Source organism: Aythya ferina (genome assembly GCF_964211825.1).
Source record: "Aythya ferina genome assembly, chromosome: 1".
Taxonomy (NCBI): domain Eukaryota; kingdom Metazoa; phylum Chordata; class Aves; order Anseriformes; family Anatidae; genus Aythya; species Aythya ferina.
In genome coordinates, this window is record NC_140296.1 from 174,037,884 (window position 1) to 174,163,857 (window position 125,974).

The 125,974-nt window shown below is 38.2% G+C and overlaps 1 protein-coding gene and 1 long non-coding RNA gene across 18 annotated transcripts; both read right to left on the minus strand.

The window, feature by feature from the left end:
* Window positions 1-3,338: 3,338 nt before the first annotated feature.
* On the minus strand, window positions 3,339-55,034 carry LOC311420586. The gene is made up of 6 exons (XR_014684399.1): window positions 54,791-55,034; window positions 54,524-54,585; window positions 48,660-48,736; window positions 32,056-32,152; window positions 5,412-5,679; window positions 3,339-4,381 (listed from the first exon to the last, which is right to left on the minus strand). It is a non-coding gene; the product is annotated as an uncharacterized lncRNA (long non-coding RNA).
* Window positions 55,035-57,776: 2,742 nt separating this feature from the next.
* LOC311423719 (uncharacterized protein) lies at window positions 57,777-116,993 on the minus strand. 17 transcript variants are annotated; one of them, XM_084498078.1, is made up of 10 exons: window positions 116,874-116,962; window positions 114,827-114,884; window positions 112,682-112,780; window positions 106,995-107,039; window positions 102,313-102,484; window positions 79,488-79,704; window positions 77,444-77,525; window positions 73,887-73,990; window positions 62,737-62,791; window positions 57,777-61,632 (listed from the first exon to the last, which is right to left on the minus strand). In XM_084498078.1, exons 6-10 carry the CDS (start codon window positions 79,642-79,644, stop codon window positions 61,494-61,496), a joined length of 537 nt encoding a protein of 178 aa, XP_084354204.1. In that variant the 5' UTR covers window positions 79,645-79,704; window positions 102,313-102,484; window positions 106,995-107,039; window positions 112,682-112,780; window positions 114,827-114,884; window positions 116,874-116,962; the 3' UTR covers window positions 57,777-61,493. The 17 variants fall into 17 exon arrangements, 8 of the variants coding, with proteins under 8 accessions (XP_084354204.1, XP_084354209.1, XP_084354206.1 ...); XR_014685798.1 differs by lacking the exons at window positions 112,682-112,780; window positions 116,874-116,962 and adding an exon at window positions 62,125-62,437 and having other exon boundaries at window positions 114,827-115,023; XR_014685799.1 differs by lacking the exons at window positions 112,682-112,780; window positions 116,874-116,962 and adding an exon at window positions 65,325-66,424 and having other exon boundaries at window positions 57,777-62,437; window positions 114,827-115,023.
* Between the last annotated feature and the right edge of the window lie 8,981 nt (window positions 116,994-125,974).

The following is a 125,974-nucleotide window of genomic DNA, read 5'->3' on the forward strand; positions in this document are numbered from 1 at the left end:
AGACCTTGATAAGAACATGAAATCAAAAGGAGTCATACAACAAGTAGAAATAAGGAACATAATTAGATATGAATTTAAACAAAACATAGAGACATCACAATGGTTAAGGTGTTGATGTTGTTTTGGGACATAAAGGCAGCAAAAATACGTAAGATATTATAAATACATGAGAAACAAAAGAAAGGAAAAGTAAAAGCTCTTTACTTAACAGGCAATGCACAGAGTACTGAAGTGTTCACTGTCTACACACACAAAGATTAATTTCTGATCAGATACTTAACCACATTTAATGTGAGAATAGGAACATAGCCAGAATAGGGAGAAATTAGGTGAAAAAATGTCTGAATAAGCTAAGTGCAATTGAGACCACAAGGGCCTGATGACATTCACATTTGCTTATTTGAAGGAATAGGAAGAAATCTCTGAAGTATTCACTATTATCTTTTTAAAAACTCACAAAACATGGGTAGCTCCCAGATAATACAAGAAGATCAAATACAATACCTGCCTTTTAAAAAACAGCCCTGGAATTATAGATTATTCAGTGTAAAGCCAATTCCTGGAATGATTCTGGAACAAGTGGCTAGGTAACCAATTTATAAATGCCTGGAGCATACTAAGATGATAAAAACTGCTGACAGATTTGACAAGAACAAATCGTATTGACCTGATTCCCTTCTGACAAGTTAACTGGCCTTGGCTGGATAACAGGAACAGCTTTCAGGCCACCTGGACAGTAAAACAGTGGAACAGGATATTGACTGAGGCTCTTGCATTTTTATTTTTTAAGTAGAGGGTTTTTAAAAACATACAAACGTGTATGTAAGGCATACATGTGTTGGAAATGCTGTAGGCATCTTTGATCTCTCTTCAGTGTACGGTGTTGGTCTAGAGGATCTGTAAGGTCATTTTTGGCCCTATAGCTCTACGTAAGAGATGTTTGTTTAGGTCCCCCTAGCCTTGCCCCATGACTTGTCCTGCAGGTTACTTGTCCTGGATGCTGGCAACTGAAGACTGTCTAGGATTACATACAAATTCTTTTGAATAAAAGTGACTGGAAATTGAAATGGTTCATGTATGCTGCTGCTTCTTCTTCTAGAAATATGAGCAAAATGGAGGTATCCTTTTTTCCTTTTTTTGGGGGGGGGGTTGGTTTTGCTCTTTAGGTTCATACAAATGGTAATTCAGAAATCTCCTCTGTCCCAACAGTGTGTTTGAAATAGTACCAGAGGATGCTAAATAAATTAGTTGTCAGGCAAACTGTGATCACTCCATCACCAGAGTGAATGCAATTGTGTCCTGAAATCATCTTGCACTGAACCTTAGGCTTTTGGGAAAGGCACGGGCCACCATGGGAAGCAGCTCCACAAACCAAGTGTCATTTGGGTTCACATTTCAAATGTTTCCAAGTCACTGGACCAAGATATTGCCATGGCTGAGAATGCTGATCATTCCACATGAACCTTTCTCTGTTCCATAGCCTCTGTGAGAGCCAGTAGGTTTAACTTGTCTTTGGTGTACAGAGATGGGAAAACTTGTCAAACACTTTGGGGACCTTGAGGAAGTTTGGAGTCTGCTTGCAGTAAGGGAAGCCTAGCTTGAAAGAGGAGGGTTGCTGGTTTGGTTTAGTGCCACTCAGAAGGAGGAAAATACACAGTCTGGGCTGGGCTTCTGAAAATGAAAGAGGTTCACTTCCTCGCTCAGAAGATGGGCCTGTCACCATAGATGGAACAAAAATGTTCCTTCTCCCTCAAAAAAAAAAAAAAAAAAAAAAAAAAAAAGCGATTGCAAAAAGTGTTCAAAAACAATGTGACTGTAGGGTTGCCTTCATTGTGTACGGTACACCTCATTTAACTGATGACTACTTACTGGTATAACCGGTAGGTGTGCTTTCAGGTATTAAAATATTTCATCCACAAGTCCTATTGCATTTCCACTAGCACTTCCACTGAAATGGGGCATTGATCTGCTGGGTGAGCAAGGCAGAGCCACCTCACTACGGCTATTTCTTTAGCACTTTTTCTGCCTTTTTTTTGAGGTCCAGCCTCTGTAGGAAAAGCAACCTTATGCTCACATCATATACTTCTTTTTACAGTGTGAAGTAATGAGGAACCACAACAGAGGTAGAGATCTCTCACCCTGTCAGTGGAAGACATCAAGATGTCCATAATAAGTGGCATGTATAAGCAGTCAGACCTGTCTCAAAATCTTGTTATCATCTAACAAAAACAGAGCTGGAGTCTGAACAAGCTTGTGATTTTAAACACGTCTGAAAACTTAGTGTCTGTAGGTCTTTCTATTAAAATAATGAGACCTTATTAAAAGCTAATTGCTACATTTCATTTTAAAGTGGAAACTCATAAAGAATACAAGATATATTTTAGCCTCATACAGATTTAGGGCTTGATTGTTCTCTTTCATATGGTTGCATCAGAAGAAACTACTAAACATAATAAAATGACAATAAACTAGATTGAAAGCAGAATTAGGGCCCCCTGTGCAGTCTGTTTTCTTCTGAGATCCTGACAGCAAAGCAGCAATGTGATGGAGATTTGCAAAACTAGTAATATTATTCTCAATTTTTACCCCAAGTGTGAACTTTGACTGAGACATTTTGGATTTCCCAGTATTTATATCCTAGTACACTGAAGTATTCAGGGCACATTCAGTCATCAGAAGCATGACACTGGGCTCCTTAATAATTTATTTTTCATACTTGATGGAGTAAAAAAAGGCTCAGAGTTATCAACATTCAGCTGAATTATGTCTTTTTATGTGACATGATTTTTTCTATCTTTTACATTAAGGACACTTTGCATCTGTGACACTCTGGGACACTTTTGCAGAAAGCTGTGCATGAGCAAGATAGATGATAAAGCCAACTCTGGAGAGCACAAAATGGTGCTGAGAGGACTTTGTTTTGGTCCAGGCTTCTCTTTAGACCCATACTAAAGCTGAAACTGTATTCTAAGCAAGGAATGTGCCTTTACCTTGAGATGATCTTTGTAACTTCAGACAAAGTTACTAAATTCACCTGTGCCTCAATTTCCCATAGATAAAATGTGAAGAATGTTCATGTACTGCTTCACAGTGGTGCTGTGGGTATAAAACCTTCGTAAGGACTGTCAGACCCCAGGAACTGAGGCAGCAGTGGGGGCACAGGGGCAGTTGTGCAGGCAGCCGGTCTGGGGCCACCAGCTACAGATGCCCTCAGCTCAATCCAAAACCAAATTGGGACCCGGACTCAGAATTTTCTGCCAGCCACCTGGAAATGTGAACCCCATGCTGCGTGTCTTCCTAATCCAGATGCAAAAGAGCAGAAGAGCTGCTTCCTGGTGTCAGGTAGGTGGCTGGAAGTTTATTCTGGACAACTTTTCAATTTTCTGTCTATTTTTGTAAATAAATAACATTTCTTTTAAAATATTCATGTTTACCAACTTATCTTGAAAATGTAACACTTACAGAAAAGGGCAACAGTATCCTCAGGTTAAAAATGGTGTCAGACTCAGATCCAGTTTACAACAGTACAGTCAAATAATTTATTTCGGGGTGGGCAGGTGTAGCTGAGATCAGACTCCAGCCTTTCGTAAGTAATCCATGCTCCTGTGGTTGAATGTCACTCACCTTTATGCACATTGGATGCATCTTCCGGACAGAGAACTCATTTTGTGAGAGATGTTTCAGTTCACTGAGCAACATTTTACAAAATATTACAACTGCCTCTTGTATTTTGCAGATGCAATTTCCATTCTATTATCTTTTCTCCTACACATTTTTTTCTGAAAGAATTATATAAGGAGAGAAACCTCGCCTGACACAACGAAATACTATTTGTGATCAATGTAATGTGTGCATTGATTAAGTTCCCTGTGGAGTCTTCAACTCCACATCAGCTTCCTGAATGCTACATTTTGCCTTTACATCTCTGATGTAGCCAATATGTGTAAAAATTAATGTAAGCTGACAACTTCTTATTAGTTACACATCTAAAGAGTCTCAAGTGGATAAGCTATTCCTCCCCAAGTCAGTTGTGACTTATGTTTGCTAATTGGCTCAAATCTGCCTGTTTTAGATACTAGCATATAAATAACCAAGGGCAAATGGTGGCTAGAGCTAGGGCTTTTGAGTCATATCATGCCACAACAAATTTCATTAAAGCCACCTGTTCTCATTGTATTTCCTCAAGCCCAGATTCTTATAGAAAATATGTTTCAGAGCCAGTCCCAGTTCTCTGTTTTGTCAAGCAACTATCAGAGTCCTTGTATTGTGCTCGAAGATGGCATCATTGGCTTCCTATGTGAGAAACGGGGCAGTCCAGGACTGTATGCTTCGTTCTGCTGACAGCCATGGGAGCAGACACCAGGAGGAAAGGCAGGGACAGCTTGGGGAAAAACAAACAAACAAAAAGAATAAAGCTATCATGCTAGAAGGAAAGTGTAAAGAAATAGTGCTCAGAGAAGGCCTTGCTCAGGTCTGAGCTCCAAAAAAATCTGTTCCAGATGCCTGAAACTGTACTGGGGCTCAGGTTTTGTTTTTATGCACAGATTCAGTCATTATGCCACTGTACAAAAGGAGCTGTTCTTGTGTTGTCTGGATGCTCTTTGTATGCTATTATATAGTTTGGGTAGCTATAATTTATTTTAGTTTAATTTATTGTCATACTTTTAACATGTTTTTGAAAATACATAGTACTAGGTAATAGAAGATACAGATTTCATGCTGTTTTTATACACACAAACTCCAAACTTTCAGCATATTTGAAATGAAAATAATGAAGCACAAAAATCTGTATTTCCACATAACCAGCAGAAAACATTTTGATGTTATTGTGACAGTTTTAATTTTTTTTCCTGTTGCAATTCATTCATCTTCTGATGCATTCTGGGGAAAGATTTGTTCTTTGGAGCATTTCCAAAAGAAAATTATTCACTAGAAAATTCTCCAGCCACCTTTATTAAAGCTAACCTTCTGTAACTACAGTCAAAACTTTATTGGGTAAAATAAAATGAATTCCCAAAGGAATAAGTCTGAAGCTGTGAAGGTTATGGATTAGAAATAAAATGCTTAATAATAATTTCATCTCTAACTGATCTGTTTTCACCATGAGAGGAAAAGCTGCATAATAGGCTGTATGGAAAGGAGAGGAGGGAAGATCAATAAATAAACAAAAAGAAATATTCTGACAAAATTATTTTGTACAAAATTATTTTGTAACTGGTCCTTAAAACAGTACATTTATTGACATGAACATTTTTTGTTGTTTGTAGTCAGAAGGATTTAGTGAACATATGAGAAATAGGGCTTTAAAAAATAAATAAATAAATAAATAAATAATCTCCAGGACCTCAGTATGGTAGTATGGAACAGAAGGGGGGTAGAAGCCCAGACTTTACATATATTTTGATACATACCTGTACATTTGTGGCAGAGCATTTGAGGCTTCTTTTTAAAAATATGGTTTTGAAACATTGAATTGTTTTCTTCTCACCATAGGCTGCTTCTTCTGATACTCAATGCCAGGTAATAAAAAAACTTGTCAGGATCTTATATTTCAAGCACAGGCAACCGTAATGGACATTTGTCTCCTGGATGGTGTTGAAGGATATCAGGTTTGCATTTGTCTGCCACTGGGCATGTAGGCATTTCCCAGCAAAACCCATGCACCTTTAATAAAACAATCTGGAATAAAGCATGCCAGATTAGTGTCTGTGTCTTTTCTTTAAAAATATTTCACATCTTTCTAAAATTCTGAGGACATCCCTTAAATGGAGAAACTTTTCAGTATTCCCTTTATGCTATCTCCTCCCTCAGCAAACAAATGGCCAGTAAACAGCTCGTGGAGATGCCAACTCTGAGATTTCAGCACAGGTTGAGTTACAAATGTACAAACCTAAAGCAACAGCTGCACAGTCAGTGGTGTTACTCTGCATTCAGGCTAGTTTATCTGAGATCGGATTCCTGCCAAATCAATCTGTATGTGCACAGAAAATATATGTCTCCTTTTACAGAACTGCCATTGCGAATATGAGGTATGTGTGAAGGTGAGGCCAATTCTGCAGAATTCCTGTGCAGCAGAGACTGTCAGGTATTCCAACAGTTAATTTATGACCATTTTTTGTGGCTGCACTCTGTCTCCTGAGGCAAAAATCAATCATTCCCTTTGAAAATCCAGAAAAATAATATGTGAGAGATGAGATTATATGGTTTACAAAAACTACTCCTTCTCTGATCCACATCCCTGTGATTTCAGTTAAGGTCAAATTTTACAGATGAAGTATTACCCTTCTAAAAAATGCCTGCCTTACATGTCTTGAGATCTGGAATTTAAAAAGAAATCGGCTTAGCTTAGTCCCTCAAAAGATTTATCTTTTCAAATAAAGTGGGCCATGTGCACCGGATGGACAACCACGGTCCAGGACGTGGTTATTCAGAAAGGATTTGGGGGTCATGGGAGGCACTTACTCATTCTGAGGTCCTAAAGCAATATTCTAACACAATCCTTACAATTTCAAATGGAAATCCCAAGTAGGAGAAGGAGAGTATGTTACTTTGTGGGAACAGTGTTCAGGTCTGGCTTCTGCTCAAAAGGAGTGTTAAGAAACTCCTGGGAGTTCAAAGAAGAATAACATAACACACCAAGGAAGAGAAGGAAGAGGGGAAACAAAGAAAAAATAAGAAGAAAAAAAAAAAAAAAAAAGATTCTTTAAAGGCTGCTTCCACCAGCTTAGTCTGTTTAATTTAGTAAAGTAAAGGTCAAGGATACTGTGAGTGCATCTCAGAGAAGAATTTATTCCACCTGATTTTAGATGTTTAAAGCTAGTCATCTCTCATAAGCCACCCACTTCAGGCCCTCTCTGTAACCAATGGAAAGAGAAAGTATCATCACAGAATGCTTTTCCTCCAGCATAAAATAAATGTCCCAGACAGGTTGGATACATCATTATCTGTCTTCCTTGGCTACTGGTGGAAACTAAATGATTCATTCAGAGAAGGCACCTGACTCTGAGACAAGTGAATTAAGGCAAGATTAATCCCCACTTCTACTCTATGGGAACAAAGCTATGCGATAGCTCACTGGAGCAGGCCAGGCTTCAATGACATCTATCAGCTAAAAGTTGAAGCTATACTAATTTGAGCTACAAGTACAGCAAAAACTTTAAACTCAGTATTAACATAACTAACAACTGGATTGATTTACTAGAAAAGATAGATTCTTCATTACTGATCACTTTAAAGTCAAGATTTGTTGGTGGTGGTTTGTTGTGTTGTTTTGGTTTGGTTTGGTTCCATAAAATGCTTAAGCTCAAAAAATTAATCTCAAAGAGATTCCACATCTCACATTAGTTTAGTGGTGGGATTCACCCCAAGTTAAGGACCTAAAATAATATCATTTACAACTAAATTCATCATCTCATACTGTGGTACTTTCCTTACAAAAATTAGGTATCTCCAGAGGATGATATATTTAATCCTAAAAAAAGGGCAGATAAACTGTTTACTGAAGGCACCTGTCCCATTGCCCATTGTTCCCTACTGAAACAAATCCCACTGACACAGATATTTAACTTCTTACCATCCTGTCTGAGTGAGATGATTGTCATGTTAGGTTGTTTCTCCCTGCTTGACAACATGTGGTGCTCTGACCAAAATGATGGGCAGCATTTTCACATCTGGTCAAAATTTGTACATATTTCTTCTTGCTAGTGAAGATCTTTATATAAAGCACCAAATTCCCTTTATTTTTCCTGTCTCTCAGTGCGTTCATGTTTATATGCTAACTATTAAAATATAATTCTGTTCAGTTACAAAACTGTGTAGGAACAGTGATGTTTTATTCATTGATTTGATTCCAATGCCCGTTGTAAGCAACATTAACTTATTTCAACGCATTTTTTATGAGAAATAGATAAACCTAAGCTATTCCCAATTTCTACTTCAGAAAGTCCAGCAAATCAGGATAAGCAGAACATTTGTATTAATGTATTCGCAGCTGAGGCAGTCCATCTGAAGAATCATTAAGGCTTGGTCATAATAGCATGAGGACAAAATAATGATTCTATATTCCCATCCCACCATTAGAAAAGCATTTTTTCCACTTCAGCCCAGAATAATTTGAGAAGAAAGCCACTTAAAGACAATGCTGTCCCCATCCTAGGCCTAGTTTTCTGACATTCAGTCTTTTATTCAGAGGGAATCTGAAATGTTACTGCTCAGATATACCTCATGGTAATGCATTAAAACAAAATTTGCCTCTCCAGTCTCCTGTCTTTTAAAGGTACCCTTCACAGACATATTTCCAGAGACTTGAAACAAGCCCAAAATGCTGTCTTATACAAAGCATTGATGACAGATGTTTCTTCCAACCCTTGACTAATAACAATATGTCTCCTGAAGTCTCCAAATAGCCTTTCATCTTCATTAAATGCAGAAGTGGTTTCAGAGCTCTCCTTTTCACAGTCTTTGGACAAATGCAATGAATCAATCCCAGAGATGAATCTGAAGAGCTGCAGATTCAGCACTGCCATCAACACTGCTCTATCTTTCCTACAGAGATACTTGGAGAGGAGAGTTTGGTTTCCAGAGAGAAGCAGCACCGTCTGTGCAGCAGAACCACATTTATCCCTCTGCCAAAGTGCTTTATGCATCTGCAGTGCTGGGGCCAGATTTGCCTCTGCATGCCAATCCTTCAAAAGAAAAGCCTCTGCTTTTCAGATCAGTAGTGAAAGATGTTCCAGCAAATCAGCCAGGCAAGCAGACCAGATACACTTCCATCTGTACTGAGCCTGGACATAAAGCTTAAAAAGTCTTACTTCACAAAACTTTTGTGACAATTTATAACATCTAATCTACCTATAAACCCTAAACGTGCAGCATTATGAAAGAGCTGCTTTGTTATGAGCTCTGTCAAAGTCCTACTGACGCATGCTATTCTTTATAGAGAAACTTTCACAGTAAGTACATATTCAAATGTACCCCAACAAATCATCAGAGAAGTCAGTCTGTCAGCAGACCAATGCAAGCACTGAGGGCATCGTGTCTCCAGGGCCATGGGGTGTTTGCATGACAACTGAAAGCAAAGACACCATGCAAAGTGACTCTGTTGATGTGGGGCATGTGTCTAGTTCACAGCTGTAGAGGTCAGGCAATGTGCAAGCAGGGGAGCATGCCAGGACCCACACACTGAAATCCAGTGGACAACACAAGCCCTGTGTTTGGCTGATGTCTGCATCTGAGCTGGTTGTCTAGATTTCCTTTATAGCTAGTGAAGATAAACACTTGTCCAACACAGGTCATAGGTCATAGGATGCTCTGCTGACTACAAAGCACATCCCTTGATTAGGTCACACATAGATATCTGCACTGCAGAGGTCTGAACTTCAGTGAAACATATGCCAGTACAAAAGTCTAATAAAGATACCAGGGTACAAAACTACCTATGGGAGAAGCATCAGCCCCCTCTTCTATTCTGTGCACAGGATTATGTCTAAGAGAGACTGTGTAACCTGTTCACAGATGGAGGAGAAGGATTAGTCTTGCTGTGGTAGACATAGCTCTGTGATTTGAGGCTCATCTACAGGATCAGGCTTTGGCACATATTTTTTTATGGGGTACATTCACTCATAATTGCAGAAGAACCAAAGTGTTTACACTAAAAAATCCCAGATGTTCATTATAAAATACTGTTTCACCGATTGTAAAATATTACAGAAAACACAGTCATTAGACTGCAGAGAAGCCTCATCTCCTCAGAAGCGATGAAGGTCAGTTCCTGTGGTGGAAAATCTTCCCAACTCTGGAAACCTAAATGCCTCAGTTGTTGCCTAAACTTTCTACTTTACATTTATTTTTATTTTTTTGCTTAAAGCAGGCAGCTGTCAAAAATGTCAGTTCCTTTTAGTTGCTGCCAGAGTCTGGGGAAATATATGCTGCATAGAAATGCTTTAATGCTCTCTAAATTATAATATTAACAATTATCATATCTTTTTTTTAATATTTTTTGGGGAAAAAAAATATCTTAAGAAAATATTCTCTTATTCCACATCACTCAAGAGCAAAATCTGAAGAGACTAAACTTACTAGGAACAAGAAATCCCAAGTTTTGGTTATCTCCAAGTCAAGTGTATCTGAGACAATCCTCCAGAAGGATAACATTAAACCAGGAGAAATGAAGGCTTACAGACTAGAGAAATGATTTCCATAGGCAATATATAACTTGTTCTTATACAAGTACTGTAAAATTTGTAGTGTCTTTCATTCAAAGAGACTGACAGCCAGAAAAATGTTTCATGCTTCTAAATGAAATTCATGTGTTAGGCAGTTCTTTTCAGCTTAGTGACTGACAATCTTGATTTTGATTTGATTTTTAGTCTTTATCCTAACTTACATTAGTAAAAGACTCATCAATTTTGCACTATAAGCCATTGATATGGGCGACATTAGAACAACACATTTTATAGTTCTGGCTTGTCATTGTGCAAAACATCATATGTCCATTCCCTGCCAATATAGGATTCTGCAGAGAAGCAGAATAGGCAAAGTATGGTCAGGCACTGGAAATCTGTTGCACTTTCAAGATTCCCAAGTTCCATCCACTTGTACAGGTGGCCCTGTTGAGCTGCAGTCTGTTTATAGAGGCCCATAGGACCTAGCTTCTGGGTACATGTGTTTATATCTAAATAATGATTTCCATTAATGGAAAAAAAAAAAAAATCCTTGAAAACAGGAAAGTCTTTCCTTGAAAATAAAGTTGGCAAAGTTGACAAAGAATTTCTATAGGCAGAAAGAAACAACAGCAGAAAGGTGGGAAATGTTTGATGTATCTTGGTTAACTGCAGGACCATCAACCTCAAGGGATCACAGCAGAAGAGTATGAAGGGACCAGTATGTCCACCAAAGAAAGTAGGCATGCCTTCAGTTCTGAGATAGTGCAGGCCCTTCTGATCTCAGGGGAAACCCTCCTAATTACTGGAGGAAAGAAGTCAGCCCCTCTTTCCTCATGTGCTGCTCTGGAGGGAACAGCCATTTTGTCTCCAGCATATTTGAAGACTGGCAGAGGAGTAAAACAGATATCTATTCTGTGTTTATTCTAAGGATATGATTAGGTTTTGTGTTGTTTTTTGTTTGTTTGTTTGTTTTGTTTTTGTTTTTTCCTAGTTATTACCGCACCTCACACTTCTCATGGCCTTTATAGAAATGTTTTCTGGATATGTGATACAGGTATTTGGCAGGGTTACCCCTCTCATTATATTTGCTTTATTGGTTATTTCTAGCACAGATGGAAAGTCAGCAATGTCATAGGATTTGCATATAGCTTGCTCTTCAAGCTTAGCCTCTAACAGAATAAAAAAACGACTGACATGCAAGAAGTGATCAGAGGGAACATGGAAATACAGCCACCAAATGCACAGGCACGTACTGCAGCTTGATAGAGGGCAAAAGTCACAGTGCAATGCAGTGCTGAGTTCCTATGATTCACAGCTAATTCAATGAAATGTTACCCATAGGCAAGTTAGAGTTGTGCCACAAAAATTTCTTATTGTTTCTTTCTTTTCCCCTCCACCCCTCCATAATCTCCAAGATCTGTATTTAATACTCTGGATACACTCGGGACCTTGATTTTAAATAGCTTTTAAATAGCCTCCTCACACTCAAAGCCAAGATTTTCATCCTTTCCCTACCACAAACTGAAGCTATAGAAATGTCACCTTTCTCATGGTCTCAGTATCTCAAGTTCCTCCAGACACAAAGATGAGGAATAACAATGGTTCCTTAATTCTGTTGCCAACACTCAACTGAAAAAAACAGTCACCAATCAAAAGTAACCATCAGGATACCTTCACTGTATACAGAGCATATTGCTGATCTAGCACAAGTGAAATGTTATTTCTTAGAATCTGAGAATCCCCCTTGTTCCACTGGAACTTTCTTTGTAATTTTTTTGTATTTCTTGAATAACTCATATCACAAAAAAGCATCCAGAAAGTGTCCGGAGGAGGACAACAAAGTTCATAATAAGGCTGGAAGGCATGTCCTATGAGGAGAGGCAGAGGACACTTGGGTCATCTGGGCTGGAGAGAAGGAGGCTGAGAAGCAGCCTCATTGCTCCCTACAGCTTTCTGAGGAGGGGAGGCACAGAAGGACGTGCCTGTCTGCTCCCTGGGAACCAATGAAAGGATGCACAGGAACAGCACAAAGGTGTACTAGGGAAGGTTTAGGCTGGGTAACACAAAAAATTTCTTTGCTGTGAAGGTGGTCAAACACTGGAACAGGCTTCCTGTACAGGTGGTTAAGCTCATGCCTTTCAGTTTTCAAGAGGCATTTGGGCAATGCCATCATTAATATGCTTTAACTTTTCTGAGATCTGAGAGGTCAGGCAGTTGGACTACATGATCTTTGTAGGTTCCTTACAAGTGAACTATTCTGTTCTATTCTAAACATTCAGTCAATCAAGCCATTACATTCTGAAACCATAAAATGAATATTTTATCTATACAGTACTAGATTTTATGTTGGGAGAAGGTTTTTAAACAAGCATTTCTGATTTCATTGCAGCTAGAAACCTCTGCTGTTGAGTCATGGTCAGTAATACGCTTTGATTACCATGCCCCATTTGTGGCAACCTCATATTCAGAGTTAAAATAAAATGCAGGAAAACAGCAGATATTTGAAAGTCTTCTGAGGTTACACATCAGCACTTTTGTGTTTCCTCCAGTCACAGCTAATTGGCTCATTCCTCAATTCTCAAGATGAGCCTTTGGCTTTTCACTTGAATCGATTCCCCATTTTCACATTAAGCATGTTTCTGGTGTAACTCTGTCAATTTAGACACCATAGACAGATTCAAATAAACTAATTTCCACACAGCTTAGCCTTGTGTCTAGTGTATCCTATTGACCAGACAAGAAAATGAAAGAATAATATCTATGCAGAGGGACAGAAGACACATTATGACTTTGTGGTTATGAACCATGACACAAATACGGATGCAGGATGACAGATTGTAAACAGGAAAATTAATGATACACTTGTCCTGATCCCTCATGGCTGATTCCCTGATTATTGAATATTAGTATTACCTCAGAAATTCAAATGTCATTACTGCTAGCAATAGCTGTTTCTAACTTGCCATCTCTTGCCACTTGATCTGTTTTGCTATAGCACTGAGTGCTGATTTATTACATCTAATTTAAATATGTTGATCATTTAGTCTAGGCTAATCAGGTGGGTTTTTCCATAACTAGTGAAGTACATCTAAAATATGTATATAAATATTTTTGAAAAACTTGCTCTGTGAAGGTATCTTTTTCTCTCCACTTTTATAAAAGAAACTAAATGACTATCTTTGTTAGTCTAGATCCCCTGTGTGTCCCTAATTTAGTTTTGACAGCTAGAGTTAGGCATGACAGATTCCATACTAAAACATTAAATTGACTTTTATATTCAGTGATCTGTTATAATTAGCACATGTAATATAAGCTCTTTTATTTCTTTTTCCTTTTTTTTTTTTTTTTTTTTCTTCCCCCTAAAACTAATTATTCTAAGCAATCAGTTGCTTGGGTAATTTATCCCTTTACATTGGCCTTTCAGAGCTATGCCACCTCTTAGTGATGCAATGCAAACAAAGAATCAGGTCCAGAGGCATATTCTGTGACTCTAAGATAAAGACAGCAGAAATAGGCATAACCAACTTCTTACAGGAATGCCAATGGAAAATTCAGAGCAAACAGCAGTTCAAAAAATGTCTCCCAAAGGTAGGGTCTCCATCAGCCTAATTCCTTCTCTTACTGCTGCTATCATCAATAACACGAATTCAGACTAGTATTATATAGAAAAAGTTTCATAGTATATGAAAAGTTGTTGATCCTTTATATTATAGCTACTTACACAAGGAAAGTCACAAAAACAGTTGTGCTAGTTTAGAGCTTCAGATGTATTTTTGAGAAAACAAGAACATTCAGATCATTTTTTACACCACTAAAAAGTCACCTATGAAAATTTTCTCCCAAGTGGTATTATGTATGTACAAATCTGCATATCCATCAGTGTATTATTTGTGTGGTTCTTGTTAGTAGTACTGAATAGAATGAGTCAGGACTTACCTAGGTTTCCAGTTGTTTTGGCAACTGATCCTGGCTTCACCATTGAATAAGACACATTTGTAGCTATATGGGTAGCATGGATCCCTGCTAGATTCTTCTTGCAACACAAGGGGTTGAAGTGCACACTAACCCAGCACCCAGGCAAAGCTCAGCTCACTTCTCCAGCCCCAGTCTTCTCTTTGGGTGACTAAAGGGAAACCTGAGTCATCAACAACATCAACACGAGACCTGTGAGCACAGCACAACTACCAGCGAAGTTGCCACACACCAGGTTTCTAAAAGTCACAACAAAAACATAGCAAAAGAGGAAAGCAAAAGAGAATGAGGTCCTCACCAATCCCTGCAACAGCAGAAAATATATCAGGAGGGCTTGGGGTCATGCTGGGGACAGTTGGGATGGAGATGGACACAAGGAATGAGCCTGATGTGAAAGGCTCCCCTGAGATACTACAGCATCACTATTATGCACAAACAATACTTACCCCAAACAACTAGTAGGCATTAGTTAGTAATATATATTACACAATATTTCTATTGTAATAATAAGCTATATTAATAATTAAACTTTATTGGTATTCCTATTTAATGCAAATAGTACACTAAATGTTACTCATCTGAGATGTTTGCATGCCTATACAGTTTAACCCAGGATTATTTTTTAAAAATAATTGTGTTACTTTAAGGAACACAGCTGTAAAACCAAATTAAGGCAATCTTGGTCCAGAACACAGGGTGGCTGGCCCTCTGGTCTTCGTGGAAGACCTTACCCTGCATTACAAATACACAGCTCCTGTTGCAAATAGCAGAGTTAAACATGTTCTTTGCAAACTCTGCAGCAGCTGGACCATGGAAAGGTCAAGCCTGTGTGCAGTGGGCCTTACTGAAAGGTCACAAGAGGTGCAAATATGAATCACCTTTAGTGTGGTCTGCACTATTTCTTCCTTTGGAAAACATTAAGTCCCTCTGGCAAACCTCTCTCCCCAACTCCCTGTGTGCAGAGTGAGCAAGATGACTAGTCTGTACACTTCTCAGGTGGCTTTTCCCACAGGGCAGTGCTCCAAGTGGTGCTTCACACCAGTATGGGCCACTGCTGGGAGTGTGGTATGGCACAGACAGGTCATGTTACCACAAAGACATTACAGGAGTAGCCAGTGTGTCTTCTTTATTCCTTTCCTGGTTTTCTTTACATATTTACTTTGTTTACTTTTATTTTTTTTCAAAATGTGTGTGCTACCCACATTCACTGAAGCTTTGAAGACAAGTGCATTCACACAGATTAATATGAAAAAATAGTGGTGTTACACTTGCTGTTTTACCTCATTGCCTGCAATTAGTCATGCCTCTGATTAAACAATCTAAAATCTAACACATGGGCTTTACAGTAGAAACAATAAACACATGGGTGACTAGTTCAGAATTGAGGCTTAGCTCACTGAACTCTGCTGATCATAGTTTTTCAATAATGCAGGAGTGCCTCCAAGTACTGCACATCAGTGTATAAATAAGAAAGTGAACAAATCAAAATAGGTAAATAAGTATTTTTCAAAATAATATTGATATTGGTGAATTCCAGGGAATTTCACTTTGCTGTTAGAATTCAGTACCCTACCACTTAAATCTGTTTATTATTTTACCAGCTGAGCGCTTTAAGAAAGGAGGTCAACAGGCTACTGAAGTCAGATCTTTCACTCTATTTAAGTAAAAGTACCTGAAATCAATGATGCTTTGTTCAGGGAACACAAAGGCAGACAGTCTGTGGTGCCCTGTGGTGCAAACACCCTCTGAGCCAGAGCTGATCCTAGACATCAGTGCAGCTGGGTGTCCCAGGGCACCAGGCGCTGGTCCCTGGGCATGGCCAGAGAGATCACCCTGGCGTGTCCATGGCCTGGGGCTGCACATCACAAGAACGTTATTCTTCTAGCAAAGATGTGTTAACCCCACAGACGAGCATCACCTTCTGCATCCTATTCTGCCTGTTGATAAAGCCACCAAATTTATTGGCCCTTCTGCCTGGTGATCGCTGCCTGTCCACACAGCTAAGAGGGTCTATCAAGAGGCCAGAGGAGGTGAGAGTAATGGTATGATGGTCTTCTGTTATCAAAAGAGCTCTTTGCAAAGGATATTTTGCATCCGGCTTACTGGAAATGCAAGGTGAACAAAAATGTCTTTGGAAGCAGCTGCTTTCTGATCTATTTAATGCTGCCCAGTGCTCTGTAAGTACCCTTTCTACCAAGAAGATTCTTTGTGCAACCATTTGAAAATTAAGCATTAAATGAGTAATTGTGAACTGACTTCCTTTTGAGAATAGATAGAATTAAACAAAATATGTAGTCACATATTACAAAACAGTATATATAGAACAAACTATAAATGGTTGCATTGAACACAGAAAAATATGGAAATAGATAAAAAAATCAACCCCTCTCTGTTAATTAAAGAATTCCACCAATAAAGCAAGATTATACATACATACATATATATATATATATATATATAAGCTTTCTTTAAGTGCTTACAAACAGCAATGCAAACCAGACAAATTTCCAAACAATATTTTCCAAACTAACAGTTGTTCTATTCCCTGAGGCAGGGAGCTTGAGAGAAGAGAAGGAGAAGACTTTTCCATCTGAAGATGTAATGGAGCGTTTCTGTCCATCTCCAAACCTGGATATTGGGCAGGAGCAGCTGAACTGGAGGTGGCCCTCTGCTCTTCCCTGCACATTCAGTGGTACTCACACAAGCAGTGCAGAGCACCAGTCATGGAGCCCAGCCATGACCCTGTGTCTCAGATTCATCCCATTGAACACCAGTGGCCGAATAGCCATTTATCTTTACATTCCACATTCAGTCAATAAACATGCAGGTACTACATACGGCTCACAAGTTGTCTGGACACAGATTTTAACTTCATTGTACTAGATGGAAAGGCAAGCTATTTCTGTGAGCTGTTTTCAGCAGCAGACAGCCACTCCACATGCAGTCACAGCTAGACTTGTGTTGTTGTTTTGTTTTTTTTTTTTTTTTTTATTATTATTATTATTATTATTGAAAAAGGCCCTGAAAGATAAACAACTTTGCTATTAGTGCAGTACAATGAAAATAAAATCGATAGCAGATGGTCTCCAATGTGTCTTGTTCAGACACTTCAGATAAACATAGGGAATGGCAGTGAGACACAACAAGTGCAGAACATAAATTAGTGGAAATGAACAATGTTGTAGATTCACCTCTCTTTTATAGACTCCTTTAACCACGGAAAAGCCAAAGTAGTTGGAGATTTATCATTTTCTGCTTTCTCAGCTGTCAAATATATATATATATTTAATTGTATACAATATCCTTTGCATACTAGATAAAAACCCTGAAAAAAGGAAAAAAAAAAAAAAAAGGCATGTAGAAGTCTAGAAATGTGAAAAAAAGAAGTATAGCATAATATGTCTCCTACACTGAAAAGAAAATAACAGAAAAATTTACTTTGCTATTGTAGGAGTTTATTACTGTCATCTAAAATACCAGGGAGGATGTTTTTTTGAGTTGTCTTTTCCTATTGTTTAGACATGTAATTTAAGCAACAGGATTGAAATTAGAGCAGAATGGAAAAATAACTATTTTTGTAAGATTTTCACACAAACAAGGACTAGCTCCATCAAAGGGCAGTGTCTTTTACTGATTTATTTTATTTTTCATTGAAGGCAAAATCCATTTACCTTTGTTAATAAGGAGATTGTAAAACATGGGAATGTTTGATTTAATAATCACTAGTATCTACGTATTTAAGTGCTTATTTTATTTCAGCATTTTACCATCATCCAGCTCAGTGTTCCAGAAAGCTATGGTTAGTCCAGCCAAAAGCTGCCCATGATAGGGATCATGAGGAGTACAGGTCAACAGTGTGCTGTGTAACAAGTTTTGTCTTATCAGTTTTAAAAAGGTTTTTTTTTCATTTTCACAATAAGTTGTTCTTGTACTATAGAATTGAATCAAAGTGCTATTCTTGTACCTTGTGTTATATAATATTGTCAAATCTGTTCTTTAAACTGGATCAGTCCTACTCTTTTCTGAATTTTCTACTTGCATTTTCAGATTTAATTACATGTCAAACAAATTTTTAGATATTGATCAAAGATTTCATAGAGCAGCTTTTCTTCCTGTAACTCCAACTTCCAACACTGAAGTATATAGGAACACTGTTCCTTCATTTCCTTCTTTGTCAACCTGCCCAGCATTGTGTGAGAAAAATCCCATCAAAATATCTTAGCTGTTTGGAAGAGCTCCAAGGAGGGAGACTCCTCAACCTACACTGTGCCAGTGCTCAGGAACCCACTCAGTACAGAAATGATACTGAGTTCAGAGGGAACCTCCTGTGTTTGTTTGTGCCCATTGCCTCTTGACCTGTATCTTTGAAGTTTTCATTATTTTTATTTTTTCATATTTTTTATTTTAGTTCTTTTTCCAGTGCTACAAAAATCCTGCAAAGGCTGCAGAAGATGGCCTTGGCTAGCAAATATGAAGACAGCTACAGAGAATGTCCTGAGCATTCCCCTTTGGACCCTAGGTCACAAAGCAAAGTTTTCTTCCCTGGTGCAAGCATCAGGGTCTAGGAAAGGTTACCACAGACTCTGTCCTTCCTCTTCTAGCAATACTTTCCTTATCCCAGGGTACTTTCTTGCTTTCATATTTTTACCAGTACTTTAGCCAAAACTTTAGAATAAAATTCTTAGTTTCTAGCCAACCTGTTAGGGAAAGTAAGAAATTTCTGGTAGAAAAGGTGGTTTTTTGTTTTGTTTTGTTTTGTTTGTTTGTTTGTTGGTTGGTTGGTTGGTTTTTTTTTTTTTTTTTTTTCTGTTGTTTTTCTTCTCTCAAAAAAGACAGGATTGTTGATGTTAGTTTTGTACCACTTTTATCACTGCTTTATTTATGTTACCTTCAAAATCAATGCAACTGTTTTTCCTACCACACACTTGATTACTATCAGGCTTTATGCTGATTTTTTTTCCATGTATTTCCATGTATTTTTTAATTCTGAGTGTAGCTTGTTTTATTCTTCATGGCAATATGCAATGTTACCACCTAACATTAGCAGCTAAGGAAACAGCAGATTTACTTTTTTTAATTCATTAGCAGCTACAAAATGCGGTGTTTTCTGGGCAGCTTAAACACTGAAATTTTTGAAAATGTTGCAAGATCAAGAGTTTGAATTATTACTAATTGAAGAGTTGTTATGTGTTTGTCTTTTTTTTTTTCTTCCAGAAACAATAAATCAATGTGCTTTCAGTGTTGTTCATTTAAAACAATGTAGTGGTTTTGATGAAGTCAAAGGACAGAAAAATCATTTCAGCTTGGAAAGTGAAAGATTTCACTAAAAAAAAAAAAATGTTTAAATGAAGTATTGTGACATGTGCCTTTGATTACTGTTTCAAATTTGCCAAATAACACAAGTTCAGAATATCTCTCAATATTCTTTTCATTTTAAATTCATTTCATTTTCCCCCAAACCACTTTTCTATATTTTTAATTCAAAATATATTCTATAACTCTGTTTCTGTATTCTTATCCATACAATTTATTATATAGCTATTTTTCTCCTGGCTGTTGAGAGCAGCAAAGGTTAGCTACGGATGCCAAATGAAAAGCATGGGCTCAATAACTTTATCAGGAAAATTAATTATAATTGTTTTCTTACCTTCACACTGCACTGCATTTTGTAAGACATAGAGAAAAGAAATCAAACAACCTGGTGCTAGTTCCAAATATGTTTTCATGATAGAGCACTGATACCATCAGTTCCTGCAAGTGAGGTGACTGTGGTTTGAAAAGCTTTTGGTCCATGTCACCAGGTCAGAAGCTTTTTTTTTTTTCTTCTTTTTTTTTTTTTTCTTTTTCCTTTTTTTCCTTTTTTCTCTGTTCTAGAAGCATTTTTTCCCCAATGTCTCATTCTTTAAACTACTGAAACATTATATATTTTTTTTTTCTCAAGTTATAAATGTATTACAATTGACATTCTGTCAGAGAGAACTTTAAACCCCATACATCTTAAATACAGCTCAGACCCTTTACCATTATTGAATAATTTTCACTCTGTTGGACTATCAAGTTTATTTGTCCTTTGCTTTCCTGATCTTGCATCTCTTCTGTCAGGTCTCATAACAAGAAGTCAAAGCAGACACTAAGTTCCATGTAGAAACGTAGGCTTTCTTCCACGAAGCCTATTTGTCCTGCTGTTGTATCCATAGGCACCTGAAGTCACAGCCTGTGCACTTAGTATCCTGAGAAATGCAAACTTTGCAAATTGCTATATAAGCCCATTTCAAAGAACTTCCAGTTACAAGCCCAGGGGGCTTGGGAATAAGCCCATAAGGTCTGCAGAGTAGGTTGAGAAGGTGCAAGATCATGGCAAATCATTATCAAGGACATCTAAAAGTGGTCTGTAAAAGTAAATGCCTTCATTAGAACATTTTTTCTACTAATTGTGCACAACAGTGACAGCCTATTAAAATCAATGGAGTTTAACAAAAGAATTAGACCATAGCTCTTTGAATACTATATTGCACACTTCAGTAAAATGTGAGAGAGATTGAAAGCATCAGTACATTTCTGAACATCTAACTGTGTGTTCTACTTTATTAGACTACAGTTTCCATGTACATTATTTCAACTACTAAAGCACTTTAGGACTCTTTTGTCTGCTATTATTCAATGAGACCACTTGAATAAAAACAAATTTGGTGACACTGAAAAGTCTTGTGAATTTATATTGATTTTTCAGAATTTTGATGTCAGAATGTACTTTAACTTCTTTCTTGAAGTGTTTTCAAAATGACAGTTTTCAAAATAAAAAAAAAAAAAAAGTCACACAGACTTTAATAAGAGCAAACTCTTGTTCTTTGTTATTCCACTTATCAGAAACTTTTTGTTTGTTTGTGATTGCAAATTCTTACAGGTTTTCCTGGTTTATTGTCTATAGCCCAATTATCTTTACAGAAGTTACAGGTTTTATTAACTCGGCATATAAGTCTCATCTCTTTGTATTTTTTTTAAGTTGTCCACCTGTAAATGTTATTGTCCCTGAGGAAGAGTGGAATTGCTTGTGTTGACTTTAGTGTATCCATAACTCCTTCAGCTTTGTATTGGAAAAAATACAGAAGTAAAATTCATCCTTCAAGGCCTTTATTGCCTAACTGGGCTGAGAGGAGAGGGCATGAGGAAGGGAGCTTCCTCCCAACATAAATTTTTCTCTGTTCTTTTTTTCCTGTTTTCATCCATTTGCTTTCTACTCCTTTCTCCAGGTGGCTGGAGGAAAAGGTGTCTGATGTTACTGAGGTAGCATAGAAAATGCTTCAAGTGCCTGGCGGATGCTATTTCCTCCCCTGGAGAAGGGCAGATGGCCATGGCTTTGGGTTTGTGAGACTTTCCAGGGCTCCGTGACCACAGTTCAACTCATAACACCTCATGGGTGACCATGCTTCCACATTGCAATAGTGCCTAATATTGCCTCTGGGGATGAGACCTCCCCCTGAGCTCTGGGGACACAGCTGCATGCCGGGAGCAGGAGGCAGTTCTCCCCGTACTTCTGGTGTGGCTTAGGGAGGGAGGCAGCTTCCTCCTCAAGGAAAGGTGTTGAAGCATCCCAGTTAGGAACCTAGAGTGAAATCACCCTCCTAAGATGCAGGTACCACCTGATGAGGTGGGGAGTACAGGGACACCAGGGACTGGACAGCCACCACTAATTTTCCCTTGTGGGGAATACTGTTTCATTTGGGCCACACACAGTTTTGACCTAACCATGAACTGTAGTCTTGATACCATGTTCCTGTAGTCTCTTAATGGGTTTGGCAGATTATTTGCTTCAGCACTGGTCACACACAAAACCATGGGCTGTTTTTAAGCCAGTCTGAGAAATGTGAGAAGTTATGTGGTAGCACTTAAGACTAGGCAGACAGCTTATAGTCATGTGTCAGTCCTTGGATGAAAAGTCCCCAGTGATATTTTCTGTATCTTTAGTGCGAAAAGTCTGAAGGAATTGTAGAGGATAGGGGGTTGGGGTGTTCAGCATGGGGAAGAAAAGACTGAGGGGTGAACGGCAGCAATCTTGCAAAACGTGTTAGTTCCTTCAGAGGGAAATTGAATAAACTCTGCCCAGTGACCTCTGGCAATGAAAGAAATAATCAAAAGAAATGTGATGAGGATGTGAAGTTCAAGGAGAGACTAGTTTGTACGAGAATGTCACAAGTGTCTTGCTTACTGCATGGGAATCAATCAACAAGATTTATCTGTGATGATATCATGTTTCTAAAGACACCTTTTGCCAGTTGAATATATTATCATTCATTAGCCTGAAGGAGGGTGAGACAAACTTCACTGCTATTTCGGAAAGCTTTCTCTTTTCCGGGAATACAATTGTAGTTTTATTCAGTGTGCTTCTGATTTTTTTCTAGACTTCCCAGGGGCATTATTAAAAACAAAACAAAACAAAACAAAAAACACAACACATAATAAACACCCATTACTTGAAGGAAAATGTTGCTCCTCATACAATATTGAATAAACTATATAGTCAGCCACTAAACTGCAGTATCTTGCCCAGGGATATTTTATATTATACTTAATATCCCACTGTAAAAACACCTCTTCCATATCCCATTAACGCACTAAATGTCCACAGAGTTTTTTTTTAGTTTGTAAACCACTTACAATTGAAATGACAAAATGAGTTCCTAAGTGATGAGTGCAGCTTTCACACAGATAATAGTTCCTAAAGAACAGGAAGGGGATCCCAAAAGCATATGGGAGCCTAGAGGAAGCAAGTCCTTCGGAAAACCCTTTTTTAAATTGGACAAGAATGTTTAATTTTCTCTAAAGGATAAAACATTTTTCATGCTGTCAATTCAACATATGAGCTATAAAAATAATAGATATTCTGTCATCCTGTCTGGCTATGCCCCAAAACACAAGGTTTTTAAGAAGAAAGCTACTTGGAGCTAAGCCACATGTTTGGTATGAACATCCCTCAAGACCCAAAAAGTGTTTGTGAAAGAAATCCAGAAGGAATTAAAATAATATAAAGCACTTTATAATTCCATTTATGTGCTCTCTCTCTTTCTCTCTCTCTCTCTCTCTCTCTCTCTCTCTCTCTCTCTCTCTCTCTCTCTCTCTCTCTCTATATATATATATATATATATATATATATATATGTATATATATGTTCTGAGTTACTGTTAACTCAAACCAATCCTTAGTAGGAAAGCTTTATTATTTTCAAAAAATTACTCATAAAACAAATAGAACAATAGCGGACTAACCAAGAAAGGAGACAGTACACTTAACTACTCTCTGAAGAGTGACAGTGTATTTTAAACGATTTACCAGAGCCCTATCTCCATCCTTCCACTCCCTCCTGTGTCACCCTCTTTGCATACCCTGTGTCCCAAGACAGGCAGCTGGGCAGAGGGCACTCATCACTCCTTGACGGACTGAGAGTCCAGGTGGGATTGAGAAGGGCCATGAGAGGGAACCCAAAAAAGTGCTTGTGACATGAAAATGAGTTACCATGATCCAAGCCAAGCTTAGGAAGGTTCTTACGCCTCAGCTTGGCCACACTTCACCTGGCCAGAAAGTTCCTGCAAATACTCCATAGCTGCAGAATATTATGCTCCTGAATCTCCAAAGAGAAATTTCCTAAATTGGGAAAGGAATCTCCTTTGAAATAACTGAGCTCTACCCAAATATTCCCAGAAGCTGCAGTTTCTCCCAAGACCCTATCTGCTTTAGCAGCTGCCTGCTGCTTGTGCCTGTCTTTCCCAATTACTGCAGCTACCACATACACAGCACAGAGACTGTACCTAGCGATTTAACACAAACAAATATGAGATTTGCATGACCACACAGACAGGGCAGGTGAGATTCATCTTTGACAAAGGTTAGATGTATATTATGAACAAACCACATAGGCATCTAGACTTCTCTTGTGGTTAAAGGACAGGAATGTGTACTTCTAAGTACTTCTGTAAGCTACATCACATTAGGATGAAGTGAATAATTTCTCAGAAGTTCTTTTCTTTCTGTATTTACCATAGTAGGAGTCCAGGTGACTGAGTCAGATGCTAAAGTTACCTAAGATAAATCCCATCCATTTTACCTTGCTGGAGAATTAACAAGTTTTTGTATAGGGTAAACAAGATGGTATCAAAGTCTACTCACATATACATGAGTGTCTTCCATATCACTGCTAATGAGGAGAAGATTTGCTTAGAAAGAACAGGAGGGGACTTTTATCCTTTAGCATGCATTCATTCATTATCATTGATCACAATCACTAGCCTGGCAGGCATACATTTGTCTGAAACATACTTTCTTATGCAAATATGTAACTCATTTTCTCTGGAAAGACAAAATCAACCCTGAAGGAAAGCACATAGTTTATGCCTCATTTGTATCCAGAAACAGACCTCCAAGAAACTGGACTATGTATCTACAGTATCTCAAGTGAATAAGTGAGGTTTTGAACAGCTACTTTTTACTCCAGGATGAAAAGGTCACTGGTATCATGCAGGTAATTTCAAGCAAAAGTCACTAGAGCCATTCTACACTGCAGTATGTCTCCTTATGTGTCACAGGCAAAGTATTCTAGGAAGGTTTCTAGCAATTTTAACATTTTATTATTGGCACCCAGTTTGCCCTTTCTGGACTGTGGAGTCAGCTCCTTTAGTTATCGTCCATCAGATGATATAGGTTTCGGCAAAAAAACATAAAACTCACTATGACATTTTTGTACTTCCGTGCCCAACACTCCAGGACAGCAGAGAGTGAATGGTTGGTCCCACTGACATCCTTTCTCTTCATATCATCCAGCTTTCAGTTTCAGTCCTGAAAGCGTTGCCAATAATTTAATAGCATTTTACAACTCCGTCTAAATTTCTTAGAGCTGAGACCATGGCAAGTAAGATATCAGGCCTATTTAATAAAGAGGCTAGGAAAAAAAATAAATGGGAAAAGGAATAGAAAGGACAATTTTCTGGAATTATTTTTAAACCATTTGTTTCTGAGAATGTTCAAAGGCCTGGGTGTTTCTTTGGATTACAAGGAGACAGAGCACAAGGCAGTAGTCTTCTGACAAGAGGACCTAAGACACAGGAGAAATTTTCTGCATGCATACATTAGCCTTTTCATTACTCAAATGTAGAGCAGATCAGCATGCTCACCCACAACATTCAGTTCTCTTTTCTTTAAGCATTCGCTCTGTCCATGCCCCATGCTCAAAAGCAAGGGCAAACATTTTTGCTCCTCCACAACCAAAAGACAAGCTATGGAGGTAAGGCTTAATGTCAGGTGAAGATCTTCAAAGTGGTTATTATGAAATCACTGGCCTCCTGCACACACACAGAATCTACTACGCAGATGTGTGGCAGTTAAAAAAAGAGAGAGGACACAGGTTCTCCACCAAACTCTGGAAAGACTTGCTCTTCCATAGTAGGTGGAAGTCATTTGATGATGCTACCTTCAAGGCATCTTTGTCCCTACATCCTTATTTCCTTGTGCTTGTATTCACCCTACACAACAACTGTGTTGGAAAGAGCAATACTTGAATGTGTGAGAGCTCTGCACTTGCTTTTCAAATGGTGTTTTCAAGATTGCCAAGCCAAGCTAAGTTAAGGTGGACTTCGGGGCCCTCTAGTGGCTTGGGAGAGTAGAAATTCCAAGAGAGGAATGACGGACTTTCCAAAAAGCTGGCCACATTTTGTACTGGTTTTGAGCCAAAACACAAAGCAGAGTTCGTCCATCATTTCCAGCAGAACTGAAAGTCTACATTAGCCCATTTCCATGTTTTGCTCTTCCCATCAATATTTCTTCTTTGAAGTAGGACTAAACTGGATGTTGCACATTGCCATATTTTTTTCTTTAAAATGCCATGCTATTTTGCAAGAAATTTGGACAGCTGACTTTGCTCACCCCAAAACTTTTGAAGCCAATCCTTTAAATATTTCTGAGATCTTTTTAAACACCTGAAAGTGATGTAAAACTGTAGGAAGACTTAAAAATACTCAGTGAGAATCTGAGATAGTTTCCATAGAGCCAGTTTCAGTATTGTTCACCCAGAATGTCTGAAATTCAGGGTGAATGTCTTTCAATGCAGAATCATATGATTTTTATTTAATCTTGACAGTGTAAGAAAGGCATTAGGGGTTCTTTCTGCTTAATTTCTGATCTCCATCCTTCTCCATAGCATTTTCTGTGCAGGATTTCCTTCAGATCCCAGGTGGAAACCTATTTTTATGTAAAAGCTGAGATTTCCACAGGCCTCTTGGAGCCCTGAAGGAAAGTAGCTGCTAGGCAAGACTCACAAAAACAGTCACAATTGGCAGCAGAGTAATTTACTGTTGCAGTCTTGCTGACAAACATGTTTGCAGCATGTTTATATGCAGGTAATCTAAGGTGTTTGTTTTTTGTTTTGTTTTGTTTTGTTTTTAATCAAGGAAAAAAAATGCCTTATTATTATCAAGTTTCAGAAGATATTTTACAGCATATACAGGCACAGGCAAAGTCATACAGGTTGAGAGACAACAGAGAGGTCATGTTGTGCTGCAGCTGAGTTTACAGGCTGTACCCTGGTGGCTTTCAGCAAGTTTGCCAGGACCTGAAGGGCAGGTACTTGAGGACACCCCAAAAGCTTTGTTGTGGTCACTGCAAATGGGAAGGGCATGAACACAGAAATATCTTCAGCTGACCTGTTCTGTGACTGCTCAGTAATCATTGCAGACTCTTAAGACCCAAAGGTTTTGTTGACATGATCCATTTAGAGTCCATGCACTCTCTGCTCTTCTGTGAAAGCCTGATCTCCTGACTTGGTCAGGTTGCAGATTTCACCAAGCTGTAAACAGCAGCAGACAACACAGCTAGACAACACAACAACATGTCATGCCCCTAGAATCTGTCTAGCTGCACGTACAGTCTTTTCTTAAGTATCTGAAATAAGGCCAGCACTGCAGTAGGGCAGCAATAACTGCTTCTGGTAACACTTACCTCTGCTGAGCACAGCGTCATACTGGTCATCTTACCTGAAGGGCGAATCAGTAGTTCTCCCACTTGAATAAAACATTATTATTCAAATGGGAGAATAAACTGAATAACTGATTTTTTTTTCAGTGCATCTCCTGTTCAAAGCCTAGTTTCCTTTGTTGTTGTTGTTGTTCTTTTTTATTTCTTGCTGATTTCACACCAATTATTTCCCCTATGTAGGTAATAAAGCACGCTTGAAAGTTAAAGCCCATTTCTATTGAGTGTGAATTTGTACCACCACAATAGCCTTTTCTGAATAATTTCCTGTATAGACAGGCTCACTGCTATTAGGTTACAGGTTAAAAAATAAAAATAAATAAAATAAAAAATAAAAATAAAAATATTTTCTTAGTATTTCATCAGATCACAGTTAAACCAACTCATCCTATTTCCCATAGGCACACAGGAAAGTAGTCTCCAAGTGTCACAGCCTACTTTCTTGAACAAGATACAGCTTAGGAAAAGGGCTGTAGCTAGAACACTGAAGACACCTGAAATGTTGAACAGAAGCCACAGGGCTGTGATATTTGGTGCCTTCAGCATTGATGGTGGCAGCTGTTCTCCACCTCCCACCATTCTCTGATCCACTACTTTCATGAGCAAAACCTGAACCAAGCAGAAGGTATGGCTTTGTTTACCTTATATTTGATCTGCCATCTGAATGAACTTTTCTTCCCACATGCTGTCATAGTGAATTAGCAGTTCATCTGTAAGTCCTCTCTCACTTGCACTCTGATAAGTTGGAACAAAACATACTATGAAGAGCCCCAAAGGATCAAATTAGTGGAGAGTAGATTAAATGTGCAATGTTATCTATTTCTCTAAAATTCACAAGGGAAGAAATGCATCTGTGGGATATTAGGAAATGTTACACTAATTGACATTTTAACCTGCCTGTGACATTTCCTTTTAAGCCATCCTCTAAGTCACAATGTGCTTAGTCAGTACCTGTAGCAATGTATTGTTATTGTCACAATACTTCAAATACTTCATCTGGAGCATGCTACAAGTAAAATTATTGCATCTGCTTTTTATTTTATTTTATTTTTTTCTGTATTATTTCATATTTTTTTCTAAGTCTCTAGTTTCCTTTAAAAAAAAAAAAAAAAAAGTTGTGGTAATTATTCTAAGTGGAAACTTAGAAATGCTAGGGTTTAATTTTATACTTCTCAAAGCTGATTGTGGCATTTAAACCTAAAATAATTAAAGTGCTGAATGGAAGAAAAGGAAAAACTTGATGAGTAGTAGAAATGATTTCTAGATAATTGGTACATTTTTTTAAATAACTGGCATATTTCTGAATAATATGCACTCTGTATGTTCTGGTTCAAAGCCCAGAGAAGTCATTTGAAATTCTCTTTTTAATTTTCTGCTTTTCTTCTCCAAGAGTCTCTTCCAAAATATTTGGTAGTATCCATTCTCAGGGAGAAGGTATCTGGTCAATGGTCTGGTGTTTTTAAAGACCCCTGTGTTTCTGAAAGTTAAACATTTGTGTTCTGCTAAGTTTACTATACAATTTCTTCAGACACATGGTTTTCTGAGTTTCTGAGCTCCAGCACATCTGCAATATCCAGCTGGAAAACTCCACCCAAAGTGCAGTGGCTAGTGAAACACAAGAATGGTAAGGTAGTTAAATGGAAAATAACCTAAAAATATATTTATATGCCTCTACACTGCTTCTATCATTGGACGTGTATATCTGCAATACAGGGTGTAAGTCTGTAAACCTCACCCCAGTATGAAATTACTCACTATACATGAAGTGTGGAGAAGCAGAATAAGAGGTAGCAAATATGAAGAAGATCTCAGGAGAACGACCATTTTATTAGAAATAATTTAACAGAGACACTAAAAATCAAGAAGAGATTAAAAAAATATAACTAGATTTTCATGCTTGGTATTTTTGTAATATAAAGATGTAAGAAACTCCAGTAAAATGCTACAATTTATAATGGAGAAAGAGAAATATTTTTATTTATTTATGCATTGTTTAGTGTTAGATGTCTGTCAAAGACCCATAGCTGCTTCAGCATGTTGGGGTGGGGAAAGGATTAGCTAATGAGTCTGGTTACGAGAGCTTTCCATCATACTTGTGAAATTATGTTAATAAAGGGATATGAAACTTGTGTTTCAGGGCATAAGGCAACTGTGAATTTCTGTGAAAAGAACAGTTACCTTAATGGGAAGTTTTTTGTGTAACTCTTTATTACCCAGTGTCATGCTCCTTCCTATAAAGCACATGGCATGAGCTGGTTCCTGGGCCAGAATTCTGATGGATGGCTGCACTGGGATGTTTTATAGGGAATGATGACCCTACACCACTAAGAACCTCACACCAGGGCAAGGTAATCCTGAGGATGTATCATCTCATCAGTTCTCTAAAATAAGGAGACGGGAAACTGAAGCACAGAGACTGGGTAGCTCTTTGAAAACGACGCAAGTACCTTTCACAAAGTTGTGGAAGGCTATCTTAAAGCTCAGGTCCCCGGGGAATGTGAATTTGGGATACAGGAAGCTTCCAGCTTCCTTAAAGTAGCCCAGGGATCTGACCCTAGGGTTCTCAAGAGCTGCACTAATATCTCAGTTGATGGAATATCTGCTTCCCATTGTTAATTAAAAAGGCAGTTTTTCACATTGTAGAGTCTCACCAAAATTAAGATGGGGCAATGCAAAGGGTATGAATACTGAACACAGGCTGCTTTTCTCCTTTGGTTACATTTTCTTTACTCAGTAGAAATCTTTATTTCCTTTCATACCATATGTAGATGCCTAGAAGGTTTCTTATTTCCTTATTCTGAACCAAAAACACAACTAAAAGCCTCACTTGGGATTGTTTTCCACCTTTGGTCATCTGTCAATCACTCTAATCCTTAGGCTTGTCCTTCAAACCCTTATAAATAAGTCAGAGGTATGGAAAGGTGAAAAGAAAATTGCTTGGACTATGTTTAAAAAGTGCTTACTGATACACTTGACTAGTGGCATTTCAGCTCAGAGTTTTCTTTTCTCTCATTTCTCCATCTTGTGGTGTTTTCCTAACAGCTATCTAGGAACTATATGACTCACCAGTCAAGAACAGAAACTTTTGAAAGTTTAAGTGAAATATAAAGTGTCTAATGGCAGACACATGACTTTTAAATAATTTCCGCCAAGGTATGAAAAGAATTTAAAATACTGGGACATGCACACACACAAGTAAAAAAAAAAAAAAAAAAAAAAAAAAAAAAAAAAAAAACAGACAAACAAGATTTATGCTTTGTACCGGAAGTGGAGCAGAGAGATTTTTGTCAGATTGGACCATAGAGATTACAAATCTGAATACATGACTAAAAATATATGTACAGATGGGAGGGTATTAGAATCCATGTTGCTTTTTTCAGAACAGATGGAGACAATGTTGTATTGCAACTAATATTTGGGGAAAATACTAAGCTGTGCAACTCCCAAATTAAAGTGTAAGTACAACAAAGCAGGCGGTATTTTTTGTGACAGTAATCAGATGCTTTTAAAGAAAATATGTTAATAAAAATAAATAAATATATATATAAAAAGCAGCTGAACCACATAAATAGTTCTGTTGCTTTCTCACAGGTGCTCAAGCTTTAGCAAAACTTAATCACCAGTTTCCTCCTTTGTAATTAATAAGACAGTCTAATCAACTTTTTCCTTTTCAAAAATGCTATTCTCTGACTCAGAGTTTTCCTACCAACATTATGGGGTAATTTTAGGGCATTCAGTGTGATATACTTACATTAAGACAGGGAAAAAAGGGGGGAGTAAAAGAAGATTAAAAAACGAAAAGAGCTCAAAAATAATAATTTGGCAGAATATCAAGAAAAGCTTCTTGATAATGAACTCTGATGATTAGAAAATAATCACTCAGTGGAAGAAGTGGAGATGGTATCCCTTGGGACTAATTCACCAAGAGGCTGAGAAATAAACAATGTAATAGGTTAGTGATCCCTCTGACTTCTGTGACTCAGCAGTTGCAATTTCAAACTGAGCTTCAGTGCAGGGTTCTGTAGAAGTATTTGAACTCCCTAAAGATTTTATAATGAGTTTTCAAAGAAACCAAGGATAGCAGAATAGGGCACAGATTTGTTTTTCTTTAAATCAATGAAAAAGCCCCTTTGACCCAAGGCCACCAATTTAAAATGGGTGAGTCCTCCTTAAGTGTTTGCTGCTCGAGGGTAAAAGTGTCTCATCAATGCACTGTGATCAGGTATCTCAAGTTGCTTTTCTACTTGTCTTCTTAAGAACGTTATCTCAGATTTACAAACTACTTAAGACAATTGAATACAATGGGGAAATCTGACAAAATTAGTCAAGCATTCCCAAGACTCCTGTCAAATCAAACTGATATAATTTCTGTTCTTTTCCTAGTGGAAAAGAACATCTCTCTCCTCAACCTGGTGATTCTGGTGATTCTGACCATCTAGTGTAATTACAGCTTTTTTTTTTTTTTTTTTTTTTTCTCTCTCCCAATAACAGTGCTTAGCTGCTTAGCACTGAACCACTACAAGATAAAAGACACAGCTTAAGGAAGTAGCAGTCCATGCAATTTCTTTGCTTTCTTTTATCCTGCTCTGTAAGAGAGGTCAAGATGTATTCAATATTTCTTCAGTAATTCCAGAGTTTTGGTGTTGTGACATAGACAGTTGGTATGAGATGTGCTCTGTCAAAACTTACAGCATTTGAATTGTATTCGGGCAGCTCACTGAGTAATGCAAGATGAGAAAGAATGTAAGACAATGACAGACATAGTTCGGAACATACTTACTGAATCTGATAGCTCCCCAGCCATTTTTATCTGGGGAGTAGCAGAGTTAATGAATAACTAAGTTATATTATATTATAAACATGATTCTTCTCTCTTATAGCCTTTTGGTCTTTGTAGATACAGTACCTGCTAGTTTCACATTGAATATATTTCCAGTCTTGAAGGGTTTATACTATACAAACTTCAAAGGTTTCTACCATATTCTCCATTTAAATTTTTGCCTCTGGAAGAAAAAAAAAAAAAAAAAAAAAGATGAACTGCACAAGGTGGAGGTTTGGTTGCTGTTGTAGCTAGTGGGAACCTGGTTTTCTTCCTCTGGGTAAGGCAGGGCAACCCAGCCCATGCAGGTTCTTCACCTAGCTGCCAAATCAGCCAACAGATAGTGCCATAACATCAACTCCCTTCCTGGCTGTGATTGTGAATCTGTTCCCTGCCACACAATGGGTATAAAAGTTTCATTTTAGTGTTTGCCCTTCACCAAACCATGGCTGTTATCTCAATAACTTCTCAGAACACTGAGCTCGATCAACTGTGCTCTGAATACAGATATAGGCAAAATACTTTGGAAGTGTAAACTAAATGCCTTGTTCTTCTGTATTCTGTAGTTTCTGTGGTATGGGCACCAAGATAAGATATCTTCATTACCCAACGCTAGATAAAGGCTCATTCATTAATCAAATACACTGAATTGTGAAGTTTGTGTGATCCAACAATCACTATACATCACAGAGAATTTTTCAGAATAAAATGAAGAATGATAGTGCCAAAATGGAGGAAAAAAATTCAAATAAGCAATGGTAAAAGAAGCATCTTACCAGTAACTAAACAACATACCAAATAAAAGGTAATATATATGTGTGTTAATTATGCATGGAAAAGTTTTTCTGTTTTACAAGTGCTTTTAACTAAATAGAATCATTAGATATTTAATATGTTGTCATAATTGACACCAGTTTAAATGTATTTGTGCTTGAAAATAATGAATATACTTGGTAGCTCTGTTCATACTTCTATTTTGGAAGTGACTGTATTGATTGGTCAGCTTAGTCATATGCTGGGAATGTCTCTAAAATACAATAATACATTATGTACAATAATCTAAAAATGTACAAAAATAAATTATATGACTCCAAAGAAAACATTTTCATTTCCATACTGCTATTTTCAATCAGGTGGAGAACAACTCAAATAAAATTGACAAAGGACAGGTTTTCACTTATTACCTTTCAATTTCCATCCTTTATAAGTGCATTTCGCTCTGTAAATCTCTGAAGCATTTTAAAAGCAGTGTAACAGACAGTTGTTAACAGTTCAATGCAAAACATTAAACACAATTATTTGAATGTTTAAGAAAACCTCTAAGTCTTCCTCTCCACTAGCAAGAAAATACAACAAATCCAATAAAACAGAATGAAGAAATTCCATGAAGAGGGTCTTTACATATATATTTTTTTTAATTTGACCAGTCCCATTTTATCAATCAGTCTACTCATATGCCTAAAGCCAGGTACTAAGGTAAATACCCTGCAAAATGGAGCTTTCAGAGAAGAGCCAGAAGGACAGATTTGTATATCCACACTCCAAGGTTGAGTAGCACAAGCCTACACCTCTCCAAAAGAAATGACAAGGAAAGCCCCATCAACCCATTCTCTTTTTCATGAAAAGCTTGATGACTTCCTCAAATATCACTGTATATATATTTTTAAAAACTTACTGTACAAGGAGGCCAAATAATTAATTCCCTTTTGGGGGGAAAAACATTTATGCCATATAAGAGCTGCATTTTCTACCACTTCTTGCCATCACCAGCTCTTCCAGCTGTGCTCTGCTGGGATCTTACCTAAGGGACCTACCATAGATTTTAACACTGTTTAAAGTCATTAGCACTGTCCCTTGTAAATTAGGGTATTTCCGATGGTGCTACATCAGTGTGGCAAGCAAAATTTTTACTTTCCATCTATCGCCATGTTCCTTCTGTTCCTTCCAGGAAGAAATTGTGCCTGTGTTGAATCTGTTTTTCTCCTTTGATTGTTTTTTGTTTGGTTTGGTTGGTTGGTTGGTTCTCTACCTAAAATTTTGTGCAGTGTACTTCTCCTGTTTTGTTTCTTTGTCTGTTTGTTTCCCTGCAACACCATCTTAGTACTCAAGAAATGATTTGGACTGAAAAGGAAAAAGGAAGAGCATACCCCAACCAGTCTTCTATTAAAACGAGATTTACAAACCATTGCTCTCAGCTCTGGCGCTATATATCCTATAACACGTTAGCCAAAGCTGTGTCTCCTTTGCCTGCATTGCCACCAAACAAGCTTGAATTGTCTGCAATATTACTGAAAATTTCTTGTCCTCCCGGGTGGCTCAGACTCCTCAGAAGCAGTCTTTCTGATTTTGATGCTGCCATTTTCTCTTTCAGCCTGTCTCACTACCCTTTAATTGCCCCTTTTAAAAGCTAACTAAAACTACTGAGGCAAATTCCTTTGTATAAAACGTGCAGAATAAATGAGCCCATATAAACTGAGTTTGTCACAAAATTGAAATTTTCCCCTTCACTTTACAGTACTTTCCTAAAATGGCTCTTCTAGCTTCTCTCTTTCCCATCTTGCTCCCTTGCAACTCCTCAACATGATAGAAATAATTTCATACAACAGACCCAGCATCACTTTCCATCTGTAGCCTCAGTTCTGCTGTTTACAAAGCCAGTCTTCTCTTCCAGCCCTTCCTGCAGTCAGGGTGAGAAAAGTTAGTTCTGCAGCTGCTGAAAATGGTTATTTACCATTTTGGGGTACAAAGAGATAACAACAACAACAAAGTCTCTCTCACCAGTTTTCCCTTCCCTGTGGAGTTTCACATCTGAGACTTTTCACAAAGAAAAATTTTCCCAAGCAAGGTTCCTTTCTTCTTTAACGTCATTTGTTCCTTCTGTATTTATATCTGAAATGACTGGCTGATCAAAATTGCCTGAAGCTCTCGGTGGCCTGTTCAGCTGAGCATACTGCCAGGTATTGAAACTCCTGTGACTTTATTTAATAAAATAAAATTAAAACTGATGACAAAGGTTTCAGACTTGGCTGGCAGTGATAAACTGGGACTCTGTGGTCCATGTAACAGTAGTTCGTCTCTTCCCAGCAACCTACAAGTAGTACCAGCGATTACCATCTGTAGCAATAGTCCATGTACCCCTTATATTGAAAGGAGGAAAGGGTGTGTGGCTTATTACAGGAGGTGAAAATATTCTTATCTTTCTCTTATGCTTGAGTGAGACAAAAACTAGGCACTACAGAAGTATCACCCAAGCCCTGAAATGCCTTTTTAATATTTTTCAGCTCCTATAACTGCAGGTGATGGATTGCTGGTTATGCCCAAACCCAGCTTGACTCCCTGCATGTTTTAACCTTTTTCAGACTGATCAGGGAAGCATTTGGCTGGGATGAGGTTCCAGTCCTACAGGCAATGGGATACTTGAAACACCAAAGAAGTTTATAAACTTTTATTGGCCCTTATGGTAGAAATTGTACATTTGTGCATATATAGGTTATCCCAGAGCAATGATCTTGGAAGAATTTTGTTTTAATAAAAATTATCTAATGAACAGAATATACTTGAAGAGGTTGACAGTGAAATTAAACTAAGAAATGCAAATGGACCTTAAGGTCTGTGCAGCAGCAAGTTACTTGCACATACAAGATGAAAATCTGGTAAACTATATATGGGGTGTCCATCTACACATGGAACATACAAAAGACTGTCAGATGATCACAAGAGATTTTTAACTTTCCTAATGAGTATTCATCCCTGAAAAAGGCATATTTATAGCTGTCTTAACTAAACAGACATAGAAGAGGGTGGTTTTTGTTTTGTTTTGTTCTTTGTTTGTTTGCTTTTGTTTGTTTGTTTGTTTTTCCATGATGGGATATTCATTTTCATTTGGCTAAGTAGTGATGCTACATTTTTTTTGAACCTATGCTTTGTTAATGACCAGTTAATTAGAATAAATAAATAAATAGATTTTTAATTTCAAGAAACTGGTGGAAAAAATGGGAAAATCTGTAAGACAGGAAAAAAAAATATTGAGCATTTAATGAAAATAACCTGTTAGAACTGTATCTAATGTAGAGAAGAAAGGATTAAGATGCACTGTAACAGTTTATAAGTATGTAAAAAGTAGCTGCAAAATGGGAAGACATGCACTGGTTCTCTATATACATAATAAAACAAGTTTTACTCCCCCCTTTGGGCATTCAGATGTTAAGGTACACTTGCCACTAGCAGCAGTTTTGATGCACTGGATCTGTGCCACCCTGACAGGTTTATGAAACCATCAGAACCAGAAAATTTTGTGGAACAGAATGAACAAATCTGTTGGGTCAAATAACTGCTCAGGTCTCATTCATCCTGTCTTGACGTGCCTTCTCCTTGAAGACCCATTGTCATACAACGCTTTCTGATGTACCACTCAGATTCTACTTTTTCAGATTCCTCGATTCTTGTATAAAAATAGGCAGGTTTGTTCTCAGGGCCTTAGAGAAAACTAGGGTAACTAGGAAAACTAGGGTAACAATAAGGCCTAAGATGGAGATCAGCAGTTGGGTTTGTACAGCAGTTCTCCTGTGGAGTCTGAAAGTTGTCCACACCTCGATTCAGCATCTGCTCTTAAAGAACCAAGAGCAAAATCTAAGAATAAAATGTTAATTAATGACCATTGAGCAGAAGGTATTGGACTTTCTTCTGCTAACAGATTACTAAAATTGAGTAGCAATAAAATAAATAAATAAATAAATAAATACAATTCGTTTTGTTTTTGTTTTGGGTTTGTTTTGACAGATCTTTACACTGAGATGATGAAATATGATATAAAATTAGTTCTTCGGTATGCCACTAGATGGCAAACTAATAGTGTGATAAACATCAGACATTATCACATAAATCTCTGCTTAGGCATATTGTAAAAAATGCAGGCTATCTGTATGCAAATAAACAGTGGCTTAATGTGGTGCATACTAACAGCAAACAAAGAATATTTCAGCTTTTATGTTTCAAATTAATTTGTGACTTCCCAATGTTGGACAATGAAGATCTTGTTGGAATCACAGAGGTCTCTACAGCAAATGTTTTACACAGCTTTCCTTCTCCTGCCTACAGCACAGTCATGTACCCCAGGGTAGAGCAGGATGAAATGTCAGACAGCTCCATGGTGGGCTTCATCTGGAAACAAGGGAGGCAGTTCAAATAAAATTATCCCAAGGCTGTTGAAAAGGCACTGTGACATGGTACAGAGAGGTAAGGAAGTACCCAGAGGAATGCTGTCAGTCGCTTTCATATAATCATATAATCATATAATCATATAATGGCTTGGGTTGGAAAGGACCTTAAAGCCCACCCACTTCCAACTCACTGCCATGGGCAGGGACATTTTCCATCAGAACAAGTTGCCCAAAGCCCCATCCAGCCTGGCCTTGAACACCTCCAGGGATGGGGCATCCACAGCTTCTCTGGGCAGCCTGTTCCAGTGCCACCCTCACAGTAAAGAATTTCTTCCTAATATCTAATCTAAATCTTCCCTCTTTTAGTTTAAAGCCATTACTGCTTGTCCCATCACTACACTCCCTACAAATAGTCCCTCCCCAGCTTTCCCGTAAGTCCCCTCAAGGCACTGGAAGGGTGCTTCAAGGTCTCCCTGGAGAATTCTCTTCTGCAGGCTGTACAACCCCAACTCCCTCAGCCTGTCTTCACAGGGGAGGTGTTCCAGCCCTCTGGTCATTCTCATGGCCCTCCCCTCCATTCACTCCAATGGGTCCATGTCCTTTTGGCTCTGGGAGCCCCAGAACTGAATGCAGTACCCCAGGTGGGGTCTCATGAGAGCAGAGGAGAGGGGGAGAACCACCTCCCTCAACCTGCTGGCCACACTGTTTTTGATGCAGCATGTATCCCATGCATCCATTTTGTAGGGGACTCATCAATAATATAAGCATCAAGATCTTCACGGAATTTGAGCATCCAACACAGCGTTGACTCAGAATAAACATTCATCCTTTAGATAGCATCCTGCATGTACAAACATTTATTTCCAATATAACAGCCCAGGGAGCTATGAAACTGTGGGGAAGCTGCAAGGGTAAAGCTGTTATTTAACATTTCATTTCCTTTCCACCATACTCCAGCAACCACTTTCAACAAAATCCACTGGAGAGTTATTTAAGCTGGGTAAAAAGTCTTTTGCAGTAACTCCAGGAAGATATCTTCTCTGTCCCTCTGGTCAGGACCATGGCACACCAGGTCCAGAGGGGCAGCTGTCCCACATGCCTTTGGGAGCAGTGGCAGCTATGCAGACAGGCATAGCAGGTTTCTCAGGCTGCTGCTCTTAAAGCTACTGCTGCTGGTACAGCTGCATCCTGGGGAGGTCTGCAGGGGCAGAGCAATTGGGAACACTCCACTGAAGACAAGGGAAAGGCATCAAAATGGCTCCCAACAGCTCCTTGTCATTGCACCCATAGCTGAAATTTTGTCAGCTCAGGGTGTAGTTTCTAACAGCTGGTTTTCCAGCTCAGATCAGCTCTAAATTACATATTAAGCACAGGGAATGCAAAATTCTCAATAAACAAACTAGAAACTATGGAATATTGGGAACAGAAAATGTGCTCACTCAAGCCCAAATGCTGGTTGCATAGTGACTCAAGGATGAAACAGAAGTGGATGCTTGGAGAGAAGCAAGTTGCTTGACTTGCTGGTATATATGAGATTCTTTGCAGGTAGTTTATATCAGGAGGAGAAGATGACAATGGAAACATATTTCCTTGGACATAAGTGATGATTTTCAAACTATGGATAAATTTGGAAAGCTCATGCCACAGTTTCCAGCCTGTTTTTTCCATAACTGCCAGGCCCAAATATCTCCCAAATGCTCGTAGGGCCATAGTTATGAACAAGCACATTTGGACCCTCTGCTTGATGCTGATTCACAGAGTGGTTACTCCTCAACTCTTATTTTAATTATAAGCTCTCACAGGAACCCCAGTGCCAATATATCCCACCATCTGTCTGAAACTCTGAATAATGTTGTTTCTAGGTGCTAATTTTCATTATTTCAGCTATCACTGAACTTAACCAAGCCCTCTCTTTGCATAAGAGGTTTTCAGTGGGGCTCCTGTTTGTCTTGGACAAAAGAAATCTACCTAGCATTCAGAAAGTGCCCTCTGGATTTCTCCATAATTACAGAATCCGAAATATTCTATTGTTGTTGTTAATATTGTTATTATTAGTCTTGGAAGTGGTTATTTCTGTTTCCCTTTTATTCACATCTGGAGGATCAAGGCAGAACTAATAGACATGTACACAAGTTTTCGGGTATACACTTCCTTTTGTAATGGAAAAAAAAAACATTTTTACATTTTTTTGGGGCTGCTGGAGAACTGCTCAGAAGTAAGCCACATCATTTGCTTGCATTGCATTTTTTTCTGCTTAGCCTGTGTATTTGAGTATTAATTTATACTGCAAAACAAATGCCTTTGTATGAACTAGACCCTCTATTGCATTTAGAAAGTACCTAAAGAGTTGAACTAGGAGATACTGGGGATAGCAGGCTGTTGAAGGCAGCTTCCACTGCCTATTTTATCTAAGCCTAAAGTCTGGAAAGCTGAGAGGCATGGGGGTACCTTGGGTCACAGGCAGAGGTTAGGTCAACCTCCTCCTCCAGTCAGAAGATGCAGTGGAAGTCTTTCCTCTCTCCATTTTGCTCCCAGTCTCAGCCCTTGTTTTGCTCCTGCCCCTTCATTTTCAGTAACAGAAGCAATCTAGACCCTGCCAGGCTCTTGTACCCCATCCCTGAGGCAGTAAAATCATTATTTTAGATATTTTTCAGAAGTAATTCAAATTGTCACATACACACAAATACCAGACTACATTAGTGAGCTTCAGTTACATTTCTGAAAGCAATTTGATTATAACAACTTTAAAAGACAGGACAGCCTGCAGTTAGCAGAGGGGTTTTCCTAGAAATTACATTAACCTTTAGTTGAATGTTATTCAACACATCATGATGTTATTTTTATGGTCCCCTACCAATGTATCCCTCTGCAGGATTTTGAACCTGTCTTGGTCAGTGGAAAATTCAATGTCCTTGCATAAATCCTACAAGTGCCTTGCTTTGGTTGAGTGCCATCCTGCATTGTGCCTGGTGAGGATTTACAAACAATGGCCTTCCTGGCTGGAAGGAATCCAGCCCTGTTAGTAGCATTTTCAGTCATTCTGTCTCTGTGCAATGAATGAAGAATGAAAAATGCAGCTATTCACAGAAGCAGTTTTGTGAGATAGTAATGGCTCAAGTACTAATGTAACACAATTTGTCACACGCTATCCTCTGTGCATTGTTATTTTCAATGGAGTTTTCTTGTCTTCATGTTTTCCAAGCTCAAAATTATATATAGGACTCAACAGAGCTCTAGAAATGTACAGAGAAAATAGGTCCATGACTAGCACAAAACAATCAAGCTGGATAAATATGCAAACATTCCTCATAAAAATTCAATGAAGATATTAGCTGCACAAATACACAGAAGTTCATGAAAGGTGGTCTGGCACTACAGATTCTTCTTTTACTCATTTAATCTGCTTAAGTTTATTTCATATAACTGTAACCTACAATATAGTAAAAACACTAACTTTGTTCATGTAATAGGAGAAACTTCATGCAATTATGAAAACAGAGTAAGACCTTGGAACAAGCTGCATGGATAAAACATGAGAAAACTAACCTTTTTTTTTTTTTTTTTTTTTTTAATGAAAAGTCTACTTTTGCCCCATTTTCCTTCAGAGATCTTAAATTGTTGGCCCTCATGGAGGTCTGTGGGTAAGGAGAAAGAAACTATCACCTGAAATAGACATGTAAGGATGGAAGTAACCCTTGGTGGCTCAGGTCACCCTGGTATGGGGACATTCTTTGATGTATCTTTGTTTCAGTTTCCAGCCAGCTAACTGGGCATATGTCTTTCTTTCTCCCAGCCAGCTTTTTATGTTCAGATCATGATATTATTTGGGCAGTAGGTTAGCTTGCTGTAGACCTCTGGGTCTGCATTTGGCAGGACTTCCAGTCTCAAAAGTACAGCCTGTAGATGCTTACATGCCCAAGAATCACATCACTGAAGAACATCAGAATAATGAGCAAGTGGACTAGGCAGTTCTGGAATGCTCAGCTCTCCTATATTCAACTACACTACGATTCATGAACTGTGATTAGCATGATTAGATGTGAATAATTAGATGAACTGCACCTTAGAAGTACTTAATCATGTTTTAATGACTATAAAAGGATAATTAGCTCACTTATAGTTATCTTTATCATGGATATGTACATTGAATAACATGAGTCCCATGCAGGATGTCCTAACTTCCAGTAACTTCTGGAACCCAGCTACCCCTGGAATGTAGGAAGACTTGCAACCCAATACAGAAATTTCAAGTTATTCAATGTCTTTTCAAAATATTTTTGTCATTAATGAGTTACAAACTCATAGTCTTCTCTTTCAAACTTGTAATGAGCTCAATACTCAACAAATTTAAAGCTTAAATATGTCAGTTTCCACTCCTCCCATGTAGACACACTCCCTGAGATGGGAAGGACCTTATTCTGCCACACTTTTGAAGAAAAGGTCATTTTGTGCTTTAATGGTGACATGATACAGGAGTGGAAAGCTGTAGGGGTTTCCCACACTGCAGTACACCTGGAACATAGGATGACAGCTTCCATCTAGAACAATTCCTATCTCCCACCTTCCTGCAAAAGGATTATTTTCTTCACCAGATTGGATACATACAAAGTTCTCTGAGGTTAATTTCAGCTCCAAAGGAAAGTCCTTCCAGAGCAAACCCAGGGAGTTAAACTTCTACAGAGGTCAAATCAAAATGTCTAATGGCTGTTCCTTTTGAGTCTCTAAACAGGGCTTGTCCAGACCATAGATGAAGTGTAAGGAAACTGGCTTCATGAGTCTTAAGGTGGTTACTTCATGTGTGTGAAAAAGTTCTTTGAAATATGAGCAGTCTTTGTGCTATTTATCAGCATTGTGACTATCACACCAGAGCTTTGGACCTCCTAAGCGCTAAACTTACCTGTTGTCAAGGATGAGTTCCATCCATAGTTGTGAACAGACCCAGTACAAGCAGTAACTGCTTGAATAAGAACCCCTAAGTATTCCATTCATAAAGAAATGTTATTCACTATGGTGAACCATAATGACTTCATCCTGAATTTCCAGAAAGGCTTAACCATTTTAAAAAGGTCTTGGTGAATATTGCATATTTCTTAATTGCATGTTTCTTAATACAATACTGAATCCTTGTAAAATGTTAAAATGATCCCACATTGGCTGAAAAGTAGATAAGATAGTTAAAGTATCCCCATTTCTCAGCAATGTTTTCTTAGGAGAACAGACTTTAATTCACAGCACTTAGAATAAAATCTGGAAACTTCAAAGCAAATAAAAACTAGGTAGTCCCAGGTAAAGCTAAGCTTCAATAGGACATTTGGCTCTCCAGAATTAGCTATTTAATGTTCTTACAGAATTTGGGAGAGCAGTCTATCTTTATTTTCTATCTTTGTATGAAAATGGCAAATCACCCAAAGCTATATCACAGAAACCTTTCAAAAGGCCATAATGTTTGCGGAATTTCTATGCAACAATTTAAGATATATGCTATTATATCAATATTCATTGCAAAGCTGGAGACATGGTCTTTTGGTATCCTTTTCAATTCTACAGAAGTTTTATCATGACTGTAAGGAATATTGGACTTCTTAGTCTATACATAATACCATGCATAAATAACATCAAAGCTAGAAAGGGCACCCATAGGATAAATTTTGGCTTGACAGGATAACAGCAAAGTTCTTTTCAGATAATCCTGGCCAATAATAATAAATCTTCACATAAAGTTAATACAAGGCCTTTTCTTGTCCTTCCCTTCGTCTTTTATAGAAGCAACAAAATATCAAGTTCTAACTCTCCTAACACTTCCTGGGCTAAAAGGAGGTCTAACATAAATGCTTCACTCTTCTTCATACTCTATTATTATTTGCATTTGTATTTTTATATTTCAAAATAGTTTAGAAGTAGTCCTCAACAACACATATTCACCCAAAGCTGTTTACATAAAAAAATAAATAAAATAAATTAGTCAATTCATTACTCAGAAAATTTTTATCAGGATCATAAAAATACATGCCATTATCCCACTAAACACCTATCATTTTTAGATGCTTAAGTCATAACGGAGAACACTAAAATCCTACAGCCTTGTTTAAAATACAACTTCACTACTTTCTCTATTTAATCTTCAAAGATTCAAATCCGTTATTCAAAATCCAATCACCATCTGAATGACTACCAAAGACAAAGATTCTTTAAAATTTTCCAAACCTTCTAACAGATCAACATTAGGTGGCAAATTCTTTTTTTTTTTTTTTTTCCCTGAAAAAGTGAACTACAGTACTAAAACAGGTGCCTTGAAATAAATTATGGGAACTCTTAATGCTCATGGAAAGAAATGCTTATTTGATTGTCAGTAGATTTTTAAACACTCACTGACTTCCTGTTGAATACATCACACAACCTTCATATATTTGTGATGGGTCTCCACTTCTTTTGTTTGGTGTAACATTGTTCACATGCAAGCACATCTGACTGCAAGATTAGAGACTTAAATTCAGTCTTGCAACTCCTTGCAGTTTCAGTTCCAAATCTGCCTGGCTGCCTTGGAGCATAGGAAAGCCAAAACTACTACTGGTTCTGTCTGGTCACACCAATGTATCTGTAGCCTCATCTATGTGGAAAACACATTAAAAAATAATAATAATAATCTGTAAAAAGCAAAACTTGAGTGATTTCTTTTTCCCCTCAGGATAGATATTACTCAGTATTATCATCTCCAGTCTCTACTAAAAATAAAGATTAAATTTTGTTGTGCTTAGCTAGATACTTGATATTAGTATATTTCTCAGATTAAACCAGAAGTCTTTGTAAGTACAAGGGCAACCTGGGTGCAACATACCTTCTTAGATTTTCAACAAAACCAAAACTTACAATTGGAAACTGAACATTTTCAAAGAATGCTAAAATTTGTGAAGATTTTGATTATTTTTTTACAGTTTTAGGAGAGAAAAAAATATTTTCCAGCCAAAATTAATAATAATAATAATAATAATAATAATAATAATTGTAGAATTCATAAAGGAACAAAGAAAATCCAGAAAGAAAAGAAGAAGAAAAAAAAAAAAGCAGGGATCAAATTTGAAGAGGTCCTTAATTACCACTAAGTAATTAGTTAAAACAGTCATTTTGCTGTTTCATGCTGAGTCTTACTTATAGCCCAGTCCTTGATAAGAAATACCAAAGTTCTCCCACTTTTGTCCACTTCTGCTAGCAATCACATGTTTATGTGTGTTGTCACTGTTGATAGTGACCAAGGCAGGCATTGCACATATCCTGATGTGATAGAAAAGAAGGAAGGTATCATGAGGACCCCAGAGGACCCCAGGGACAGCACAGCAAGAAATATGGCCATGGGGAGAAGGGCTGAAGAGTTTCTATGTAGATTCCCAGTGGTGGAAACATAACCAGTGCAGCTGCCAAGTTACAGCAGCCCACACAAGCACATACTAAATGGATCCCACTCTTTCCATTCTACTGCAAACAATTATTTGTTTTCTCTTTATCTGTATTTTTATCTCCACCCTAGCACTCATTCAGTTCTTTATAGAAAGACAATACTTGGATAGGATTCAGATTGAAGCTTTCCTTTTTTTTTCCTTTTTTTTTTTTTTTTTTTTCCTAGACAAAGCCCTTTTATAATTGTGCAGGCATTACACAAGATCACTTTTTTCTACATTTTTACTCAAGTCAAATCTCTTTTTCTTGTATAATTAGGCATTATAAATAATTCATCTTGTATAATATCTGAACTTCAGACAAAGTCTGAGAGTACAACTCTCCAGCACACAAAAGAAGGAGCAGGCTGCTACCATCACTAGTGGAAAATCAGACCACAATTAGATTCTAAATGCTTATGCCAGATTAATTAAAATTTGTGGAATTTACTTATCCCCATCAGTGACATATTTTTTTACCTTTTTTATTTTTAAAATCCCATAAGGCTAAATTTTTCTCCATAGTAATTAGTCTCTGAAAATCCAAATCAGTTATAGAAACCCCCATTACACTACACACTGTGGTCACACCAAAAAGAAAGAGCCAAACTTGCCCCAGCAAGCTCAGTTAACCAAAAGAAACAATAGCATACAAAACAGTAGATGAGGCTAGAAGTACCAAAAAGCCAAGTAACTGTCCTACAGCCCTGCTTTTCTCTGTATTACCATTAAGATCAACTGAACTGCTCCTGAAAAGGCACACACACATAACACATTCACCAACCTGCACTGTGACAGTGACCACCATTTGATAATCTTTTGGTGGATAATCTGCTCCATGTGGGACCCATGGGCTGCAGGGGGACAGCCTGCTCCACCAGGGGCCTCTCCACAGACTGCAGGGGAACTGCTGCTGCGTGCCTGAAGCACCTCTTGCCTTCCTTCTGCACTGACCTTGGAGGCGGCAAGGCTGCTTCTCTTGCATTTTCTCACTCCCAGCTGCTGTTGTGCAGCAGATTTGTTTGTTTTTCTTTCTTTGATCCACTCTCCCAGAGGTCCAACCAGCATCACTCATCTCCAGACAGCAGGAGGTCCCTTTCGGATCTGGCTGGAGCTAGCTGTGATCTGACATGGGGCAACCTCTGGGCTCTGATCACGGAGGCCACCCTTGCAGCCCAGCCTGCTACCAAAACCTTACTACATAAACCCAATACAACTGCCCACCTCTGAATAGTTTGAAACTGAGTTTACTCCATCATACATGTACATGATTACATTCCTGGTTTGGGTGTTCAGTATGGAAAGATATAGTAAACATCCACGTTGAGTTTACGTGATCTTGCTGCCTCTATCTGATGGTAGCAAAGGAGACAAAATTGTCTAAAATATGTCATTATGACAAAGATGCATCCCAGCAATAAGTCCTTTTTTTTTTTTTTTTTTTTTTTTCTGGTCATATAGCCTATTGCATGTTAAAATAGCAGCAGGAAAGAAAAGCAAGAGAAAAAAACAAAAACCACCTCTGTGCCTCTGTGTGACCCCCTACTCTGAGGCTGCTGTTCAGTTGCTTGGAATGCAACACTAGCTTAACAGCCAAAGTTTCAGTGAAGGGTAGCACTCAGCAACTACATTTTTTGAAACAACACTGTTGTTTTTTGTTTGTTTGTTTGTTTGTGTTGTGTTTTTTGTTTGTTTTCAGGCAGGAAACCAAATGTTTTTCTATAACATGAAATACAGCGGTCTTTTTCTTTTTTCTTTTTTTTATTACCATTTTCTTCTAATGGCTTTGCTCAGCCATATTTTTAGAATATCCCTGGTCTTTTTTAAAGTTATCTGTTTATTAAATGGAATGGGAATGTCTCAGAAGTATTGAAGTTCAAAAGACAGATTAGAAGAAGCACCAGGTTCTCAAACTGAGTTTTCAGTTCATTATAAACTCCATAGCCTTAAGATACTTTCAACAATTTCACTTAAAAGACATTTTGAGGAAATAAGAATTATTTTATTGTTAAAAACACCTAATTCCGTTTCTCCAACTAGGTGATAGCATGTCTCTTCATGTAGTTATTAAATTAATGCCACAAGGAACTGTTGGATATGCAGAAAATAACAACTTACTTTTGAAAAAAGCCATTTTTCCTGGAAAACCATCTAGTCCTGAAGGTATCAAAAGATGAAGAATCCACCATTTCCTATGGCAGATTGATCCCAATGGTCATCAACAATATATATCTGACAATGAAGATTCTTACAGAGTACAGATAGAAACTTTTTCCCCACAAGGACGTCATTGGAACAGGTTACCCAGGGTGCTTGTGCTCTCTGTTCTTAGAGATTTTCAAGACCTGACAAGATAAAAACCTCAGCAAGCTGGTCAGAGCTCAGAGGTGACCCTGCTTTGAGAAGAAATTTGAATTAGTGACCTCCTGAGGTCCCTTCTAGCCTGAATTATCATGCAATCTTCCAACACTATAATCCTAACATTAATTTGCCTGTCTCCAGATTCCAGGCACTAGTCTTAATTAGGCTCTTCTGAGCTGACAGGCTTAGCTCTGCTGAATTATCTCTGCTGGAACTCTCACTCGCTTTCCCCCAAGGAACTAGAAAACAAGGTGCAACAGAGCTTTTAGTTTCCCTTCTCTGAGGCTTGAGGATCTGGCAAATCCATACCCAAGGAGTTTTCTACTCCTGGCTCTGCAGCTGAGATCTCCACGCTCCTAAAATTCCTGTTGCTGAGCCTTCAGAAAAGCTCTAACTTGCATCAGTGAACAGCCCAGAGTCTAAGATGTTGTCCATTCTTTGTTCCCCACCAGGCACACTACCAGAAATCCTTTTGACTTTAAAAAAAAAAAAAAAAAAAAAAAAAAAAGACAATTTCCAGCTATCCCTATGCTCAACTGCAAGGAACTAATTTCAAAATTATTTGATTGTATTGTTTTGTCATTAAAGAAGATATCAAAGCTAAATAAGTCACAGAATTAAAAATAAAAGACTCTTCAGGACATGATAGGAAATCATGCCAACCCATGAAGTGCTTTCTTCTTATAGTAGAAATGGTAAGTTTAGAAATCAAAATGGCATAATTATTTCCATGGAATTATAATTATTCACGGGGAGTACAATTATATAAATTTCAGGTCCTTTTGTTAAGGATTACAACAGAATTCAAAACAAGAGTGTTTTTTTTTGTTTGTTTGTTTTTTTATTAGGAAGCTAGAAAATGATAATAGGAAAAGGGGAGAATATGAAGAAATGTTAGTATATTCTCTTTTTTATGGAGCAGAGATTCTTTACTGTTTTGGGGCAATTAGTCTAAGTAAGTTTAAATAAACGTTTAACAATATTTTTAAGAAGACAAGACGGCTGAAAAAGAAGGCTAGACAAAAAGTCTGTTCATTGTCATTATTCATGCTACCTGTGAAGTATATGACTTGTAGTGATCAAGCTCTTTAATCATTTGAACATGATTCACTTGAATGAAAAAACTCAGTCATTTGAACTTCGGGGTGTATAATAATTACTTTCATATTGGAGGGTTTGAGATTAATTTGAAGAGAGAAATTGTTTCCATTCACATTTTTTATGTAGTTTGCCTTTAGTCTTGAAATAAGATATCCAAGATATCTCCCAACATAGTCAGAAAGCTTCACTCAAGAACTGTGAGAAAAAATGTGATTTTACTGAAAATGCATACTATAGTTAATACTTTGAACTACTTCATTTATTGCTCAGTTAATTTCTGCAGTTTCTGCTGACAATTCAATAAAGCATTCCATGCAGTAATTGCAAGGCAGATTTTCAGTATTAAGTTTTACATTCCAGTCATGGAGAAACAAGTAGAAACTGTTCTACATTATCCAGGATGAGATCAAAAGTGCCATAGAAACAGGACACACATAGATTTGCCAGAAAGCATGTTTTTTATTGGATCAAAAAGTGATCAGGAAAACCCCTAAGTTATGTAAGCATGAATCAGAATTAGTTCACTTCCTAATTCCCACACCATTTCAGTGGTTTGACCCAAAAAAAAAAAAAAAGCTTGTCACCCATCGAAGACATTTTAGCCCCAAGATCATAGTTCTGATGTCACCCCTGTGCTTACCTGACCATAAATATCTTCTTTCAATAAGCAGTGAGTTTCTCCTAGGTCAGAATGACATTTCTTCTTCCTGTTCTTCACTTGTATGTTTACAACATGCAAAAGACAAGAAAAAGATCTGAGGGGAAATAGTTGGAATATGACTATTATCTAGGGGCAAGATTCTGACCTTAGTCTTTCACCGTCTGTTCAAATGCTTTCCAGGATACAGCAGACAAACCCGATTTCATATAGGAAATGCTAATCATTGTCAAACCAGACAGAAAATATAACAATTTTTGCTTTTGGTCAGTGAGATATCCCATGGATATCCCTGGAAAACTTTGTGCTTCGTAGCGCAATAATACTACACCATTGACACCACAATTCAATTAGGAAATGATATCAGAAGAAAGAGTAAGTACCTTGGGCATGCCATCTGACCACTATACCCTACACCATCTCCTCCCCACCAAATAAAATAAAATAAAATAAATATTAATAGCTTGCCCTTAATTGCTTAAAGATTAATATGGTAAAAAGATCAATATTGTAAACAAGAAAATAATCTTCACTGTGTAGAGAATCAGAACACTGTTTGGCCACGTTAATTTGTAAAGGGTTGGACTTTAGATAAGTTATAAAACAAACAAAAAAGACAGTGGTTAAACCAGGAACAAGAATGATGTGTTTCATTTCTCCTTCCGTTATATATTCCTAAATGTCAACTTTAGCATTTCCTCTTGTTCTAGAACTGAAAGCTACAGAATCTTGAATTCTTTTTGCTCCCTTTCTCCTGATGAGAGAAGTACCTTGCTTATCAAAATTTCAGAGTTTCTACAAAATCCTACTTTTTCAGTCTATTCCATCAGTATTGTTAAGACATGAGAGATGGTTTTGGCAGCAATCTTAAAAAAAAAAAAAAAAAGAAAAAAACAAAAACAAAAAAAAAACACATAGCTTTATACATGGGGAAATCAAAGCTGTGCAGTGCAAAAGTGTAAAAGATTTTGAACTTGGAACTCAGCATAGAGTTTATATATATATATATATATTTATATATTTATATATAAATAAATTTATATATATATAAAAATAAATAAATAAATAAAAGTAAAAAGATAGTCCAAAACAGGTTTAAGAACTGATATTCAAGGAAATGTGGTCCAAAAAGGAGAGACAGGTTAGCACAAGTAATGAGAAGTTAAATCTATGAGGGAATTAAGATGGTGGAGGTCATTATTTCCGAAGTTCAGACAAACGATTCGGTGAGTTAGCACCCCTGGTGAACAAATTTCTTTGGTAGGTGGTTCTGCTCTTCCCTGTGTCTCTGGTATTGTGATGATCAGTGCAAAGGCCGCATGGCTACTCAGCTATTGAGACGTGCTCAGTCTTCCCCTCCTCCAAACTGGGAGCAAGGCAGAGGACAAGGCAGGGCCAAGATGGTCTATTTTCATAGACTCAGGATTGCCAGAGGAAAAACAGCAGAGTAATGTCTGTCAGTGATCTTACGCAGCCCTTTCTTCACAAAAAATATTGTGTAATTATGACAGCAAAAATGAAGGCTACAGCAAGTCAAACCATTCTACATGATCACATACTTCTCATCTTGTTACAACCAGTACAGAAACACCTTTTTTGCTTGACTGCAAGAATTAAGTTCTATCTCCTTGAATTTACACCATATGAACTCCCTGAAACCAATGTGGTTTCTGAGTCATCTTACGTTCTAATTGCTCTCAATCAAGAGGTAGTAGACAAGCAGAGCTAGACTGACTCATTACTCAAATTTGAGGAATGTCTGAATTAGAGCAACCAATAAAATGCTTAACTCTAATGACTGTTATTTACTCTCCTCACTCTCACCAATCATGGGAGCAGGAATAAAATCTGAATACTAGTTCTCAGCTTATATGAATCATGCATTCTTACAATGTTCAGACTTTTTTTTTTCTCTACCTGTCTCTTTGGCATGCTAGTGTAAAAACAGCTGTTTGGAAAGGAAGGGGAGGAAAGGGAGTAGAAAAGCCTTACTTTTCAAACCCGAAGATTTCATTTTCCCTACCCACAAGTTGGACTCTGAAACCTTTATTCACCCTGAATGGTCTTAAGTAGTCATAGCTATTTCAGTGAGTCTTCAAGAAGAAATCCCTGTGTCTGCTTAGGTTTCTGAAACTGGCCCAGCATGGAAAATTCTTGTGTGGAAACTAAGTCAGTAGGCTGGATCTCATCATGTATCAATAAGCCTGGCAATTCATTTATGATTTTACAGATGTTTCCCAGTTGTGTCATACATACCATTTAAACATTGATTTACAGCTTCAACTCAAAATTAAGTCTATGGATACAAATCAAGATCTTCACCTAAATGGTTTTTATTTTCAGTATGGATTTTGAAGATGCCAAACTGTTTGTCCAGAAAGCACAGATTTAGGAAAAACACATTATTTAAATACTACCATTATTTAAAATGGTGTGGTCTAAATTTAATATATATATATATATATATTTCAGATCCTTAATCATAACAAAGGGTCATATGCATTACCTAGGAATCACCCTTAGAACTATCAGACAGAAAAACTTTAGGTATCTTTAACAAGTTTATTTTAAGCCCATTCTTGGATTGCAAGAGCTGGAGATATTAAGTATAGATGATGGACTTTTACATATGTTTCAATAACAATTTCATTTTAGTCATTTAAACTATATCTATACTTGCAGTTAAGGTTGATCTTATGGCCACAAGCCTCCTATGTTTTAAACTTGTGCCCAAACACACATTTATTTCAACATTAGAATTTTCACTGAGTTCCAAAGAATTCAATACATTACTGCCACTTACACCTTATTCAGCATTTTCGCAGGATATCTTGAGTCTACTCATTAAGTATGTGGCCTTAGCAGAAAATTTCATCCAGAGGCAAACATACAGTTCTCCATTTTTGTCTTTCAGATTGGTCACTTTCATTTTTCCACCCAATTATTGGAAAGAAAATACATCACTCTCATTTTTCTTAATAAAGGATTTGTCAATATTTGGCTAAATTTGTATAAAGTCTCACTCCTTTTACTAAAGTATTTTTGGAATAATTTTCCATTTTCAGTTGTAAAACAACTTTATTCCTACTAGACGTAATCAGTTTCCCAAGACGATTACAACGTTTGTTCAGACAGGGAAATTTGGAGTGTACTGTTTGCATCTATACTTCCAAAAGTATAGTGTATATTGCACGTACACTACATTTTTAGTTCTTCATTTACTTCTTTCTCTGAACTTATCATGAGAAAATCAAAATTTTCTCATGATCTCACAGGTATGTGAGATAGATTGTAAGAAATAAAAGCTATTTAATCTTAGAATTTTGCACTTTTACCCTTTCCACAAGATTTATTTCTTATATGATAATAAAGTAACCCAACCTTCCAACCAAAAATAAAACCCAAAGACATAAGAGAACGAGATCGTTAGTTTTATAGGGGAAGTGCTTAGAGTCATTGTGGATAACTGCCAGATGCATGTAGAAGTCTGCAAAAAGGCAAGAAAAAAATGTAGGAGGCAGACACTATAATGTAAATAAGGAAAGAGCAGTGAGATGTGAGGCAGAAAACTGCACTGCTTTGTGATCCCCATCTCCCATTTCAGAAAAATACTGACATTGTTCAACAAGGTTTTCTACCTACAGACAAGGACATAAGCTTTTGTCAGTGTCAGATAGGTTTGCAATTTCTTCCTATTCAATAAAATAAAGTACATAATACAATGGCAATGTTAGGTAATAACCCAGATCGGTGAGGAATTCTGGTGTCTCACATCACAAAAACAAAGTGTTAGAGTTTGAATATCACAACATCAATTATCACAGAATATCTACTGCTATTCTGAAGCAAAATTTGCAGTGGGGAAAAAAAAAAAAAAAAAAAGTGACTCAAGGTAAATAATTCTTTGGCAAAATATTCTGGCTAAATTTGCTTGGAGCACATCTATGTCAGCCAAGAGAAAGAAAACACTTCAACCACCAGGTCAAATGTTACCTTAGAACAAATACAGACATGCTTAGGGAAAATAAATAAATAAATAAATACTGAGAGAGAGAGAGAAAATAGTCTTTTGCGCAACAGGTAACTTCTTAAGATTTTACTGGGTGTGTAGGACCAAAAGAAGGTCAGCCAATTGACCAAACATGGTGCAACAGCAAAAAAAATTCCCACTATCATGCTAAAAGAAACCTAGTACTTATTGTTTTAATCAGTGAGGAAATTAAAATTATTGGATTATCAGAATTAAAAATAGAAAACCTTTTAAAGAAAAATTTACACATATTATAGGTATATTTCTAGATCCAAAAATGATAAAGTTTAATAACACCCCCAAACGGAAAGGGGCCAGATTGTTTTTTCATTGTTTGGAATTTTAAAACTGGAAAACAATCTTGCTGTGATAAGCCATGTCCATCAAGGAGGGGAAAAAAAATCCAGAGCACCTCCATGATGGGAAAAGAAGAAAGAAATCATAGATTGTATCAGAAAAACACAGGAGAAGTTACCTTCACTTTGTGTTGTGTAACTTCTGTTCTGCTTCTCTCTTCCTATCAACAATACAGTTTTCTGCTTTATATTCTTCATATATCACCTTTATTAATAAATTCTTTTTAAAGTAATCATTAATTACTGATTAGTCATGTTTGCATAAGATCTCTTCAATGAATCTCTTGCTTGCTAATTTCTCTTTCTTCGTAATTGCCATGATTTATACAAATTTTGATTACCTGCTTCTTGTACATTTGTTTCCTCATAATTAGAAATTTACCTTAATGCAAAACTTGTCTCAACCATAATGTGACAATATGCCCCATCCTACCTCAAGTAACCATGAGAGACAACAAATATGATTTCTTCAGTTGAAATGATTTATGGATGTGGATATCTTTCATCTGGAAGTTGTCATAACACTGCACATTAGGCTGGCAGTTCTGAGATATCAGTGTAACAATCTTTCAACTACGTCAAAACCAAACTGTAAACTGAACCTTAATTAAGAACTAGCTAAAAATTTCGATTTACTTTTGGAATTTTTGAAATTAAAAATTCAGCACTTGTTCAAATATTTACATTCTATTTAAAGCATATTTATAAAAAGTATAAAATTTAAAAGAAAAATCTTCGTTATGAGTTTACAGACAGTTTTGTTTCTGAAATTCAGCATGTTCATTTTAGAAGTATACTTTAATATTCCAGGGTTCTTCTAAACCATTCTAAAAAAAATAATTAAAAGTTTTAAAACTAAGTTTTATAAGTGCATAGGTTTAAAGGGCAAAGGAAAAGAAAATTCAGATTAATTTTTCTGCTATCAGAACATTTAATGATATTCAGATACTCTTTAACTCTGGAAGAAAAAATGTCTCTCCAAATGTTTTAAAGTGCTAGTGAGAGCAGAAACCCAAATGCAAAAACATTCTGAAGTCCTAAATAACACTCACAGAGAACAAAATAACTAACTTCTTGTTATTAGCTTGTTGGAATGCAAAGTCAGTAAGTCTTCTTCCAGGAGAAAATTGTCATTTATGGAGCAAAATTTGATGATTAAACCTATATATTAGACACCAGCCTAAGCTATCATTTCATTACAGTTCCCCTAAAAAAAATAAAAAAAAAAAAAATTAAAAAAAAAAAAAAAAAACAGGTTTGTCAGCATTCCAGTACAAGAGCTCCATAGAGAAAACAATCAAGGCACTGACTCATGTGGCACCTCCACACATGACAGTATTTAAACAGACAAGAAACAGACAAGTTCATGAACTTATGAGACCACAAGAAGAAAAAACAAACAAACAAACAATGTACTCTTCAAAAAAGACCTATTGAGAAGTGAACATAAATCAACCTACTGATTCTGTGTCTGACCACTCTTGTCTGACTTCATCTGTACTTCTATCTTCTTTACATCTGTCTGATTAGGTGTTCCACAAGGGCAATAGAAAAGGAAACACGTGAAGCTTAACTACATTAAAATATCATGTCATATTGAATTTAACACTGGAGCAGTGCAAGATATATTTAATATTACTTTATAACAGTTTTAAAATTGGACTGTTTCAAAGGATGAGTTAATGCAAAGTTATTATCTATCTTCAAGAGGAAGAAAGTGCACTTACTTTTCAAAAATTATTTCCTCAAGATAGATCTCTGAAGTGATTTAGGTGCATGCAGTCCTTTAGTAAGATTCTCTTCCAAGTCTGCTAAGGACTTTGAAAATCTTCCCCTAACATTTAGCAAACAGAATTTGAACAACCTTTCTTACTGCATTCTTCTTTAGGTCAGATTTTTTAACATCTGCAGTCACCTCCTTGCCTTACAAGGGCTTCAGAGTTAAGAGCAGCCAGACTCCACTCTCTGGCCACATGTGTAGTCAGTCAAGAAAATCTTCAGGTCTAAGAGTCCAAGAAACAAGTCCCTTCTCCGTATTGTCCTCCCACATAATAAATAAATAAATAAATAAATAAATAAATGAAAAATTTGTTGTCTGCTGTCTGTAGAGACCAAGTCACAATTACAAACTCTAGGTTGTTCTTCCTCAACCTTTCCCTGCCTCTTTGCTACTCTTGTCTTCTGAGAAAGTCTGTAGGAAGAACAAGATGTGAATGACATTTTAATTGCTGTCTCTCACTATAAAATTTCACAGGGGAAGCAGCAGAAATGATAGTGACTATGACAAACTAATAAGGGTGAGGATACAAGCTGCTGGCATTTCAGCTAGGGAATCTGTGAAAAATCTGTTTTATTCTGATACCATCGGCAATAAGAGATTACTTTTCCTTTAGCTCTGCTTAGAAATAGCCTAAGACTTCCTGCTGCCAAATCTTTAAGCTACAGCGTGAAAAAAATCACATAGCTAGTGAGCCAACTTCTCTCCTAAGGCAAACGGCACACATTAACCTCAATGAGGTTTTGCATGTGAGAATTAAAGTTGTGTTTTTACAGTGGAAAATTCCACTAACCTTGCATATTCAAAAGTGATTGTGCAGGCATAGCAATGGCATAACAGTGGGGGGAATGTTAAACAGATAAGGGGATGGAGAAGGTCCCACTGTTCCAAAATAAGGAGGATGGCTAAGGAAAACAAGACAAGCAGTTGCAGAATCAGCAAAATCAAAACATCACAGGCCCCTCCAGTCATGAGACAAGAAGAAAAAAAAAGGGGGGGGGGGGGGAGGGGAAAGGAGAAATTTAAGGTTGGTCAAATAAATGTGTACATATATGGTATGGTAGTAACAAGCATCGAGTAGGTTGTTAACCTGTAGTACTCAGCCAATGAGGAAACAAGGGAGGAATCACACGTCGGGTAATAGGAGATATAAGGTTATGATACACTTCTGGTGCACATTCCTGCTTGCAGGACTCCTGCCATTGCAATCACAGATAAAAATGCTGCTTCACTGAGATCCTCTCCTGAGCCTGTGTTATTGGCTGCAGATTGTTTCTCACGTGCACAGCTAGGCTAACGGAGAGGGAAATGCAGGTTCTCTTACCAAATTCTTAATAACTCTGTGGCACGGCTGATGCACACACTCTTGAAAGGCCTGTGGCCTCCAAGGGTTTTATAACTTTATCCTACAAGGTTCAAATCACCCCCATCCCCAAATCTGGTAAACATTCATTAAAATAAGAGTGAAGAGTGACAGCATGTCCTCCAGGATTTACTGGTCTTCTTGCTTCCAGCAACAGGTTTACCCTCCTTAAGGAAGGGTATGGCTTTTTGGCTTTTCACCCCCTTTAGAGGAGATGAAGAAAAGATTCTATTCATTTTGCTTTATTGTATCACATCTTTGATCATTTTATATTTTGTAATTAAACAAATGGATTGCAACAGACATAACATTTGATATCTTCTCAGGAGTTTGAAATGTTTTCCATGTATTGATTTTTATTAACAACTGTCCTCTAACCATCATCAGGAGATGGTTAGAGGACAGTTGTTAATAAAAATCCAGTCTTAACTACTCAGATAATAAGAAAGGCTCAGCAAGGCAATTTCTTGGAAATATTTAGGATCTACTTCACTTTATAACAATCTGTGAGAAGCAGTTCTGTGTGACAAATCTGTAAAAATTTCTTGCGATTGAATTTTCTTTTTCCCTACTTATATTTTTATTTATTATAATCACTATTGAAAATCTTTGTTAAAAAATACAAATCATTGCTTACAATTTTTACACTAAGTATTTATACACCCCTTGATTCATACTGGAGTTATTCTCAATAACTTTCTGATTAACTGTAAGAAAAGCTTTATAGTGGCGGTTCACAACACAACCGACCAGACACAACTGTTTCGAGTGATGAAGACACGACAGAACAAAAATCTTTGGAAACAAGCAAACAGTCAAACAACAACAAGAACAACAACAGAGCAAAGCAAGCCATAATTAAATAAATAAATAATGACCCTCCTTTCAAGGGGAAAGCTCTAGGAGGTAATGAAACTCCCCAAACAACACAAGTCTGCAATGGCTCTATCATATTCTACATTTTTTTGTCTGTGATTGATTTCTTGAAGTATAGCACAGTGAAAGTGTTGGTTGTGTCCAAAATCACTGGTGGTAATTCATTCTGACCCAGCCATAAATAACATCTGTATGCAGAAGAGTGAAGAAAACAGAGAAAAGTGGGGGGAGGCCCTGCTGCAGCTGTAGCTACAATGGTGCCAGCAAAGGGAGAAGGACTGGGTAGGGATGGTGAGGAGGTGCCCCACATTTGAGACTGCAGAGAGCCATGCAGTGCCAGCAGAGGTCTAGAAGGAAGCAGGGCTGGCTTCAGAACCCACCTCCCTGTGGACCTAGCACGGCCCCTGGCCCAGGTCCACCCGCTGGACACATCACCCTGCACCTCCCCAGCAAAAACCTCCTGGTGGCCATCCAGCCAACACACCCCGCAAGCTCTCTTGCCTCTGATAGGCAAGTAGGCACCTCAGAGGGACCAGTGGTCATGGCTGTGCATTTCAGATGTGACCCTGCTGTGTTATGGGTAAATGTGGTGGCAGAAGGCAGTGAAAGAAGCTGTGTCTCCCACAAGAGGACAAGGTTTGTAAAGGTCAGACAAAAAGAAATTGAAACGATGTTGGGGAATGCTGTGAGATGAAAAAAAAAAAAAAAAAAAAAAAAAAAAAAAAAAAGCAAAACTTTGCCTTTTGGCAGGGGACTAAGTCCCAGCATAAAAATCCTCATACTCTCAAAAACTACCATCTGGACCTGTAAAAAATCTCTTATTTGCCATAAAAGAGAGCATAAAAATAGGCCCAAGGCAAAAAAAATAAAAACATTTAAAAATATAAAAAAATCTAAAAATCACAGTCCACAAGAACAGATGTTCCACAATAAACTCTGCAAGTCTTGACAAAGAAATGTTGGAAGATGATGCAAGAATTGGAATGAATTATCAGCTTTGCAAGAGACTGCAGATGCCATTTCAACATGCAGAGAAAAGACAATAAGACTGATGAAGTCTCCCTAAGGTCAGAGATTAATGGACAAGAGATGAAATTGGAAATAACAGAGGAATATGCCAATGTGTTGAAAGTACATGAAGCATGTATTCATTTAACATGTCCAAGCCAGCATAGCACAAGGACCAGTCATTTCAACACCAAAAGATCAGTGAAAAAAATCAGGTCTTAAGAAGTGTGACTCATTAACATGCCACAGAAAAAGGAAGCGCCCTGTAATTGTCTTAGTCTGGATGACAAGGTCTTATTTCCATCAAAGACAAGAGCCAGAGAAGCGTAGTGGACCAGCCAGACTAGGAAAGAGCTTGAAGATGTCTTGTAGAAGGCTGCAAAGGTCTCACAGGAATAGATCTGGAAAGGTCCTGTCTATGCCCCTGAGAAAGTATCCCGCAGCCTAAAGCCACAAGGAAAGCTGCAAAGATTCCTGCTTTCATAAGCAGGAACACAGCATGGAGGGAGACATACTCTTTTAAGTGAATTGCTATCACATTTTTTACATTATCACGTATCCTTCATTGACAAAATAAAAATAAAATAAAATTAAAATAAGATACAATAAATACAATAAAAACATAAGGTTGGGCCCCTAAGTACTCTGATTTATACCTGCTAGTTACTTCAGGCAGCCCAAAAAGTTACATGCTTATAGTATCTCCCCCTGTTCTCCACGAACATCCAGGCTAATCAGATGGTATGGCAAAAGTGGTTCCAAAACTATTTCAAAGGAAGGCATCCACTACCTGATAAACTCAGCAGGACTGAACAAGTCAAAACCAGAGGCAGAGGAATAACTACTTTCTGGCTCCTGATTGAGCTCAGATTTGATTTAAATGTCACGTTGTTCAAACCATTCAGGAAGATGGTTCAGGAATGTTTGAAGGTATTATTACAGGCCTTTGAGACAAAATGTGCAGTGCCCTTGGAAGTTACTCACCCCAGGAAGTCAAGAAGCAGCTGAGCAATGTCATCACACATTTTGGACACAAGCACCTAAATTCCGCCTAGTCACTTACTGGAATTAAGTCTGATCAAATACACAGAAAAGGAACATTTTCAGCTTTCAACAAAGACAGAAATGCTGGGACAGATGATCAATGTCCATGCTTTTTCCATGCCTGATACATCAGCTTGGGTCTGATGGGTGGGTTAAGAAAACAATAGATCATACTTGTTTTCATTCAGCACCTCCTTTGGGAAACACTGTCTGCATCTCAGATGAATAGCAAATGCAGTCTGTGGAAATTCCTTAGCCCTGTATCTATTTCCCTGCTGTTCAGACCGGGGACCTGACAGAAACAAAGCTTTGGAAGGTGGAAAGGAAAATGTTGACTTTCCTGTCCTCAATTTCATCCAAGGTCAGCCCAGAGCTGGAAGTGTACCAAACCTAAGATCTTGAAAGGTCTCCCACATCCAAGTGTTTTGACAGTTACTGTCTGTGTCTCAGACTATGGTCTGAGTTGGTTCAACTCCAGGTGTTTCACCAAAAACCACAAGTTTTCTCTGTATTTGTATTCTAAACAGCCCAATGTGCTAAAGTTTACATAGATGACATTTTGATCTGACTATGTATTTATATAGCAAAAAGCATGACAGATGGCTCTGAACAACTTAGGAAAAAGCTCTGGCTGATGGTTTAATGCTAAATAAACAAAACAAGAAGTTAAGTTCATACAGGTGAAAGAGGAGAGGAAAAGTTAATAAATGAAGATGTGCATAGAGGGGCTGTTGTCCCAAGAACACTGGAAGGAAAAAAGTTTCCCTGGAATGTTGAAGTACCTCAGGAAAATGCATCTAGTTGGGCTGCCTCAGTCAACAGCCTGCAAGGGCTACAGGAAGAAAATATCCTAAGAGCATGGGAAGTCATGGCCAAATGCTTGAGACATGTTACAGACTCCAGCAAGAGATGAACATCAAGATACTCACACGGAAAAGAAGGGGCTGCTTGAGTCAGGTGTGTAGAGACCTTGTATGTTTATTATGGGAAGCATAACCACAAGCAAGGCTCAGGATGACAGTAACAAGTCACACAGCTTATAGGCTGGAGCTGGCTCATGTCCTGCTGCTCTGGAACCTGAGCACACTGCATCCTGCAGCATCCTGCAGTACAGCACTTAGGTACGGCAGGCAGTGCCAGCACTGCTTTTTAAACAGAACAGCCCTAAAGTGCATAACAGTGTGACACTGGTAAAATATTATCCTCATTTTGAACATGGACTGTAGATGTCACTGTGCTATAGGAAGACATGCATTAGCAGTAATTACCCAATGCAGTACTATTAGGACACCAGTTTATACAATCCATCCATCTGAATTTCCAGACTGCAGAGGGGCACTCTTCGTTCCTCCCATGGAAAGCGGGCCGCTGCCCAGCTGAGCCTGCAAAAGCAGCAGAGCCAGCAGGAGAGCAAACCAGACAGAGGCAGACTTCAGACACACTGCAGGGGCTGGGAACCCGCCTTCCCTTTTGGCAGTTAAGCAGCAATGCTGCTGGTTAGTATCTAAAGCTCTCGACTAAAACATGTTGCTGCTGGGGATTTAATTAATAGATATACTATAAACAGTGCACTCTACTGGATGCCTCAGAGAACTTACTGTCCAAGCAGCCTGATTTCCCCTAACTCTGACACCAAACAGATCAGGAAAGAAAAGATGGATTTGTGTTCTGGAGCACAGATCTAACATAAGTCTCCTCTGCATTCAGATTGATACATAACAGCAGCTCAAAGCTTTCATACATTCAGGTGCCAGCAGCAATGAAGTCACAGTCAGCCAGGTCTGGGGTGCTGTCTCTATGCATACAGCATCCCACAAGGTTTCCAGTCTGTATTGGAGCTTCCTGCAGCACTATAATTGCTCTTAGTAGGCTGTCCCAGGTCTGCCTTCAGGCCCTACAGAACTCCAGAGTTGGGTATCCAGGGAGGGCATGCACAGGAATTCCTCAAGCCAGAATCACTGTGTGCCCACTTGGTATATCTCTGGCATTGCTAGAAGCTGTGGGACAGTTTGCAGCCTTGACACTCATCACTGACACATGCTGCTGCTGCACTCTTGTCCTGGATGGAAAAGGGTAACCAGCTTGTGCCTGAACAATTGGTCATGTAGCTTTTGCCCCATGAACTTCTGGTGCTGGCACATGAACCCCATTTTCCTCTGGACTCCTGCTGTGCTGGGAAAACACAGTGTGGTAAAACTTCCCTCATCGCAGATCTTTTTAATGTCCTCCTCTTCTCCCACGTCTGTGTAGAAAACAGATGCCTTATTCCCCACTGTTCTTAATGTCATGCAGGACATCCAGGGCAACATCTCTAACAGCTGTGACGCTGCTGCTGTTTTTCAGTTCCTAATAACAGCTGGGTTCAGATGAGCCTGTCTGTATTTACTTCAGAACAGGAAAGTACAGATGCCAGGAAGGCCAGTGGATTTAGCTGGACATGTTGGGTGGCAGAGCTGTCAGGTGCATGCTGCAATGCATTCCTTGGGTGGAAGGTCCCAGGGCTGAAATATGGAAGAGGAGAAAAGGTAGAATGGAGTAATGGTAGTTGATGTTGGACTTGATTTCCATTGGGAACTTGTTCAGCTGAATGTGTTCAAGCACTGTATGATGACGCTTGGGCATTGTGAGTCCAGTTCTTCTCTTGTGGATGTCAATTTGGAAAAATGCATCTTAATTTTGTTTTGTACTTGTGTGACAAGACAACAAGAACTGGAGCGTCAAGATCTTGTTTATCCTAAATCAACATTGTCAGTTTTTAACCTATATTGGTTTTCACCCACTTCCTGCCCTGTGCCAGCCCAACAGCAGTAGCCCAAAACACAGAAGGAAACACATAACAGAAGCAAAATAAACCTGTCCTGCTAACCTGCTGTTGGTACTCAGCCTGACTGAAACTAGCAGTATGTCTGTGTTAGTGTGCTACAGCCATTCCTGTGGCTGTATGTAGTTACAGCGCAAACAAAAGGCATTAGTATTATAGGTGTGGTACCAACCTGCTTTTATGGACACTGTGTTTGGTGTTTTAGTCACATACAGAGACCTGTAGGCATTTTTAATGTAGATTTGGTATGAGGATATTGGGAAAGCAGGAAAAAGAAACTTTTCTACGGAAATAGAGCTTTCGGGATTTTTTTTTTTTTTTTTTTTTTTTTTTTGACAACTCTACCAGTACATTTGTATCTGTTTCTTAATGGCACTGCATTGGCTGACAGTAATCTTGAATAGTTCGTTAACAGTTTTCTGTCCTGCTATTGACTTGTCATAGTGTAATTGTAGTACTGAATGTGTGGTCTCCAAAGGGTCCCACTGTGGAGAGAAAAAAACAGAAGTGTCACCCATCCATCTTGATAGTAATTGTGAGCAGAAGGCTGCACAGAGTCACACAGTCTGGGTTTGTTTCCTCTGACTCACGGCTGCCTCTGGGAACTCTGAGCAAAGGCAGCTGCTGAGCAGTCTTTTAAGCTGCTTGGTTGCAGGTTGCTGATAATTGCCATCAGAGAGCCAAGGGATACAGAGCTTTTATGCAGAGTTCATATACAATATGTTTAGTGGCCCAAGGGGGAGATTTCTGCCCAGTGATTTTCTCTGCACATCTGCTCACTTACCTCTTTTCTGCATTCTTTTTTGCATACTTATTGTTGTTGCCAAGTCCTATTTCTCCTGAAAAAAAAAAAAAAAAAAAAAAAAAAAAGGAATTGGAAATCTCAAGAATGTTGCAGAACCAGATCACTCTTTGATGCTGTGTCATTCAAGGAGAGAGAAAAAAAAGAAAAATCAAAGGTAAAGCAATTTCTGATCCCAGATTCAGGAGTACTATGAAGACTGATAGCTCTGTACTGATAACAGTGTAAGGTGGGCTAGGGCTATTTGGAAACCTGGCATGGTGTCAGGCAACCCTCCATCCTTCTGAGACAGAACAGAAAACGTAGGGGTCATTCTTCTAACATAAGACCTGCTGTTTCACCACTGGTAAGATATTTGCTAGGAAACAGCTATGCTAACTAAAATACCAAGGGGTGGCAGGAGGGATAACCCCTGACAATGTCTTTTTCATTTCTCATATTATTACAAAGTTAATTCAATTTCCTCAATTAAATTTTTACTGACAAATTTTGCATTAAACATTATGGGTATAAAAGATAAACATATGCTACCCATGCAGCTCTAATCTTGGCTTCATTTTTAAGAAAAAAATTATCTCTGTGACAATGCAATCACTGTAAACTTTAATTGAGATATACCAAAGTACTGCTTGTTGGTCACATGTTGCCATTATACAATAACCTTTTACTCCTCCACAGGGATGTTTAAACTATGTTGACTAAAACAATACAGATTACAAGCTAAAATTTAAAGGCACTTCACACAAGTATTTCAATGAAAGGACATAAAATAAGATGCCCTTAGCTCCAAGAATATCGCATTCCCTTTTGCATGCTTAAAGGCACAGGAAAATTCAGCCCCAGAAAACTCCACCACAGAAGAATGTTTCAGCATGCTCAGAAATACAAGATGTGGCATTGGCAGTCTTAATTGCACACACAGATGAGTACCAGAGCACAGCACGCAGCTAAGTCAGTGTTGCCACCCAGGATATGTTAAATGGCATGTGAGAGTTAACTCAGGATATGTTAACTGGCGTGTGAGAGTGAGTTTACATCAGGTCACCATGGAGCACCTCAGTTCACAACTGAGGCAAACGAGATGGGACTTGCAGGAGTTTTTCTAGTTTCAGCTCATGGTGGGAAGGGAATCCAAGGATTTTCCACTGTGTCACTGGCAAAACAGACCCAAGAAGGCCTTGGATCATCCCTGAGAACACCACCTTGGGCATGCAGAGAGCAGAACAAGGGTTTGTCAGAACCCCTGAGGAAAGAGACTGGTTTGCCAGGTCAGACCCAAACATCCTCCAACTCCATGATGAGACATGGAGATATGAGTTGTAAAATGAGATGGGATCTATGGCTATGACATCATATCTAAAGCATAACGACAGACCAGAAGAGATTAAGTCATATAAAGAGAATGCCTCACTCAGTTATAAAAAACATCACTCAGATGTTAGACACAAAATAAGTTACCATATTAAATATACATTCTTGTGGGTTGAAGGACATTGATTTGGATCCAACCACAGGCAGCTGATCCTAGAGATGGGGCTCCTTTAAATCAACATTTCAATGACCTTTGCTAAGCTACAGTACCACAGAAGGCTGTACATATTCTTCCGACTAGCATTGCAAATGGCTAAACAATTTTAATGTTGATTTTCCCTCTAGTAAAGCAGTCAGTTTTAGATCCAAAAAAATAAACCTGACCTTTTCTTTCACACACTGGTAAGTAAAGAGATGATCTCCAGAGGGCTTCCTCCTAGCACTTGTATTTTTAAGCCCTGTCATGTGTAAGAGTTTGTTGCAAGCTTAAAGAAATTAAAGGGTGATATGTGCTGTCTTCCATCAATCCCTAGTAGTATTGTCAAGAAATTCAGAAATTCTGTTTTCAAACTGGAGCCTGAAGAATTAAATACTAAATTTCCATACTGACCTGCACTGTAACTGCCTCATATTAGAAGGGAACACTTATAAAATGACATCCAGCTGCCAGTGCCTTACATTTGCCTTCAGAAACCCTAAATCTCCAAAGTCATATTTGATGACAATTTGTTTTTAAATATTTATCTATTTGGAGTGCAAGTCTATCAGTTGTATCATCACACAGTATGATCAAGGCTGCTCAAGCTGAATCACATTAGATTTAAGTGATGTAGGCAATGCACAAAGCTTCACCAAAGGGTACAGCAGTATTAGCACATAGCAAGATAATTCATCTTCAATATAGATTTTATAATTGTGCATCACAACATGAAACTAATGGTTATTACTGCTGGTGTGACAACAGAAAATTTTAATAGAAAAGACACAGCCTCTGGATACCCGTAGAATAACAAATCCCAATAACAAACCAGTGACAAGTTACTTAAAAAGCTACTAAGCTTCATCAATGATTAGACATAGCTGTGTTCTTCTGTTACACACTTTAAGGTCTATACTCATCCTGAAAGCCTTTGTCTCCCAGGACTAGAATGACTTTGGTCTATAACTGACAAGTTCTGGCAGCTTGCACATCATGGAGATCACAGTGCTTTCCCTGGGACAGACAAGATCTGTATGCAGCCAGGGGACAACCTGGGTACCTCTGCATGTGGTAGTTCAAAAAAGTTGTCTCCTGGGGCAGCAAGTGAGGTCAAATCAGCAAACCTGCCTTGCATTCACCTAGTAAGCAGGCTGAAAATGAGGTATCACATGCTGCCTCTTCAGATGCTCTCTTTTACTTGAAAGCAGGAACATTTCTTTCCAAAACTGAGCAGATTTCATTCATAAAAGTGCACAGGATACTGATGCTGCTTCAAGAATTCAAAAATTAGACTGTCCAGCTAAGATACATGAGACATACATGAGGCATCATTCAATTTTCTTCTTCCTTTTGGGGCCTGCTCTGTACCACTTCCATAGAGGCTGCTAATCTTGCAAGCTTAGATATATAAGTTGCCATTGCTCAAAAACAAAACAAAACAAAACAAAACAAACAAACAAAAAAAAAACACAGACAAGCTAAGGGCTGACTGTTCTTGGAGCCAGCAGGAGCAAGTAGTACCAATCACTGGTGCTGTCAGTCTGTCAGCTGAGCACTGCCTCTGGAAGGAAAACAGTTCACAGGAAAATCATGTTGCTTCAGGGAAAGTTTTCTGTTAAAAATCTATTTTTCTTTTAAGCAAATATAAACTCTTCATGACCTTCACAACTCATTGTCAGTTGGACAACTAGAAAATAATCTGCAAGTTAGCTGAGCAGAAATTGCCTATGTTGTGGCTGTATACTGGTGACCAGAGTGACCAGATATTGTGGAGAGGTAATTAGCAGGGTTACTTGACTTTTTGGATGTGTAACTACTACAAGTGACGTTTGAACTGGGAAACTTCTCCTTTGTCATACTTAACAAAAACACCAGTGGCTGAAGACCACTTTGGCTTCCCAAAGATGGTACAGAAATAGCCCTCCTCCAAGCCTTTGTCATTACAGTCTCATTTTCCATTTAAAAGCACACTATAGGTTTAGAAATTGAAGTTCATTTTCCATTGTCTTGTACTCTCCTCTGCAAGATTTTCTCAAATCCCAGCCATGCTTTTCCAGAAACAAGTGATGTGGATTCTGTATTTCTGCATTGCACAATAAGATTTCAGGCATCATTTTCTGAAGGGTAGTGATCTCAGCTGGCATGAGTTTAGCCTTTTTCCTGTACACATGAAAGAAAAAGCCAGCATTAGTGACCAAGATTTTGAGTGATGCTCACCAAACTGAGCTCCCACAGACACCTCAATCAAACCTTTTGAAAGTGTGGCATGGGCAAAGTCTCTCTTCAGCAAATCCTGCTTGCCATCACCTGGAATCACATATTAAACATTGCTAACAAGTATGTCTTATATGACAAGATCTCCATTTGGTAAGAGGAAAGTTAATACATGAGACAAAGGTCAAACATTTAAAATCCAACTCGGTCAGAGTGAGACTCCTTCTATTCTTGTATCTGGTATCTGAGATGTCAGCTTAAGAAATGCTTATTAAAAACAAAGCACTTACACAATGTTTCTTTCATGATAACACCTCCCTTTCTAGTAGTTTCAAGTTGTGAGATGGAGTTTACATTTGGATCAGGATACTTAACAGGCATTGTTGAGACTCTTAGTCAGGAATTTGTCATTAGTAAGTCATTTATGTTTGTAATTTCTTGTTGACTTCCTATTACAATGAGTTGTTTAACTATACCTTAGATATGTTAAAAAATATTCACCTATATCATTAACACAGAACCCCATTGTCCACATTAAAAGGAACATAAAACTTCTTAAAACAGAATTGTTATCTTATATTGCAATTTTTGGTAATGTTTTCCTACTTTTTATGATACTGATAAAACTGACTGTGTTTTATAGTGCTAAAATGGGAGAGGTGGCAGTGATTGTGTGATTTCTTTCAGGTAGCTCTCCTTTATGCTTGATATATCACACTAGCATGTTTGTGTCTTTCTGTTTGGAAAGTATTCATAATGAGAGGCATCCATATGGAAGAGGGGCTTGTAGTAAACCGTGGGCAGCTGATGGTCAGGAAGGGAGCCTGCTGCAAAACTGGCAAAGAGCTTGGCAGGTCAGCACCCACTGCAGATGCAACATCACCATGAATTGGCTGAATTGCTCCTATAAATGCAGCACCACACAAAAGCACCTGACGTGCCTCCAGATCTGGCTTGGATCTGGAAGCAATTGGGTTGCTTTTATGTTCCACAGACTCTGATAAAGATCCTACAGAAGCTCAGTGGGTGCATGTGGGGCCAGTTCCTACTTCTCCACCCCATGAACTTTTCAGTGAACTTTTACCAGTTCCTCGTCCTATCTGGTCCAGGCAGCCGATGTGATTCACAAGGACGCTCAGGGCTGGGACACCCAAGCACCAGGTGATTCAGCACAGGGTGTGCATGTCCATATGTCCACATGTCAGGGTGATTCCCTGTACCCAGGGCTGCCCACAGCAGTGACCCCTCACAGTCTATGGCATGGAGTAACAATATTCAGTGACATATCGTGGCTCTGGTCAAGCTGCTGCAAGCCCCACCTGGGCTGGCTCCATAGAAGTCACTCAAGGACTTTCCTGTACACACACAAGCTGGATTTCAACATTTCAGTTGAGCAGAAGATCCCTAATACCCACACTGTAAATAGCTGGCTATACATGCTCCAGACAGAAAGGCTACTTGACTTCAAATAATTTGAAAAGACCCAGAAACAGAAATTTTGATTTAGGACTTGGGCCTTCTGCCACTTGCCTTTGGCATGGGCTTTGGTTTGTTCTGTAGACATCAACTGGACCTGAAGAATCAAGACAATTTTGAAAAAAACATGCTTCAGAAGTGGTAAGACTGTAAAATAGCTCTTGATAGCAGTTTCCGTGGCGTGCACTCAATATTGTCTCATTGATCACATATCTAAGTTGTGATAGTTAAAAACATTTATTTGGAAGACTTATAATTTGCTTACAATAAGCACAATACCAGCTTATATGATAACCTTATGTAACAAAACAACTAATTTTTGATTCAGGCTCAAGTACAGGCTGTGAAAACCTTGATCTGAATCAACCCAGCCTGCAGACAGAACTTCCAGTTTGCGGAGCCCTGCTCTTTTCTGGTTTTGCAGCATGTGTGTTTTATTGCTATTTCAAATGCTTTTAGTTAAATACTGAGAACACTGAGAGACTTTTCTTCCCTCTGGCACATTACACATAGTGGTTAAGTCTGCTAAGAAGAATGTATACTTGCTGTGATCAATCAAAATAAGTGGCAGAAGAAGGGGTGAGCATGCAAAATAACATACACAAAACATTCATGACCAGTTATACTAATTAATTTATTTCATGAATTAGAATAAGAAGCAAGACACACACACACACACACAAAAAAAAAAAAAAAAAAAAAAAAAAATAGCCTGAAGAACAAGTGATTAGTTACAATCCTGTTTTCTAGAGTTAAACATTTATGTAAGAAGAAGGTGATCAGAACTCCAGTTCAGCAACCACTCTTGTAGGAGACCACAGTTCCCTGAGATAATTAAAAATAAGTTGTTATTTTATTTGGGGGATTGAAAAAGAATGCCAGGTGCAACAAGGGTCCAGTCATGTTCATCAGTGTATGTGTGTCTCTCATCTTGGTGCTTAATTACCTGGCACAGATCTGGAAGATGTCTCAGCACTTCATCTGGGGACCCAACAGAGCTAGGTGTAGGAGACTGCTACCCAGACCAGCTCACTCCCAGCAATGTACAGCTTGGGCATATACTGACTTCTTGTGGTCTTTAACTGCTAACAGCATAAGAGCTTGTCCATGACATAGATGAATATTAGCCCCGTTCCAGGAGAATGGCATACAGGCAAGGCATGGCCTTCGATTGAGAGGGAGTTGGGGGCTAAGATGAGACCAGAACAGAGATTTCCTATTCCAGAAACATTTTCAGCTCTGAGAACAGCTCTGGACTTGACCTGTCACGTTGTCATTCTTTCTTCTCAATTTGGTTTTACATCACTGCTTGAGTCTATTCTAAAATTCCAATGACAGAAGAATTAAAATAATCTACTGGATTTTCATATCCTATATGTCTTTGGGTAGAAGGAAAGTTAATGAAAGTACCAGACACGTCTTATTCAGCAAAGTGACTGCTGAAAATGACTACATCATAAAGGCCCATGCCACGGTTTGTAAACCACATTGGAAATAAGTAGCAGTAGATCCACTTAGGATGTGTTTCTTCAGCATGCTTGGTCACTATCCCAGACCATTACCTCTCCATGAGACATAGAAATTTGTCTTGACAGTCCTCCTACAAGTATACCTATCAGTAAGTAATAAAACTTTTTAATTTAAGGATTGCAGCACTGACTCAATGGAAACCACAGACCCATTTGGTTTGACTCATAAGTAGTGCCAGAGTGCAGGAAGGAACAGAGGACAACTCGGTAAGAAACTGGAAGTCCAGTTTATCTCTGCTGATCAAATATAGCTTGTCTCTAGAAGAGACAGGGTTGCCTCATGAGTTCATGGGGAACTGCTAAAAAGCCCAGTAATAAGCGTGGGTATTTTCAGTATTTTTTTTACACACAAATGAGTAGGCCAGGAACACCATAGGCTGCCTGGTAAAATATTACTTTTTTTTTTTTTTTCAGTGGCGGTAAAGAGCATGAAATCTCAAGGCCAAATTTGTCAATAAACCTTTCTTCTGCATTCAGTGCAGTGATTTATTGCCTTCTTATGCAACATATTTCCCTTAATCCTGGTTCATGTGCCGTACATGACAGGCATACGCTTTGTTGGGTAAAAAACTCTCTGGGTGGCTGGGCCCAAAGACATGTGGTGAATGAAGTTAAATACAGATGGAGGCTGGTCACTACTGGTGTCCCTAGGTCTCAGTACTGGGGCCAGTTGTCTTCAATATCATCATCAGTGACCTGAATGAGGGTATTGAGTGCACCCTCAGTAAGTTCATAGATGACACCAAAGTAGGCACAAGTATTGCTCACAGTTAGGAGGGCTCTGCAGAAGGATCTGCACAGTCTGAACTGATGGGCTGAGGCCAACTGTGTGCAGTTCAACATGGCTAAGTGTCGGGTCCTGCTCCTGGGGCACAACAACCCCATGAAACACTAGAGGCTGGGGGAAGAGTGACTGGAAAGCTGCCTGAAAGAAATGGATCTGGAGATATTGGTTGATAGCCAGCTGAATGTGAGCAAAGAAAGCCAGCAAGTGTTCCCAACTGGCCAAGAAGGCCAACAGCATCCTGGCTTGTATCAGACATAATGTGGCCAGCAGGACCAGGCAAGTGATTGTCCTCCTGTACTCAGCTCTGGTGAGGCCACACCTTGAGTACTGTGTTCAGCTTTGGGCCCCTCACTATAAGAAGGACATCAAGGCTCTGGAGCATGTCCAAAGAAGTGCTATGAAGTTGGTGAAAGGCATAGAACACAAGTCCTTTGAGGAGTGGCTGAGGGAGGGGGTTTAGGGGAGGCCTTAATCACTCTCTGCCATCACTTCAAAGGAGGTAGTAGTGGGGTGGGGGGTCACTCTCTTCTCCCAAGCAACAAGGGATAGGACAAGAGGAAATAGTGTCAATTGAGCCTTTTGATGTTAGTTTAGATACTGGGGAAAAAACTTCCAATGAGTGAGTTGTGAAGCATTGAAACAGGCTGCTCAGAGAAGTAGTTGAGTCACCGTCCCTGGAAGTATTCAAAAGATGTGTAGATGTGGTGCTTAGGGATATGGTTTAGTGGTAGACTTGGTGGTGCAAGGTTAATGGTTGGACCTGATGATCTCAGATGTCTTTTCCAACTTAAATGATTCTATGATTCTGTATTTTAGTTTTAATGAGGATTTAAGTAAATAGATCTGGAATTCTCAATTCACATGGTATTAAAAGCACCTCTTCATCTTTTGCAAATAAGGTTTTTAAGATAGTTTGTGTTCCAATTATAGGTCATCTTGTAATGTCCAAATCCAAATCTGAAGTCTGCTGATAGTTTTCAAATAGTTGATCATAATGGTCACATCCTAGATTTGAAAAAGTTCACAGAAAACCTACTACCATCACAAAAGTAATTAGAGCATTCTTCACATCTCTATGTTTGGTAGCAATATTTTTGGTGGAAACAGTTTCCTGGACAACACATAAATACGAATTGTACTTGTATCTTTGCTTTGAGCTCAGATCACTGCATGTTACCAGCACAACAGTTTACAGCTGTTATCCATCCCGGTGTGGTCAAAACAATTCTAATAGAATCTATGCTGAGAATAACATTGATTACCAGTAAATAACCAAGTTATTTTTATTTTGGTGCTAAATAAGGAAATTATAGCACATTTAGTATTTCAGACTGAGCAGGCAAAGTAGCTAAATTTGGATCCAAAACAGGATCCAAAGAGACTTACGTTAACATCATCAACTTTTGGTATTTCAATGTGATAATGAAACAATCCTCGTTTCCAATAGATTTGGGTCAGGTTGATTGTTTCATTTTTTACATGTCATGTAGATTTGAATCTATCAGCATAAATATACAGCTTATAAGACTACTTACCTCTTACATGGTCAATCATATATTCTTTGGTCTTTTTCTTATATTAATTCATTATATATTATTAAGCCTTGTAAAGAAATAATTTGTAATCGAATTAGCAGAATAGAAAGAGTGTAAAATAAATAAATAAATAAATAAATAAATAAAAACACTTGGAAAGTGTCCATTTTAATATGCTAATTCTGCCAAATGAGCTGATAATAAGATTTAACTGGATTTGAAAGTTAAGAGAGACTTGGCTCAGAGGAACATGAAGGTTAGCTCCATGCAGTCATTTAGCTGTTTAAAGAGAGCCAGTATTTGAAATTTTGTCTGTACTTTTGTGATAAAACCGTTCTCTAATTTTCATCTGTGGGTAAAAGGGAATAAAAATTAAAACTTAAACAAAAATAGCCTGATGGTTAATTTACATTAGCTTTGGATGCTGAAATTGAGCCACGCATTCCCAAGGTTTATTAGCTCAGAAGCTTATGTATTAGGGCCTTCCAGAAAAATGATCTGATGACCTACAAGCAATGAGAGTGTATTCAGACTGTTCAACTTCAAATCCTTTTATTTTATGCTGCAGTGTGTGGACAGAGGGACACAGCAAAATTAAATCAAAGGGGTCAGGGAGAACTGCCTTGTTGCCTCTTTCACTGATTTTGCAGTAACTGCTTCTGCCTGTATTAACTGCAAAATAGATTGCACAAATGGTTGAAAATGGAAGTGACTGCCCATAAAAAAAGATGTAACTAAGAAAAGCAGGCAAACAAAACCCTGATACAATCAGTAGCTTTCTCAGGCCATCACGTTTGTCTGCTTGATGGATGATCAAGCCTTGTTTGCAGCTTCTAATGCCTGTTTCATATTTATCGTTCATAAATCAGAATGTCTTGGCAAATTCAAATGCATCTGTGATTCTTTTGAGACAGATGAAGAAAATTGGTTTTTGTGTTTGTTTGTTTAGAACCACCTTATTATAAGACACTGTATACATATATATCTTAGTATATATGTCTCGCTGTTTTTCTATGATTGCCTCTTTATATGCCTGCATTTTTTCTCTATACCTGTGACACCTGTGTTAAGCATTTCTATAATAAACTTCAAATCAATGTATTAAAACAAAGATCTCTAGGCCCAGTACATCCAGACATATAACTTAGATGAACTGAAAATTTTTATTAAGTTTGGGGATAGAGATTTTGGGAAGCCATTTAGTCGTTGCTTTTGCTGTCCAGATGCTCCTTAAAGTGAGATTTTGTTTGACTTTGGGGTATTTTTTTTTAACAGCCTGAGCCAGTTAAATGAGTCTGGAAATTCATATTTGCTTTGGAGTCTTCCGAGGGCAATTAGCTGGAAGGAGGCCTCCAACAGAGGTTGGGTGCTGTTCCACAAAAATTTCATGCTCCTCACATTGTGAAAGAAAACTTATACTTCCTTTAACAGTCAAAATCTAGTTAGGATAGCAAGAATCAGCTCTCTGTCTTGAAACTATGGGTAAGTTGCTGTAATTTCTTTGTAAGGCTTTAGTATCTTACAGAAGGAGGACTAGGTTTTCTGCCTTTCATTTTCTCCTGCCCTTCCTTGGCTCTAATTAGAGCAATGGTTTAAGTAGGTATCACCGAGCAGAAACATCTCCTCCTAATGTGAATGACAATTCAATAGATCTGGATGTCAAGGTCAGAGAAGAAAGAGTTAGCAGTCCTGGGAGCTGCTGAATAGTTGGCTTCTGTCACATTTCAGGTGCTACATAATGTTCCTGCCCGGTTCCACAGGTGAGCCAGGTGTGCACAGAAGGAAAAGAAACCTGAACTACAGCAGTCAACAGCCTGAGGTGTGGAAAGGAGCCCATGCAGCAGCTGTGGTATCTCTCCAGGAGGCTTGCAGAGCCCTGATACTTTCTTCAAGCCCCATGTCCTGACATGGCCCAGCCCAGGGATTGCAGCTACTGCATGGCCTGAGTCCCACAGAGCAAAGATGAGCAAGCTTAGCACCTTACCTCCCATTCCTCCAACCAGCTGACTGGATCCAAAGCCAAGCAGGTCATGGGGAACATATATCTATCCTCAATTCAAGGATAAGGTTTTGCTGCTCACCTGTTTGCCAGAAATTCAGGCCCATATTCCCTGGTGTGAGCTGGAGTGGGGGATGTGAACCAGGTGTTTCCTTCTCCCAGCTGTGGCAAAGAGGATGCAAACTCCTGTGAGAGAGGAAGAAGGTGGCCAATGGGGCAGTAACATTGTAAAATTCTTCTGCTAGGCCTGCCAGAAACATAAATACTGCTTTATAACTATTTTTTCCGGCTCCAGAAAATATATCCAGCAGCCAAGATTGTAGGCATGTACCAGACATGACCTTGATCCCAAGTGTCACTGCAGCACAGACCTCCTTAACGTTTTCTTGGGTGAGACATGGCTACGCTTCTGGATAGGACATATTACCCAGACACTATGGGACAAAAGACAGGACAGGGCCAAAGGAGTGAGCAAAAAGCCTCTCTGTTTCCTTTGAGCTTCTAGCCCAGAGAAGGTGCAAGGTCAATGTATTTCTCACCTTCCTGTAACATGTACTGTATTTAAAAAAAGAAAGGCCACAGAAAGGTGACTTACAAATAGAGTTTAATAATCAACATATTGGGCATAGACAAATTTTGCAATTACAGTAAACCTTAAATCCAGTTAATGTATTTGCCGCTCAAGATGGACCATGTTCAGTTGTAGACAGAGGTAGAAAATGTTCTATGCATAAGTCTAACATGACTAGGAACTCTATCTGATTGACTGTGCTGACCTACTTTTCATGAGTACCTGATCTCATATAGCCATGCTGGCTGTCTCAAAACTGATAGTACAACACGTGGACATGTCTTCCTGGCCAATTTAGAGTGGTGAACTAAAGCTTTTTTTTTTTTTTTGGCTCTAGTGTTTTCTTCTTTGTGTTTTACTTGAATTCATTACAGTCATAGAGTGATTTTTCCTTCATTTTTAGTATCTGGTATTGGTCAGATTTGCTAGCTTAGTACTTGCTGAACGTAAAAAAACCTTCAGCATGAAACATTAAAATAATGTTGTAACTCTTTCAGCCTGAAATTGTAGCTAGATTAGTATCACTGCCAATAATTTACAAAATGCACATACTTGTTCACTATACTATAAAACCACTTCCTTTCTCAATTAAGCCTTTTTAATATTATTTGATGGATACTGAAATTGCTGTCACTTATTTACATCTTCTTACAAAATAGGCTTTGGTATTCTACAGATCTTCATATAAAAGATGAAACTGAATTTGACATTTTTCTTTCCATTTTTCATTTCCTCCTTCTAATAGGTTATTTCTGTATGTTTCTTCCTCACTGAAACACAGCCCTATCCCTCTTTTTTTTTACGAGCAGCATGCAACGTGTTACATGCGCTAATGAATTGGCATTTATAAAGCAGAATGTATACCGTATCTAAGACGACTGCTGTGAAAATGCCTGAGTTGCTGCACTCTCTAAATAGAGCACAATTATGGCATATGGTTGGAGTGCTTTTATCTGTACTGCCACTGCTGGAAATTTAACTGTGTATGTGACCTGAATATTTAGAGCTCAATGGAAAATTCCATAAATGCAGTGTAGCTTCAGAGCTCCTAGCAGCTGTTACAAGTATTATAACCATTATACACTATTGCCAAATGATACATATGAAGACCCTCTTCCATCTTGGATGAATTCTGTCATTTGTATTGATGCAGTATTTTAAAGTCTCTTTGAAAAAATGTAGAGACTCTAGGCTAGCATAATAATTCCGTGTTAGTTTTTCCTGTCTGTGTTACTCACACTTGTTCCTGTCTGTATGCAGTTAATGTTCAAACCTGAAAATGCAGGAAGAAACTATATCATATGTAGACCACACTTACTGCGTGCTTTTTGTTTGCTCAGTTTGATATACATGCTAAAAGTCACTACCTGGCTGAGCAAACACAGAAAGAGAGGGAGCAGCTCTTCACATGCTAAGATTTCTTATAGTGGGATGGAGCATAGGTGCAATATTTCCATGGATGCTTCACAGAATCACACAGAATCACAGAATGTCTTCCTTTCATTCTAGCTTGCTACGGCAGTACACTAAAACCTCAGAGCACTGTTGAATTGTGAACTGCAGAAACACAAAGTATGAGACTTTATAAGGGCAAAAGAGAGAGCTTGCAAAGCATTATGTTTGAAAGAGCACAGTAATTTAACCACAGTTACACATGGTGCAGGCTACTTTCCTAACCACTGATTCTTCCTGCTTCCTACTTACAGTCCAGCTCCTCTTGCTTTTATGCTGCTGAAACATGCTAAAAGACTCTTTAGGGAAGAGGGGTGAAAACATGGTTCACCTAGCTTCCATTCACAACCTGCTGCTATAGCACTGCATCAGCTGTATAAAGGGACAGGAAAGGAAAGGGGGTGTTAGTTGGCATCCAGCTGGGTGTCCGTGAATGCCAGGCCCAACCTCAGTAACATAAAGGTATCAAAGTTCAGGCAGATGTAATGGCAGCTTACGTGTATAAAACCAAACTGAGTGGCAAAGTAATTCCTCTGTGGGGGGATCTGCAAAGGTTACAAATCCCATCCCTTAGCCCCCAGCTGGGCAGGAGCACCACTGTCCATATCAGTCCTGACTGTCTTTGTCTACCCCATTTTCCTGGTCTTCCTTCACTATCTCTTGAGGCAACTTGTTCCAGCACTTCCCTGTACTTGCTCTTACAAAATGTTTTTTTACACCTAATGTCTATCCTGAATCTTTCCTGATGCAGTATAATACCTATCACTACTTGTCATAAAGCAGCAGAAACAGGACAGATTTTTCCCTTCCTTACTGCAGTACTGCATGTTGCTCCTCATTGTAACCCCTTGTTAGTATTGGTAAGAATCACTTCCTCAGTCTATGCAATGGCAAGATTGGATGTGAGGCTCTGTTTGTAAAGATGGGAGACAGAGAAATAAAGAAGAACTAACCACCTGTCTAAATCAGGGTAATGGCAATCTACCCTTATGAATTGCACAGCAGTCAGTATACTGGGATAAGTAGAAGTAGAGCTGCAATTAATACTCATTCCTATGGGAATGCTGCAACTCGTGTATTTCCACAAGGAAACAGTCCTTAAACACTACTGAGCATCAGGAACATATTTATGGGAAACCTTTCTGAGGCTCAGTCTTAGCGAGGGTATTTGTGCAGGCCAGATATGTTACATGCACCTGCAACTGAACTTGTAGGAAGATCCTTCTCAATCAAATCCCATTAAAATAATAAGAGTTTAAGACAAATTTATGTTTAAAATAGATGATGAAAATTGTATTATTTATTGGTTTACAATTTATTACCATGGCCATTTCAGATTGCAATGTGTTTGCATCAGATTGTCATAACATTGAAGCCTCAGCTTTATTTTCTTCATCCCTAGCTTCTTTTTGGTAATGAAAGGAATCAGAACAGGTTAATGTCATTGACCATCTCTGTTGTTACAATAATTTGCATTTTCTCCAGCTCTAAACCAAATTCTCTAATTGACCACAAATGTCAAGTCCCATTTCAAGGATCAGAGTTGAGACAAAGGCAGCACTCAGAGCACACCATCCCTCTACTCCCATGTCAATAATGCAGTCATGTCTGGGCACCTTGACGAAATGTGGTGATTCAGCCAAAGGTGAAGTTGACCTCCAGAATTCACATTAGCAGAAGATAGACATTTTCTGAGTCCTAAATGAGAAAAAGATGTTTGAGGATATTGCAAGGAACGTTTAACCTAAACAATCTGGGGAAAAATATATATATATTTGGTTTTTAATATAGCAAAGATTCTCTAGCACAGAAGACCAAAAATATCCCTGAACCCCTAGGTCTGATCTGTAATTTCTGTCATATTCTCAGTAGCCTTCTCAGTTCTGTGATTTATATAGTCATTAAAGTAAAACAACTTGTACCACTTGCTGAAGCTGCATATAATTAAAATGTAATGGAAATACCTTCATGCAGCAATGTACTTATTGCCATCCCCCCTTCAAGAAAGGACAGTGTGTTCATGTACCAATGGGATAAGCAATCACCAGCTGTACACAGAACAGGGATTGCGAGCAAGGCAAGGATTTGCTTCCTCCTGTTACTCACACCACCCCAGAGTGCAACAGAAAAGGAGCCCAAGTGCACTGTGGTTGTGCACACCCAGAGAAACCTTCAGTGACATAAGCAAAGATGGTAATTCCATGTCCACTGGATCCCTGGGCACATGGAAGCCTCTCAAGGAACACATGGGCGGCTGGAAATCTGTCCTGCCCTTCCTTGGTCTCAGGGTGCAGGGGACCTGGGCCTGAGAAGGAGATGTAATGCCAGCCCTAGCCTTGGGTTCTTGAAAATCTCAGTGGCATCTGAGACGTTATTTATACTCACTGAGATTGTAATTTAAAGGTACAGATCTCTTCTAATCCAAAACAATTAGTGTCATCTGTCATTTTCTTATTTCAAATTTGCAGTAGTAAAGTCACCTCTTATACAACTTAAATGAGTTTTCTAAATTTCAGTATTACTACTTTTACATAATAACATGTTTGAGGCTGACTGTATTTGTTAACTTAGTTCTTAAAAAAAAAAAAAAGTTCAGTATTTTCCATGTCAGGCATATCATTGTCTTTTTATCACACTATTTTCAGTCTTTATACTCTCCTGAGAAATGTAACACAAATACTACTTTTTTTAGCACAAAGAATGTTAACATTCCCAGCTTTTTCCCCAAATTAATATTTTGGTTTTGTCTTGCTTATATGACCTAAAATTTTTCCAGTAGTGTAGCCTGCTTCCATCTATTCTCCTGAGGGAACCCTACTAACTCCAGCCAGAGTAACTGGACATCATCACAGAATCAAAGCTGGAGAGACTCCAGAAACCTGAACCTCAGCAGTGGCAGTGTTAAAATGTTATCAGTCTCCTTCAGGAGGTCTGGACCACTCTTTTGCCAATTCTCCCAATTTAGTTGGAAATCACTTAAAAACCCAGATCCAGAATTGATGGGACTGACAACAAAGCATTTTAGAAAGAAAAAAATGTATTATAGGATTAATGGTTATGGAGAAAAATTTGGAAAAATGAAACTATAATGGACTGTCATACCACAATACAGAAAAAAAAAAAAATCCAAATATTATTGTGAAGTTTTTCTGATTTTAAAACAACCTGAAATTTTGCTCTTCTCTGACTCACGATATTTAACATAGGGGAAAAAAAATCCTAAAATTTGGAATGTTTTTGTGCTTAATTCCAATGCCTTTTAAAGGAAATGCAATTTATAGTTGTATTGGGATCAGAACACATGGTGACTTCATTTGAGTGAAATTGGCTTTCATTTAAGAGCAGAAATATAATGTTGTTGTGTGCCACGCTACTGGGACTAATCTGGGATTTCCACAGAACCCCTTGCTTGTCTTCTCCCTGATGTCTGTTGTAATTGTGACCTTACCACAGAGAAAATCATGTTACCTAAAACTATTATATCCCGCTTGATTGTTTGGGTGAGGTTTGAAGGGAGGATGAGTGGCAAGAGCAGGAAGAGTCAAGGTACCTTGCAATGCAAAGTACATCACATATTGTTGATCCAACCCAGCCCAGCAGTGACTATGTGACCATGACAGGCATTTAATAGCCTACATGAAACAAGTCAGTGCCTCACACCTGTTGTTTCCTGCAGGTCCCAGTGACGCCAAGTGGTGACACAGGCCTGGGTGACTTGGAGCACTACCCAGGCTGGTGGCCAGGCTAGCAGCTGAGCCCCCTTGGACCAGTGGTGCTGGGCTTGACTCGGAGAGTGCAAGGAGGATGAAGCAACCATGTTCTTGCACTGTTTCCATAACCCCTCCAGCCTGCAGTGGCCTGCAGCCAGTTGGCCCAGCTGTGGATTAAGAGCCCAGCATTTTAGGGGACCCAGCAGAAATGCGTGACATAAAAGTGATTCCTGAACTAAGGAGCTTCCAGACAAAATATCTGCCCTGTACATTGAGAGCTTCATTCCTTAGGCCACCTACCTCGAGCTTTTTCCACACTTAAAATAATAAATGGTCATTTATAAAGATAAATATTCCATTTCATCTTTGTTTCCGGTTCCTTATTTCATATCTCAAAATCCTGTAAGAACTGTTATTGACCATGGAGGTTTTCCTGTATCTTGTGATTCTATTAATGTTACCTTGTGCAAAACAAAACAAGGAATTGAGACCCCAAAAAAATAAAAAATTAAAAATAAAAATAAAAATAACAACTCGGAAAATAATTCCCTGTTCTGTGTTTCATGTATGTGGTAGGAATAAACAGCAGATGTCAGCAGTGATCCAAAACTTAAAATATTCACAGGGATTTTAATCAGACCCCACTTTACGGTATTCTAATTGCATATGGCAAGAGTGTGAAGAAAATCATCAAAATATCTGTTTTCAAATACAGATATGTTTCTATGTAAAGAACTTAGCAAATTTTAATCACCACTCCAAGTTAGCAAGGGAACACAGGGAACACATCTGTCTGGGTAGGTGTCTGCCTTATCTTCATGCTAAAAGATAACCAGATCTATGAGCTTCCCTTAGATTTAAGGTTGTTTTGTTTTGGGTTGGGTTTGGTTTTTAGATAGGCTTCAGAAGACCTAGTAGTCTGGAAAAGGGCAAGTGCAAAGGTTCGAGAAAGACCTAACTAGCAATGCATAGTTGAGGCTGAAGGACAGAGGAGATACCAGAGTGCTCCTTGTGCAAATGCCAGGTGGAGGCTCTGGTTCAGGCTCAGTAGACTGCACATCTGCTGAACAAAATCTACAAACTATTGAAGATTTTCTTGGGAATTAGGCTTAAATAATTTAGCAGTACTAATACACACAAGACATGTGCACCTGTGTGATGAACTAAATGAAGATTTCGAATTGGAGAATAGTGTCCTCCCTGTTTGGCCACCACTACTTGGAGGTTAAAGGATTCCTTCTGGAGGACACGCAGCATACACCAACACACTGCCTCCCAAGCTGAAGACTTTTTCACCTTTCAAAGAAGAAGGCAAAAAAGAAAACCTTAAAATGTTCCACAGATTACATGGATATTTTCTACCAGCACAAAACACAGTGAAATCCTTCAGGGTTTTGACCAATGTAACAGTTAATAAAAATGCAAGAACATACTCCTTATGTTAGAGCCCAAGACTGCTTTGGTGGGATGTCTCAAATCCTGCCGTAACTTGATGCCTGCTACAAGTGATCACTGGTGAGATTACTCCAAAGAGAAATCTTTGAGTCCCAAAACAGAAGCAAGTTTTATACCAACAGTATATGGTCCTGAGGCTGAAGAACAGCTATCACATATAGGATTTTATCATCTTTTTTTTTTTTCCTTTCTTCAAATGTTCTGAAGCTTCTTCCATCAAAAACAAAAAATGGGAGGCTTACTGGTTTTATTTCCTACAGCTATAGCTTGGTATCCAAGGATCATATGTTCTTTAACTGTTGGTAAATGGAAAAGGAGCAGAAGTGTACCCATGGTGAATTATGCAGTAAAAATGGCTTGTCTTTTTAAAAACATATTTGTACTGGTTACAAAGCCAAACTTACATCCGTTTATATTATCAACTTAATGGACTCAGATGATTGCTTCAAAGCTGAGAGCAAAGTCTCAGCCTGAACAAACTGGCAAGATGCCCAGAGCCAACTTCAATTTTTAGCCAACAACACTAGTTTACATCCAACTACCTCCCCTGTCATTCCCCAATCTTTGTTTCCTAAAATCATTTACTCTATATTAGTTTTGCAAAAAATAAGTGGGTTGTTTTTATTAACTAGTAAAACAAGTTACTTTGATTCATCTTCTCCCACTGGAACATACGAGGTCATCAATCTTAACTTCTCTGTCAGCACAGAGATGTCAAACAAAAATTAAGTGGTGGCAAAACTGTTGGGGGAGAAAGTGGAAAAAAAAACCAAAAAAAAAAACAACAACCAACCAAACAAACAAACAACAACAAAAGACAGATGAGACAGTGAATTCCCCTTCTCAAAAGAAGGGAAAAGAAATACACCTGTGCTACTAGTTGATGTTGTGTAGAAATTTCGTTTTTGACACAGAATCAGAGACACTATAACTATAATACCTGTGAAGAGTTGCATTCCTTTCATTAATTTAGAGGGAAAAATAGGAAAAAAAAATCATTTTTTCATTTGAATTAACATCTCCACTTTTTATAATAGCAAAGACATTCAACCTTCAGACCATACACCTGAAACTAGTTATATTATTTTTTCTTTTCAGGTTACTCCAGTGAAGAATTACTGTATTCTCCTGCATTCACCTGTGAACTTGTCTCCCCAAGGTGTGTTCTCTCATTCTAAGTGGTGACTGACTCTTTTCCAAATAGAAGCACTGAAGACTGAATTTTCCACACATTTCAACACTTTCTTTATGCACACCAGATGCTATTACAAAAAAGCCTGAGGGATAGGATGAGCTCTATACAAGACTCTGAAGATCAGGAAATTCTGGTGGCTCCACAAATAAAGTGAAGTCACATGATCTGTCTACCACAAATATCCCATATCTAGATTTTAGATGGAGACAGTATTAACACAAGAATTTCAGCTGTTCTGCATTACCACTCCAGCAATGACAGAATAAGAGCTGAATTGAAGTATATTGGCCCAATGGACACTGAAATTTTCTATACTTTTGAATCCTCACCAGCCAGAAAACACTTTTAATAGCTGATAGGTAACCTTTCAATCTTAGCACAGTGTAGCAAGGGTTGCTCCAAACTGAAGACAACATATACCTAACAACCTATGCACAAAGGTGAGTTTTATGTTTGATTGAATCTGGTATAAATATTAACAAGTGAGAGAGAGAGAGAATTTTAATAACAGAACACTGAAGATACATAGGATTCTGGGAACAACTAAGGACAACAAAACAACAATGCATTGCATGTACAAGTTCTTCCACCATAGTTTGGTATCTAAAGCCATTTCTTTTCTTCATCTATCAGTATCTCATCTACCCTATCTGGACAGGATTCCAGCCAATTTTCATCCAAGACTTACATCATTTATATACTGGGAGAAAAAAAAATTGAACTGTATCATCTGTCATGTTTGGTGGGCAGCTGAGGGCATTAAAAAAAAAAAAAAAAAAAAAAAAAAAAAAAAAGAGAGAGAGAGAGAGAGAGGATGCTTATTTTCTTTGTGGTGATGACTTTGTAGTGTCTCAAGATTCTTTGTAGTGTCCCAGGTCAGTTTGGCTCCTCCACTGGTTTCACATGAAGGCAAGCAGCAGCTAGGAGGAAGACTATGTAGAACACTTCCTCTTGAAGCCCTTTCTTTTGAGACTTCCCAGGGAGGAGAGGACAGACTTGGGCAGTTAGTGCCCACAGGGATCCTGCAAACACCAGCACCCTTAACTGTGTCATATGCTGCTAATAGTTCTCAGAGAACGCTGAATACCTAGGTGTGTTAAAAGAATGCCTACAGGACATGATGGATGCATTCCCATACAATACATAAAACCACAGTCATATAGATAAGTAACAAGATAATATGAAAAATACAGGGCATCAAAAGTGAAGGTTTGACACATCTATATGGTACAATATATATGCACACATATTCATCTGTGTTAAGAGCTAAGTAAAAAATGACTGACTTCAAACAGTATTTCTGATGCTTTCCAATAACAACATTACCTAGGGAGAACTTTAAATTCCTATGGAATAGAATAAGGGGAATCCCCTAATTTACTGAGTGAAAATTTTTATTAAATTTCCATTTTACTGCTTACTGATTTTTTTCTGGGCTACTAAAAATTACTTTTCAATATACAGTAAGTACAGATGTACACAAGTATTCTGGGTAACTTCTAAAGCAACTTTCAATAAACAAAATTTGTGAATGCAGAGCTGTAATTTGTGTGCAAACAAGTGAGACTGGTCAAAAATTTTCAACCAGTTCTATAAACAAGGCTCTTCATGAAATGCTGAATAAGTTTGAAGTGGGTGGTTCTCTCAACAATACTATCATACCACTTCTTAGAAATTGCTCACTGACCATTCAGTAGCTCCTTTGTGTGCCTTTTATTCGTATTTGTGATCCCATCTGTCACAAGACCTTCCACATCCTCAAATATTACCCCTTATTAGACCACTCTAGTCTAAAAACAGATACAATATTTATGTCACATTAAATATAGGCCACATGGCAGACTGAGAGTAAAAAAGAGAATGCAGGCATGCTCAGTCACAGAGACATGACTTCATACTGAGAATGATGCTACCTCCATCCTTTTGCAGGACATACAAAATTTTCTTGATTGTCACTTTATGTAAGTATTTTATCAGAAAAATACATTTACAGGATTGTGCCATCCATCCTGGATATAGACACAGGCACCTTTTTGGATTTTTCAGGATATTTGTCTGCTTCTAAATATCAGCAGTGAAAAGCAGAATTTAGCTCATTCATCTTTTCAGAGACATTAAGTGCTAAAGAGAACAGTGTTTTCTATCTGGTAAAGACTTCTATCATATCACACTCTTTGTCATAGTATTATCACATATACTTCATTTTAATAACAGATCACTGCAAAGGTATGAGCAGCTCTTTACTGTTTTATTTTATCCTTACTAGCTTTTCACTGATTCACTGCCTTATCTAAAGACAGATTGATTCATTTTGCTCCCAACCATTGCTATGGAAAATATCAGAATATTACCTGAGAGCTTCATATACATTCAAGAAATTATTTTCACATCCTCCCTGTGGCAGCTGTTATTGTCCCTATCTATGTATTTGGAGAATTAATGCATTAAATGACTGAAATCAGATTTACTCTAAATGCCTGTCCAGATTCCTATTTTTAGGAAAATGAGGATGAGAATATTACACCTTCCACTCTAAGCACAGCTTTTGCAATAATCCCAAGTCAAGCATTTGTGATACAGGTTCCCCCCTCTATGATGCATGTTGTGTTCCCCTTTTTTATTTCTCTCCTTCTGGGGCCATGAAGAGACATCCTTTACTTCATGTCACTGATTCAACAAAATTTGTTCAGATCCTCTCTGCCTTTCCACTCCTCTTATGATTTCTACCCTTTGGTCAGTAGGAAATAGGGGATTGAACTAATTATGACCCAGGAGAGAGCCAACTAAGAATCTGAACTCAAACATCTCACTCCTTTTGAGGTCATTATATAAAGAAACTACTGCCATCTCCATCAATACTTGCAATTACTGAATGTTTGAAGGAAGCTTGTTTTTGTCAGGCAAGGTAAGCCTGAAAATTTACTTGTGCATGGGCTTACTTCATTTCTGGAACTCAACTCCCCTCAGAAAAAAGAAGTAGGTGCCAAATTACTCTGCACAGAAAATTATGGTCAGGAAGAGGACCCTGGATGACCAGAGATCCAAATCACTTGGAGGCTTCAGATGAAGCTATGTGCCCCTAAAATGAGTGAAGAATCTGAACCATGCTCTGCACATAGACAAGAGTCACACTTTTCTCAGTTACAACCTTAATTTGACTTAATCACACAGCATGAAGAATATTCACATTGCTTTTAATTAAAGGCTTGTCTATAATTATATTTCCTCTAAATTTTTAAATGTTTATTTGTTTAGTTATGTTATCCGTAAATATCTAAAGATACCTTTCTGGTCATTTTTCTATTAAACAATATCTTCAACATCTTCAATGAAAGTATCACATGAATGGAAACTACACAATCTGTTTCATGATAAATTCCAGAATTATTTTTTGTGGAAATGAGCTATAAAGTATTAAAAATGAACATTGATTCAGTTCAGAAACAAACAAACAAACAAAACAAAACAAAAAAAAAGGTTTCTTGAACTGACTCAGCAAAACTACACTCTACTAGTGTAGCAAGTAGAAGTAGAAGTATCCTGGAGAAAATCTTTGGGTAATTTTTATCTTCAGATCTTCAGTGAGAAAATTTCAGTGGGAAAAGAACATGTTTTTTTAAGGAATCGTTTTCCCAAAAAATTTGCAGACACTTCTAATTCTGAGCATCAGTGATCTCCATGCAAGTCTCCATGCATGTGATCAGAAAAGAACATCATAGTCTTTTTTTGATGACAGTAGGGCACATTTTCTGCCCTATTGATGTATATCTTATGATATTACTTTTGTTTTGTTTTGTTTTGTTTTGTTTTGTTTTGTTTTGTTTTGTTTTGTTTTGATAGACTTAATATTCTCCTTAGGTGTCCCCACCTCATTACCTCACAGTCCTCTCTTCCTCCTGGTCCCTCATTTCCTCTCCATCCTGTTTCACTCCACATCTTCTAGGACATCTTTATGCAGGCCATCTTTGTGCAGGCCATCTTCCAGACCATCTTTTGGGCCTTACTAGCACAGCAGATTCAGCTGTGATGGTCTAGGGAGATCCAGTTGTGATGCTAGGACAAGCCCTCCACATTTTTCCAGATGCTTGCTTTGCTCACCCACAAATAACAGGAGCAGTTTTAATCCCAGGAGCTGTCTGCATCCTAGAGGATTCTTCTTTCACACCAGTGGTGCTCCGTCAGCAGATCTCAGAGGCAATCAGGAATAGCTGCAGGCTTAGGTGCTTGACCACTCTTGAAACATGTTGATGTTCTTTTTCTTTTCTCACACAGCTCTGTGCAGGGAGCTTGACTATGACACACACACACACACACACACACACACACACTCATGGCACCCAGCTCTGGTGGGACCACTACCCCTATACTGCTATACATCAACACCAAAACCTGAAAATCACGGTACATGGGTTATTACAGTTTGGCTTATCAAGTGGATCTACCTTAGTCCAGTTGTTAACATGTCCAAGTTCTCCTTCTTACTTCTTACAAAAGCATACTTCTGTTTCTCATTAAAAAAAATAATAACTAAATAATTCACTTTTCTCCATAGCAGATCAGTAATCCATGGCATGCCAGCATCTGAATCAGTACACCTTTCTGATGAAGTGAATACACAGGCCCAACACTGCTCAGGGCTTTAGATGAAAATCCAGCCTTGGTCAGAAACCCCACTTGTCTTTCCTTTCTCCCTTTTCTCCTGTTCCAATGCATGCAGCAAGACACCAGCAGCCTGAAAGCTATTGAGTCCTTCCCTATGAGCCCAATGTCCCCATCACAACTCACCATCCCCGTCTTTATCATGACAGGCAGCCAGTTGCCACCATTTGTCCAAAAACTGTGAAACAATTGGTGAAGACCAATGAGAGAGCTCACAGCTCTCAACACACTGCCTTTTCCCTGCCTTAGGGCATGGGGGGCAGAGGCGACAACCCAGCTACTTTTGTATAATTACTAACAACTTGACTTGCTGTTTTCCTGCTCCTTTACACCTCACAGCCATGCAAACATGACGCAGAAGTGGGCCTCAGAAAAGCTGTAAGACTTTATAACTCAGCTATTGTGTTTCTTCTGATATTGCTTCAGATTCTTATATCACATCCTGCTGAAGTAAGCAAAACTACAACCCAGTTACTGCTGCAGCTGAGATCTATCCCACGTCAATAATGTATCTAGTGCCTTAGTGCTTAGATCTAGGGGGAATTCAACATTATGATATATATAATATATATATACAGTAAGTAACCAGATAGAGAAAACACAGTTTAGTATATCTGCTTTCCCAAGAATAAGAGCTACATGTATTTTTAAATATAGTGAGGATATAAGCAAAATCTCAAGGGGACACTGCTTCCAGCTGTGTTCACACTTTGCTTGACTGATGATTTTAATATTTTTATGCTTCTAATTTTTACATGTTTGTTTTGGGGCATTCAGGAGGGGAGGGATTTGTAGCCATTTAAAAACACTTTGAAAAGCAAGAATACTGGCCTGGAAATTCTTGGAAAGAGCTCATCTGTGCCATGTAGAAAGGAACAGCTTTGATGTATTCGAGGAAGTGCTCCTGCTGAGCTGGCATTTTACGGTTTGTTTCTGTCTAAGCTGAACTGCTCACACAGATTCATTAGCAAAGGAAACGTCTGTTCTTTGCCAGATCACACGTCTCTATGCCAAGCTAGTTTAGCCAGGCACCACTGGTTCCTGTATGTAGCATGTGCATCACCTCTTCAGCATGGTCACAATATAAATGCCAGCAGTAAAGAAATACTGGGAATGGTTCTACCTTTTAAAATGATAACTTGAACGTATGGAAACAGTTGCCAGAGTTGTACAAAATTCCAAAGATTTTCAACAATAAAGTTTGATAAATATGTACGAAAACCCATGTTTGACAAAACACTGAGAAAAAATCTATTTCTGCATCCAACACATATGTGTTTTGGTCAGATGCAAAGCTGTGTCTGTGCTAAATGAAGGCTATTTCTGATGTAAAATAAACAGCTCCCTATCCATTCTTCTGTGACACCTCCGACTGCCATCCACCATCTTCAGTACATTCACCAGTAGCACTTGACTGCTGTTCCTGGGAATTTCTCTTCCTCTGAAGAACTTCCCTCTCTTCCCCCACATTTGGGCAAGGGAGATGATCCTGGTGAGGCCATCTTCACACACCTGAGATTCTCCTATTTTGTGAAAGTTTCATACTGTAGCTGAACCCAAAAAGGGAGAAACCAAACCTCCACTTAGCAACCCTGTTTCTTAAATTTAATACTTATCTTCAGGGTCCAAATCTCCTGGTAGTGACTATACTAGCTACATATGATATTTCCTATATATAAAGCAATAGCTTATTTTCTAATACTTTTACCAAACCAATGCTTTTAGTATTTTTTTTAACAATGAGATGCGAGCATGTCAATAGAAAGAAGGGAACATGTCCCTGAAAACATCACTGGTGTTACAGAAGAATTACAATACCTTGGTCTTTAAAAGGTGTATCTTGTGGGAATTAAAAGTGAGAGTAGGATCCCCAGTTGGAGTGGTGGGGAACTTACAGAGAGACACAACATCCCCTCTGTGTGAGTCAGAGCCCCAGAGATACTGCCTTCCTGCATACATAGAGAAAAGCTCTTCAGCAAGTTACCACAACCACAAAACTGCTGTAACTGTTCCTTGGTGTGGTTCCTTGGTTCCTATTGTTTGGTTCCTCTGAGCTGTTCAAACTAATACATTTTACATCACCATTGGAACAGAATAACAACATTTTGGAGGAAGAATATCAAGTATTGAATATTATCTGATTCTGGAAGGTAGTAGAACCCTTTCGTTATAAAACTCCAGTAGGTACAATGGGCTTCTACAGTATTCATACTACACTGAATTTAGATATCTTAATATTTATTAATATAATTTCTTAATATGGTTTGCCCAGGATAGTCTAATAAAATCATCTCAGTTCACTATGTTTGTGGGTTTTTTTTTTTGTTTTCCAGCTCCAGAATTATAACTGGATGAGATTGTTTTTGAACAGGTGCAGAAGTCCATGCTAAGTTTCTTCCCAGATCAGGGAAACCAAACTCATCCAAAATTAACTTTCTGTCTGATCTTCGAAGACTAAAGTGCATTTCTTGGTCTAGTGTTTATTTGCAAAATGATGTTAAATTATCCTGTTAAAAGTGTGCATAACATAAATGCACGCTTCAGTATCTTGGTGATACAGGACTGTTTGATGTAGGGGCAAGGTGAAACTTAGCCAAGCGTTAGAGACATGTGAGGAGCTGATGCCTCCCTCTAAACCTGTGATTTACCAAAGTAGATGAGGGCAAAAAGGACACATGACTGTGTAAGTCAGCACTTAGCATGACAGGAACGCTCTGACTCCCAGCACCATTTCTGCATTCTGCATTAAACAAATAGCAGCTAAAATAAAGAAACAAGTCATGGGAAAGGAGGCTTCCATGGCTTCCATTGGCAAGTCCCAGAGTAGGGAAGATCTCCAATGTGCCCTTGCTCTGCCTTTTGGTCACCCCCACCACTGTTGTGGACTCAGTGATCCCAAACCTCCCCCTCTGCTCTTTGCAGACAGGAGCTACAGCACATCCCTGAGAATTTAACCAGTTTGCTTCCTGGGAAGCCTGTGAGCCTTACCAGAGATATGGCTCCACCCAGGGAAACAAGTGTGAGATCTAGAGTAAGAGTGGCCATCAACATTCAGCCCATGGTGCCTAAAGACCGCAGAGGGCCTCTACACTTGACTTCTTTTCCAAACTTATGGGTGACAGAGGTTTTCCAAAAATTGTTTTTGCTTTAAACAAAAACTGCATTTTGCTTTAAACATTCCTAAGGAGACTTCAAGGCAATCATCTTTCAAGAGTCATCTTTCAGAACAATCCAGGCTTGAATGTCTCTCCCCCAGCAACTATAGAAAGAAAGAGACCAAGGAGTCTTTATGTGGCAACACAGTACTGTACTATTTGTTCAATTAATTGCTTTACATGGAGATAGATTCAAGATAATATCCTCAGCAATATTTACAAGGTCTTCTAGAGGCAGATCTGTTTGCTCTTCGCATGTTTTGAGCCAAATGTGGGTGCATTTAATGCAAACTGCACAGGCCTAATAGCTATTAGCTAGAGCCATTAAAAGTTCTCACTTGACTCAGACCATGAGCAGGGCAAGGGAACTTCTGCCTGCAGACAGCCATCATACCATCCTCTTATACTTATTTCTCTGACTGTGAAGAAGTCATGGGCTTCACAACTTACATTAATAGAAATTTGGAAAATATATCCATTATATGAACAAAGGAAGCTTTATAAGCTCTTCAGGCTGGAGGGCTAAACATACTTACTGAATTACTATTTTCTCAATCAGGTTATACAGATTTTCTAAAAATAGGCCCATTGCAAATTTTGGAACTTTAAGAATTTATTTAAACTACAAAACTTAGTGTATTTAACTAGCTTAAGAATTAAGGAGCATAATCAAAGACAGCTTCACCAAAGAGCAAATCACTTTTTTAAAAAATATAAATAGAAAACTTGAAAGAGCTGACATAATTTAAAAACAGATTGGACATGAGACTTTAAAATCTTATTTTGCTTTCTTTTTCATTACTCTAAGGAGCTGCCCTACTGAGAAAGTAGATGGAAACTGACATAACAATGAATACTTTCACTTGCTCTCTCTTTTTCACATATAAACAGAGAGAGAGAGAAGGTCCATGAGAATAGAATTTGAATAAACAGATTTGCCTGGCAATTACACTTCTTTTTTACTTACTTAGGTTATCAATTCTTCTAAGAAGCAAAAATAATGCTCTGTTTGGCTCCTTAACATGTCAAGAAATTTTGATTAAACTTAAATTGAATAAAAATTAAGATGGAAGTTGGCTTTTAACTGACAATTAAAATTATCTTTAGCTCTTGAATAATAACTAGTTATATAGAAGGATCTAGACAAGATTTTAAGTAATTTGAAGTATTTAAAATGCAACCAACATGCATAACTCTTCAATAATGATACTGATCTGCATTTGCTAAAGCTTATTCTTCCTCTTCCTGTGGCCATCCCAATGCCTATTCTCTTTGCATCAAGGCACATGACTCCAAAAGATAAAAGAAAAGAAAACTAATGGTCATCCAAGTACATGTAAGTGAATATGGGGGTAGATTTTCAAAAATTCCTTATCATTTCCTCAGCAGAAATTGTTTGTCAGCTGGCACTTTTAATCCAAATGTATGAATCTGTGTAGAGGTACTGAAAGCAGTAAATTCTTCTTTTATATAATTTGAAGTAAGATACTTTATAACTTACACCAATGTTCAGCAGAAGTTGTCACAGCCGTAGCCCCCACAGGAAATTGATTACGAGGTCTCAGTCTTGATTGTCATAAGGACTCTTTATTAGTAATTCTTTGGCACTTTAAATTACTGTATTGTGTCTTGAAATGCTGTCTCTGTGACTTATCTTCTGTGAAGGTGGTAGCTTTCATTTTCTCATTCATTTCTGTTTTGTTTTGTTTTGTTTTCAACAAAATCAGGTGATTGAAGTTTTATTCATTGCAATATCCACGCAGAAAATTTTGAACACATTTGATAAGTAGTAAAGAAATAGTTTTGTCTCTAATTAATTATTTATTTTTTATATGGAAACACTTTATAAGATTCAACTCTTCTACTATTAATAGTAAGTGGCTTACACCTAGCTGAAATCTCTTTGAAGTGAATGTGATTTATATTTTTCTCTGCTAATCCAGACATCAAGAAAATCAAATTTTTCAAATAATCACTGACAAAATAAGTTCTTAAAAACAGTGGTGGTAAAATATTTTTTAAACAACAAAATAGCAAGTTATAGAAAATTAAAAAACTTAAACTAATTTTAAACTAATTTTACCAAATATATTGCAAACAATAAAGAGTTTGAATAACTCTGCAAAGAAAAAAAAAATCTACCTTGTGTAAAATTTATGCATATGGAGAGTTAGGTTTTAAATATTCTTTTTCTTATGCAACATGTAATGTACCACTTTAGTATAATGAGTACTTCAAGTACTGTGTGCAGTTCCGGGCATTACAGTACAAAAAGAATGTGAAACTGTTGGAGAGTGTCCAGAATAGGGCTATGAAGATGGTGAAGGGCCTAGAGGGGAGCCTACATACGAGGCGCGGCTGAGGTCACTTGGCCTGTTCAGCCTGGAAAAGAGGAGGCTGAGGGGAGACCTCATTGTGCTCTACAGCTTCCTCATGAGGGGGAATGTAGGGGCAGGCACCAACTTATTCTCTTTAGTGACCAGCGATAGCACCCAAGGGAATGGAGTCAAGCTGCGACAGGGGAGGTTCAGGCTCACACCAACAGGGTTGTCACACACTGGAACTGGCTCCCCAGGGACACAGCCATGATACCAAGCCTGTTTGAATTTAAGAAGCGTTTGGACTGTGCACTTAGTCATATCATCTGAATTTTTGGATAGACCTGTGTGGTGCCAGGAGTTGGACTTTGTGATCCTTATAGGTCCCTTCCAACTTAGGATATTCTATGATTCTGTGAGAAATCTGAACTTCTTTAAGTATCTTTTGTTCCTTTGATGTCAGTTTCAAATTTCTTTTGCATACCAGACATATTCTTAATGTTTTTTGTTTTGTTTTGTTTTTTAAATATGTGGCAGTTTTGTTTGTCTTATTTGTACTGTAACTTTTCTGATTCAAGAAAATGATGTATGTGTTTACATGATCTTCCAAATCAAGAGATACGTTTGAGCTGCACATTAGAATCTGAACTGCATTGAATGTTTAGTTTTTTTCAGACTCCTTGACTGAATGGGCTTTTTCTACTCCAGAATCCTGAAGGTTCTTTTAATTTCAGTGATTAGGAATAATAATAATTAAGTTATGTTTTGACTATTTAACTATCATTCTACTTTTGAATATCATTACTTCAACACTGACAAGTAAAATAGGTGTCAGGTCATTTCATATTTCACAATAAAATAAAGCCTGAATAACCCTAGCCAAAAAACTATGGCTGATTAATTTTACAGGCCTGTCTCTGGATTTTAAAAGCCCGTATCAGCCATTAATTGTTACTATTTTGATGGTCTCATTGATCAACAACTGTAAGCTAATGACAACCACAAGTTAGGGCAGTTATTCAAATTGATGAAGTCATGTTCTTTTGAACCTGTTTGCATTTTGTTCTTTAGAAAGCCAAGGCAGACTGATCACAATAAAATATCATGCCAGGCTCAACTCTGCAAAAGCATAACTTAAAACAATGTTAAATTGTCACAAAATGTGATTATTTTTATTTCCTCTTTGGTAGACTGGAGACTCAAACATGTCAGTGGTTTCTTCATGTTGGCCATGGAGTAGCCTGTGGCAATTCAAGAAGACTAGATGTTTGCATTGTTCTGTATCATTTAATTCCAAAGTTATTTAACCCTTCCTTGACATTGCTGTAACACCTTGGTCAATTTTGAAACAAAGCAATTGTTTCAAAATAGAAAGTTGAAATCTTTCAGTCTTAAAATTTTCAGAATAAAGGTTTTACAAATTTTCAGGGTACTTTTAGGCTCAAACATTTTGCGAACTTATGGTTAGCTTAAGCCCATCTCATATGGCATTTTCTAATTATTCTGAATCAAATACTGACTTCTCTGTGAGCTCAGAAGATTACAAGCTGCTGCTTTCCACGAGTGAAAATGGCTAATATGTCACTCTAGTGGTCATATCTATCCGTCCCTCTTCCTGTGTTTTATCCTTTAAGACATATTCCCAGAGCTGTCCAAGACAGAGAAGAACATAGACATACCATGCTGTTGAAAATTGATTTTTTAAAAGAAAAAATGAAAAGCGTACCAAACCAATAATGGTTTTGGGTCTTATTTTCTTACATTTGTTATGGGTTTCAGTCCAGGCAGAAATTGTCAGTCTTAGCTCCCATTAGCATCAACCTATCCATAATTCCATATAACAATAGTAATTATAATAATAATAATTAATATCCATAATAATGTCCACTATCAACCTGTTATCTAAGTGTTTTTAACCTCATGCAGTTATAAAAATCCACACTGGATTTTTCCATGATGGATAACAACCTCAGACCAATACTTTACATGCCTACATGTAATTTTCATGATTCAGATGTTATTGAGTGAATGATATTAAGGAGGAACTGGACTTTTTGTAAGTCTCTTAGGTTTGGGGGGAAAAAAAAAAAAAAAAAAAAAAAAAAAAAAAAAGAAAAAGAGCTTGGACAGTGCTCTGTCTTAAGACAGAGTTATTACTTTACAGAGTTAACCAAACAAAACCCTCTGAAAAAAAAAAAATATATATATATATATATAAATATATATATATATATACATAGTTCACATATACTGAAGAAATACTTCCTAATGTTTGGCAGTCATATGTTCCAAATTTGTGTGACAAAATTTGACTAGGACTTTGCAGAAATTTTTTACCACCTGAACACCCCTGTATTTGTGGGCACAGCAACAGTGAACAGGGAAAGATCACATCATTGAAGGTCATGAACATTTGTAAACAGAATATGACCTGAGAGTACACTGACAGCCTTAAGCCTTGCATTTTTCTATCCTTCAAGTGTTTAACCTCACAACCTTAGATTTCTGTTAAGGGATGCTGGGGGAGAGGAAGGTAATGTATTTTTCAGTATTAATTAGAAAGTCACCAGACAAAATACCGTACATCAGGTGTTTACATGGAAAATTTCCCTTATGTGTGTCCATCAGTTAATTAGCCCAATTATATATAAGGCATGGCAAATGATTTCAATTTTAATCATAAAGTCCTGCTGAGATTCCATTTCCATTCGTAAAGAAATGCTTTTAACTTAGAGAGTTCAGTACTGCATTTACCCCAAAAATAAGGCACTCAAACTTTATTTTTGCTTACACTTGGTAAGATACTGTTATAATTAAAGCTAACTATTAACAGTTAAAAAATAAACTATGTTGATATTGCTAAAATTTTAAAATACCATATATATATAATGTCATATATATATACATATATGAAGTAGGATAATGCTCTGATACTGTGTAGTGGGTTTACATGGCAAGGTTTTGGTAGCAGGGAGCCATAGGGGTGGTTTCTGTGAGAAAGATCTAGAAGCTGCCCCATGTTTGGGAAGGGCCCCATTGTTTTCCAGATCCGAGCCAATAAGCGATGTTGTTTTGCGCCTCTGTGAGAGCATATTTAAGACAGGGAAAAAACGCTGCGCCACACAGCAGCCGGGAGAGTCAAGGGAGTGAGAGAACAGCCTTGCACCAAGGTCAGTGTAGAAGGAGGGGGAGAGGTGCTCCAGGCGCCGGAGCAGAAGTCCCCTGCGGCCTGTGGTGAGGACCATGGTGAAGCAGGATGTCCCCCTGCAGCCCATGGAGTACCACGGTGGAGCAGGGTTCCACGCTGCAGCCCGTGGAGGAGACCACGGTGGAGCAGGTGGCCCTGCACCGACGGAGGCTGCCGCCTGTGGAAGACCCCTGCCGGAGCAGATTCCGGGCCGGACCTGTAGCCCGTGGAGAGGAGCCCACGCAGGAGCAGGTGACCTGGCAGGAGCTGCTGCCCGTAGGGGAGCCAGGTTGGAGCAGTTTTCTCCTGAGGAATGGACCCCGTGGTACGGACCCATATCTGGAGCAGTTCTGGAAGAGCTGCTGCCTGTGGGAAGCCCACGCCGGATCAGTTCATCAGGGACTGCATCCCGTGGGTGGGACCCCACAGCACAGGGGACAAGAGTGACCGAGAAGGAGCGGCAGAGAAGAAGTGCTGTAGACTGACCATAACCCCCATTCCCCGTTCCCCTGCGCCGCTCGGGGGGAGGAGGTGGAAGAGGGTGGATGGGGGGGGAAGGTGCTTTTGGTTTTTTTTTCCTTTGTTTTCTCACTTCTCTCGCTTGTTAGTTGTAGGCAATAAATCTTACTATCTCCTTATGTCGAGTCTGTTTTGCCCGTTACAATAATTATTGCGTGATTTTCTCGTCCTTATCTCAATCCTTGAGCCCTTTTCACATATTTTCTCCCCATTCCTCTTTGAGGAGGGGGAGTGAGAGAGCGGCTGTGGTGGAGCTCGGCTGCCCACTCGAGCGGAACCACGACATACTGTTCAGAAATTCATACAGTTCATTCTGACTTATTATCTTCTCCAGTTCCTCCCAGTGATAAATATCCCGGTGATACAGTGAACACTTGTTTAAACTGAAACAGAAATGTTACATTTTTTATTTTACTTCAGGATTTTTTTCTGATTTTGTATGTATTTCACAAGTCTAATTTAAAACACACAAACAAACAAAGAATCAAAAACATATCTCATAAGTCATTGCAGATGATGTGATAAGTAGATGAGGCAGATAAAAGCAGAAACACCTTAGTCATGACCTTGTGTCGCGTTAAGGGGTGTAGCTGATTAACCGTTACGGGCCCGGTCAGATTCAGGATACTGAACCAGTCGGACATTCACCAAAAACACATTAACCGTCCGGGGGTCCAGTCAGACATTCACCAAAAACGCATTAACGGCCTGGGGGTCCGTTCAGACATTCACCAAAAACGCATTAACCATCTGGGGGTCCGTTCGGACATTCACCAAAAATGCATTAACCGCCTGGGGGTCTGGTTAGATTCAGAACACTGAACTATCACGGATAACCACCCTCACCCTCGTTGCACTCAATGAGAGTTATCACAATGCAATCAAGTATGGTTTATTACAGCAACAGATAATTAGGTTCTTTTGGATTGCCGGCGATAGTGACTGTCTGCAAAAGCGAGCTAGCATGCATAAAATACACAGGTGTTATAGGTGTTATAGATGTTATAGATGTTACAGGTGTTTATAGGTGTTACAGATGTTACAGGTGTTACAGATGTTATAGATGTTACAGGTGTTACAGGTGTTACAGATGTTATAGATGTTACAGGTGTTACAGGTGCGCAGCCTAGAAATAAACGCGTTAAAAAGGATCAGAGACTCTATAGAGATTTATAAGCAAGTATTTAGATCTCACCCAAAGGCGTCCCAATGGGGGGGGAAGAGAGGCTCAGCCCGTCGACTGATCCCAGGAGTCAGGAGGTCCTAAGGATGTTGTCCTCGGGATGGTATCTCCCCTGATGGTGGTATCTTCCCTAACATCCCCTTTCTCTTGGGCCAATTTATATTTTTTTCTATCTTTTAGGTGGAGCTTGAGTGGCTCTAGTGAAGCATATCTTAGTTATGATTGGTGTAAAGTTTTCCCGTCTCCGTTTAAAGTAATAGGCTCCGAGAAATTCAGAGCGCATGCTCAGTGAGGGGTGGTCGCACCTTGGAGGCGGGTAGCTTTTGGGATGGAGGTGTGTTTTGGTATTATAATGATATTATAATGAGCAAAAAGTACAGTAGGGTACAGCATTTGTCAAAACATGACAGGTCTTTGGCTTAGGGTGGCAAAAAGTGCAGCTTTGTGCACAAGAACAATCGAGGTCCCATCTGATTACAGAGTCTAGCCGTGGTGTCTCCACTCCACTCTATGCTCCGTGCTGTTCCTTAGAACTAGCACAACAAGTTTCCCCAGCGCGATAGCATCTAAGGCTGGGAGCCTAGGGAACGCTCAGATAAAGCAGTTATGCCCTACCCTGAAAGCCTCTTCAATGCTGTACCTTTTCCTTAAAAATGTGAATGTTAGTTTTATTTTCCTAGTTACTTCAGGCATTTACACCACACCTTGATACTCATTCTTGCCAAAACATTTGCAATATGTGCAAATTCATCATCATTTTAGGGTGCTGGGGGCTAGGTTGTTCTGGTTTTTGCCATTATAAAATATCATCCACCAGAAAATGAGAATGTCTTTTTAGATACTGTTGCCTAATTTCCTCTGATTTACTTTCAATATTCATACAAACAGATAGAACTTCATTTCCTTTAGACTGCTAATTTCTGGAAGGTTGTTATAGTTACCTTGTCTTGATTTTAACATCGATAACTTTGTCTTTTGTCTTATGGTTTTCCACCTTCTAGCTCAAGCATCGGTAATTCTGGTAGAGATTTTAACAGCTGCACTGTAAACCCTCAAAGCATGTGTGTTTTTTTTAACCAGCATGCTGATCAAAAGCTGCCCCATCCTCCTAAGGAATGCTTAAATATGTTCCTTTTTTCAAGAGCATGAAGCAGTTTCTGGCAGGGCTCTGTCTCATGCACAGGGACATATGACTGAGGAAGATGTTCAGCTTTCTGCTACCAGTCATCTCTGTGCCTGATACTGCAGAGCTGAGCTGCTCCTGATGTAGCTGCTAGGATGGCTGCTTTGCAGTACAGCAAACAGAAATTGTGCCAAAGGCATGGAAGCCACCTGATGTTGGTGGCATCTCCAGCCATGCTCCCTGCAACTCACAGTCTTCAACAGGATGAAGACATTGCTGCCACCCCAGTGACTCCAACTCATGTGGACAAAAGTGTTCCTGCCTCTTCATTAGAGATAGCTGTCACATAGGACCTGCCCATTAACACTAGCTTGCCCAGAACAGATAACTGAGGTGTGGTGGCCAGCTCCAAAGCAACGGCCATCAGCAGCTCCCACCACCACCTTCACACACCAGGTTCTCCCCAACAGCAGCTTACTCGCTCCCTGGACAGGACATTTCCCATAAGCACACTACTGCTCTTCCAGCTGCATGGCAAAGGCCACAAAACCTGCCTTTAAATGACTAAAATAAAGAAACGCCACTTTCTCAGACCCTCAACTCAGACTGCTTTAGGTGTTTAACCCAGTCTTCTAGTTTGCTGGCTCTGAGCTCTGGCGGGAGCTGCCTGAGACATCCAGGAGTCAGCATTGACATGAGGTTTTGTTGCTATCCTATTAGCATGTCTGGTCTTTAATAACATTTTATATTACTTCTTAAATGAGTCTCAAGTTCAGGACAGGTCACATCATGTTTAATATATGCTGAAACTAGAATAAATAAATTTTAAAAGATAATTCTCTTTCTCCTTTCTAGACTAAGATTAAGATCTGCTTTTAAAACACAGTCATCTATCTTTTCATATGATATTGTTCCAGACCATTTAATCTCTATAGTTCCTTCAGAAAACAATGTTTCTGAATGCTTAACAAAACATTCCTGGAACAAGAATTCATTCTGCATTTCACCCTTTCAGCCTCAGAAGCCAACCACGTTTGTTGCATATGTGTTTTGTTTTGTTTGGCTCATTGCATCTTTTAGTTTAGAGATCAAAAAGTGGATCTGTATTGTAAAAATAAGCCTTGTGTGGGTCGAAAGGAGAAAAAGGGGAAAGGATGGGGAACATTTCATCATGTATGGGTTGTATCTAATGGCTTTATTAAGTGTACTTCAGATGCTTTGCATTAAAACTTAATATAAAGAATGCTGAATGAGTGCCAAAATCAACTGCATTGTTGGATAAATGGAATCACTGCACCCAAGTTCTGATTTATTCTGACATAAAATTGCTTGCCTGCAATTAAAGGTTCATTATTCTACCCTAAGACATAAGTAAACACTGATCATGAGGATTTAAATCACCATGATGGTTTGTATAAATTCTATGATCAATTTTTATTCACCTAGTTTTATGTCTCTAACAGCCATTATAAATTCATATTAATATTAATAATTGCCACAGGCATACATTAAATACTTTATTTTTGTCTCATCCCAGCATCAGCCTAAATTTAGTTACAGCCTGCCTGCCTTCTACAATCTGCTCCAACATTTTCTTATCACATGATTTTCTTTTTGGTATATACCCATCCCTCTCTTCCTTTGTCCACTAAGTCATCCTACCCTCTCATTCATACTGTAGCAAACAGTTTCTTTTCACACAGAAAAACACAGAATGTCTGAAAGGAAGGACTGAAGAAGGAAATAAAAAATGGTGATAAGAGATTCCGAGAGAAAAACACAGGCCAATTTTCCAAGCGAAGAGGTGATGTACCTGCTGGAACATGTTATCTCAGAACACTGCAACTATGTCTTATCTGCTTCTGCTGTGTTACCACATATCAGTAACCTCAAAAAATCTCCTCTTTCTAAAAATTTCTGTTTGGGCTCTGACTGAAGGTGAAATGTCCTGGAAAGTTTGAACAAAAGAAAGTGGTAGCTTTTTACATGGAGTATAAATAAGCCATGCAAAAAAAAATAAAAAAAATTTAAAGAACCAAAAGACTTAAACTTTCCCTGATGACTTTTTTTGGTGTCGAGTTGTATTTTAAAGAGATAAATAATAAATAAAGAGACCTAGAAATACTACTTAAGCAAATGAGCAAAGTGTGATAGTTATTTACCCAAGAGGCAGAAAATGCCAAAGGTTGCATGCTTAACCTTAATTCACTGAATCTTTATTCTTACCATAGCTATTAGTCATTTAGCCAAAATAAATGATGCTGTTCCCTACTCCATGTTTGCCTAGCTAGCTGCACAGTTGTAGCTGCACAGCTACAACAGTTCAAGCAGAAGCCATAGTAAAGGACTGGTCAGAGATGTCCCCATTCCGCTGTGCTCCCTGGAACAATTGCCCAGCTTCATCTGTGGGACAGGTCAACATTTTATTTACTAATATCCCAGTCTATTACTGAAGCAATAGAAAATAGGAGCTTATGAAATGAAAAACCTGTAAAATACATAATTTAGAATATAATATAGAATAGATGACTATATGTATTCTTTGTTTACCAGTAGCCCTCAAAATGTGATTGTTAGTAGGGTTTGTCACAGAGTGCACACTTCCAGGTGCAATTCTTACTAAAAATGGTCTTCAGTGTGAAGAGATCTCTCCACAAATCTTAGCACTTCTTGATAAAATATATATTAATACTGATTTTAAATAAATATATATATATATATATATATATTCACCTCCTCTAGCTTATACATCAGTGGAATAATGAATAGTAATTGAGCATATATTAATCTGTTTTCCCAAACTGCATTTCACCTGTAAGGTGCAATGGGCATAATGTTTTAATTGCCAAGAGCTAAGAAATCAAAAAATGCCATAAGCAACTTGTCCGTGTGTTCTGCAACCTGTTGTTCTGCATGTTCTTAGCTATGTAGTTGGATGCATTCTTCAATTAAATGAGCATGCATTCATTTTTTCCCCAGAAAAAAATTGTACATTTGCAAATAAAGCATGCAAAATAATTAATTCTTATGCAGAATCCACTTAACTTATGAATGTAATTTGTCTGCATAGTTTTTTTGCAAGCTAGCCTAATTAATTATGTTAATCTATTAGTGTAACTCTGTCCCCATTCTGATATTAAAAGCATCAAGCTTCTCATGTCAAAGAAACTTTTTTTTTTTCCCTTTGAAATTTATGTAGTATGTATATTTGATTTTAGATCATAACTAGCTATTTGTGAGTCTTGTTAACTTGTCTTGTCAGTGGCCTTGATGGAAAAAAAGAAATTTAATCAAATGATTTACCATTACCTGAGCAAGAAGTAACCATGTTCATATTATTCTTATGAGAGCTTCAGTTAACCCCAGGGAGACTACTCATCTGAATCAAATGAATAGGATTAAGCTTACTGATTGCTAACCAGTTTATGTGATGTCAAAATGGGTATTGATGTAATCTAAGGAGAGAATTTTGATTCTGAGGATTGTTCTTATAATTTAGATGACTTATAACTCATAAAATGCAAAGGTTGCTTCAAATAATGTAATGTAGCCATTCATCCAATTCAAAAGTACATTGGTCCATTAAATAGTATTTGAATTTTGGCACTTTGACATTAGGAATGTCTTTTGATTACACTTGTACAGCCCCTAACACAGGGTTGCAACATAAAGGTGCTCAGTGGCCGTATCTCTGCCGTTAATCATAGAAAGAGATCATTTGCAATTGTAGCAACCAGAGCCGTAAGACCTAGGAGGGAGTTACAGATAATGCACTAAACCCTGAATATTCAAAACCAAACTGAGACTTTGTCCTTTATTCATCAGATATCACAAGATCTTGCAACACATCTTACGTAACCTACAGCTGATGCTGTAATACATAAACAAATTATGTTGAGCTAAGAGGTAAAAATTGCTGCTGTCTTAACTGTGAATGTCTTTACTTATGTGCATTTGGTTTCACTCCTAAAAAAGAATTACCTGTTTGGTTATTTTATTTTGCAGGTGGGAAAGCAGAGCTTTGCAGGAGTTCAGTGTCACAGATCCATTTTCTACCACGTGCAGATGTTTATCCCTCAGGCAGAAACAAGTGCATATTCAAATTGCTGCGGTTATTAAAATGAAGTCTCTACTACAGCTTTGCAGAAGTAGTCTATGAAAATGCATTAAGAAAAAGAAATTAAGTGCATTGTACCAGCGCCAGCCAAAGCAAGCACAAGAGTTATTTCTTCTGAAAGATATTCTGCATATATCTCCATTTTGTTTAGAAGCTATTTTAATCTGCATTTGTAATTATCTTCATTTTCTCTTAGTTTACATGTCAGTACATAACCAATGGGCTGAATTACATATAAAATCAAAATCAGATTCCATTAAATTTCATTTTCCTTAAACTCAAGGAGACAGTGCAAAGAATGACTTTTCACAGGGGACATGTCAGCTGAGCGAACTGTAAATGCCAGCACACATTGCCCATGGCTCAAAGTCTCTTCTCTTGTTAGCTATGTCATGTTATGTCATGCAAATAATTGTACATCTATGCTTCTCAGTGTTCCTCAGTCTCTCCAGGAGTCTTGTGGCACTGGAGGTCAGGCCCACTGCTCTCAGAGCAGTGAGTGGCACATGGGCTTGCAGGGAATAGGACACCTGGACACAACAAGAACTGATGGTCCAGTCATCAACTATGCCCCACAGAAGGCAGATAACAATATTTACATGTTTGTTTTCTTGCCTTCTATGTGTTTCCCTAAGAACCATGTTAAATTTTGCCAAATATTTCCCACAGTTTGAATTTGGGATTTTGTGGCCCACAGCCTGAAGGAGCTCCAGGGACAGCAGTCTCAGTCTTTGTCAGGCATCATTACCTTTTCTCTGTCCTCTTTAACAAATGAGAAATACAACACAGTGAATTACAGGATTAGTCAGCTGAGGGTAAGTTCTGCCAAAAGCATGGTGAGACTGACGGCAGTGCACAATGGGGAGGGTTCACATGTGGCTTTGAATACATTCCTGTCATCACTTGGCTTTACCTTTATCATTTTCCTTAGAGAGCAGCTTTATACCTAATTGCAAAGAACTCAATAAATGTTTATCTTTGGCTGAGATTTGTGAAAGTAATTAGGAAACTGCTTTCTTTAGATTTCATCTCGTGTCCCACAAATCCTGAAGCAGGATGATGAGGCTATAAGCCTGACAGTGCAACAGTTTGCAGAGTTGGGTTCAGACTTGGCTCCAAAACAATGAGCCCAGGGACTTCCACAAAAATCATCTCCATCCATTGCATGGAGCTGTCCCAGACACAGTCATACCAACACAAATGTAGGCATGCCAGCAATTAGAAGAGGGCAGAAATACCGAAGTCCATCACTTCTGACAGAAAAAAAGCATCTCATAGGCAGCTCAGCTTCAGGAATCACTGCAAGCCCAAAACTGAGCTGGGAAGACTGAAGAGGAAAAGAAATGAAGGAAGATTGCAGAGGAACATCAAGCAATGAGCCTTTCCACCCCAGCTCTGCTGTGAGCATTTGTTTCAAACACCTGTTTTCTATAAAGCTGACTTGAAAATTGGTATCTTCCTACATATGAGAGAATTTGTTCACTTCATCTTTTTGCTGGCAAAAATACTGTTATTGCTTTTCATTCCTGTCAGCCCTGCAGAGCCACCTCAGCACTGGGGAGGTGAACCAGAGTCTATTTTGGCATAAACCAGAAAGAACACAGCTTGATCTCACATCCCAGGGTGAATTTTCAGTGCTGGCAGTCAAGAAAGTCATGGTTTTATTTGTAAATTAAAAGAGAGGTCAACAGGAAAGTCGTGGGGTAAAAAATAAAAAATAAAAATAAAAAAGCAAATATGGAACCCTACCATGTCATTTATAGTCTCTTTATAGATGGGAGCACTCTTTATGTAATGTAATTTGAGTTATAAATAATATTATCATTTTTTTTCAGCCAAAAAGCTGCAGCTCATTTAATTAAAAGAATGAATGTGTTTGTGTTGTGTTAGTCATTACTTTATTGTAAAATGTATCTGCAATGATATTCGATGGAAAAATTACTGCACTGGCAGGGAAAATGAGAAGAAAAAAAATAGTCAAAATACTTCCAGTAAGAAAGATAACTGAAGATTATTTGATCTCTTTGTTCCTTTGAATCAAAATGCTGAAAATCAAATTTCAAAGAAAAAGACGTAAGGGGAGAAATATGAATTGACAGATTTGACTTTGGAGTGCAATTTTTAAAATGGACATTTTTACCAATAAGCCTGTGAGAAGCTTAGTTGTTTTATAAATCTGCTCAAGACTGTGGGTGTCCAATTCTCTTGGCTGGTGTGCAGTGCATACTCAGCAGTAAGCTAAACAATACTATACCAGTCTCTAAGGCTCGCTAATTTGAAACACTATTGATGAGGAATTACTATGTGATGTCAAACAGAAATATTTATTGCAAAAGAGAACCATCCTTTTTCAAATGTTGCAAATGAAAGCACCATATAAAAACAGAGATACAGAAAAACAATTTGTCACGTTGTCCAAAAACCTAAGATGGCAATAGTGTAACATTTGCGGTACTACTCTGAGCCACTTAAATGCTGACATTTAATTTTTGTAAAGCTGACATGAACTTTTTTTTTTTTTTCAGAAGGAAAATAAGAACTGAGACTTTAAGGAAAATAAAACATTAAATGTTATAAAACAATCATTTATGACATCAATTCACAATATGTGGAATGGATTGTTTCCATCAGGAGGAAAGCAGGTGGGGGAAAAGTAAAGAAGAAATAAATTCTTGTGATGCAAAGTTAATAAGACAAAGAGATGTGATGTGATTCTTAATGAATGGATGCACCTGATAAATATCTACAACAATATGAATAGTGGTATTTGATGATTTATTTCCATGGCTCACTATTGTGGTTGTTTCATGTGGGGGAGAGGTTGGGGTTGGGACCTCCTCCTCAGATTAGAAGTCAAAGTCCAAGCTCTGCTCTGTACTGGTGCCAAAGGCCATTTTCAATAAATCCAGATATAAATAGAAACTTGGCTGTTCAAGCCAGGGATTCAAAGGCAGCTGAATGAGATGCTGGTCACACCCCAGGCTACCACAGAAAAAGGTATACTTCAGTCACACTTGTTTGGACAGCCACATAGGCAGACCTTTGGCTCACTTCTATACAGGTTTCAGAGGGTTTAGTGACCTGCATTTGCATTGACAAGAACAAGTGATGGCACAGATATACCCCTGTGACAGTTAATCACAAGGATCTCAAGCCAATGTAAGAAAATCAAAGCCAATGTGACTAGGCTACTTCCATGTATTAAACTCATGTGAATGGTCTTGAAACATAACCTAGATTATAATTATTTTATAATAAATTTAGGTTGTATTATTATTTCAATCATGTGAGGATTACATGGACATTATTAACCCTCTATAAGAGCAAGGAGACAGAAAACACAGTGGGGCAACAGTGTTGTAACTGAAATAAATTACGTTTGAGGTTCTTCATTGGTAGATTTCTGCATAAGATTTTTTAACATCTTTGGTAAAGAAACATTAGTTCATTTAAAAAAAAAATCCTTGTGGTGGAATGGAAATACTCTCATTGATGATGAGGCCTTTGGAGTTATTCAAATATGCAGAGCCTTTAACAACATTTCTAAATTTGCTACCAAAATTATTCACAGTAGTTAAGATTTTTGCAGAAGACCTTCCCGAACTGTCTTATTTTGGAATTACATGAATTCTTAGGATAGGTGAAAGGAGTATGCCAAGGTAATAAATAGTTCACTGCCTAGCAAAGAGGAAGAATTTGGGAGTTCCAGCATGCCAATGAAGGCTTTGTGGAATACAGCAGTATTAATCTTTACCTTGATTGTTTTTCAGAGTTTCTTAGGTATCTTGGAAAATCAAGGCTTTTGACACTAGGATCAAATTCACTGCACAGAATATCTATTTGTTCAAAAGCCATTAGAAGTCTGGAAATTCAAAATAATTGAAAGTTGTTGGTAAAATAAGGAAGTGATAAATATGACTATAATCAGGTACAGCAGAAAAGTTAAAACTCATCAATATAAATTCAAGTAGAAATACTGTAGGTTAAAACAAATCAAATCATAACATAAAGAATATCATCATAATAGGTCAACAAGAGTATATTTTTATTCTGAAATTTGCTGATTACTTCTGCTACAGCTGTGTGTAAACTGACTTGTCCTGACTGATGAATGCAAAAGGGTGCACATGATATTGCTCTGGTTTGATCACTTGTATTCAACATCCCACTAGCTTATATATATTCCCACAGTCATTCTAAACTTAAATGTCTATATTTTTGACAGGTCTTTATGGTCTCTATACATGTTTTTTAAGCAGTTGGTTTGGGAAAACTGATATGAAAGTCAATTAGAAGAGTATGACACAACCCCAGAGTGACTAGATAAAGACCAAAGACTGCAAAGTGTATCATTAATCAAGTAAATTTAGATCATTAGTAAATCAAGTTTGTAGAACAACACTGAATATATTCATGTGATCATATGTTTGGAAAGGTATATTTTTTGCAGTTTCAGAGTACCCGTTGAAAGATTTATACTCAAATCCTGGTGGTTCAGTTTAACCACTCAAACATTTAAAGCCAGGAAAGGCAGTAAAGGACTCACCTGCTCACCTGTGGCCTGTAACAGTGAGGTAGAATAAGCATCACTCTGCAGATCAAAAACAATGAAGAACAAGCTTACTATTACAGGGAATGTTGTTACTTAAAAAAAAATAAATAAAAAATAAAATAAAAAAATAAAGCATTTCATTAAACTGCACCTATATTATACTGTCAACATATTTCCGTCTGTCTTATGGTATTAGTTGCTGACTGTATAACAAGTATTTTTTCAAGAGACCGCCAATAACAGTTTGGGTCCTGTTAAAACTGCAAAGTGAATGGGTTTGCTACCTCAACAGCATGTGAGACAAGCTTAGGGACAGGGAAAAAGGAAAGGAAGTGTTAAAACCTGATCATGGCTTTGGTACCTTGGCATCCAATATCAGCAAGGTGAAAATAAGTTTTAGCCATATAGAATTTATTAGAATAATATCAAGGAATATAACTTTTTTTCATTCTAAAAATCCAGCCATGCAGATCTGAAAATTCACACAAATGTGTGAGTTTTCATGGTAAAAAAACATCACTTCTTGTGTATCAAAGGATAAATTTCATTATTTAAGTATGAATGACAATGTACAATCACAGGCAGAAATTTCAGGAATTTGATGACAGCACCATTTTAACCCAGATCTGTATCTGTTGGCTTGTAATTATCAATAATAGCAAGGACACTCTAACCAGGGACATACTGCTCATCTTACTCCTCATCCTTACTCCTTCACCTCAACTCTGACAAACCAGAAACCTTAAAGAATAATTTATCTGAGCCAGTTCCAAACAAGTTTTTACATGTCTTTTATATTTAGGAAGCACATCCATGTATACTGAGGTTCTTACAAAAAATAGGTTATACTGCTTACTAGGACTCATTTTAGTAATTGTTATCAAACATACTATTTTTGCATTTTAATAGCTGTATTAATTCTTTTGATATTTCTTTATTTATATCTGTGCCACTGGTGTTGTTTTAGAGCGCTACAGTGTTTGCTTGACTTTCACATTATTTTTTCTGTCAAAAACTGACATTTTCATAATTTTCAGATAACATTTTATCAGATTAATTTGTTTTAACATAGCTTAAGATTTTTCACTCTTCTTGTCTGAGATGTATAACATCTCCAACACATAATTCAGAATAGTAAATAGAAGGATATGAATCAAGAATGCACCTGAGCAATAACTGTTGGATCTTATAATTTCTCTGTCTTTTCTGGACTTTGGCATTTCATGGAAATTTCAATACATTGAAGATGCCTAAATATTTTCAGTTAACAGCTTTTTTTCTCTCCTTGTTAGTCCCAAGAACAAGGACTCAATTCATTTATTGCTTTGTTCAGGTGGTGGTATTCTTCACACAACTTATTCTGCTGAAGTTTTGAATGCTTGAAATATAATAAAAATCAAGTAAAAATGCACATGAACTCATACAGTTCCTCTAAGACTAAAAATAACGCTTGTCAGACCCGTTGTTTTAGATAAACAGCAGTATTATATTATGTTACTTTAACATAGTCCTGGACACAGGTCTATTGGCCTACCCTGGTATTCAATACCTATTCTCTTATACTACAGATAGATGTTAGAGGGTGGCAAAGTGTTCTTACAGGAAGCATCTTTCTGTTGGCCTGCAATTGATGTTGAGGCAGATGCAATGCTCAAGTATAGAAGAACTACCAAGATGTTTTCCATGAAGCGCAGAGGTTTCTGATGTGAAGTGCAGAAAATAATTGCTATTGATTACACTGGATAACACTTCAGAGGTTTAGGCCCATAGATGATTCTGTGGTGAATCATGAAATTAAGTTTTTCTTAGTTTTGTGACATTCTGTGGAAGAAATCTGTAGGTAAAACACCCCATGTTTCTACAGACAGTGAGCATCTGGGTACGTTATGGTTCATCTTAGTATACTGGCCCTCAACATTCACAAATGCAATGTATATGTCAGTTTGCATCCAGGTGAACCACTATTTTGAACAACACCCAGTGTAATCTCTTCCTGTCTTCAGAAAATAGAGGATAGCTTCAAATACCCAGTTCACAGACAAATCATGTAGTTGATCCATGCAAGTAGGCAAAAGTAGACTTGGGGGAAGGATCAAGAAAAGATAACCATGTCTTTAGATTAGTAGCAATTTGGTAGAACTAGCAGCCTTCTCTCGGTCTCCTCCTCCCCATAAACTAGATATGGAGAGGACGGAAGCCTGCAGTCCTCAAGCTGCATACAGTTCTTGAGCTGCTCACATGAGATCCTGTGCCTGGACACATAACCAAGTGATTAAAGATACTGCATGTGTCTTCCAACAAAGCTGGCCAGCAGTGATGAAAGAACCTATAGAGGCAAACTAAGGCAGAAACAAAACAAAACAAAACAAAAAGTGCTGTTTATGTTCTTTATCAGTCTTCTCAGGTAATGTGAGAAAATAGGTATTCCCTTTGTACAAATGATATAGGAAAAGTACAGTTGCTTAATACCAAGAAAAGGTCAAAGCAAGTGTGATCACTTACTTCACCTTCCTGTCTGTTAAGAATTTTTGGATAGAGTATAAGGAAGATCTCACAGCAAAATCTTGATTGCAGCAGGCATGACTACCCACTGCACATCATCAGGATATTGTTTTAGGTACTGCAGAAGCAATTTAAAGTTGATATATATGAACAGGCAACCTGCCAAGGATTTTGGTCAAGCTGAAGTTGATGGTACCTCAGTAGCAACTTAAAAGCTTTTCATTAAGATATAATACTGGAACATTAAGGATCAGGCCACCAAAAGAAGAGTGCCAAAACTAAACTCCACACAGAAAATACTTATATCGATCCTAGGAGACTCACTAAAAGGATGAAAATTTAAGGGAAAAAAAAAAAAAAAAAAAAAAAGTAATGTTGTCAGTATAATGATATTTTGTTCGTGCAAATAATAGAAATCCATTTGAATAAAGACTAGTTAAATGAATACATATTAGTGGATCAAAATCAAACTGAAAAGTAAGAGTAGAGTGATAATGAAGAGAAAATAGTCATATGTTTAAAAATCGACTATGGCCATTCAGTAGAAAACCTACTTCCAGTCTTGACTGTATCTATATAATTCCTCTGGATCTCCTGTGGAGCAGTATCTTAGTAAGATCTCAGGAAGGCAGAAAGAGAAGGCCTGAAAGGGACAGATGAGTCTGCTGGGTGGGTAAAGATTCATGGTCACATTTTGGAAGATCTCAATAATGCGCTCGCCACTATTTTTCTCATAGACAGTTGGGAGCTGCTTAAAATTACATTTTGATGTAACAATTGTGAGAAAATAAAAAGCAAAGTCCAGCCATAATTTATTAATTTACATAGCATCAAGCTATACTGCTTTTTATAATACTCTTCAGCAAAGTATTTTTAAAACCCAATTTGCAATTGATTGATGTTTACCTAATATTCGTGTATATTCCTTCAGAAACATTTGCCGTATCTTAGAAGCAGCATATCTGCAATGTGATGCAGGAGTTGCTATGGTGAGTTCACATCTCTTATTTAATGCAGTACCTGAGTAAATACACATTGTAACAATCTCTGCTAGAGGTGCTATTAGTGAAGTTATGTCAGCATTTCTATCATAAATACTTGTTTTCATGTTGCAACTCATCCAAAAAGAAAAAACTATTCCTAAATGAAATCCACAGAACTTTTTTTCACTCTTTTGGTGTATTTTTTTCACAGCTTCAATTAGTTTCTGAAATCCTCTGTCATAAAAAAAATAAAAAAAAAATAAAAAAAAAACAAAACAGTTTTTATTCTTTTGTAGCTAGTGATTTTAATGACAGTTATAGCACATTCCATTTAGAAAAATGCTTAGAAAAAATCGGGGGTTAATTTTCATTTCACTGTTCCAGTCTGTGCCAGTAGGCATTCAGTCAGGCATTAATTGCATTACTTGTTTTACAGCTTTTCTGTACTGCCAGAGTGGCATAAAGAGACTTTTGTGTAAAGGAGAATCAGGTCCTTAGTTCTTGTATTTAATGACTCATTTTAACTAAACGGCATCAGAAATGTAACTTGTAGACTCCAGTGCATTCTTTTTTAGCAATTATTTAAGTCTTTCTCCAGGATAACATATAAGAAAGAAGTGTGTTGCTGGAAGTAATCAAATACGTTTATCTTTTTGTGACCTGTTTATTTCTCTAATCATTTACTTTGAAAAAGAGTAAGTAACTTTCTGAGAAGATATTTCTCTGTGAGATCTCCTGTGTATTCCAGGATAACTCTTGCATTATGCATTTGTATAAATTTGTAGGCTGACCTGATTGAATGTTATTCTTGTATGAGGTTTTTTGTCTTTTTAACTAGAATAGGAAATGTCTATATTCATCAAAAATCCTCATACCAAATACTATTTCTGAGGAGGAAAAAAAAAAATGATACTAAAGTATTTTTAAATGCACATATTTTTGCTCAAAATTGCAGGGATTAAGGATTTGGATGGAAAAGTCAAAATTTACAGTAAAAATAACCTTTTTCCAACTTGCCTGTGAGATCAGATAATTATATAGGAATTTGTATATGCAGTTGTATGTTGACCTTATGAAGACTATAGGTTTAAGTGGAACTGTTTCTTATGTGCTTCATGTCAGCCAGTAAGAGTGTATACTCATTAATGAATTGGCTGAACAGTGAAGCTGAACAAACACATCTTTCCTGTAAGTCATGAACACGGTTGGATGGAGAAACTCAAACACAGCATAAATATACATCATTAGCTGGTAATAAGAAGGGAAGGATATTTTTTAAGTATTTACTCCCATAGTCAGAAAGAGAGAGATGTGATGCATTTTAGATGTTGCCTTATCATAAACTGTAGAAAATGGGTTTTTGCCCAACATAAATCAAGGCCATTGATGATAAAATAGAGTCAGAGATCCTTGAAGTAATTTTGACAGTGTTTTGGGGGTGTGGTTGTTTTGAACAGCTATAGGACTCAGATTTTACTGCCTAAATAGTTGTTTGGTTTCTGCAGCAACTTATAATAAGGCAGATCTCAAGGTCCACAAAATCAAGTATTACAGTACAAGAAGATGAGAAGTAGATCATGTACTTTGAGCCTTCTGTTGTAAGGCCTTCTTTCCAAATATAAGGTAGTATCTAACTTCACAGCATTCAGGGTCAAAATCTGCAACACTAAAAATTTAGAAAATACTATCCAGAGTTATAAATAAAGGAATAATAGAACATAATGAATTCTACAGGTTTTATGGGAGACATCTGTAAACAAAATATGTCAAAAATTGGAGCCTATCCAAATGATGATTTAAAAAAAAAAAAAAAATCATCAACATGAAGCATTTGTTATTCCACGATGAGCCACAATGGATCATTTTGAAGTTAACCATAAATATTCATCACTTTTCTTCTATGAGAAATCTAGCACTTAGTCAACTTCAGTAGTGGTTTGTAAGGCTTGTTGTTACCTTCTCTATTCTTATGACAGAAAATGTATCAGATAAATCCAGAAATTCAGCCTCTTTATGAAAAGACCTACAGGCCACCATTGGGCCACAGATTCTATATCTTGAAAATCGTGCAACAGATAACCTTGGTAAATGATTTGACATGATTGTAGTCTGTTTTAAACTACTATCACAAGAAAGCAAGAATGCAGAACCACAGTCTGAGACTTTTAATCACATTAGAAAAATCAACAGTATTACCTGAGTATGTAAAATTCAGAGGAGAAGATTCATCACCTTGTCAATACTTTGAATTTCATTTTCAAATCATGGTACACACAGCCTTGTAAAAGATATCAGCTGACAGACCATATAAAAATTATTAAGAAATACATTAAGAATGTTTAAGAATATTACATTAAGATCAGATGACTAATTAAAAGATGAGTGTTCATACAGAATTTTAACAAATCAAAGCATTCTGCAAGCATTAAGATTCTCACAAAATCATTGTGAAATAGGGAGAAAATTATCCCACTTTTTCTATCATCAGAACTAAAACTCCTTAAAGCTTTAAAAAAAAAAAAAAAAAGAAGTGTAATGTCATTGCCACTGATGAGTTTTGCAAGCACTTGTAGTCAAGATTACCATCTTGCTTTGATAATTCATCGGATGATTTGGATTTTATAACCACTATGGACTGTTTCTCTATACATTATTATAGCCCATTTTGCTTCAAATTATTGATTTAAAAAAAAAAAAAAAAAAAAAAAAAAGACTTTTTTAACACTGCATCAAAAAATATACTATCTTTCTGTTTTTCTAGCAATTCATGACCTTAATTAATGGAACACTTTTGATTCCTAATATAATTTGTTTTCTGCAATTCTTTAATTCATACAACAATTAGATTTAAAAATTTAAGCACCATATTTCATATGTTAAAGGCATTGTAAAGAAGGTAAAACGACATGGTAAGTTAACAAAACTCAGAAAATTATACTAAATGTGAAAAAAAAAAAAAAAATTGAGATATAAGAAAAAAACCTTTGGCTCTCAAGTCTAGCACAAGTCTTGTTAGGAGGCATGGTTTTACCACTTTGCCTTTAAAACAGATTGGTGTGCAATGTTCTGATTAATTAAAAACTGAGAGAAGTAAATTTGCTGGATGTAGCAGGAACATTATATTTTTTAGCATTTTTTCCCTTTTACAGAAAAAAAAAAAAAAAAAAAAAAAAAAAGTTATGATAAGGTTACTCAGATAGACCTTCCTTTGCCTGTAATAAGAGTTTAGCCTGCACGAGTATTTCTGGATTCAGTCTGTTTTTCTGCTTTATGGTTTACTCTCCACAGACGTGGGTGCAGATAAAGACACAAAGCAAATGAAAAAATAAGTGGCTGATGAACACTTTTAGTTTTGTTTGATATAGCTGTGACAACTCTCACACATCTTTACAACATGATTCATTTTGTGCTTTTTTGTTGTTTCTATTTCACTGTGGAAAACATTCCTGCTCTGAGAAAGTTTGTTTTTGAGGCACTTAGTGCACCATTAAATTAGTTCAGATCTTCTGTGCAAGAGTGAAGGTGATCACGTGCATAAATGCTGTCCACAGGAGTAGAAAGGACATTGGATCAAGCTCTATCTGATGATTTACATCTTGGGCTAAGGGTGGAGGAACGGAGGAGTGACACCATCTCAGCCATGGTGCACTGATGATCTGCTTATTGTCACTCCCAATTCCTTTCTTTGGAGCTATGATTGTTGAAGAAAGCAGCTCTAAGTGAGAAGGAGCACTTTGAGAAATTTCTCCAGCTAATTAAAGCCAGGTGTTGACAAGCTGAAGGGATTCCCATGCAGTCATTGGCAGAAGAAAGGCTAAAACAGAGCCCAGAAAGGAACTGTAAAGTGTGACTGGCTAGGGAGACACAAACTTTCCCCTCTAGGTCACAGCACTGAACTTAGCCCAGAACAGGGGTGGCTGAAAATCTTGTTATCACTAGTTGCTGCTCAGCATGCTGCTTGAAATTAAGTGATAGCTAGTCCAGCTGTAAACATCATAAAACCTTTGTTAGCAATGTCAGTGATTTGCAGTTTAACATACATAAGAACAAGATCTGAAATAAGTTGTATAACCTGAACTGGACTGACATTCTCTACACAGAAATTATTGTTTCCTTCTTGCCGAAGTGGTGAAGCTAGAGTAGCCAGATCTTTAATATCAAGCCAAATATGGACAAGTAGGAGCTCTATACACAAACACTTCTAGAAATAGAAGTTAATTCATTTTCAAATAGAAATGTGACTGAGCAGCAGTACGCAGAGACATTGCATCTGTACAGGAATATGGAAACTTCTCACATTCCTATTTAAATAGGGTTATTGAAAGCAAATTTCTCACTTACCACATAGCACTACTTGCAATATCAAAACAAATTTTATCTTCTGAGTCTCCTTGTTTTGCTGAAATGGAGGTGGGGAGAAATTCAGTTCAGTTCATCAACATGTTTAAATAGTGCCTTTGAGAAAGGATTCAGAAGCAAATATGTACTGTTGCACTGGGCAGCTGCTCCTGTGGATTTCCAGTTAAACAAACATCTATTGCAAGGTATGTCTCGTAATGAGGTTGTTTTCTCTAAACTTTTTCTAGGGTCATGGTCATCACCTGGGAATTGTGTTTTCCAGATTTACGAAATGACTAATCAATGTGCAAAATTACACAACAGTATAATAAACAATAGTGGTGTATGAATGTGCTGTACATAAAAGTAGAAAGTTAATTTCTTGTGAGAAGTGTTGGTTTCTAGATTTTAATTTGAATTCTACTTAAAACAGTCAAGAAGAGTAGATGACAAAACTTACACAAAATACCTTTTAACATAGAAAAAAAAAAAAAAACACATGAACTACTGGTGACAGCTTACAAAAGCAAAATATAAATATATTTCTGATTTAGCGATACTTGTGTATGTAATTCCAAATTATAAACAATAGGCAAGTATGAAATAAAGAAGTGTAAGTATTTGGAGGAATGGCAACAGTTCATTGAGGTATGCTCAAAGTCTTTGGCATGTTCACTCAGTCTGCTGAGCCAGAAAAAAAAAAATACTAATCAGATTTCATTAAAAGAAATGTTAATTGTCTATTGGAAATCAAGAACCTCTTTTTCCTTTAATACAGGAAAAACTAATATGCTAAAATAATTTCTCATTAAGTAACATTTTAACTAGCATAGTGAATGCATTTGTTTTCAGCTTCAGCAAGAAAAAAGACTTCACAACACAGACATCTCTTCTGAGTGCTTTTATAACTGTATGGAGTTACAACAGGTTCTCAGCTACTGCTAACCTCCATCCATACTCTGTTTCTGAGCTAGGTGCTCAAACTGCAGTGAAGTGCCTGGCTTCACTTGTCTCTGATTTTTAGCAGCTGTGTTTGAATTGAAAGCTTGATTTGACAATTATCTTACCTTGACAGAAGCTTGATTACTTGGGCTATGAAAAGATTCTTCAGGCTATTTTGTAATATCTTGTGATAAACAATTACATTTTTGTCCCACTTTTTGACACTAACTCTTATTTGACCTTGAACAGCCACAAACACAATTTTTAAAATAAAGCTAAAAACATGAGGTGGTAGTGGCTGGGATGATCTTTCAGTGGCTAACAGTGTTAGTCATTGGACTTGCCTGTGTCAATGAGGTTTTAGCAGTGATAAAATTCAAAATCAATTTTTCTCAAAGAGTTCTACTGAGCAAGGATTGTGATAAATTCTGTTAATTTAGAATTAAAGTCAGAATGAAAAGACAGCAGTAAAGGTCCTTTGATAGCAGTGGGGGATGAGTAATGGAAAATGTTCTTGCTGTGGACTAATCAGAGTGTAATTGCTAAAGGAACCAATCTTTCATTAATTGGAAAGGCAGTAAACTTAATCAGTCACAGTGCCAAAATATTGCAGTTCAGTTGAAGAATTTTATTGAATTAATTGATTTAATTGTTTTAAGTAATGCTGTTATAAGATTCATTATTAAGAAACATTATTCTCAATAAAATTTTCTGAAACACAGAAACTTTTTATGAGGCAAATGATTTTCATTTAAAAAAAAAAAAAAAGAGAGAGAGAGAGAAAGATGAGACCAATTTTGATTTAAAAGAACTTGACTAGGTTGTGTTTCACTTGAAATTATCGGTACTTGATTTTAGATGTCATCATGGATAATGTGAAGCACTTTGTAAGTGAATGGTACTCTAGTCTATGTTTAGACTAGCTTAAACATTTTTGATGGCATTTTCTGGGAGACAAAATTGGTTTCATCCTGTCTGCCTAATTGGGGTGTAATGGACCGGTGAAGTCTGCCTCCTGCTTTCAGACACCCACCCTGAGGGAACAGAATACAAGGTTACCTGCAAGCTCCACAAACAGTTTAAACTGGAATAAGCAGTCCTGGCTTACCTTCCAGTCCTCACCTCTGCCTGCTTATTGCCCTGGCATCTCCCTCTTCTGCCAGATGTTCATGCAGCAACATAGTGAGTGGGAACAGGGCTATGCTCTGGGTTAAAACTAGCCTCTTTTTCTTCCTCCCATATGTATTTATAACTATTTGCAGTCACTGAGGAAGCAAGGTGAGTAAAAATAGTGATTGGGTCAGTGGGAAGTTGGCACTGCCTCCTTTAGCATCAGCATTTGCCTATGTTGACTTAAGGGAGCTGTGAGAAAGGCTCCACTGGGGTTCATACCCAGCTGGGGTCTGTGGAGCAAGGAGCAGAAGACAGGATATGTCTGTCACTGGTTCTCTTTCTTTCCCAACAGTTTTTGGAGTGATTGAAAAACCCAGTTCTGGTGCTAAAATTCAAAAGCAGAGGGAGAGTGCTTTATGTAACCCTACATGAACCACAAGTGCAGTGTCCTGACCATGTCTATGTAATCTTCCTGGGTCTCTGACAGTGACAATAAATATTGACATCACCGCAAAGCCAAGCAGACACGTTTGGGAGGTTTTCATGCCACAATGAACCTGTAGTGCATTTCTAGCAACATCCCACTAGTTATCAAGGCATGGACAATCTTGACATCACAGGATTTGTAGGGAAAGGCAGTGAAGCTGATCAGGTCAAGCCACAGAACTCAGGAGGGAACATGCACATCTCCAGGTGCCAGGTCCAAAAGACAGAGCTTGTTAAACTTTCAGATATGGTCCACAATCAAGGCAGTTCCCATAAGGTGAATTTCCTTGATTGCTGTTTGTGTTCAGAAGTAACTAGGCAGTGTTTCTGCCATCGTGCTGAGGCTCAGGAGCCCAAAAGCTCAGCTAAGTGCCTGGAAAGCCTCTCAGCCAAGGTTCTGCACAAATTCACTGCAGCTGCAATATGAAAGTAAGGTTCTCATTACTGCTGCTTTATCATTGTTATTTTTAGCTATTACATATGTCTCCTGCAGCTTCTCCCCTTGATCAAATGCCATTATGCTAACAACCATACAGGCAAGCAATACATGACCATTTCTTACTCACTTTTTTTAGGAAAGAGTAGAGTTTAAAACTCAGGAAATCTCATTAATTAGGACTGGAAGTCTGGAAAAAGACTTCACCATGGAGTGCCTCAGGATTAGGTGCAGTACTGAAAGGTAGGGGACAATCTGCTGGGTCAGGTACTGGTTACCATCACAGGAGGCTGTTGAACTCAGTGGATCGATTGCTTGATCAGAGAGGACAAAACCTTGCAGAGTTTTCACAGTTTAGTCAGAGCAAAAGTATCTTCTTCACAAGGTAGCAGGAGGGATATAGAAACATGACAATGTAATAAACATGTCCCAGCTAGTATAATAAACACAATTTGAGGCCTTCAGAGCTGAGCCAGATTTCTCTTTTAAAAGAGGAAAAATGCACAGCCAGGCATTGTCTCATATGACAAATGAAAATAATGAGCAATAACAATAACATGAATCGTTGCAAGTCATCTGGTGATTTTATTTTATTTTATTTTAGAAACTAATAAAGCATTACAAAAAGTTACTACCATGGGGTAAGGAACACTATCAAGAGAAGTATGTGGAACTGACAGAGACAAAGCTTTCTAGATATGAAGTGTCAACAGAAAAAGAAAAAAAAAAAAAAAAAAAAGAACAAAAATGTTTCATAGAGTGTATGCTTTTGATCTTTTTAACCCTTTCTTTTTATACTTTGCCTTTTACATGTCTTTATTCTATCCTTCATTCATTAAATAGCAGAGGATAAATGGCAGCCAATTTCCCTTGAGGACCTGCAAACTCTTTTGCTGCTTAGTCTTGAACATACTTAACTCTATGATGTTCAAGTGAAACAGGTATTCAGTAAATCACTTGTTTTGCAGGTGGAAGACTGGGGAACAGAGGGGGTATTAAATCCATGGAGGATATTGAGACATCTTATTCTCAGCTGCTGAAAGTTTGCCTGTGAGGTGCATTATGTGCACTGACAGATGTGCACTGACACTGCCCATGCTCAAAGCCAGTCCAGCCCTTAACAGCATGTACATGCTTGGTGTGTCTGGGCAGACCAAACAGTGAAGAACCTTTGATTTTGTGAAGCCTGACTTGCCCAGATCCTGAGCTGCCCAGCCGTGTCTGGGTGGTGGCCATGCCATTGAGGGCTCTGCACACCTCTGGGACCTCCCCAGGGAGAGCACCAGTGCCCAACACATTGGTGGGGGCTCTGACTGCCTAAGCTCTCCTAGAGGTGTGTTCAAGAAGGCAGGAAAAGTCTGCAGCAGAACAAGGAATTCAGTTTTATGTCCTGACCTAACTGTAGGGCACCCTTCCCATACAGACTGGAGAGAGCAGGATTGGAAACATGGCATTTCCTCTCACTGCCAGAAGAGAAAAATGTTCTCTTGCTCTGTTGCACAAGTAATGTATCAGTTTCACCTCTTTCTTACTCATTTTAATAAATGGGAAATCCCTGTAAGCTGTCAACACCCACAGGTCTCTGAACGCATACTTTTCCCCTCATGTAAATGTAAAACCTTTTTAAGAGTGGTACCTCATCCCAATTTCCTCTAAAGAGCTGACTCTGCTCCCAGGGTCTAAGTAATGTTATTAAGTGCTGCAAAGTATTACACACCACTCAGACAGTACAAATAACAGTACTGCTCTCCCACAGAGTCTGCTAATGAAAGGGAATTCTGATTGTTTTCACGGACTGATTTTAATCTCATCTAGTTTATATGAACATGTTGTTATCTTTATAAACAGAAATGTAGTCATGGGATCCTAAAGATGACTGGTGAAAGTAAGTTATCAGTGTTTTTTGTTTTGTTTTGTTTTTAATATAAATTTTATTAAAGCTTGTTGGCTCCTAATTTAACAATGATAGAAATACAGACAGCTAAATCATGGTTAACACAAACATGTTCAAAGATAGACTTGACAATTGCTTGTTGGGAAGGGTAGCCCAGTTTTTCCAGTTAAGTCACTGGTCTGATAAAAGCCGTGCCCTGTCCCCTTACCTGCTTCTTTTTCTTCACCATGGGAGCTACAAAAAGCTCCAGAGGGGAATAATCTCTTCCTTTCCTTTGACCTGCTCTAGTCTAGCTAATACAATCCAGATGGATCCATGAGAGCTCTTTCAGCCCTTCGGTCTGTGGCCCTGAGGTGAAGAGTAGTGATGGCACACCATGCTGATGCATATGGTGGCATTTGTGCACTGCCAAATAAACATAGGCTTTTTCTTTTTTTTTTTTAGTTGGCTTGAGCAAAACTGTGTATGTATGTTCACTGTTAAATGACAAATGATGAGCTCTCCACAGTCCTGTGTGACTGCAAGTGTATTTAGCTCATGGTACCACGGTTATTGGGGACATGTCTGCTCATGCACAGGCCCTACTGGGCTCCAGGGAAGTGGTGGCAGGCAGCAGACTAGCTCACAAGTGCTCAGATCTAAAGGGCCTCCATAAGACATGGCAGCAGAGACTGAGGACCAGCTGGATGAAATACTCCAGCAGGTCATGTCTGAGCTAGGCTGCTTCTAACAAGTATCTCAGGATCCAGAGGTCACTGCAGTTGCTGCAAAAATTATCCACCTCAAATGAGCATAGATACCAAAATATCAAACTAGGTTTAGCTCCTTTCATCCTGACAGATCTGGACCTGCACTTTTCCCAGATCCTAAAAGAAGCAGAGCTCCTTAACACATCTCTGGATGCTCCTAGGGCCTGAGTCTCAGCGCCACTCATTCAAGTCATGTTTATCGGTCTGCAGGCACATTTGAGTGCAGTCACTCACTCACATTGGGGCAGAATGTGACAGCAGCTATGAGAAAGAACTGGTATTCTCTTAGTCACCTTAAAAAGCAGTTCTCTGCATTTAGCAAATGCCACAGTGCAAAGATAAATTGCAATATGTAGCTCAAAATGATCAGGATGTTAGCATTTTTATAAGTACCTGTATAGCAAGAAGAGAGGCTAAACTGAACTAACACTTTCTCTAAATTTCTCCATGAAATTTCTCTGTGAGCTATTATATTTATAAAGCATATAAAACCGTGGTATTGTCTTGCGTATTACCCAGCAGTGGCTATTCACTATCTAGTGAATTCATCATTCCTCTGCCCTGCTGCTTTGTTTGCTCAGTTTCTTTCCATGTAAAGCATGGACAATATGTTCTTTCTAGCACACGTGGGCACTTCCAGAGCAAACAAGAGACACAGGCTTGCAGAGAAAATCTCCAGGTAGCCCCTGTCTCCACTCAGACAGGCTTGAAGCCAGAAATAATTGTCCTGACAGTGCAATATGTTCCCAAATGTGTTCCAAAAATATTGGAGGGGGGATTGCCACCACTGAAGTAATCTTTTTTTTGTGAGGGTGTGGAACAACAAGAAGACCTGGGGCAAAAATGTAGAGAGGACTTTTTTGTCCCTTCCTGATATTCAAATAGAAATGTCTTTTTTTTTTTTTTTTTTTTTTCATAGTTAATTCCTCTTTTAAATATTATAAATAACATCTATACCCTTCCCAAAGACCAGACTCACACCACCAACCTTCAAGCACTTACTGAAGTGTATCAAAGAAGCTGGCTGGTGACATAATGGTAAGCCCGCTCCAGGTGGGCTTCTGTCTCCCAATACTGCAGTTTTACAGACCCCGAGGCAAATTATCTCTGTGGTCAGCCATGGCAGGGAAGTGCCTTTTGCTAGGTGTTATGAATCTGAACCTCTCTGTCTTTAACTTCTGCTTAAAAATATTGGATAATAATAAATGTTTACACTGTGCATTGGCAGGAATCATTACAATAGGGAGATGCAGTAATGTCACAAATAAATATCCTCTGCTATACAGAATGTGATAAGCACATTGCCACAAAGCACAATAGTAAACAAATTAATTTATTGTAAATTATAGACACTGTTCTGAAATCTCTATTTATTATGAGGAATCTTATTTCTTAAACTGAATCACTTGAGTTTAATTAAACAGTCTAATTTAGCTCTTCCTCAGTTTACTGTGGGCAATTGCAAATGCAGCTTTTTGTACTTGTCCTGTGAAGCTCATTAGTTTCAGAGAGACTGGAATAAACTTGAGGATAAGAAGGAACTATATTTTTGGAAATGAAAAACAGCCTTTTTTTCAGAACATACCAGTTATTCTGTTACAAAGAATTTAATACATTTGCCAACTATCCTCAGTTTTGTTTTGCAAAATTTGTAAATATTATTTTAAAAGAGCACTTTCAGCTCTGTGTAGGTAGTTATGTATTTACAGTGTATGTGTGAAGAAGAAAAGTTTTCCTAAGCCAAAACCTGTAGTACTTTCTATGGCAAATCTCCTCAAGAAATCAATGCACAATTGAGTTGCTTGTTGTCGTTTTTTTAACCTGCTTCTGATGCATGGAATGTTGTTTGCCTAATGTCTGGCCATGCCTCACCTAATCACGTTCCTGCCATCAGTAATTTTGAAGGCATCTTTAGTATCTTTGCTTTTCTGTTCATGTCACTAAGCAGCTTCAGACTCACCAAACATCAGCTGAAAGAGGCCTGTGGGGGACAGCTGCCTCCACCAAGCAGGGCTGTCATGAAAACCAGCTCAGCCCAAACATGGCTTTGCCTTGCAAAGTTTTGAAAATATCCAATGACAGCAACTCCGCAGCCTCCCTGAGCCACATCTTCCCAAATTGCACTACCTGCCTATAGAAAAACTTTTTCCTAATGTTCGTCCTGCACCTTCTGTGGCTGTTGAACCCATGTCTGGCCAGTATGGCAGTGCTGAGAAGAATCTGGCTCTGTCATCTTTGTAACTACTTTTTAAATAACTATAGCTTGCTATCATGTCCCCCTTGATTTCCCCTTTGCTAGCTTTAATAAGCCCTTCTTCCCAAACTTTTTTATTCCAAAAATCCAAATGTTTTAGTGCAGCTGAATCATGTGTCTCCTTGGATCTGCAGGATTTGGGAGCGAATTCAGGGTGTTTGAGTGGCAGGAGATCACATTACCCCTTTTGGTCTTGAACTTAAAAAGAAACTTGTGAAATGATCAGTTGGGGGGGGGTGTGTTTGTTTGTGTGTTTGTTTGATTCCTGTGTGTTGCTAAGTATAAAGAGTATCAAGTGTCAGCTATTGCTGAAATGATCCCTGTATAAGGTGTACTAACCTTCCACAGTGTGGATTTGGACTCGTATGTAGATGTTTGTATAGGGAAAGGTGCTTTGAATACATCTGGTTTCAAAACCAGGGGACTGAATGATGCTGATGCTAAGTGGTGCTAAACCAGGATCACTTTGTTTTCTAGTGTGCTGGTGAAGAGCAGACAGCCACAGCAAGGTATTAACACACACTTTGCTTTTCCTTATAGACTGTGTGCTTCCATGCCAATGGTGATGGGTAGAGAATAAAAACTAAATTCAGAGCTCCAACAAAATCTCCTGCTCTTTCAGAGAATAGTATTTGAGCTGAAAGCAAGCACAGACACAAGGCAAGAGGAAGGCAGTATGATTCAGAGAGCAGCAGTTACTTTAAAACACTCATATTACCATTATTATTTTTAGTTAATAAGTGAAAGTGGGATTTCCTGTGTTTTTCAAAAAAAGAAAATGCTAATAAAACAGTTAACAAAACCTCACATTCTATTAATAAAAAAAAAAAAAAAAAAAAAAACTGTCCATGTGGGGCAGTGGCTGGGGTAGAGGTAGCTGGCAGAAAGCACCGGGTCCCTCCTCAGTGCCCCAGTGCTCCTTATGTTTGAGGGACCTGATGGACTGTCCTTGAGCCAATGCCTCCAGTTCACACAGCCAGACTTTGGTTGCTTTTTTCTTCGGACTGGTGAGCTCTATATAAAGGCACTACCAACACCACTAGCACCAGTCCCACCTGCAAGCCTCTTCTCTGGAAACACCTCCTCACTATAGTAGATTTTTTGGGGAGGCTTCTCTGGGTGAAAAATCTGCCCTCAGTCCTCAGACCTGCCATGTCTGGAATGTTTTCCTGTAAATGATTGCAAGTGTTACTGCATCACGTGCTGTCTCTGTGAGATGGTAGCTAGCCGAAAAAGCCAGAGGAAGGAACATATAATATACTGTCCAACAAGTATTGCAGTTCTAGCTGCAGTTGACTTAGCATCCTAAGAGAAAGGGCAAACACGGGTCTGCACACAGCAGGGAAGCCCTCCCTGCTGAGGGGCTCCGCAGACACTGAGGTGACTGTTAGAGCTTGTATGGCAGTACCACTAATTAACTGAGAAATAAGAGATTTATTTAGCAGTTTTATTGAGCTTTGATCAAATGTAGTGAGCTTGGACTTTCTTTGAAATTATGGGAAGCTCCTCTGATAGCGAAGTGTTGGTAGCAAAGACACGTCTCACAGAGACCTAACACCAGCTGCAACCAGGTATGGGTGTCACATATATTCCAAGGTTGTCCTTTCTTTTGTTCACTGTGTTTCGAACATTATAATCAATAATTTAATCCTGTTCTTTGTTAGAAACAAGAAAATATATTTTTGTTTTTAAACTCATGCACAATCTCAAGTAATCCTAGCAAATGCATAGTTTTATTTTTCAGAAACTGTGAAAGCAAATACAGGCACATTGAAGACATGATATAGAAAGGGCTCTGCAGTCCTAAGGGTTGCAGTGTGTCTTCCTTCTGGCTGAAGATTGCACATCAACATTTGCTCTGCTGTGTTTTTTTCACAGAAAAAGCTAGCCAGTATTTTCTGCTTAGGGGTAAGCAGAAAGAACTGGCAATGTCAAGAAACCCCATGTTAACACAGCTGTCTCCTCTTCTGCAGACAAAATTTCTTACAAGCATGAGGACGGTTTATGCCAGGCCCACCTGCCCATATTGCTGATGGTGCTTGGCATCTCTGGAGCGCCAGGTGCTGGGGCAGGGGCACTCCCACCAAATGCTGTGGGCTTGATGCCCCCATATGCAGCAGAAAGATCCACCAAAGCACCCTGATGTGGCCCTGGAGAAAATTATGCCCCACTGATGGGTGTTAGACATAGGTATTGATATCTGTGGTATTTGGAAAGGAAATGAACTCTCATCTTGATTATTATTTTTTTAATCAGGTTCCAAAAAAACGTATCCAAAGTAATTTTCACAGCTGTTGCTGATTTGTTAGTACATCTGTCCCCAAATCTCCCTGCTGTTTGTTTTATGGTTTACGATCCTATTTTCATTTGTTTAAAGAAATGTTTTTCTCTCCCCTGTTGTTACATGAGACACCCGCATGAACAACAGCGCAGGGAGGAAACCGCCCATACCCACAGCTCTGTCAGTGTGCAGAGCAAACAGGGCTCCCCTCCCAGCCCCTCTCGCAACACAACACATCTACACAAAGGTATCAGCATTTTGGTGCCATAACGTGATTCCTTCAGGCAACTGTGAACTTCTTTAATTTATTAAGGGCACCTTTTCTGTGCCATATGCTTTAGAGGGAGAGTCTGTTTCCTTTATTAGACCATTTGATGCAAAGGAATATACGGACAGCTTTGAGATTCAAAGTCCATTCAGCAAGTCTAACCCCAGAATTTTATCCATTTTTCTAACAGGTTTAAGACAAGACGGGACCTCTGGCTGCAAAGCTTTCATTTCTTACTATTTGCCTTGTGCTGCTTTTGGCATCTTCTGGCCTAACAGTCCTCATTATCAACTGCATTTTCATGGGAATGCAGAGCTGAAGGAGGCAAAGATTATTTTTGTTAAACTATTTGTCTGGGGCTATATTGGAAGTCAGATTTTGTTGGAGGGGGAGATCATGAAATGGCACACCACAGTCTGTGGCTGTAGCAAGTCGGCAGGAGCTCCGTGCTTCCCCTGGGATGGAGGCACCTGGGATGGGACACCCAGAAGGTCCCCACAACATCTCATGGGAACAGACATGGCCCCTGGGGTGGCTGCAGCTCTGATGAGTCAGCACCAGCTCAGAGGAAAACACAGCAGGGAAAATTGCCCGGCTACCTACAGCAGCGTGTGCTTGGGTCCCTGCGGGCTGTCACCCAAACTGAGCTAACACAGTCTGAAGGGCTCCACAGGGACTCATAGGAATTAAAAATTACAGGGTTTTAATCACAAAGCCTACACGGGAGG

Excerpts from the sequence above, each read along its gene's own strand:
- LOC311423719 (XM_084498081.1), bottom strand. The coding sequence starts at position 79,644 with ATGGTTGCTTCATCCTCCTTGCACTCTCCGAGTCAAGCCCAGCACCAC. Across the intron at positions 77,526-79,487 it reads GGACCTGCAGGAAACAACAG|GACTCAGAAAATGTCTATCT; the intron begins GTGTGAGGCACT and ends TTTCTCATTTAG. Across the intron at positions 62,792-73,886 it reads CCTGAATTTCTGGCAAACAG|GAGAAATAGGACTTGGCAAC; the intron begins GTGAGCAGCAAA and ends TTTTTTTTTCAG.